A 144,179-nucleotide genomic window follows, 5' to 3' on the forward strand; every position below is an offset into this window, starting at 1 on the left:
TTTCAGCTCATCTTACTTAAATCTTCTTTGGGGGAGGGGACATTTCTGACAGCATCTCAGTTATTGGCCTGGGGTCTCTCCATTTCACTTTAGGTGAAATTCACAGCAATTCAAATTGCAACTAACCCTCATCCTTTTGCAGCAGAGTGAGAAATAAATCTACCTAGATACGTTGTCTTTTGTGCTATAATTTCCCTTCTCTAAAGGACACCACCAGCCTCTCTTCCCTGGTTCCTTCTCAGGCTGGCATTAATCTGTCTCATCCCCACTGTGCAGAAATGACTCATTCCCCTCTGATAGAGGTGCCTCTTGCTGTTCTCTCCAGAGGCACTACTTCTGGAAGTGCAGATTTGACTCAGCAGGATAACATTGGACTGATGGTAGAAATGGGTGGGAGGAAATCGAAGCAATGACTTGTGTCCTTAGCATTACAGCTATGCATATGTACATATAAATTCTCATAAAATTTAGAATAATGTTTGACAGCAGTGCACATGGAAGTTAGACTAAGATGCACTTCTTTTTCTTGAAATCTGCATCTTAAACACGAGTCAATCTTTCTGTACCAGCAACAATTCTCTGTTGTCATCAAGATTATTGCCATGCTGGCCTACCAAGACTGACAGTTGTGGAAAGAAAGGAGTAAAACTACATGTACAATTCCTGCATCTGACATAGTTTAGGTATACAAAACATAGTAATTAATAGGTTAATCATTATTCTAGTTTGAAAATGCTCATGGTAAACTGTTATCCCCAGTAGCATAGTCAATGGTGAGGTGTAATGCGAGATGCAATCCACCAATATCTGGAGGGCTGCAATTTGCCCTTCCCTTGTTTATCAGTTACCATTTACCATAATCTTCCCCACTTGGGAAAACTTCCACCACATATGGTAGTAACAAAAGAAAGGCTGCTGGCTAAATCTCCACACTGATCACACAGATAAGTTGATGTTTCATCATTAGGACTAATAGCTTCCTAATAATCAAGACTCTCACTATTGTGGTTATTGTCTTCTCTTTTGGATAAGGAGATGGGAACAGATGAAGGCTGCCTTACATCAAGCCAGACCATTGGTCCATCTTGTTCAATCAACACTGACTGGCAGTGACTCTCAGAGCTTCAGACTGAAATCTTTTTTCAGATCTACCTGGACATGCTGGTCTGCCACTGAGTTACAGCTATTTCCCATCTTCTGAGCTTGAGAAAGGAGGCCTATTGGTATGGGAGAGGGCCATGGAGGGGACTTTTCTCAAGGACCACCCCCAATCTCCAAATCTTTTCCTGAGTGAAATTGCTCTTGCCAGTTGTGTGCATTCCTGCTATCACTGACTTAAGGGAACAGAGCTTCTTTTCCCAAAGCCACCCGTTTCCCAGCTTTGTAGGAGAGAACGTTCCATCTTTGAAAGGATGCTGATTAGCTACACAAACAAACTTTATCCTTTCCTTTTACAATAGATCTGATTTATGGCTGGACAAATCTTCAGAAGGCCTAATTGCAGCAAAGGAAGCCTACTTGAAGAAGTTACAACAGATGTGCACATTTGGCAGGGAGGGGGGAAGCACACAATATGCCGCACAAAAGCAAGAAAAAGCAACATTAGGGAGCATAAAAGCATTGCAGCATCTGGGCTTGTTATGAATCCACAGCATAGTGATGATAATGTCTGATAACACTTGAGCCTTATATTCCTCTCTGCATGGCTATGCCTAAAAACAAAGATGCTGAGGGGGATTTCTCTCTCTTGATGCAAGAGATGGTTTATTCCACTTCACGGTGATGAAATAGAAATATAAGGAGTTGTGCACTGAATCAGCTCACATCTGGCATAAGGTGTGATGACTTAATTTTTGTCTGGTGGAGACCTACTATTTTTGCCCTGCAATGTCCTATGAAGGTTGCATTGGCCTATAAAAATAGGAAACCCAGGCTCTTAGGAGATGTTTTCATGTTATGCTAATAAATTGTTTGCACACCTATGCAAATGATACTGAATCACAACACGAAAATGCTTTCATCCCAGGCCCTGTGCTTGTGCTTCACTCATGCTGAGTGAATTGGAAAGGAAAATGTTTTTGCTAAGTTCCCCGGTAGATGCAAAGAATTGCTAATGTGAATTAAGCAGCAGCAGGTTAGAACTCCCCTTGATCTGCTTCACAGTGAGCTGGAAAGTCTTCAGTCCCATGAGTCTGGAATACCCTCAGGCTGCCCTTAACTGGGCTGCTTGATCCAGACATGAAGGGTTTCCAAATACTGATTTACCATATTCCTGTGAGAATTAAAAAATAAAATAAAATAAAAGGTCTCAGATGTGTTTGTTCCATGTGCCCCATCACAACAAACCTTACAAGTGATTCCTGGGCACTGCTTATATTTATCCCGCCCGCCTGAGCCCATGGGGCAGCAGATATGGACAAACATCCATGGAAGTAGATTTTTTCCTTGAGTCCCAGTCTGAGCAACCCAATCTAATGCTTCTGAACAGAATCAGAGCAAGCCACCATGATGTTGCAAGAGTGTTGGACTTTGACCTGGGAGAGCAGGGTTTCAATCCCCACTCAGCCATGAAGCTCACTGGATGACCTTGTGCCAGTAACTCCCTCTCAGCCTAACCCATCTCACAAGGTTGTTGTGAGGATTAAATGAGGAGAGGGAGAACCATGTATGTCACCTTGAACTCCCCGGAGAAAAGGTGGGGGTAGAAATTAAATAAATCAATTATATATGGCAGGTGTGCTGCAGCAGGAGAAGTGGCATGGTCAAGGGGCTTTTGGGGTTGGAAATGCTATCCCTGCTGAAGTTTAAGCCTTGGGAGATGCCCCAAAGTGCATCTGATATCAGCATGCAGTCTATTAGTCAATGAAGAGAGCTGGTTCCTTTGTGTCAAATACTTCATGTGTTTTTATCAGTGACTTTTTAACCCTACAGTCCAATCTTTGCTTTTCAATGCTTCTTAGGTTTCTGCATCATAGAGAATATGCATAATTTACTACTAAGTGCAAGACACTTTTTCACACTGTGTTTTGTTTCTTTTACTAGGAAATAATCCCTTCTGTAGGGTAATAACAATTGTGACCACCATGCACTAAAAAAAAGAAAGAAAGTGAAGAAGCTATTTCCAAGGCAAAATTTGTCTTCATTTGTAACACCCTCCCAAAAGCTACCTGGGGCATCCATTTACTGTTTGTAACGAAACCCTTCAGTCACCCCTGGAAACAAGTCAAAAGTTACCCACTAGCCGAGGGTGTGCAAACATTAGTTACAGTGACAGCCTAAATGTAACGTAATTCCTGTAATACACACAGTTAGTTGCAAGTTCAATTTCAAATGTCCTGCCTAGCTGTTGAACAAAACCATGCTGTTATTGTAATGAGCACAAAGGCTCGTGGTTGTTCTGCTTCTTAGTTTTATGTTCAGGATCAATTGGCCAGTTGTGTTAGACTTTATAAAGGAAAATATGCTGAAAGGTTCCACAGAAACTATGACCCAAAGAAGCTTCGGCATCATATGTACCAACTGCCTACAGTGGTGGGAGAGAACTTAAAGTTCTGGAACCTTTTTGTTGGATTTTCCATAGATTTCCACCCTAATTTTAATTATGGTTGCATAGATTTCCATTCTGAATTCTTAACTGGAGACTTCATTTTAGGTTTCATCTCATTTGATTTTTGAGTCTTTAAAGAAACATTTCCCTGTCTGGTGAGCAAGGTAGGAATGGTGTAGAAATGCAACTCTGTTTGCATTTTAATGAGAAACTACTTGTTTTCTCATTATCTCAACATGGGTGCTTTAACTGTGATTCCTGCATTCAGGGAGCTGGACTAGATGACCCCCAGGGTCCCTACCAACTCTACAATTCTATGATTCTACGATTTCAAACTTCTATAAGCAATACATAAACTGAAACAGATTATCATTTGAAATCTGCATTTCTCCAAATTTTCAAAGCGATTCCCTAATCAAATAATGTCAGAAAGTGCATAAAATACTTATATTAAGGAAATAACATCAAAATGCATTATAATAGGGGAAATGTTTGCAAAAAATTCTGTTTTAGTCAAAAATGGAGACAAAATGGGTATATTTGGGGGGGGGGGTCACACAATAGTGCTGAAATGTTTAGAAGTGAATTTAAGTTTGGAAAATGAGATAATCATGTATTTCTCTCACAGAGCTACAATTCTCAAAAAATGGTTTAACGGTCAATCACTCCTCCCAAGGAATTCTGGGAATTGTGTTTTCCTAATATTTCACAGCATCCCTAATAAACTACAGTTCACAGGGTTCCGTGGGGGAAGCCATGACAGTTTAAATGTGATTTACATGTGCAGATGGGTCCTTAGTGTGTCAGGAAAGTGAAACCTTCTATCATTTCCCCTGATGTGCTGAAACATTTGCATATCTGAATTTGTTTGCTTCCCTCTGCCCTCCCCATGATGTTTTAAGCATGATGGTGATGCACAAAGAATATTGGAAGCATTGGAAAATGCTATCCACCCCACACCGCTGAAATAGTTCAGGCCAGGAAAAGTTGTTTTGATAATTTTTTGCAACTCTAATATTGGATGTCATTGTGTGAGGGGTTTATTATTATTATTATTATTATTATTATTATTATTATTATGGTTGGGCAAGTTCCCTTGAACTAATATATCTATGCCCAAATTGTTGCAGAGAGAGATGTCCCTTTGTTCCTGAAAAGAACTGTAATTTACCCACTCATGAATGCTTTCACTGAGGCAGTAATTTATTCTCAGTTCAGAATGCTTTCCTGCTGCTCCACGAGTTCTGGATTCTTTCCCAGTACTGCTGGCAAGGCTTTGGTATGCTGTTGATGGTTAAACAAAAAAAAAAGGGGGGGGTTGTGCCCCTTTAAGTGTTGTAATAATGGGCATGTCAGCAAATTATTGGCAAGGATTCGTTGCATGAATCTGAAAAGACAGCTCAGTGACTGAACTTTTCATTGTTATTGAGATGTTAAATAATATTTATTGCTTAATAACAGCCAGGTTTTATGGCAAAACATCCCACCTGGCTGCTTGTTGATTGTATTGTGGGCTGTAAAGCATCTATAGAGGGAATTCAAGATTTCATTGGAGACAAAGTTCATCAAACAGCTAACTCTGGAACCTCTCCTGATAATCAGGCACCTCCAATGAAATAATCTGAGGAACAACCTGGATGTACATTTCCAAAATATAACAATTACTTTGATAAAATACACATTTTGTTATGTGCAAATGGCTTTAGATAACTATTAGCTCCATAAATTACCATATAGCATATATTCAACACAAAAAAGCAGCGGCAATTTGTTGTTGACAAAGTACAGCTGGACATATAAAGGGCCCCATTACCTTCAGTAGCTGAGGGCCTCATCCAACCTAAATCATGAGTGGAGAAGGAGTCCAGGCCAGGAAACACATGTACTATCAGCTCGCAGTTGGGATGAGAGGACTCTATCAGTCTTCTTTTTATATAATGTATTTGTTTTAGTGATTAAATTGTAAATTGCCTTGGGTGCCATGGCAGAAATTGAGCTCAGTAGCAACATGTGCTAAAAGACCCGAAAAGTTTGGTGACCCCTAATTAGGGGCTCAATTGCCTTTTAAAGAAACAAACTGAATTTACTGTTTTCAATTCCTACCCTGCTTTTTATTTCAGTGATATGAAAACCTCCACTTACTTCAGTGCCATGAAGTAAAAAGAGCATATTTACAGTGCCGAAACAGAGTTTGTTTGCCCCACTGTTTCCAGAGTGGAAAAAGTTTCCAGTATTTATGCCAGTTTCTTTTTCTCCAACTGTAATATTAAGCACCAGCAGAAAGATTTGCAAACAGAAGCCTCACCATCTTAATTGAAAATATGCATCTTCACGTCGTTTGAGAATACTGGCATTTTGCATCCAGACAGGGGGAATCAGACAAATGACTAGATAACTTAAATATTGTTATGGCTGTGGCCAAGCATTCCTTTGTAGGGAGATTGCTGGGTTTGGAGGGGGGGAAAGTGTTTTACTACTGGGGAACAAACAAAAGAGTACCAAAACTAAAATAAATATACAAACAAGTATCAAATTACAACAATGACAATTATATACAAAAATGACTTACCTAATCATTCTGAGAATAATGATATAAAGAAATATATAACTTTTATGAATAGTTTAAGCCTGATGTTGTTGGGCTGCAACTAAGATTAGAGGAGGAATTCAGTTCAGTTCACATTTAAAGCCAAACTTACTTAAAAAAAAAGCTTCCTGAATTAATATGCAAAGTGATCCTTTGACATTGGCTCCTCTCTGAATTTTGTAATGCAGGCGCTCAGCCAAGTAATATGCATTGATGGATTCAAATGTGTATAAAATGTGTATAAAATGTGTATAAAATGCATATATTGGTTAACACATGAGGGTTCAAACTGAGGTGGGCGGGGAGAGTGGGCACATGCATGGCAGCCACACCCCTACAGTATTCTTGCAAACAAGGTGTGCAGCACCTCCACCTTCACCTTCCCATGTTGAGCAGGGAGGTCCAAAGAGTGCTTGTGAGTTCAGGCTTAGCCTTCACATGTTATTCTGAGTGGATTAATAGAATCAGTGCTGTGCAGTGGTTAGAGTTCAAAACACTGAGTGACCTTGGGCCAGGCAGTGTCTTTCCAGCTAGCCTACCTTGCAGAGTTGTTGTGAGGATAAAACGGAGAGAGACAGAGAGAGAATCATGCATATCACTGTCAGCTCCTTGGAGGAAAGGTGGGGTATTAAAAAAGAAAACACAAATAATAACAAATGTACTAGGACTTCCACCTGCTGCCAGTAAGTAGAATGGCAATATATCCAAAATGGAAATGTGTTGCTGCTCCTTATTTAAACTATAGGATGCATATGATGCAATTAAGAAATCTATGTTTATTTCTTAACAGAATAACCAAATTGCAAGATGTGATGACATTGTGTTGGGAGATGCATTGTACTCTGTGTTGGAAGTAGGTAAAATGAATGGGGGGAAAACTATTTAAATGAATTGAAAAAAATATTAAAATGAATTGAAAAAATTATTAAAATTGAAATTGAAATAATTATTTCAAATAAAATAAAAGTTATTATTTGTGATTACTATTAAAGTATTAACATATTGTTTTCTAAAGATATTTGCTTTCTAATTAAGCATAATAGATGTTAAAATACTTAATATGTGTGTATCTGTCTATCTATATATAGTCTTTTTGTATTTTTTCTCATTAAAAATGTCTTGCTATCATCATCATCATCATCATCATCATCATCATCATCATCTTAATGGCTAACCTTTGCTTTTAATAGATTGGTGTAGGGATGTGCTTTGTTAAAAACAACAACCCTGTTTCATTGTGCTTTTACTATTGTTTCATTCAGATTCCCTCTTGAGTATTTCAGTTGGGAAGACAGGAGAGTGGCATAGAAATTGCTATATTCCTAACAGCTACTGTGATTTCCTGTGAGTTGTGAGTACATATGAATGAATTTAAAATATTCTGTAACTTCTGCTTTTCTTATCTCTCCTGATGCTGTCTCTTTAAATGCTTTTATGGGTGTTTACATGTTTAGTGCAACTAAACTATTTAGCTGAATTGCTGGAGTGGGGAATATAATACACACAAGAGAACATCTGAATTAAAAAAAGCACATTCCATCTAACTCTATAGCTAGTGATGGTGCATTTTAAATACTTAACTGCACTGGATGCAGTGGAAAAAAAGTGGGGATGGTGGTGTTTATTTCCCCGCTTAGACCAAACTGTGAATGCAGCATCAGCTTAAAAGCAAGTTACAGGCTGCTTATTTTTCAAAATGAAGCATATTTTCCATTTAATTGCCTGGTGTGGGAGAAGAGGGGAGTATTATTGAATTTTGGTGGGGAGAGAGAGATTAAAGGAACAGTTTTATCAAGAGCAAAGCAGGAGAGACATGACCCTTCTTGCTCTACAAAAACTAATGCAGCCTCCTGAAACAAAAAATAAACTTGGACACAATTCTCACTTGCCAATGTCCAGGACTGTTAAGGCTAGTGCTTGGGACAAAGCCATCAAGGAGAAAGAAAGGGAAAATACGATGCAAAGAGGTTCTACTTGCTCCATGTGCAATGGCAGTAAAACAAGACACACCCCCACTCCTCAAGTCCACAGTTCAGCAATAACATTTGTGGGATGGGGCAGCTATACTAGTCCCAGTGAAGGTACTGCTCAGCGGTGGATTGTGAGCTTTTGTTATGGACTAATGTGCCTACTTCTGCTTTTTATGTTGCGTAAAGAGAATAAAGGTACTCCCATAAGTGTCCCCTACAAATATAGCACAATAATCTAACAATCTGTTTTCTTGGTGGCCAGCCAGATGGCTTTGGGGAAACCTGCAAGCAGGACCCAAGTGTATTAGTATGTCCTCACTTGCGATTTCCAGTAACTGGTATTCAGAGATTTACTGGCTCGGGTGGTGGAGGTAGAACTTAGCTACTGTGGCTAGTAACCATTAATACACTTAACCTCTGTAAGGAAAGTTTTCCTGCTTTTTGCTATGGTAGGAGGATATCTTATTCGGAGGCAGACTCATTGGTTCATCTAGCTCAGTATTGTCTACACACTGGTTGTCAGTGGCTGCCTGGGGTTTTCAAAGTAGGAGTCTCTCCAAGCCCTACCTGGATATGCCAGGAACTGAACCTTCTTCATGCAAAGTGGATTCTATACCACTGAGCTATGGCCCTGTGCTGTGGTAGAATTGTAGCATAGCCAACTCCATGCCGATGGTTCCCTCTTCTTCTGAGGATGAGACTGGATATACTAAAGTTCAATCCATATATATATATATATATATATATATATATATATATATATATATATATATTTTGTGTGTGTGTGTGTGTGTATCAGTTAATATATTAAAATACACCACATGACAATGAGGGTAGCTACCATACTATTAAATAAATTACTAATTTCTATACCCAGCCCCTCTGGGCGGCTTCCAACTGAATATTAAAAACAGTACAGCATCAAACATTTAAAACTTACCTAAACAGGGTTGCCTTCAGTTGTCTTTTAAAAGTAAAATAGTTGCTTATTGCCTTGACATCTGCTGGGAGGGCGTTCCACAGGGCGGGTGGCATTACCGAGAAGGTCCTCTGTCTGGTTCCCTGTAACCTCACTTCTCGCAATGAGGGAACCGCCAGAAGGCCCTCGGTGCTGGATCTCAGTGTCCGGGCTGAATGATGGGGGTGGATACGCTCCTTCAGGTATACAGGAACGAGGCCATTTAGGGGGCCTTAAGATTTCTGTCCTCTTCATAAAATGAGAGCATTGTTAGGAATGACAGGGTTGTAAATACCTTCCTTGGAGAATGAAATTGTTCAGTTGCTGTAAATGAGACTTTCAGCTGGGAGGAGTGCAGAGAGACAAAACACCATGGTGCATCTGCACCAGAACAACCAGAAACCTTTATCTGGCCCAGCTGCAACAAAACATCTCTACCATATCTGTCTCTACAGCCACAGCAGGCACTGTAACCTTACAACAGTTTAAATTCACCCACAAAGGTACACTCCTCCATTGTCTCCCGAGACAGACTGAAGCCAATTATGCCAACAGCCTCCCAATTCCAGCCAAGTTCCAGCCATTGTTTCAATGGGATTTACCTCTACATTATTTACATTTAGGATTTCAGCTTTATGCATCTAATTTGACATTAAACTTCCATTGATTTCAGTGTGGCTTAAACCTTTCACTGGATGGTGCACAGTATCTTATACTCTCAATATTTCATTACACCATTAAAAAAAAAATATTTCATTACACCATTGTGTCATTGATGTCTTAGAGCTCTTGTAGATCAATATGGCTGAAAGGGAACCTAGCATCTTCTGTTGATCTTCTCCTTTTTCATTCCACATCTGAAGAGTCTTGTTATTATTACTATTATTATTGGCGAAGTTTGTTACTATTGGAGGACTAAGTACACTTTGCTCTTCTTGACTAAAAGATTATTGTTCCTTTTACAGTAGTTTCTGTGTGAGACTTCCGATTTCAAATATTTCTTCTTCTTTTGGTGGTGGAATACATTTTTTTTTACTTGGCTCAAATGGAGAGCAAAGTTACTGAGCTCTTGCCACTCATGGAAGCCTCACAGGTAGCACACTGAGATGCATTATTCCATTGATCTGAAAACCCAGAACATAGTCCAAGGTCTAAACTGTGGCACCGATTTCCTCACTGCCAGAAAAAAGAAAGAGAAAAATATCATAGAGGCTACATAGTTCTAAAATGGACAGGATCTATGAAAACGAAACACTTAAAATTAAGGAGGAGGCATGCTAGACCTCAAAGGGCAGGGGGGGGGGAGAGAGAATCTTTATACAGTAAAACGCCTGTCTTTATAAAACTTCTATAGCTGACAGGATGCAAAGAGCAGTGGGAACTGCAGCAGCTATGCTTGGTAGGTAAGTTATAGCTACATTGGCCCCCAGTACATTTCTGAGCACAATTCAAAGTTGGTGCCGACATTTAAAGCCCTAAACGGCCTCGGTCCAGTATACCTGAAGGAGCGTCTCCACCCCCATCATTCTGCCCAGACACTGAGGTCCAGCGCTGAGGGCTTTCTGGCGGTTCCCTCACTGCGAGAAGCAAAGCTACAGAGAACCAGGCAGAGGGCCTTTTCGGTAGTGGCACCCACCCTGTGGAACGCCCTCCCATCAGATGTCAAAGAGATAAACAACTACCTGACATTTAGAAAACATCTGAAGGCAGCCCTGTTTAGGGAAGTTTTTAATGTGTGACATTTAAATGTATTTTAATCTTTGTTGGAAGCCGCCCAGAGTGGCTGGGGAAACCCAGCTGGATGGGCGGGGTACAAATAAATTATTATTATTATTATTATTATTATTATTATTATTATTATTATTATTTATTAAGCTAACTTCCTAATCTATGCACACTAGGGAAATAGCCTTGACAAAACTGCAGCCCAATCCTATGCATGCTTATTTTGAAAGAAAGGGTTCGGTGTGACTGCCTTCTGAGTATCATGGGCATAGGACTGCTGCTTAATTTTTTCCAAAGGTATTTAGATAGATAGATTAGATCCAATATCGTAAATATTAAGAATAGAATGCAGATAGAATGCAGCATTGGGGTTGAACTGCTTCCTGTTTAGGTCATATAGGCTGAGTCTAGGAATGCAGGTGGGAAAGGAGGAGTACAATTCAGTTCATATTTAAAGATGAACCAAATCTGAACTTTCTGAAACAACTATGAACCCAAACACATGCATCTTTCAAAACATGCACTTTCACCAAATTTTGCAATGCAGTTCTTCAGCCAATAAATATCTATAAATATGCATATACAAAAGAAAAGTGTGCATAACAATGGCTTTATTGGTGCAAATCTCATACAGAAATGTAACAGGGGAAATTAATTAGCAAAATGTGTATATTAAGCAAAATTGCAAACAAAAATGTGCATAGTAGGATAAATTCACCCTAAAATGCTGGTGGGTTTTTATGAGAACTTTAAAAAATAATAATCACAAACTGGTTCCATTCTTAAAGTCCACATAACCATTGTGGCCCATTAGCATTATAATTTCAAATTTATATTTTTTTTCAAAGTAATGCTCGCTTGTGAGATAATTTTCAGTTAATAGCAACACAGTGAGTTATTCTTGGATACCACACTACAATCAGCAATTACTTTCATCTTCCCCTTGAGAAATGCTGATTTACATAAAAAAACTATTTTTAAAAAATTTTATTATGCCTTTCAGGAGGCAACGTCATATCACCAAGATTTTGAGCAAGGACAGAAAACAGAGCCCTTCACATGTGTAAAATTCACCAGGGAAAAATCCACACTCACTGCTCTGCCCAATTTTGCCTCTGGGCCCCTGCACAACAGCCTTGAACTGGGGAAAAAAACAAAAACACCCTACTACTGAACTAAAGACAATGGCCCTTTAATTGGCACATTGCGACATTCAGAATGTGGAACTTCAGTGCTGAAATTCCATGTAAGACTACAGAACTCTGACAGTGGCAGCAAATCAGCACTGGAACAAACTGCCCCCTTTTGCAGCGTTGCTGTTTATGGTCCTGAACCTCTTTCTGATGCATTTGAAGTCACTTCAGTATTCATAAAGCTAGTCCATAAAGTTGCTTCTTTTCAAACCTAGAATTAGCAAAGTAATTATGTGATTCTGTGTCTCCCCCCTTAATAAAAAGGGCATTAAAAAACAACAACAACCCTATACCTTAAAACTAAAAATTAAGCTGGGAATCCAGAATACGCTGGAAGGGGTCAGGACTGCAAATGTTTCCATGTATGCTGAGTCAGACTTTTGGCTCTCAGCTTTAGTCCACCTAAGGTCATGCAACAGTTGGACAATAAAAATGGTCTATCTTTTAGGCTTGTTGTGTGGATAATTGATATAAAATATGTGCAGCCCCATATCAGATCTTGTTAATTATGAAATAATTATTTTTATAGCTTTCTGGCTTCTCTTGAAATCAAAGTATTCCAGTTTGCTGGTGCCCCATATGCTTCCTTGGCTTTAAATACACATAATCCTAACTGTATAATAAATATTTCCACTAAGATCGTAAAGTAGCAATCAATAGATTAAGTAGTATAATTTCCATGATATTCCTTGAGGTCAAGCATTTCTCCTTAAGCATCCCACAAGTAATTCAATCTTAACAGTTTAAATGCTTGGTAATGGTCTCGTTTCTAAACAAGAATTCACCAAAGCTCATTTATTTTTAATGAGTGTGTGTCTGTGTGCACGAGCACACATACACACACACACAAACAAACAAACAAACACTGAGACAGACACATTGTGATATAAAGACTAATGACAGGTTTGTGTTCCTTTTGTTTACTTGGGAGAACAGGAGTTTTCCCCTTCCTTGTAAGTGCATCTTTAAGACAGGGTAGGGTTACCCAAATTCCCCATGGAAAGTTAGCTAGCTGATAGCTTTTCATTCCACTATGCTGTAAACGGTCTTTAATGCAGAAATAAATGAAATGGAAGACTTCAGTTTTCATTAATTTAAACATCATGGGTTTTGTGAAGCCGTTATTGTATTAGTGACAGTGGGGGATAAAACATGTTAATTTCAAAAGGTTAGGTACACCCAGTTCTGCATAGTAATGAACAATTCATATATCTTTCTATATACATCAAAATGTAAGGCTGTCATCTGTTGAAGGATTTATAGTGCTGTATCACAGCCCTGGATTTGCACGAAGTTAGGTAAGGAGAGTGGAGTAAAAGAGATGGTAGGTTGTCAAACACCAGTGGCCATGACATGGGAGGACAGTGACTAGGGGAAAGTAGTGGCTTAACAGCAGAAGTTTGAGTACCATGGAACTGAAGGCATCTGAAAGGTAAAATGTGGTTTTAAACAACAACAGAAGATTGAATAAAGCAGGAATGGAAAAACTGAGAGGGGAAAAGTCATGATTTTAAACAACAGGAGAGGTCTGATTAGAGTGAACAAGGGATAACATTGGTGGGAGGAGGTAGCAGTATAAGGCAGTATTTGAATACAGCAAGAAGGGAGTTGGGAAAGGTTCTGCTGGCTTTTTTATTTTAGTTCCTGTGTTATGCCCAACTCTGCAATTTCTCCTTGTTAAACCTAGTTTGTTAAAAGTGATCTGACAATATGATTCCACAGAGAGAAAAGAAAGCTCATTGACAGCAATGGCAATGGTGTTTTTGTTTTTGTTTTTTGCCTGGTTATATGTCTGATCCCCCCCAATCAGATAGCCAATTGCCCTAGGTAGACACTGCTGCTCTATTTTGGTATGATCATGATCCCTTTAAAAAAAGAGGGACCACTTTCATTACTGATGGCTCGTTCTCCCTTATTTCTATATTTCAGTGCCCATCAAATACACAGAGAGGCACCGGTTCCTATTTAGAAAAATGAATGAAGGATTAAAAATAGAATCATAGAGTTGAAAGAGACCACAAGGGCCATCCTGTCCAACCCCCTGCCAAGCAAGAAACACCATCAAAGCATTCTTGACAGATGGCCATCAAGCCTCCGCTTAAAGACCTCCAAAGAAAGAGACTTCACCACACTCCTTGGCAGCAAATTCCACTGCCGAACAGCTCTTACCATCAGGAAGTTCTTCCTAATGTTTAGGTGGAATCTTCTTTCTTGTAGTTTGAATCCATTGTTCTGTGTCCACTTCTCTGGAGCAGCAGAAAACAACCTTTCTCCCTCCTCTATATGACATCCTTTTATATATTTGAACATGGCTATCATATCACCCCTTAACCTTCTCTTCTCCAGGCTAAACATGCCCAGCTCCCTAAGCCGTTCCTCTTAAAACAGCGTTTCCAGGCCTTGTCAGTATCCTTCTTGAACTGTGGTGCCCAGAACTCGTGCCCTGAACTTAGTAAAGGTTATCTGTGACTACTAGTAATGTAATCTATAATCTACCTCCCCTGTCAATGGCAGCATGCTTCTGGGTACCATCTGTTGGAAACCGCAGCAGGGAAGAGTGAAGTTGTGCTCAGGTCCTGCTTACAGGCTTCCCATGGGCATCTGGTTGGTCACTGTGGGAACAGAATACAGTGGTACCTTGGTTTTCGAATGCCTTAATTGACAAACGTTTCGGTTTTCAAACGCCATAAACCCAGAAGTAAATGCTTCAGTTTTTGAACATGCCTCAGAAGTTGAACATGCCACACAGCTTCCACTGAGTCCAAGATCCTGAGGCCTAGCTTTTTGCTACTGAGTTTTCAGTTTTTGAACATTTTGGAACTTGAATGGTCTTCCAGGGCAGATTATGTTCAAGCACCAAGGCACCACTGTACTGAATTAGATAGGCCATTGGCCTGATCCATCAACCTTTTGTTATTTTGTTCTTTTTCTCTTAGAGTCTTTTGACAACTAGTTCTTCCTCTGCTATCTTGTTTTGTCCCTTTTGTTGTGGGTGAAATCTATCATGGCCTGTCCTGTTGGGTTGGTGAAGAAACTGTCTACACAATGGGCAGTGTTTATAAGTCCTGGGACTAGAGTCGTCTCTAGAGTAAACAACATGATAGAAGCAAAAATAGTTTTGATGAAACAAGTGGCATGTCTTGGGTTGAGATGGTGCAATGGACTCAACTCAACAGGAATTTTAAATAGGTGTAGCCTACATCAGTGTTTCTCAACCTTTTTTGGGCCACGGCACACTTGTTCCGTGAAAAAAATCACGAGGCACACCACCATTAAAAAAGTTAAAAAAATTAACTCTGTGCCGCCCTATATTATAATTATGACTGTAAGAAACACTTGCCAAATATTGCTTTCTGGCGGGTCAGCGTTGTACATTGGCGGCCGCCAGGCTCGTTTGCACTGAGCTTTGGGAAAGAGAAGGAGAAATATTGCTTTCCGGCGGGTCAGCGTTGTGTATTGGCGGCCACCAGGCACGTGACAATGCAAATCGGCCTTCTCGTCGCCGCACGTCGCGGCACACCAGCCAGCGTCTCGCGGCACACTAGTGTGCCGCGGAACAGTGGTTGAGAAACGCTGGCCTACATAACCATTGCAAGCTAACCCATCTCTGGGTTATTAAAAGAAACAGACCTCAGCCACTGTTTCAGATTGTCAGAACTTCCCAAACTGACTTTGGATACTAGGAATGTTTATTATGGTTTTTTATGCAGGTAACTATCCTTTGTCCATAGGGTGTAATGTATCCATGAAATAACCTGAGCCCCTCAGATCATCATGTGGAAGTGTTATGAGCAAACCAATATTCCCCTTTTCATCAAGCCCAAGGAAATGATGCTGTAACAGAGCATTTGCCACAGCAACATCTTCATCATAACTAACCCAAGCTAATATTCTGTGTAAAATTACCACCATGAATTAACTTTATGTCACTAGAAAATGGGATTGTGTAATTACTGATTCCCATTCACAATAAACTAAGCAAATTATCTCCCACAACGTAAATGTGCCATATATTTGTTTGGAAGCATAATGAAGAAATAAATTTGTGAAAGAAATATGGACTGAATCTGCCAAATTATTGTAAATGATTGCTTCTTTAAAATGAAGCCATGTAATTGCAATTGGAAAATGTTATCCTCTTAATGGGCGCATTATTATTTCGGGAGACCAATAATCCTCTTTGCTGGTGCTTCATTTCGAGAGTGTTGGCAGATTTTATGCATCTTAATATCAAAATGCCATGCAATCAATACAAAGAATGATTTACCATTGGTAGGATTAGGATCATCATAACAGACATTTGAGTACTGTTTTTAAAAACCTAAAGAGAAAACATTTAATGGGAAGCTTCCATACTAGCTTTGGACAAAGCATTCTTAGCACAAAAAATGCAAATGGGATCCTCCTTTTATATCTACAAAGCTTCAACTTACTGGTGAAGGGCTATGGAAGCCTTAAATGTTCAGAAAGTTCTTCAGCAGTTTGATTCATACTCTCTATATCACTGTTGTATACATTGTGGGTTCAAACAGAGCAGTGATACAGGCTTTAACCTTTCCAACTGAAATTGACAGAATTTTGATGTGCTTATCTTTGTCTAGATTGTTCAGTGTAATATATATTTGGGGTATATTTTGGATATATTGTGGAAAGTGGTTTGTCTTTCTATCTGTTCTCTATTAAGATATTCCTGCCAAATTTGGCATGATTGTTCCAGAGATGGAGCTACTAGTTTTCATCTACATTTGGATGCCAGCTGCCATTTTAAATCAAAATGGAAGACCAAAAGTGATGGTTTCAGAGAGTGAGGAGTGGGCTTCGGCCTATGTTTGGATGATGCAAGATGCTGCTTTGAATTAAGATGCTGGACCAAACAATTTCAAATCCAATTCATCAGGATGGTTCCCAAGGAGTGGGTTTGGGGTTATGTTTGAATGCCATATGATGGCAGCTAGCATGCTCATTCCCATTGCCCCCTCGTGTGTTTATTGTACTCTTAATTCTAATAACAGAATTGGCAAAACAAACCAATAATAAAGTACTCAACAAAAAGCCTTCTTAAGCAAATTCCTGAAAGAATACGTTCATATGCTTTGACAGATCCCAGCTGAGAGAGCATTCCACAAGATTATGGGAAAATATTTATTCCTAGTAACTGCCTGCTGCACCTTATATATCCAAGGGAACTGCAGGAAGATCCCTGACATTTAACAAAATATTTGAGAAGGAAGACATGGAAGAAGGTGACCCTTAGCATACCTGGATCCCACACTGTTTGGGGCTGTACAAATAAAAACCTCACCCTTTCAAACTAATCCATAAAATGGTCCAGATTTCAAGTACAAGGAAAGTAAATGTTGTTTTCTATCTCCTCACTGTTGCATGCTTGGAAAAGGCAATAACTAAGTGGTAGATTTTTTTTCTCTGCATGCAGAAAGTCCCAGGATTGATTTCTGGCACAGCCAAATATGGGTGGAAAAAGCTCCTGCCTCAAACTCTGGGTAGCTGCTGCCTTTCAGAGCAGATACTGGTAGTACTGAGATAAATGGACCAAAGGTCAGACACAGCGTAAAGCAGCTTCCTGCGGTAATCAAATACAGCAAGGAGGAAGAAGAGCGTCAAAGCCCAAAGGTGCCAGTGGTAGACAGTGGTTCTCTTGAAGGGTCAAGTTCCCAATGAATATGAGCCTTGCTTTTAAAAAGGTCCTGCAGAGTTCTAACTCTTGATAGCAAGCTGCATCTACCATTCTTTGTACTTCTTGTTATGGGAGCTACTTTAACAGTTTTCTTTATCAAAAGCTGGGCATGTGCTTTCCACTGAGAAAACAGATTTAGCATATGGCGATGCTAAATTTAATGGTAATAAAAGGAAATTCCCTGGCTAGAGGAGGCATTTTGATTCCAGTGAAACAGTTGTCACCACTGTATGGTGCATGATCAAATACGTGCAATACATGATAATAATAATAAATAGCTTTGTTAAAATCCCAGAACTATTTGTACCACATCTCACTTTTCTGACACCTGTGCAATAGACACATTATGAATCCCTATATATTGTCAAGGCAAGGATTTTGTTTCTTGGGGCCGCAGTGTGGGGCAGAAGGGTTAAGTTCCAATCTGTGTGGGGTATCAATGTGTGTGCGAAGGAAAAAAAAAAGATTTCAGCTCTCACACTAACAATAAGAAAAAATCCATTAACCTAAATTAAAACATAGATAATATAAGCAATCCATATGTCAAAATAGATGCCCAAACCAGTTTGAAGATATACACACACACGCAGAAACAGCAGTGAGAACTTCAGTCCACTGGGTAATAAATGATCGGTGATTATTCTTCCAACCCTGAAGTATAAATCTCCTTGCCAGCAGAAGGGCTCACAGGTTCCACTTTCATTGTCCATCTGTTAGTTCCCACATCAAAGGAATATAATTTAAAAGAGTGTAGACATCCATAGACATAAATCCCCCCCCCAAAAAAAAGAAACAGCAATTTCGACCAAAAAGAAGACCCCCCCAGGACACACACATATACATCATAAAGAGACATTATCAAAATTACATTACCAGCATATATCTAAACTATTAAATTGAAGCCTAAATTGGTGCTTACAAAACATGTAGGTCATGGAGAAATACCTTGATTTGCTGCTGCTGAGAAACTGATGCAGTCTTTTCATGACACTACTTTTCACTGACAATAAGGGACTTCGTCTTAATTAAGCCACAGTGCTCGTGGGCATGGCACTTGGATTTCTTTTCTCTATGATACCAGGTAACTCCCCTGCTGTGGCTCGAACAATAAGACAAATACTCAGAAGTGGCACTAGCTGACTTGATGCTCATGGCAAGATTTCCATAGTTAGGCGTGATACTACGAATCGGGACTAGCAAATTAGTTGCTAATGAGCAAATATCTCTCAATCATCCAGATAATCAAAAGAAAGCTTGTAACTTTGTGGTATGACTCCCTGGGCATTAAATAAAAAATCAAGGTGGGGCAGGGGGGAAAGAAAAGCTAATGGCACTGGAAGATTATATTTCTTACTCTGAAATAATGAATATGAGGGTGCCATGATATTGTTGTCATTTTGTTTTGGATTTTAGCAGGTAAAAGGAAGTTATTCATTGTTCATATTCTGTGATAGCAATCAGTTACTAATAATGATCATCTGTGTTTCTCCTTTGAGGTCAACAGACACTAATTTTATTTTCTCCTGTGTAATATCCAACACAAATTTCTTTGCTTGTTTTATTTAATTTCTATCCCACTTTTCTCCCAGTTTATTAAATTTCTGTCCTTTCCTTCATTCTTTCCCAAAGAGTCCAGGGCAGCAAACAACTTAGTGTTAATACATCAGAATTAAAAATACAATAAGTAAAAAACTTTGAGAACATTAAGTACATCTAAAATATTTCTTTTTAAAAAAACCTCTATAATAATAATAGACTATCTTGAGTCCCAACTATAGGGATCAGGGAGAAATTTAAATAAATTCCCATCTAAAGGTGAACTAACCTAATTCACATTTTCTAAAGCAGTACATGAACCAAAACATTGCAGTCCTTTGAAATTCTTGATTCTCTGAATTTTGCAACACAGTTGTCCAGCTCTCCAGTTAAGTACAGTGGTACGTCGGTTTATGAACTTAATCCATTCCGAAAGTCCGTTCTTAAACTGAACCCATTCTTAAAATGAGGCACACTTTCCCTAATGAGGCCTCCCTCCGCCGGTGCCCTTCCACCATTTGGCTTCTGTTTGTAAACTGAGGTAAAGTTCGCAAACCAGGACACTACTTCCGGTTTTGCGGAGTTCGTAAACAGAATAGTTCATAAACAGGGCTGTTCTTAAACTGAGGTACCACTGTAATGTGCATTATATATGGGGAAAATGCTTTGTGAAAATGTGTATATTTGGCAAAATCACATACAAAACTGTACATTAGGAAATATGCACACTAAAATTATTATTATTATCCCTTTCATATCTATACTGCTTTATTGTGGCGCCCACCCTGTGAAACGCCCTCCCATCAGATGTCAAAGAAATAAACAAGTATCTGACATCTAGAAGACATTTGAAGGCAGCCCTGTTTAGGGAAGTTTTTAATGACTGGTGTTTTAATGTATTTTTAATCTTTTGTTGGAAGCCACCCAGAGTGGCTGGGGTGACCCAGCCAGATGGGCGGGGTAGAAATAATAAATTTGTTGTTGTTGTTGTTGTTGTTGTTGTTGTTGTTGTTGTTGTTGTTGCTATTTCAGCAAAAAAAGCTCAAAGTGGTTTAGAACATATTAATACATCAAATAAAAAAAAAATCCAGAACAAAACGTTACTGAAGAAATTCAAATACGAAGTCAAAGCAGCATCATTGATGGGATCATACCCATCAACAAGAGAATAAAATATTACCATAAGTATTGAACATATCTGCTGCTGTTGCTGCCAATGGTAGTTCATAGCAGGTAGCAGCTGTGGAAGCTCAAGCTCAATGATGTGGGTCTGCACAAAGGAGCAGCCAAGATGGTATCTGGCCTCTTCAGCAGCCTCAGCTTCTGGTAGCTGGAGTCAGTCTGTGCCCTGCCCTCCCAGGCTATGTGGGAAAAGACCTGCAAGGCAATGAGTGGGTCTTCCAGGACTCACAGCCAAGATGCTAAAGAATTATTGTTTTGATTTACCTACTCCCTTTAGCAGAGGGAGTTGTTTTCTCCCCTTTTTAAGTATGTCTTTCTGTCTTCATGGTATCTGGATATTCAATGCCAAGTGAAAAATCAATAGATTATTTTTTAAAAAAATACTTCATCATAAAGTGGAATTACATGGAGGCTCAGCCATTAGGGCAAATGGTGCGCCGGCCCACCAACCTCAGTTTGCCCTTAGACAGCCCTCACCTGTTGTCTGCCTTCTTCCTTACAACCAGTCCAGAGTGTAGGATTACCTACTGACTTCCTCCTCCTCCTTTGTCTCAGAGTTGCCCTGCTAGAACTGAGCAGGGAGGAGGATAGGAACAAAGCAAGAATTATTTGGCTCAGCCAAATATTGGCTTTGGTTCCACCTACAGATGTTTCTTCTGTCCTACCGGGTCCAACGGGAAGCAGCCACCACTGCCGATATAAGAATATGAAATGAGGAGGGGTACATTGTTTGTGTTTGCGGGGAACAAACAAATAATTATCTTTGTTTCTCACAGAACAACAGCTATTCCCTTCAATTTAATCACACAGGTGACTCTAATGTTAAGAGATAAAATATCTGCCAATATACACAAACACACCGCTTTTGCACCTAGTGATTAAAAATAATTAAAAAGCAGGCTTGTGTGATTCAATGAATAACACAAAACTGACATTTCGGCATAATATTGTCGTTACAGAATATAAAACAAATGCAGCTGTGTGACTCCTTGTCCTGTTCACTTTTTGAAAAACAAAGACAGGAGAATGTAATAACTCGGCAGAGACTGACAATTTACAAATGCTTTGCATATCTGTCGGTAATTATGGCATGGCACTCACCAACTAGCCAATAATTATGTTTGAGAAGCCATGGAAAATGGTTCTAGGGCACTGATCTTCAACTGGTGGGTCAGGACACACTAGTGGATTGTGGCCTGACCCAAGGTGGGTGATAACAGGAACACTACCATCATGTAAATATATGATAAAAGGTTAAGAAATGGGTCCGCAATGCATGTTTGGCTTGAAGGTGGAACCTGGGTCTGAAAAGTTTGAAGGTGTTACAAGCAAGAAAATGCTTTTGTTCAGTGTTTCAGCCATTCCGAGCATGTTTGGACCACTTTATTTGAGTAGCACCTTATGTGCAGACGCAAATGCTTCATTCCATGGAACTGGCATTTTCACCTGTTCCACGCTTTCATAAGCCCCATGCAATGAATGTTCCCCACTTCCAAGAAACCAACATTTTAGTGTGACAGATCCTATTCTCTGGAATTCCCTGACTATTGATATTAGGCAAGTCCCTTCATTGTACAGAAGGGTACAGAAATTATAAATATATAAATGTGTTTAGTATCTTCCTTAGTTTCATTCAGCATGTTGCTTGCTTTTCTCTCTCTTTTTGCCACTGTGTTTTAGTATTCAATCAAAGAGAACTATTTATTTAAATGTAGATTATTTCAATGAGTTAAATATGGTAAGCTCTTTAAAATGTTATTATGTGATATAGATTATTCTTGTATAACTGCGTTATACAGTATGAGAAGCATTTTGCATTGTATTTATTTTCTGAATAATAATAATAATAATAATAATAATAATAATAATAATAATATACTGTTGTCAATACATGCTAACAACTTTTTTTGTTTAGCAAGCTTACCAGCCATGTAATTTTAACCTGTTCATTTGCTTTGAAACTTATCAGCCATGGCTCACAGGGATCTCTGAGAATTGTAGCTCTGTGAGATGAATAGGGGGTCTCCTAACAATTCTCACCCCTCTTAACAAACTAGAGTTCCCATGATTTCTAGGGGGGTGAGGGGGGGGGACACATGGCTGTTTGATGTGCTAGAATCCTGCTTTAATATTGCAGATGGAGCCTGTGACACAGGAGTTCCATAGCTGAGAGGGGAATTGAATCCAGCCCAGACCTCCTCACTCCTAGACTAACACCCAGGGTGTTACAGCATTAACACAATATTTAAAACAACGTAAAACAACTTAAAATCATAAAAATAAGGCTGGTTCTAAAAACATACACCTGAAGTGGCAAAAGTCAAGGTAAATCAGCACATCTTCAGCATTCTCTGGAAGCCAGATGCCCCTCTGTGGGGAGGGAGTTTCATAGTTTAGAGACCAGCACAGAAAATGCCCTCTCTCGGGCTGCTACCCCGCAAGCCTCTGAGGGCTAAGAAACTACCAAGACGGCTCCCTCTACTGATCTCAGCACATCTCTGTGCACACACACACACCACACACCTTTGGCTATGATAGAAAACGTATAGCTATGAAGGCTTCTTTTTATAGCTATGAGGGGCCTTGATTTATTTGTAAACATATTATGTGTGTGTTTGGGTGTGTATCCGATTAGCATGAGAAGGGGATATCATCTTCCCTGCTCAGCCAACACACAAAACACTCTAGCTGAAGTTAATCAAAAGGCAACTATTTAACAATGCTACAGTGAGCAATTGATACCCTAGTACATGAAAAGAATGATTACATGTAGACCCCATCAATCACGCAACAGTATAGAAATATAAAGCCTTTGTAATAGAAGGATATAATATTTGATGAATAACTTCCCCTTTGATTCCCCCCACCCAATTCGGAGCTCAGATTTGATACATGGCTGCTTTATACCTTGACATTTTTTAAAAATAGAATCGACCACTGCACTGTAATATTCACAAGAAACAACTCCTAATTACTTGTTCAGGGGAGAAGGAAACAGAACAGGAACACACACACACCCAAAAAAGAGAGAAAAGCCCAGCTTAGGGATAATATAGAATAGATTGACTAAAGTCAGGCCTTCAGTTTAACTCTCCTCTTCCAAATTCTGTGTGTGTTAGTAAGTTGCTTAGTTACAATGAAATACCTAAGGATGGCAGAGATATTAGATTTTGTTCTCATTTTAATGAGATATTATGCAATTCATACTTCTCAAATGAATATGTGAACCAAAATAGAGCTGGCCTCTGAAGTTCACATTTCTTCAAATTTTGTGATGCAGTTTTCCAATCAATATATACAAAAATGCATATAAGCATGGAAAAATGTGCAAACCAAATACTTGCATCGGTGAAAATTACATAATAACGTATCGCATTATGCAAAATTGCTTGCAAAATGCATAACATTGGTCAAAAATCACATACAAAACTGTGTGTATTAGGAGAAATTGTGGATTTTCCTAAGGACTTTAAAAAGAAAAAAAAATCTGAACTGATATGGAAATGTAGAACACTGAAGTTAAGATTGGAAGAATAGGAGAAACTGAAATTGGCAGATTCACCCATCCCATCTGCACCCATTTACCCTCTAATCCATGCAGAGTGTTGAGCTGGGCATGGGGAGAGACATAAACCTGTGTTCCTCTGCATGATTCAAATTGTGTGGGGAAACTGAACACCTGGCTAAGGCATGTGAGAATGACCACATCTGCTACCATGAGAAGGGATGGATTATTCAGTAGGTTTGCATACCATTTTTCAAATGGTATGTGTGGTAGCTGTGCAGCTCAATGGGCCAGAACACAGCTGTGCAAAAGAGGAGGAGAGAGACTACATAAAAAGTGTGATTCGGCATAAAACTTTTATTGGGGAACAGGGGAGCTGATTATATGCCACACATGCAGCGAAGCTCGAACTGATTTATTTGGGTCATGCTAAGTGAAAACCAGTAAAACTGTTGTTGCATGCCATCAGCTTATGAAGTTTTATTGTTACGTGCTTTACAGAGAAAACCTTGAAATAAAATGGCATTCATGTTAAACTTTCATTGCCTTCCCCTGCTGTCCACTTCGCAGCCTATAAAGAGGAACAAGATTGGAAGTGTTGCCTGCGCTTTCCTCAGACAAAAATGATTTATTTATTTGGTGACAGACCCACCATAGCTTTCAGCACCAACGTCTCCCCCACCCGACAAACTACTTCCAAATGAAAATGAAGAAATGAACAGTTTAAATGGTAATGGCGGTGGTGGTGGTGGTGATGATGTTATTCTGAGTAGTTAATCGCTTGTTATCCAAAAGTCTCCAAATGATTTACAACACATATGAAGCATTAACATGGCTACATTATACCATAAAAAACAAGCCTCCTAAAACCACAGAAAACTTGGGCAGCACACTAGTCCAATGCAAATCCTAACTCTCCCATGTTGCCAAGTCAGCAAGTCATTGGAGGCAGGAGGAGGAACAGAGACCACAGGATCAGAAGTTTAAGCAGCAGAGGTTTGGGGGGGGGGTGAGCTTGTTTGCTGTGGCTCCTCTTTTTCTAGCTCCTCTAGTTCTTACTGTCAGTATGGTTTTTTTTCTTCAAACTTTTAGTTGGAATCTCCTGTCTTGTACCTTGAATCCATTGCTTTGGGTCCTACCCTTTAGAGCAGGAGGGGAAAAAAGCTTACTCCCTCTTCCATGTGACAGCCCTTAAGATATTTGAAAGTGTCTATCATATCTCCTCTCAGTCTCCTCTTTTCCAGGCTAAACATACCCAGCTCCTTCAAGCGCCCCTCATAAGGCTTAGTTTCCAGACCTTTGATCATTTTGGTTGCCCTCCTCTGCACACGTCCCAGAATGTCAATATCCTTCTTGAATTGTGGTGCCCAGAACTGGACACAGTATTCCAGGTGTGGTCTGACCAAGGGACAATAAAGTGGTATTATTACTTCCTTTGATCTGGACACTATACTTCTGTTGATGCAGCCTAGAACAGCATTAGCCTTTTTTCTTTTTTCTTTGCTACTGCATCACACTGTTGACTCATGTCAAGCTTGTGGTTCACCAAGACCCCTAGATCCCTTTCACATGTACTGCTAGTAAGCCAGGTGTCCCCCATCCTATATTTGTGCATCTGGTTCTTCCTGCGTAAGTGCAGAAACTTACACCTGTCCTTATTGAAATATATTTAGTTAAGCTTGCACCCAGTTCTCCAATTTTTGCCATTGTGGAGCTCAGCAGTAAGAATGACAAAGATAAAATAAATTGGCTGTGCCTGTCATTGGTTCTCTCTTCATCAACTGTTGGTCTCCCTGACTTCCACCCTACAAGGCCCAATGGGCAACAGTCCCCAGTACCTTGAGGCCAAAGGAGTAAGACTCAGAGAAGTAGAAATATGTGTGGCTGAAGCCTTCAAGGATGTGTAGGATGACAGTTCTTCTGTCCGGGAGAATGAAAGTCTCAGGCAAGGAAAGCATTGCTCTAAGGGGAGGAAGGGATCCATTCCTTGTGGGGAGTAGCAGGTAATCTCTCACACCAAAAACATGCCTCTGGGGGCAAAGGGCTCCTGGTATTTGGCAGTTCAATAATTAGAAACAGAGTTATGGGTTTGTGATGGGCATATAGATCACATACTTAGTGTGAAGGTAGCAGGTATCATACTTCAGCCAGATATACTGGTTGATAGTGCTGTAGAGGAGTCGGCAGTCATTGTGCACTTCAGGATCAGTGATGTGGGGCAATGCAGTCGTGAAGCTCTGGAAGCAAAATATGCATTGCTGGGAAGGAAGCTGAAATTCAGGAAATCAAAGGCAATTGTTTCTTATGAACGGCCCATTGGCATTACTTTCAATAGGTATACTCTGAGGGGTGCTGAAAATGGAGACAATCCAGTGTGCTACTTCACAGAAGCAGCTATGACTACAGACCTTTTACATTTCCTAACTGAAAACAGAATAGATTGGGCACATGGACATGCTAGTCTGGAAGGTGCAGATAAGGTCAGCTTGATTTAGAATTACATACAAAAACTGAAGTCCTTAAACATCCCTAGCACCTGCATACCAAAACTGATGCATTGACTGCAGCAATATGCCCTAGTAACATTTCTAGAATGCAAAGGTGAATTATTTTATCCCTTTCATGTGCATTTTAAAGATGTTCTCCAAACTCCTCTCTGTTGATGTTCATTATCCCTAGAGATACAACTGGAGTTTGTGAGAACTGTTTTGTTAGTAATTGCAGATGAGCTGCACATGATTGCACATAGTTTACACATGATTACAGTTCGATTGCAAAAACAGGCATTCAAACAATGAGCTCAGTTTACCAGATTATGGTTGTAAATAGATTAGGTGCACTTAAAAATCATTTTGTTAAACGTACTCAGTAAATATTTTCTAGTTGTGAGTTCATGCAAGGCAGACTAAGGTTTTTTGTTATTATAGCCAACCTTCACATTTCCCCTCCATTTTAAATGCTATTTGATTCTGCAGTCATAGTTTGTTGTTGAGAATTAACATAAGGACTTTGGTGTCATTCAGATACTTGATCAGTTACAATGGCCCTGCAGGGCTGTTCTTACTATGTATGTATAAATATGTATTCCTATTAAGATGTGTTGTTATTGTTGTTGTTGTTGTTGCTGCTGCTGCTGCTGCCTTTGTTGTAATTAGCTGATGCAACTAGGGCTCTGCACCAGTTTCAGCTGAATCCTGGATCCCAAACAATCCAGCCAATTCAGGTTGGCCTAGCATTTGATCAGAGCAAATTAAGGAGCTCTTGATTGCCCCGGGTCACTTTTAGTTCACCTAGGGTGATCTGGGGCTCTCAGAGAAGAGCTGTCTGGTGACAAGGAGGGAAGGAGAAGATGCACACTGGCAGCCTGTGTGTGTGTCCTTCTCCCACCTTCTGACCACACAAGGTTGCCAATTGCTTTGGGGCCCAGTTCCAGGTTGGGCCATCCCAAATTGGGACCACTTCTGAATACCAGATTGGGCCCCAAATCATTTCATAGGGGACATACATTGACCTTACTGCAACCCCCTGAGCTGAGATACCCTACCCCTACAGTAGATATGTAGAAAACATCCTTAAGCTGCACTTCCAGATCAGTAGACAAAATAAAATACAAAAATCAAGCTAAAACAGCAAATTGCAGCTTGTTGAAATAGAAATGCATTAAAAAGCCTGTTGGGGATAATTTCTTCACATGGTTTTGGAAAGACAACTGGCTCCAAGCAAATGTCTTTGACTAAGCAGTTCCATAAATGTGATGCCACAACTGAGAAGCACCTTTCTCTGCTTGCCATCTACCTTATCCTAGTTGGCAGAGATCCCAAAGATGAGCCAGAGGCTAAACACTGCATGGATGAGAAACCACTTGGGAAGATGCATGCACACTACTTATTTCAATTAGGGGGGGAGGGGGGATGTAAATGTAATAAATAAATACATCCATTCATCCAAAATATAATAAATATGTTCATCCATTAGGGATGACAGGATATCCTCATGGCTTTTATTTCTCACTAGTGGATTTTAGCCCGTTTAAAAACGGGCGCTAGAGGAAGCGGCCTGCCGGGACTGGCTTGGCGGTGGCGGGTCTTCCCGCCACCACCAAGCCAGTTCGCAGCGGGGGCTTTTCGCCGTTTGCCTTCCCCTGGGGGAGGCAAACGGCGAAAAACCTCGCCGCGCCGCAATTCGGCTCCGGGACTGGCTTGGCGGTGGCGGGTCTTCCCGCCACCGCCAAGCCAGTCCGCAGTGGGGGTTTTTCGCCGTTTGCCTTCCCCTGGGGGAGGCAAACGGCGAAAAACCCCGCCGCGCCGCAAATCGGCTCCGGGACTGGCTTGGCGGTGGCGGGTCTTCCCGCCACCGCCAAGCCAGTCCGCAGCGGGGGGTTTTCGCCGTTTGCCTTCCCCTGGGGGAGGCAAACAGCGAAAAACCCCGCCGCGCCGCAATTCGGCTCCGGGACTGGCTTGGCGGTGGCGGGATGTTCCCGCCACCGCCAAGCCAGTCCGCAGCGGGGGCTTTTCGCCGTTTGCCTTCCCCTGGGGGAGGCAAACGGCGAAAAACCCCGCCGCGCCGCAATTCGGCTCCGGGACTGGCTTGGCGGTGGCGGGTCTTCCCGCCACCGCCAAGCCAGTCCGCAGCGGGGGCTTTTCGCCGTTTGCCTTCCCTCGAGGGGGAGGCAAACGGCGAAAAACCCCGCCGCGCCGCAATTCGGCTCCGGGACTGGCTTGGCGGCGGCGGGAAAAAGGGGAGGAATTCCTCCCCTTCTTCCCGCCGCTGCCAAGCCAAAGCGGGCCTCCCTCCGCGCCCGCTGCCGCTTCGGCTTCCTCGGGTTCCCCGAGGAAGCGCCGTCCCATGCCGGAGGTGTGCGGCAAGGCTGCCGGGGGGGGGAGCGCTTCTCTCCCCCGCCGCCTCACCGCGCACCTCCAGCATGAGACTGGGCTTCGGAGCGGCGGTTGGCGGAGCGGCAGTTGGCTGTTCCCTGTGTCCCGAGAGCACGGGTCCAATCCCTGTGTCCCTGGTTGTCCCTCCGTCCAATCCCTGTGTCTCTGGGGGACATGCGCAGTACCCCAGGGACACACGGGACATCTGGACGCAGGGACAACATGGACATTATTATATAGGATTACCAGTTCAAGGAAATATACCACAAGTAGCAGTACCATGCTACAGGTGCACACACCAAGGATCCAGAAGTTTTTAGTGATTTGAGCCATGTCAAAAGCTTGTGGTTGGCACATAAGATTTATGTGGTTAAATCTACTAAATGCTGGATTCAGATTGTTGGGTCCACCATTCACACTTGACACTCAAACTGCATGGTTCAAATCACCATGGTTCAAAGCACCTAAGCCATCTTTCTCCAGCCTGCAGCTTTTTACTGCAACTCCCATCAACCCTGTTCCATCACGGCCAGTGGACAGGGATGGTGGAAGTTGTAGTACATCTGTAGAGCAACATCTGAAGAGCAACACACCAGGAAAGTCTGAGCTAGTTAGCCTAGCAGCCAGAGGGGCTGTGACCTTGCAACCAACACGGGGTCACTTTAACATCAGAGAAGATAAGCCAATGGCACCTAAGGAGATGAGGCAATCAGACTGGTCAACAAGCTGATTGCAAGATTGAAGAGGTCTGATGACATGCTCTGCGTGTCACTTTAGGTAGAGATTACTGACTTGTAATCAGTACTTGTGATCCTGGCAATAAATGATGCATGGAGCATCATTTTGAACTGAGATGCAGCTGTTTGCAGTATCTCCTGGCTCACTGTGCTGTCCTCCAGTACTGTTTACCCCTTTTCCCAAGTCAAGCTTTTTTTTATTTCCTCTGGAAGTGTGATGTACTAATTATGATGAATAAGGTGGGTAGTGGATGCTGAAAACCGCAAGAAAGCACATGCATGTTTAAAAGAAAACTTTCTCCAGCATCGGGAGCACATGTTCAGGAAACAGAGACTGTTGGGCAAACAGGGACAGTTGAAATGTATTTAAACTAAAATACTCCAAGGGGTGTTCCTGAGCTTATTGTTTAGGGTAATCAAAGCTTCCAGAGGCATGGGGAGAGGGGACCAAAAAGGGGGAATAAAAAATAAAAATAAATCAACAGCATCAGGAACAAATATTTTGTTCTGCTTCATCCATATTTGAAATGTCCTTTAAAAAAATGCAAGTCAGATTCAAAACTGTTACAAACAGATGCAACCCTGGATCTCAGTGGAGTTTCAATGAAGAAGATGGTGCTGTGGAACTTAGGGAAAGCATGGGGGGCATGTATTTGACAGCTGCCTTCCAGTCATTTGGGAAGAGCAAAATATCATTATATTATAATTTTCTCTCTATTTTTGAAAAGGAATTATTAATTAGAAAAGTGCTTTGAGAGGTATAAAAGTATTCTTGTTAAAAACAGCTTTGCTATTAATTATGCCCACTGAGACCAACACAGTGATAGAGAGGAGGGAAGGCAGTGAGCAAGTCTCATAATGAGTGGCCCCAAACAATTTGGAAATAGATATCTGCTGAAATTTATGGAATGCAGGCATCTCAAGTCCCCCCCCCCTTTCTTATGAAGAGGTATTACTCAATTTAAACATGGATAGTTCATCAAAATCTAAAGGTAGTCACTATTAACCATAGAAATTCACGGCAAGAAAGACCATAAAATTGAATGTTATAAGTCAGTATATGTAACTTGGTACATTCAGAACATCTTCTACCATGCCTTGAAATCAGCATAGACTCCTATGCAGGATGAAGAACATAGTGTGATGTAGTATTGCTCCTGGTGTGGGCCAGCCCAAGAGGTGAGATTTTTGGAGGCAATCCTCCTTGGGGTCTTGCTTCTGGGTTCTGATCATAGGGTGCTGGATCTTCAGGCATCTTCAATGTTCCAGTTTCCCTGGTTGTTTAAGATGCACCTCATCACTCAGAATTTCGGATCCTTTTGCTATTGTTGTATAGAGATATGGAGGTCCTTTAGACCTGTGATTTACTGAACAGTGTTTGTCTCACTCACATACAATAATAATAATAATAATAATAAATTGTCCAGCAGCACCTTAGAGACCAACTAAGTCTGTTCTGGGTATAAACTTTTGTGTGCATGCACACTTCTTCAGATACAGTTGGTATCTGAAGAAGTGTGCATGCACATGGAAGCTTATACCCAGAACAAACTTAGTTGGTCTCTAAGGTGCTGCTGGACAATTTATTTATTTATTTCAACTGTGTCAGACCAACATAGCTACCTACCTGAATCACATTCACTAAGGTCCTTAATATTAAGGGGAATGTAAATTGAGTGGTTAATGTGCATAATTACCAGCTGTAAGGGTGACTCCCTACAGGGAACCAGCCCCCATCATCCTGACGTCCACCTCGTCAAGTACAGAGAGCACCAGTGGTTCTGAAGCAGCCAGAGGGGGAAGGAGAGACTCGGAGGAGGAGAGAAATCAGAGGGCGGAACAATGGGAAAGCTCGGGGGTGGAGGGCTACAGGCAGATGCTCAGGGATGTTGCAGAGCCAGGGCACCGACTGCTTAGGGAGGAAGCTGAAGGGCATCACTCCTTCCAGCGCAAGAAGTAAGGAGAGCGTCGCAAATGCAGGTCAAGGGGTGGCATTTTGGGGTGCCTAGACTACTTTGCTGGCGTAGGAACAGACGTACACCCATTGCCGGATTCTGATTTGGGATGAGAGGTCATATTTTAAGCTGTCTCTACACTGTAAATAAATAGCACAATAAACATCTTTGAAGACAAAGTGGACTCAGGCGGAGTTACTCTAGAGTAGCCACGATGACCCTCTGACACCAGCCATTGTGCACAATGAGCAAACCTCATGGAGAAAATGCACTTACTTCTAACATAGGGTTGCGCCCAAAGTTAGTCCTTCTCAGAGCAAACCCATTGAAATGATTGAGCCCATATTTTTTGTGACGCATAATTTTTTGTGAGACATAATGCAGGCATGATGTGTGACCATTTAGCACTCTTTCATTTGCCAGTAACTTTCATTAGCATGCTTATTTTATTCCCATTCCTATCTTTTATAGTGGTGCATCCTACATTTTTACTCATTTAGAGAAAGAAGAAAGCGAGCCAAGTGGCAATTCACTTGGCATTACTTAAATTAGCTTTAACTCTCTGGATTAATTATCTGAAAGAGAAATTTTGAAAGAGGGAGGAAGAGATGAGATGCTCACAACTCTCAAATCTTTTCACCTGCTGTGAAAATGACTGATTTGATCAGGCTATGACTTAAGAGGCTTCAACAAAGCATGGCAAGAAAGCCAAAAGATTTCCACACACCCCCCAACTGAAATGAGATAAATTGATTCCAGTGGAACAGACTGAAAATACTAATAAGATAAAGACACATTACTAATAATAAAGGGAAAGATGATAGCTCAGAAGCAGAGTATCTGCTTTGCATGCAGAAGGTTCCAGATTCAATCCCCAATATCTCAGATCCTGGAGAGCTGCTGCCAATCAGTGTAGACCAGGGGTCCTCAAACTTTTTAAACTTTTAAAACAGGGGGCCGGTTCACTGTCCCTCAGACACTGTTGGGGGCCGTACTATAGTTTCGGGGAAAAAATATGAACGAGCATGTCCTCTTGCACTCCAGAGACAGGAGCCATTTTCTCACGAGTAACCCTATTCAAAAGAGAAGGAACAGCTCAAGAGGCTGGGGAATTGTGGATTGCAACTTGGACCTGTTTGTCCTACTGCAGTTACCTAACCAAGGAGCCGCCCTTCATTACTAGGAACCCTCTTTTCAAAAATCCCAATATTGGAGATCTCTTGGGAAACAGGAAAAGGCCTGGGTGATGCCACTGAACTGACTCAACATGGCTCTTTCTGCCTCCCAGGTGGAAATTGAGGAGGAGAGACCAACAAAAAATAAACAAACTACAAAACCCACCTTGGCTGGTCAGTTTCTTGAATGGGGAAATAAACAAAAACATGGGCTTGACTTTTGGCACCCTCGCAGGACCCCTGGAAACTGATACTGATAGAGGCATTTGCCACTGTCTTCAAGTGAGACACATGCGTCGTGTGAAATCCTTGCGCACTGATAGGCAGCAGCTGGAGGGCTGCTCCGGCTCCTTCCCTGCCCCTGCTGAGGCAGCACGTGGCCAGGAAGAGGTGACAAAGGGACGGAGGGGGAGGGACAGAATGAGGGGGTTGGGGAATGAGCTTGAGGCAAAACCTGAGGCTGAAATAAACCCGGTGTGGCGTTTCAGCATTGGACTTGCATCTTTGCAAATAGGTCCACATAAGAAGGCAGATTTGTCTCCTAACACACACAGGGGTAGGTAGGTGGGTAATCTGAAAGATGAAAAATACCACCCTTCAAGATTACAATATGTAGGGGAAATTGTATCTCTCCCCTGAACACAACACATGGGCAATTAACAGCCCATGCAGGGACCCAAGATGCCCCAAATGCTCTTCACAATCTCTTTTTGTTTTAATTACCCTGAGCAATATAGCATCATCAGCAATTTAGCCATCTCACTGCTCACCTCTAGATCATTTATATTATGAACAAGTTTAAAAGCACAGGTCCCAATGCCAATTCTTGGGAGATGCCACTTTCCACATTTTCCATTGGAAAACTGTCCGTCTATTCCTACTCTCTAATTCCTGCTATTTAACCAAATCCTGATGCACAAGAGGACCTTTTGTGTTAAAGCCTAATTACTTTTAAATGGTTGTAGAGTTGGGATTAGAGGGGGAAATTATTTCATATTTTGTAGGCTTATGCTGAATCTTTATATGAGGGAAGTAAAAAGACAAAGCAGCTTGTATCTATCTTTACTTACCGGGGGGAAGTCTGACATCCAATGGTCAAATCAAAGCAATATTTTCATGATAAAAAGGGAAGCTTATGAATTATGTCACAGTCACTTTAGAAGTACAGAATTTCCCTGGAAAATTAAATGATCTTCAACAAGCACAAAATCCAACCCACTGTTTCTTTATACGAGAACAGACTAGAGATCATGGTAATCTGCAGTCTTTCGGAATGTGCCACCTACTTTGAACTTGTCTTTTAGATCTAGTCTTTGGGGTTGGTTCTCATTTTAATGTAAAAGCACCTAATAACACTTTCCAAACGTATGTGCAAACTAAAACACACACACGTCTTTGAATTTTGCACTGCAGTTCTCCATGCAAGACATATGCTTGAAAATATCCATAAAAGGGTGCATACAAATGCATATATTAGTTATAATCAACATATTAATGTATGTATTAGGAGAAATGCACACTGAAGTGCTGATTGATTTTCCTGAAGGTTTTTGAAAATAATATTGCACATGTTGAGGAAATATTATGAACAACACGTAAAACTGGGAAAGAATATAAACCAATAGAAACTGACACATTTGTCCATCCTTAAGGGTGCTAATAGTTTCTTCCTTAGGATGGAGGAGCAGAACTGCATGGTTGATTTGATTATCAGAATTCAATAAATAAATAAATAAATAAATATATGTTCTTAAGAATATTAGAAGAGCGCTGTTGGATCTGACCATCTAGTCTAGCGCCCTACTTCATGACTCTCAGAAGTATAGGATGTGAAGGTAATAACCTTCTTCCATTATTGCAGACAGCAACCGGTATTCAGTAACATCTTGCTTCTGAACTTGGACATTAGATATGAACATCATTAGTACTCATTTGGTAGTCTTTACCTCAATGCTGGTGGCAATCACCACACCTTGTGACAGAGCACTTCATAAGTTAATTATGCATTGTATATGCATATGTGTGGATGATACAAATCTTGAAAGAAGTAGATAACTTTTATTTGCATTTACTGGTGTCAGAATAGTAATGCAATATTACAGGATATTGGGACGCGGGTGGAGCTGTGGGTTAAATCACTGAGCCTAGGGCTTGCCGATCAGAAGGTTGGTGGTTCAAATCCCCGCGACGAGGTGAGCTCCCGTTGCTCGGTCCCAGCTCCTGCCAACTTAGCACTTCGAAAGCACGTCAAAGTGCAAGTAGATAAATAGGTACAGCTACAGGTACCTATTAGGGAAGGTAAACGGTGTTTCCGTGCGCTGCTCTGGTTCACCAGAAGCGGCTTTGTCATGCTGGCCACATGACCTAGAAGCTGTACTCCGGCTCCCTTGGCCAATAATGTGAGATGAGCACCGCAAACCCAGAGTCGGTCACGACTGGACCTAGTGGTCAGGGGTCCCTTTACCTTTATTACAGAATAGGAAAAGGCATATGGAGATGAACATTGTCCCAGAATTTGTTATTCCAATGAACCATAGCCAATGTTTGTTTTTTAGTGAACCACAGTGCTGTTAGATTGGGGCAGCCAACATGATGCCCTCTAGATGCTGCTGGACTCCCAACTGCCTTCAGCCCCAGCTAACATGGCCAATTAACGATGATGGGAGTTGAAGTCCAACAACATCTGAGGACAATATATTGGCTACCATGTCTGAGATAGTAGATTAGCTTTGGCAATTAGCAATTGCCCAGATTTTTTTCAGACAAAATAATAAATCTGACCATGTATTAGAAGGAATAATTTCCCAGTTATATTTCTCTAATAATAACTTTAATTTGAACCTAATTAAATCAGGAATGGGAAACCTACTCCCATCTGCCCCAGTCATCAAGGTCAATGTTCAAGAATGATGGGACTTTGGAGCAACAACATCTGGAAGGCCACAGTTTTCTTATCCCTGTTGTTGATCATACTGAACTGAGACGGATGGACCAGTGGGCTGGACTTAGCAAAAGGCAACTTCCTGTGTTCTATACTTGGTTGAGAGACCCTTTCATATCATGTCTATCTTAAATTGTGAGCCTGCAGACAGGAATTATCTTGCTGTTGTTTTAATCTTTGCAGAGTGCTTAGAAAATGTTAGATGCTTCACACTTATGCATGCACACTTTCAAAAGTCAATGGCAATGCTGATAAGTATGTTTTTTTAATAAATTAAAAAATAAACATTAGTGGTTTCTAGGGCTAGGCAATGGGATGTTTTCTTAGCCCATTTGTGGGGGAAATATTTCCCCACAGCTTTTCTAATTTCTTAACAGACATACTTCACATTTTCTGAACTGTGGGAATGTGAACTGTGACTTCCATGGCCTTTGGATATAGCCCCCATTTACCGCCAATTACATATAGAGAACATTTCAGAATGTTTGAAAGCTTCCAATGAGGCTGAACAAGAATATACAAAGTTGCAATTAACAGTACTTAAAGATTCACTTCACTTAATTTCGAGAAAATAGGCATGGTTTCCTTAAGTGGCTAATTGAACTGACATTTGTAAACCATTACGGACTCTAAATTATTTTATGTGACAATCACCACTTTTCCCATGCACAGCCTTTTAACTGAGCAGAACAACAGGACCAAAAAAAAGGAGAAAAGAGTGCACTTCTTACACTGATAATTAATTCAACTCATGAACTGCAGTTAATATTTTGTTTAAGTCCAACATTGGGACATGCATCTCAAACTCCTGAGCTTTGAATAGAGGAACATATGATTGATCAGGAACAAAGCACATGAGCAGTATCTTCATAGGGTTAACCTTTTGTAGCCTTCAATGAGGAAAATGGAGAAAGTTTAATGCAGGGGTCAGCAAACTTTTTCAGCAGGGGGCCATTCCACTGTTCCTCAGAGCTTGGGTGGGGTGGCCTATATTTTGAAAAATAACATTAAATGAATGAATTCCTATACCCCACAAATAACACAGAGATGCATTTTAAATAAAAGGACACATTCTACTCATGTAAAAACACGCTGATTCCTGCACCGTCCACGGGCCAGATACAGAAGGCGATTGGGCCGGATCCAGCCCCCAGGCCACAGTTTGTCTACCCATGGTTTAATGCTACCACCAAAAAACAAAACAAAGAATATCAATCAGCCCAAAGCCTGGCTGAATTACAAGGTAATGCAGATTCACAACTGCATTTGATGTTTCCCCCTCATTTTTTTTTCTTCCTCTCTCTCCATTTCATCCACTTAGTCTTAGAACATATGAAAAGCACTCTCAATGAAATTCATAGGACTGGGATCCTGAATGTGGCAACTGCGGTGTGGTGAACAATGGATTGTTTGATTTTGTTAGCTCATTTCACAAATTTGTCTGGTTTGGGGCGGGATCCAAGGAGGTAGTGATACTACTTTATTTCAGTTTCGGATTTATTTTTGAGTCATTATCTGTTGATTACAATTTTCAGTTCACTGTAGGATTAAGATATATGTAAAGGTAAAGGTAAAGGGACCCCTGACCATTAGGTCCAGTCATGACCGACTCCGGGGTTGTGGCGCCCATCTCGCATTATTGGTCAAGGGAGCCGGCGTACAGCTTCTAAGTCATGACAAAGCCGCTTCTGCAGAATCAGAGCAGCACATGGAAATGCTGTTTACCTTCCCACTGTAGTGGTACCTATTTATCTACTTGCATTTTGACGTGCTTTCGAACTGTTAGGTTGGCAGGAGCAGGGACCAAGCAACGGGAGCTCACCCCGTTGAGGGGATTCGAATCGCTGACCTTCTGATCGGCAAGCCCTAGGCTCTGTGGTTTAACCCACAGCGCCACCTGCGTCCCATATATGCATATATGTGTGTGTGTACTGTGTGTGTGTGTGCGCGCGCGCACGCACACACACACACACACACACACGTATGTATGTATGTATGTATGTGTATTAGCAGTGGGTATGGGGTTGGGGCGAGACCGTGATGACAGCTTCTCTCAGCGGTATATTGCTGGTGAAACCACCACTGATCTTGAGTCCCTCTGCTTCCAGCACCCAAGGTGCTGAGGAAGAAACAAACTAGCCAGGAGCTGGAGGCAGAGGGCCTCAAGCAGTAGTGGTTTTATGGAGCCCCTGACCCGCCACCAGCTTGCAGAAGCCAGCGGTGGGATGGGGGCTCTGTTAAAGTGGTCATCCTCTCAGAGGCCTGGCCCTGGCCCTGGCCCTACTTCCAGGAGAATAGAAGTGGGATTGGGGCTGCAACCTTGCTTGCTTGGAAAACAGCCAGGCTCTGTGGGGCTCTTTGATGCTGCTGGTAGCTGGTCCAGTGCTTCCAGCAGCCCTGCTCCACAAGGTGCAGATAGGGTGGGTTTGCACTCCGTGCCTTGCGAACTTTGCCCGTGTGGGTGGGCTGCATATTTCCCCTGGGGATGAACAACCCCCCGAGAAAAGAAACAGTGCACCCACACGGGCAATCAAATGGGCTTAGGGCGGCTCACATCAATAAAATTACAATAAAACATAAAAAGCAATTAATTAAAATACAGATTAAAATACAATATTAAAATTTTAAAGTGCAGCCTCAATCTAAGTAGTCCATAAATCCAAGCCATGAGGGAGGAAAACACAGGGGTCAGACTAAGTCCAACCCAAAGGCCAGGCGGAACAGCTCTGTCTTGCAGGCCCTGCGGAAAGATGACAAATCCTGCAGGGCCCTGGTCTCCTGTGAAAGAGCATTCCACCAAGTTGGGGCCAATACTGAAAAGGCCCTGGTCCTAGTAGAGGCCAATCTAGCTACCTTATGGCTTGGGATCGCAAGAGTATTGTTGTTTGTGGACCTTAAGGTCCTCCGCGGGGCATATAAGACTCGGGGCTCACTCAGCTGGAGGCAGGAACCTTTCTGCCCCCCAGCTGAGCAGTGGGCTGGGGCCAGCTGTATTGTCCACAGCCTGCAAGTTGCTGAGGTGAAAGTGACTCAACTCCCATGGTGACAGCTACAGCAGTTTCACCCAGCACCTTGCCGGCTGGGGCCAATGCAGCTTTTTACAACATCATAGTTTATCACCCAACTGCGATGTTTGGTTGGTAATACACTGGGATGTTGAAAACCCAACATCGTCCAGCCCTAATATCTATCTATCTATCTATCTATTGGGAAAATGGCACCAGAATACCAATAATTTATCATAAAGACCCTATAAAAATAAATGCAAATTTAATATATAAAAAATGGGAAACAGAGAGAAAACTGAAATTGATAGATTCACTCATCTGTATTGCTGTTGTCCCATGTTATCCTCAAAATAACCTTATGAGAGGACTAGGTTGATAAAGACTATCATTGCAAGTCAACTTCATCATAGGTGAGAATGCATTTGAAACTCAGCCTCTTCCACCTAAGATTAAATTCTAACCACACAGCACTAGACTCTAGCTCTGCTGCTCTGCAAAGGAAAAGGAAAAAAAGATCTTCCAGTAACAGACCCTTGTATTCTTTGGGGTTCTTTTTCCAGAGGTAATGCATCACAACACTCAAAATATATTAAAAGTGGCTTAGAAAAGTGGCTCTTTCAGTATCTGAGTAAATGTCTATGAATAGAGAGTATTTCTTGAGATGAAAGTGGATGAACAAAATACACTCCAAGGAAGGGGATATATAGAAAAGGGATTAGCAGCAACCTTTCCATTATGAAGCCTCATGTTTCAGGGAAATTGTGTGCAGGAGTGTGTGTGTGTGTGTGTGTGTGTGTGTGTGTGCGCGCGCGCAGGGAAGAGATATTTCTGAGAAGATATGTATAAAAAGATGAAATGGGAGGGAAATGGCATCTATCAAAGGTCAAACTGCAAAGTATCAATGAATGAAAATTAAATAGCCAGAAGTAGAATGCTTCTTACAGCTCCAGATTTCTGAGTGTACGGGATTAAAAATGCTAATAACAACTAGCATTTATGTAACACTTTGAGATATACATACACTCTACTCATCTGTAAGCCCCATTGAAGAGTTCAGTGGGACTTACAACTAGGTAAGTGAACACTGGAATGCAGCTGAACAAAACTAGCCTATTTAAGTCTACTCAAAAGTATGCTCTGCTGAATTGCACAGAATGTGAAGCTTTGAAATGTTTAAAGTGCTTTCAATGGAATGAAATACTTGCAACATCCCTGTAAACATAGTAGGGGTCTCTCTGGCCAATAAGTGGAAGTGGCCATCTGGGTCCCTCTGTCTGGCCCTCGGGACTCCCTGCAGGCCATGCTCCATCCATCAGCTTGTCCCTCCCTGGCCCTCCTTTGCCTTCTTTTTGAGTGTTTTTGCCTGTCTAGAATGGCTGCTTACCCAGTTGAAGAGCAGAATGCTTATTACAGCTGCAGATTTCTGAGTGTGCTGTTGCTGCCCAGCACAGAGAACTCCCACCCCCCAAGGAGCAATGCCTGTGACCAGCAGCCAGCAGATTAGGGAATTCCCAGGCCAGGTGCTAGAGTTTGGTGGGCTTTCCCACCAGCTGCTTGATTTAAATTCCAGCCAATCTGGCTAGGCTGAGTGGGTGGGGTTCGGGTGCCAATAAAGGTCAGTTGTGCCTCACCCCAGGGATAGCAGCCAGCCAAAGAACAACCCTCCCTCCCACCCTAGCTAGTAATATCTTGAGTTTCTTTATGCTAACCTTTCCCTTCCTACGGCACAGCTTTGCTGTGGTTCTTTAATGGTTGTCATATTTGGAAGTGGGAAGGAATGTTCCTGCAAACAGAGTGCCCCTGTTTGCAGGTTTTGCTTCATAGGAATACAATAATGCCTCTTGCTTGTCTGGATGGAAGATGAGATCTGTGAGTGTAAAAACCTTTGACCCTAGCGTGGCAGGAATACATAGGTAAGAGACACATCTGTCAATCTACCTACTTTTGTCTCTGATCCCACCTACTACTGGCATATGACCTCTGGGATGTTGCTCATGAAAGAATGTGGCCTTCACGTACCTGGATCCTGAGTCTGATTCTCTAGACAAACGATCTGATGACAGCTGTATATTTGTACAGGTTTCCATAGGGTGCTTACTAATATATTTTGCCGTTTCAAATACCAGACTGCCCTCCTGCTTTGCAGCTCTGTCATAATGCCCTATCTCAGAGGTCAGCAACCTAAGGCCCAGGGGCTGGTTCTGGCCCATGAGCTTCCTGGATCCGGTCCATGGCTATTCCATGGATCGGCGTGGGGATTCTGTGCTTTTCCCCCCACGCCGGCATTCCCCCCCCCCCGCTGCTGGGACCAACTTCCGGGTTGTAAGAGCACCAGAAATAGTGCGTGTGCATGGGCAATCCTCACCCAGAAATAGATTGAGTGTGGGAGTGCACGCTCCGGCCCACCAAGAGGTCTGACAGGGAGTGGACCGGCCCAGCCTCAAAAAACGTTGCCGACCCCTGCCCTATCTTAAACAGTACCTACCACTCACTATGCAATATGACCCAAGTTCATTATATAAATCCCAATACACATGCAAAATAATCCAGTGATTAGACATTTATCACTATTCTGTGTGTATGCACAGTAACCAGGTCAACACAGGAGATTATTACTTCATAACAATGTGTCTCATTATTAAAGGATTTAAACAGCAGTTGATCTCTCCTTAAGAAATGCCGATGACTAGAAAGTTGCTCATCTTCCACTACATGGTAAACTCATGAAAATGAAAACTTTAAATTATTTTTCCCCAGCACACTTTGGCATGCGTTCAAGATGAAGTACTAGCTAATGTCAATGCTTGCTTCCCATCCATTTGGTAAGAAAATTAAAATATGTCTCCACCTACATGAATATCAGTCAAATGGAAACCCAAAGACATGTCAATCAGCAGAACCGGATTTAGGGGAGCATGACCAATTTGGTTGCACAAGGTGTGGAGCCTTGCGAGCACTACAGGGGATGCCACAACTATTATTTAGAATGGAGCATGAGAGGTGGGGGGGAGTACTAGATTTTAGCATTGCACAGGGGGCCACCTAAATTTGAGACCCCAAGGTCTGTCACTGCAATCAGACATCAATATATTCAAGCAAATAGGGTGCAATGATCAGGACAGGAAGTAAGTGTGCCTTTTTAACAGAACTGCAACTTGCTTTTCATGAATTGCTGGGGAAACAATATTTGCCAAATATGTCAATCTATAGAAGGTAGTGGAAATATGTGAATATACAATTTTATTTTACACTTTCAGATATAAAAAGTAGTACATGCCAACAGGGAAATAGTTGTATTAATAATAACCAAATAATAAAGAATGCAAACCCTCCCGGTTATTTCTCTTTCATTAACTTTGTATTGAATTTTCCAAAGTACAATCATCTTTTGTAATAACAAATGAGAAGGCATTGAATGGACTTTCTTAGCAAGATGCTCAATGTTGATTACAAAAAGATTGGGCCACTATACGGGCACACTGGTCTGGATGGGGTGTCAATACTGAGGATCTGGCAGAAATCTCACATGTTGTAGTACTGCACAGGAAATATATCAGACAATTCATGACATTGTACCAATGCAGAGGTGTCAACTCTTTTGCCCCAGCAAGAGATACAATGTTGAATAACTAATTACAACAACATTTAGTCTTATTTGTTTCACTTAGAATAGAGACAAGTGTTTCCTGTCCTACCACACTTTTCATTTCCTTGAAATACAAATTTTGCTTAAAATACAAAAAAATTGCACTTTTTGTGGGAGGGAGAGCCACAAACTGCTACAGTGTATTGTGTAAGTGCAAAATCTGGATAATTAAGTTACAAACCACACATTAATCTGGAAGTGAAAAACAGGCCATTCACATCAAAATTCACAGAGACTGAATTCCACAAGTGTCCCTAATCTTTGACTCAAATTTTGCTTCATGTGAGATCAATTGACAGTATAGGGGTTAGTGGAATTTACATTTGATTAGGTCTTCACAAAACTCTTTGGATCTTCCTTGAAACTTCTCAAAAGTTAATTAACCAAGGTAAACATCCTAAGTGTGTACTAGTCTGTATTCCTAGTCAATCAACAAGTGTTGATAAGGTGTGTTTGGGGGGGGGGACTTCTTTGGTGGGTGACACCTTGTGGGGATTAACCATTAGTACATTAAAGCGTCAAAAGAACCAATCATTTCAATGTATGGAAGGCTTGGGTTTTAGGAACCAGAAGGAAGAGAGATGCCTTGAACTCTAGTGCTACACTGTTGTGGGAAACAAGCCCTACTAGAGGTGACCATGCTGTAAGATCTAGATGCCCTCCATGCAGTCTGAAGGTATAAATATGTGAATAAATCATATTTCTTAAAGCCATGACAGTTTCCACTGACTCTTCAGTTCTCCAAAGGAGCACAAACCCTGGGTGAGCACCTGGAACCCCCTGGAATCTTGCTACCACTCAGCAGAGAGTGAAGGTTGTGCCCATCTTTCTTGTGCTTGTGTGTGTATGAGAAAAAATCTGATAAATGTCAACTATGAAACTCAATGCCTCTGTCTCATTGGCCTTCCACTTGGGGAGACTATACCCACAAACACATTTATTTCATGGCCTTTCCAAGCTGTTGTGACTCAACGCTCCCCTTGAGTAAGAGGTGTCTCCCCTTGTTTAAGAGATATCTCTGATTTCTGCTGGCATCATCCCCAGCTGCAGCCACACCACCTCATTCCCTGCTGTTCTGAGGAATCCCCCAATCATTGAGTAGGGGGATAGCTTAGTGGGAGATCATCTGTTTTGCATGCAAAAGTTTCCCAGGTTCTATCATAACTATCTCCAGGTAGGACTGCAAAACATTCCCTGTCTGCAGTCATAGCAATCCTCTGCCTGTCTGTGTCGTGCTCTAGATAGTTCAATAGCCTGCCTCAGACAGAACAGCTCCTATGTTTGGGTGAGACATGGAAGTGAGGAACGGTGTGGCACTGCTCACCTGACCTCTGGTCCGTTGCATTGTTACTGCTTACCCAAGAGGTGGAAGTGCCAAGGAGTTTCTGGGGAAAGTGCCACAGTGCAAATGCCCTAGCAACTGAACTGAAATGACTCCACTGGTGTGTTTGCACTGCACCAGCCTCACCACCACCACATCCTACCTCACTTTCTGGGAGCAGTAAACAGCGGTGATGTGATGGACCAGTGAACGGCAGCACTCCACCACACTACTAGTCCAACATAAGGAACCACAAGAGAATGTGGCGGCAAGGAAATGCTATTGATCCTTTTTATTTGCCCCTGGATTTAATTTTTAACTGTCCAATTCTTTTATCCGTTCATCTGTCTGACCATCATCACTTCAGATTAAAGGAATAAAATACAAACATCTTATTGCATTTTATTGTTTACGCTCCATGTGATGGCTGCTCAGGTTAATTTATATTTTTACAGAGGGACATGATTGTAAGTTATGATTATTGTTGCTGAGTGATGGAAGAAGTATTAATATTGATTTATGCAAGATAAATGGAATTGGATTCTGTGAACTTTAGAAGAGTGTGCATCTTTATGAAGCAGATAGGTACAAAGAGTCCCCACAATGGATTAAAAATTATAACATTTTCTTATGTTAAGGTGGGGGGAGGAGTTTTGAATGACACCCACACACAGTCAATAAACAGATTTGGAATAATACTAAGTAGAACAGAGGGGGAAAAAATAAATATATTTTCCATTACATGAATAGGGAAGGCAGTCCTTTCAGATTCTTAATATGGAATTGATTTGAAATGTAACGTAAGTTGAACTTGTGGGATGTGAGATGGATTAATCACACGGATGGACTAATAAGTCAATTTTGTTTTCTTTCCCAATCTCATTTTCCCAATCTTGCATTCAGTTCACATTTCCACAGCAGGTTGTTGTTGTTCTTGTTGTTGTTTATATCATGAAAATTTATTAACTTTTTAGTACAAATTGTCCTTTATATACAACTTTATATGCAATTTTGGATAATACACACATTGATAGAAAGCAATGTTACCTAGAATAATGAATTTTGTATGCTGTTTTCACTAATAAATGCATTTAAATGCATGCTTTACAATTGTATGTGCATTTTGTACACATACTGGAGAACTACACTGCAAAATTTGAAGTGAGGATTTTGAAGGATGGCTGTATTTCTTTTTGCATATTGCTTCAGAAAGCTCATATTAAGGTGCCCCCCCCTTTAAATGCAAACTGAATTTAATTTCTCCCCCTATCTAGCAGAGGCAAGAACTTTTGCCAGATTTTCTTGCCTACCTCCCATACTGAATGTTTATCAGCTTGATGTGTGTGACTTGTGGAATATCTGCCTCATGTGATGTGTGGGATGCGAGATCCTAAGACCACTAATACAAATGTTCTAGGAGTCAGTGTTGCAACAGCCAGACAGGAGAATCAGGATAGTGGAGATTGAGTTACCCTTGTTACAGTGTGTCTTCTTTCTCCTTGCCCATAAAAAGACTTGAAGGAAGTCAATAAATAAAAGACTATTCTCTTCACTTTCAAACTCACACAAATGTGAATACCGCCCACACAGCTGGATCATATTTAACTCAAATTCCAATACTTCTAATGAGAAAAATCACTTTTATGCTGCAAGATATACTTGTATCTCACCCCTCCCCTTTGTAAATCAGATGGTTTTATTTAATTATTTCTTATCATGTAGATATTTTTGTCAGGTGTTTTTTATAACAGATGAAGCAGAATTGTGTAAGTGCTTTTGTTTACAGGATTGCTAACAAAATAACTACTTCAGACAGAGCATAAGCATTGCAATTTTAGTTTTCTTTCTTCTAGCATCCATGACATTTTATGATTAACAAAGAAATCTGAATAGCATTGCTATTGAATTAATAACAACAATAATATTAATAATAATAATAAGGGTTCAGCAAAAAAACTTTCAAGACACAGAAATGTGCTAATTTATTAAAAGCAGATAAGGTTTCTTTTTCTGCACTGAAGAACATTCAAAATGTTGGGAGTACTGTAGCTCTCCTTTGCAGTCAGCTCTCCAAAGATTTTTTAAAGTGGAAATGTTGCACTAGAGTTGCTTCAATCCACTTTAACTGCAGAAACCTAAATTTCCAGCAAGTTTTGAAACAACCATGCAAAATAGTGGCAATCTGGAGACATCCTGGGATTCCTCCCTCTCAAGGGGAATCAAACCTGTGACCTTGGGCATGCAAGGCATGTGTTCTGCACTGCATTACAGCCCTTTTCTCAAGTTTAATCTAGCATTTTCTTTTGGTCGGTCAGGTGCTTTCAAAAAGTTTATAAGTGGGTCATGAAGCTAGTAGTCTTCACCTGCTCTGTTCCAAGCACCTGATATTCCCAGGTCAAGTTCCTTTGCACCAGCAGGTTCCATTAACCCATCACACACAGAATAATATGTTAATAAAAGAATCTGTGGTTCATATGCCTACTATGTGCACCCCATGTTCATCAGGAATCAGAATCTCTTTAAAAAAGAAGTTTCTCCATCTATATCTTGATTGATTTATTCAGCAAAGTATTAAAAGTAACTTTGAAGCAGCAGGTTATATGGAGAGTGACCGGACCAACTTAAATGGAGAACTGCAATCACTTTGATATATTAGGCTTCTACACACTGCACCTTGGGCTACGCCTCACGTAAGGCTGTTACTGCACATTAATTTTGAGTGTTAGGAGCTGCCCACTACTCTACCAGCAGTAAATGCCACAGCAATAAAGAATAATCACTGCACCAGTCACGCTGCACTCGCAATGGTTCTGCCAGAATTTCCATTATCAGGTATAAGTCCCCATCCTGAGGGATTTGGAGTTCTGCGCCATTCATTCTCGATTGGCTGAAGCTTCCTCAGTGCAGCCACTGATTCAGAAAAGGAGGAAAAAATGCAGCTGCTGTTTTGCTTGTTTAATTCCCAGCCCTTCTGCAACCTTAGCATGTCAGCTCACTGACAAGAACACTCAGACATTCTGAAACAAAACAATTCACACCTTAATCCCCTAGGGAGATATGTATGCCTTTTTCTTTGCTTTTTTACTTTTCTATAAAACAGTGTGGAATATTTTTTTTCCAGAAGGTAAAATAAAGGATTTTTTTTAAAAGAAACATAAAATGCAGTGTGCTTAATAACCAACCTCCCTGGCTTTGCATATTTCAATAAAACCCCAGAGGAGCAGATAGCCGATAGGTCACATTTACATAGAATCAAAGAATTAATGAGAGAAGTAGACCCAAAGGGTCATCTAATCAACACCCTCTGCAGGATCAAAACTAAATAATCCCAGACAGATGACCATCCAACCTCTGTTTAAAACCTTCAGTAAAGTAGAGTCTGTCACCATCTAAGGTAGTCACTCCACTGTCAGACAGCTCTCACCACCAGAAGTTCTTCCTAATGCTTAGTTGGAATCTCTTTTATTATCATTTGAATCCATTGGTTTGATTCCTACCCTCTGGAGCAGGAGAAAACAAACCTGCTTTATCTTCCATGTGACAGCCCTTGCCAATCGGAAGGTTGGTGGTTCGAATCCCTGTTGCTCGGTCCCAGCTCCTGCCAACCTAGCAATTCAAAAGCACGTCAAAGTGCAAGTAGATAAATAGGTACCACTCCAAGCGGGAAGGTAAACGACGTTTCCGTGCGCTGCTCTGGTTCGCCAGAAGCGGCTTAGTCATGCTGGCCACATGACTCGGAAAAACATTCTGCGGACAAATGTCAGCTCCCTCGACCAGTAAAGCGAGATGAGCACCACAACCCCAGAGACGTCCACGACTGGACTTAACTGTCAGGGGTCCTTTACCTTTACCCTTTTAACATATCTCTCAGTCGCCTCTTCTCCAGGCTAAACTTACCCAACTCCTTCAACCATTCTATATAAGGCTTGGTTTCCAGGGTTTATCATAATGATTGTCTTTCTATGTGCATGTGCTATCATACATTTAAAGCACATGGATTATCCCAAATAATTTTGGGAACTGTGGTGGTTGTTTTAACAGAAAGATAATTCTATGCAGAGAACAGTTCCCAGAATTCTTTGAGGGAAACAATGTGCTTTAAAGGTATGGTGTGGATGGGACTGAAGTGAGGGTTGCAGTGTAGTGGGAAAATATTTAATGGAAAGAAACACACACACACCATCTTTGGCCAGCTTGAATTAATGAAGTAAAATCAATTGTGAACACTGGAATTCTAAAGAAATGCTATGAAATGCCGTACAAATGAATAAGAAAAAGGAGAGGCCTCTTTCATGGGGAGAGAAAACTTTTCAGAAATTGAAGGAGAGATTTTGGTACAGCACTAGAAAATGCAGCACTTGCCCACCAAAAACTTTAGAGTCTGGGGGCTGAGCAGATATGTGACACTTTCACTTACTTAATTTGATCCAATATAAGACATAATTTTTTCTTGCCTGGTAATAAGCAGAGAGCTTGCAAAGAAAAAGCTCTAGCCTTCGGTAAATGATAGCAGAAATATGCAAAGAGTTACGCCGTGATTGGTTGAACAAGGTACGACTTTCAATGAACAGCTTGTCAGACCCAATATATTCATTTCAGAAGTGATGGAAGGAATCGTGACCCTGAATTTCCACTGCTAAACTAGACTCCTTCTCCCCAAAGGAGCATAATTAATTAATTTGAACTGGAGAAGCTTCTCCCAGTCTGTAATTAATAGCATGTGCCCCTACTACATAACTTCTCTCTTGTGGGGAGGGCCTTGCGAAGTGATTAATGAAGGCAAATGGGAACAGTTTCCCATCCAGCCCTTCCCTTCCCCAAATTATTTTAGCATCTCTTGCAATACATAGATAGATAGTATAGAATTGCATATTTTATAATGCATGGTGTGGAGAAAGTGGTCATAGCACTAGTACTCTTGGACATCCAATGAAGTTGAATGTTGGAACATTCAGGACAAATGAAAGTGCTTATTTACACAGCACACCGTTAAATTATGGAATTCACTCCCACAAGAGGCAGAGATTGCTACCAGGTTGGATGGCTTCAAAAGAGAATTAGATAAAATCATGGAGGGTAGAGATATCCATGGCTACTAGCTGCAACTGCTGTGTTGCACTTCCAGTGTTGGGCGCAGCGTGCCTCTGAATACCAGTTGCCTGGCATCACAAATGGTGAGAAAGGTCTCAGGTCCCGCTTGCAGGCTTTCCATTGGCATCTGGTTGAGCAGTGTGAGAAATGGATGCTAGACTAATGGGCCATTGGCCTGATCCAGTAGGCTGTTACATGCATGCTTTATATATTATTTTTAATTCCTTCTATGAATCACTTCAAAGAAGCATCTCAAAACAAATCAACAATAAACAAGTCTGTAAAACAATTTCATGTATGAAAACCTTTGCAACAACTTCATAAGTAACAACAAATTCAAATCCAATCCCAATACACACTAGGATAGAAAATATCCATTTAAATGCCTTCTTGAAAACGGAAGGTTTTCAATAGTTGACAAAAAGACTGGAGAGACAATATCTGCCTGATAAGTAATGTGAGACTGTTCTCAAGGGCAGGTGCCACCATGTCAAGGGCCCAATTACTACATTGTATGTAACAGACCTCCTGAAGAGCTGGCATCTGCAGCTGCCCTCTCCTGCAGAGCATAGTGATTGGTTGTGTATACAACAGCCTGAGTATATAATGTGATTTTTTAGGTATTTCTTAAAAGGGGACGCTTTCTCCCAGGCAGGCAATCCAATCAATTGCAGGGCAACTAATTCAGAAGGCAAGCATTCAGGCTTCCAGACGCCCAACTTGGGGAACACAGGACATGTGAATCATCTTGAACAGACTGTTCTGGGAATGGTAACAACTGAGTGCTGGTTCCGTCATGTACAAACAGGTCCTATCTGTACTATAAATTTAAAGCAGTATCATACCACTTCAAGCAAGTCATGGCTTCCCCTACAGAATCCTGGGAGCTGTGGTTTCTTAAACACATTGCGAGTTATTAGACCTCTTTTCCCCACACAGAGCTACAATTCTCAGAGCGGTTTAACAATCAATCCCTCTTCCCAGGGAAAATTGTTTGGCAAAATGTATATATCTGGTAAAGAAAGAAAGAAAGAAAGAAAGAAAGAAAGAAAGAAAGAAAGAAAGAAAGAAAGAAAGTCATGTTTGTATATTAAGAGAAATTTGTGCTAAAATAATGAATTTCATGACGACTTATTTTACTGCCTAGTACAGGCATGGGACATGGGTGGCGCTGTGGTCTAAACCACGGAGCCTTGGACTTGCCGATAAAAAGGTCAGAGGTTCGAATCTCCACGAAGAGGTGAGCTCCCGTTGCTTGGTCCCAGCTCCTGCCAACCTAGCAGTTCGAAAGCTTACCCCCAAAAAGTGCAAGTAGATTAATAGGTACCGCTCCAGTTGGAAGGTAAATGGTATCAGGGGTCCCTTTACCCTTTACCTTTTACAGGCATAGGTAAACTTGGCCCGCCAGATGTTTTGGGACTGGAACTCCCATCATCCCTAGCTAACAGCACCAGTGGTCAGGGATGATGGGAATTGTAGTCTCAAAACATCTGGAGGGCCAAGTTTGCCTATGCCTGGCCAAGTCAAATGGAAATGTGAAGAACTGAACTTAATACTGGGGGAAAAGATAGAGAAACGAATAAAAGTGGAATTGAGACATTCACATATAAATAACAGGCATCGCCTGAGGCAAGCGTCCCAGGGGATGGTGCGGCAATGTCACCCCCCCTCAGGGATGACACCCAGGACAGGCCGCACCCACCACACAACCCTTCCTCCGCCAGTGCTTGCACCAATGACATCATTAGCATGTATCATGGAAAACCTGTGGCCCTTGACTTGTTGTTGGACCTAGTATCACTGACCTTTGGGCATGCTGGTCAAGGTTGATGGGAGTTGGAGTCCAACAATCTCTGGAAGACCACAGTTTCCCTTTCCTGGCCTGGAGAGAAAGATGACCCCAAGAAAGTAGGCACAAAAGTCCACCTGGTTCTTTCAAACTCCTGCATAACTGCACTAGTTTTGCTAACTTGTTTTTCAGAGCAGAACCAGTGGCATCTGCCCATCCCTAAAGCATAAAACCCAGGAATACCTGTCCATTAATCCACTGAATGATGTTTTATGTGCTTTGCTGAAGCTTTATGCTTTATTTTTATGATGTTGCTCTGCTCTGTTTGTTTATATGTGATTTTATATTTTATACTAGTGCTTTATTATCCTTATTGCTTTATTCTAATAGTTTTACTGGAAGGTGGTCTCAACATTGTAAATGATGATAGATCCAAGGTTCCAAGGAGGCACCTATATCTGAGTATTCATATATACCAATTTTTCAGTCATCTAAGTTGCTCTGTGCAACCACATAAGCATCTGGAGAGCAGAGTCCATTAATAATAACTGTTATTATTATTAATTATTATTATTATTAAATATAATACACCTCTAGGCAACTTATATAATTACAAAATCTCATAAAGTTTACAGTAAAACAATAAATGTCCTCCTCCCCCTAAAAATTTACTGCTTGAGAGCAGTACATGTGAAAAGGAGTCTTGGTAGACCACAAACTTGACATAAGTCAACAGTGTGATGCAGCAGCTAAAAAAGCCAATGCAATTCTGGGATGTATCAATAGGAGTATAGCATCTAGAGTATAGCATCTAGATCAAGGGAAGTAATAGTACAGTACCACTGTATTCTGCTCTGGTCAGACCTCACCTGGAGTATTGTGTCCAGTTCTGGGCACCACAGTTCAAGAAGGATACTGACAAGCTGGAACGTGTCCAGAGGAGGAAACAATGCCTTAGGGAGCTGGGTATGTTTAGCCTGGAGAAGAGAAGGTTAAGGGGTGATATGATAGCCATGTTCAAATATATAAAAGGATGTCATATAAAGGAGGGAGAAAGGTTGTTTTCTGCTACTCCAGAGATGCGGACACGGAGCAATGGATTCAAACTACAAGAAAGAAGATTCCACCTAAACATCAGGAAGAACTTCCTGACAGTAAGAGCTGTTCGGCAGTGGAATTTGCTACCAAGGAGTGTGGTGGAGTCTCATTGAAAGCCTGAATGAAGAAGTATGTTCAAATCTGGTGCTAGGATACTGTTAATGTCAGCAACAGGCAGGCCTCCCTGGGAAAAGCATTCTATAGACATGGGGTCGCAACTGGAAAGGCTTTCCCCCTTAACCAGATATTAGGTGTCTACAACTTCATCAATTTCAGGTTGGACTCTAAGTGTCCAGGGTCCGTACCAATCTTTAAAATATTTATCCACCTATTCTTGTGTGTGTATGCGTTATGAAGGGTGATGGCTGATAGCAGAGAGGCATCCCAGGGGAGTCCTGTGGTGGGAAGTGAGACTGCTAGGTCCTGGCCCACAACTATGTCATTACTGCATAGCACAACATAGCCCGTGTCTTTGGACTCCCTGGAAATAAATTTCCCCAACACCCTAAAAATCAATACAGGTGCAATGGAGTTATAGCTGAGAGTTTTGTATGAGTGAGCCAAAACTATATCATTTGCGCCTGACCTTTTGGGTCTTAGTCTCTTTGCATCAGAACTAGGTCATGTTTCCGGCTTTATAGAGGACAGTGCTCTTTTTGAAGGACTGTCCAGCCACAATGGATGTCTTATGGAATAGACCAATCAGAAAGAAGAGCAGATCAACCTTGAAGTTGCCTATCAAAAGTGAACACTTGGACAGCACTCTGCATCTTTTCTCTCTCCCACCCCAGCACCACTTTGCTTCAGCCTAGTGAAATTGTAGCTGCCAGGTGACAGTTGATGGAGTGAGGAGCCAACTATCCTGCCAGGCTTGATGAAGTCACTCCACCTTGGGAGGAAGGGTTACCAAACTCTTTGTTTTCTCACTTCCACCATGTGAACCCTACCAGAAAGGAGTTCATCATTGGTATCTATGATGAAGTAGCAAATGCAGGTACAAGAGGCTTCAGTAGTACAGTAGTAGCAGGGAAACAGACACTAGGTAGTGCTCCTGCTTTCAATGTAGCTTATAATATAGCATATCATTCATATATATGAGAATGAGAGTTGACTATTGACCAAGTTCACCAGCTGTGAAAATAAGAGCGGGAGCAGAGAGAAAAAGGGCAGCCTGACTTTCAACCAGCTTCAGAGTTGACTCCCAGACATAGACTTTGGCTCAGAGCTGAGAATATGGAAAGGAGGCAACCTGATGGTGTGGCACATTTGCAAAGTTGTCATGATCCCCCCCCCTGAACTGTATAAAAGCCCAGACTTGGAGAAGACAGATGAGATCTTGGCTTAGACCATTCTGGGAAGGTGCAAGCATATTGTGCCTAACTGGGGAACTGTCTGTTGGTCTGCTGCTAAAGGGATCTCCAGTGGTTGAGGGGACATGTTGATGAGCTTCATTTCCTAACTGTATCTTTTTGCATATCCTTGCTTAATATCTCTGCTTATTTTCTTTATTATTGGCTTTATATGTTGTTAGTTATTACTTTGCAGTGAGTGTGGGATATCAATGCTATTCTACTTTCCTTGTTAAGTAATGTATCAGTTAATAAAGCTTTCTTCTAAAACTTAACAGTCTGTCTGGCCCTCAATTTTATGGAGACCAAAAGAACCTTTTTGCTTGTTTGGTGGTCGCTACTGGCCAGGGACGCAGGTGGTGCTGTGGGTTAAACCACAGAGCCTAGGGCTTGCCGATCAGAAGGTTGGCGGTTCAAATCCCTGCGACGGGGTGAGCTCCTGTTGCTCAGTTCCAGCTCCTGCCAACCTAGCACTTCGAAAGCACATCAAAGTGCAAGTAGATAAATAGGTACCGCTACAGAGGGAAGGTAAACGGTGTTTCCGTGTGCTGCTCTGGTTCGCCAGAAGCGGCTTTGTCATGCTGGCCACATGACCTGGAAGCTGTATGCTGGCTCCCTCGGCCAATAATGCAAGATGAGTGCCACAACCCCAGAGTCGGTCACGAGTGGACCTAATGGTCAGGGGTCCCTTTATCTTTACCTTTCCTGGCCAGGACAATCACTAGTCAGCTATACAGCTTCTCAGTTATGAACCTCAGTGGTTACAGAATTTCAGTAGGAAGTTATGGGACAAGCTCTGAGTGAAAATGGAGCACCGTGCCCACTCTGAAACTTAGAAAGAAGCAAATAGTATTGGAAGTGGGGTCTCATATAACTATCCCAATGCTATCAGGGGCACAAATCATCATAAATGCACAATAAAAATTACTTTAAAATGACAAAACCTATGTACTGCTGAAGACATCATTATTATTTTGCACCTATATATTATTCAAAGAAGAAGAAGGATAGCCCAGAGTAATAATTTGCCAGAGGTTTTGTTTTGTTTTGAAACCCTTTAAATACTGAGTTCCATTAATGGCTCCCTTTTCACCAGGAAGGTGCTTCTTAAGTACAATGAAAATCATTTTAACCCACTCTGCCTTGACAGTGTTCCCATTTAAGCGTTGCTGTTGTTTTTCAGTGCCATATTTATTATATGCATGGATCAACTAAAGCTAAATGCAAGGTATCTGAAATAAGAACAGAATAGAGTTGTTTATTAAGGACTCGAGCTTTGGAAAAGAAGCCCCCTCAAGGCATCCTTTGGAAATTCTGTTTACGTGCTTGGGATGAAAACCTCTTGCTACCTGCCAATATCTATATGCTTGGATGACTGGAGAATCTTTATTCTACTCCAAAAACAAAAACAGGCACAAGAAGAAAACGTATCTGGATGCCTGTAAAATCCCATGACAAATGTTTTTGGAACAAATAGCACACTTATGCCCAACTGGAACAGCTCGCAGAAATGACAGAAGGCCAAAGAGAGACTGCAACTTGGGGGACACCTTAACACAACCAGGTGGTGAGTTTTGTAGTCAGTCTGCTATGAATTGTCTCTGAAAACAGGTTGACTGGGGAGAGTTAATGCAAAATGTACTCTGTGGTCATGGTACTTTCAGCCAAGATTCCATACAGATTATTATTGAATAGTTCTTGGACATGTCCATCTCTGTGCATTCATTGGAAGCCATGGAGTAGAGCATGATGTCATTGAGGCTCATATTATATGATTATATGATATGAAATACAAACCTTAGAGTTTATACCACCTGCTTCACAAATGAAATGAGCATGAATCCTCAGACTGTCATCTTCTCATGGCCAGAGCTCTCAAAGAAGGCTTCAGTGAGAAAGTGGGAAAATGAAGCATCTTCATAGAATCATAGAGTTGGAAGAGACCACAAGGGCCATCCAGTCCAACCCCCTGCCGAGCAGGAAACACCATCAAAGCATTCTTGACATATGTCCGTCAAGTCTTCATGAGTGGGGATAGATAGTTTTGACCCCAAGCAGACTTTCTTGAAGTAAGATTAGCAATCCTTCTTCCAAATTCTACTTTATTATTGTAGCACTAGAGCAGGCAGGTAATGGGCACAATATCTTTGTAGAACTGGTTGATAAAACCTGTGAATAAATTGTCATTAAAACCCACTCAGTACTAATCAGCTAATGCAAATTGAAGAACTGGATTTCCATTATAATTATAATTTTTATGAATCTAATTTTACAAAAGTAATCATCTCATACTTGTGTGAAGGACTTAGCCTTGGCTCTAATGAGTAATCTTTACTCAAGGAACAACAAAAATAGAGCAGATCATGTATTACATTATTTTAAATATTATTTTTCTTATTCTGCTATGCTATTTAATTGATTCCTATTTTAAGTCCATTTTCCTCCCTTTATGGTGAAATAGACACAGTAAGGAACACTGCATTGATGAGCAAGCTTTACTGCCCTGCCTGTTATATTTTGCTTTGACTTTGTGATGGATGCCAGTGATGAATATAAATGTTAACAGTCAACTACTAAAATATCTCTCTCTTTTATGTGAAATAGTTTTCTAGAAGTGCCTTTTTAATGAATTGGCATTGTCTTATTATGATGATGATACGTGGCCAGAATTATATATATTATCAGATTCTTAGAGGGGCAGTTTCATGACAAATTAGTGATTGTTGAATCATCAACCAGACATTAAGATAAATCTTATTATTTGGCATTCAACTAAGTTCTGTGTTTCAGAACTAATTGTTATATATATTCATCGGGCACATTTAGTGAGCGATCATACACACATTTTCCTTTGAACAAGGCCCATTGAACTCAATGGGCCATACTCCTGAGTAGATGTATATAGGATTCCAGTGTTAATTCTTTATATGCTAGGAATAAAAAAGCTGCGCTAAAATTGCTACTTTATGTTCAGATTTGTCATATTGGTACATGCATCCCCATCTGTTGGAGCTACAAGAAGTTCCAGGTATGTGGTGCTTACTCGGGTTTGGTTTCTTTTGGAAGGGGGTAACTGGAGGCTGGGACACAGGTGGCACTGTGGGTTAAACCACAGAGTCTAGGGCTTGCCGATCAGAAGGTCAGTGGTTTGAATCCCTGTGACGGGCTGAGCTCCCATTGCTCGGTCCCAGCTCCTGCCAACCTAGCAGTTCGAAAGCACGTCAAAGTGCAAGTGGATAAATAAGATAAATAGGATAAATACAGCGGGAAGGTTAATGGCATTTCCATGTGCTGTTCTGGTTCGCCAGAAGTGGCTTTGTCATGCTGGCCACATGACCTGGAAGCTATACACCGGCTCCCTCGGCCAATAATGTGAGATGAGCACCGCAACCCCAGAGTCGGTCACGACTGGACCTTAATGGTCAGGGGTCCCTTTACCTTTAACTGGAGGCTAGAGTGGGGATTCAAATCAGTTTGCATCTAAAAGTAAATCTTCCAAATTTATACTTTCCTAAAGAATATGTGAACTAAAACATGGCAATCCTTCTAAATGCATACTTTTTTCGAATTTTGCAATGCAGTTCTCCAGCAAGCTAATATGTACAAAAATGCATATACAGTACTAGGATAATATTTGCATGAAATACAGAACTGGGTGGGATAAAGTTCTCTCTCTCTCTCTCTCTCTCTCTCTCTCTCACACACACACACACACACACACTCCTTAGACGCACAGAACCAGCAAAGGTTCACTTCTTTATTTTTAAAAAAGAAGTTATATTATGCTATTCTTTTGTCTATTCTAGTGAACCTCTCTCTCAGATCCGGCCCAGTCCTTTGCATTTGTTCAGTTCCTAAGTATAACTTTGCCTGACAACCAAGCTGAAGCCATACGTGAAAAAGTTTAAGTTTTCGTAAGAGAGCCTACACTTTAGCTAATTAGAAATAATTGGCAATAATTGCAGCAATAAAATAATGCATAGTTTCTTTCATGTATTCATATAGCCAAACGGAAAAGAAAAGATTGCATTATGACAAATGTTACAATCCTATAAGAAAAGGTGCTTCTGAAAAGCTTTTTTTAAAAAAATGGAAGAATGGAAGAATTATAATTTAAGATTTTTTTGAGTGGTGGACAGGAAGTGTGCTAATGAAGCCATAGGCAGATTTAGGGGAGTGTGACTGATTTGCCCGCACTGGGTGCCAAGTTGAGAGGGTGTGGCAGGGGGCTCTGCAACAATGATGAACAATGGAATGCAAGAGCTGGGGTGGGTGCCAAATTTTTGGTGTTGTACAGGCCACCGCTGAAATTGTAAAACCCAAATCTTGCCACTGATGAAACTGGGACTACTATGGGGGCTATCTTAATGCCTCTGGCAATGTAGCTGCCTTCTGTCCTGTTGTCCTCTATATATATATTTTTTGGGGGGGAGCTGCAGACAAGAAGCCTGGTCCAATGACTTTTATGTCATTTGAAAGATCATGTAAAATATAAAAACAATCCAGTAATGAAATGTTGGGAAGAGAGAATAAAGTGCTGTTTGAATACAGCCATAGTCTAACCTGCATGTAAGCATTGCACATGTTAATCAGGATGACTGCTCAATAAATAGATAATATTGAGGAGCCCTTGGTGCCCATTTCTTGATAGAAGAAAGAAAGCAAATTCAGGTGGTAAACCATGTTTTATCAAACCCATTCTGCAACATTTTGTGCAGAGACTTGGGACTTATATGTGTAAACACACATATGACTGGTTTGCGAGTTTAGCACCATAACTTGCAGCCTGTGACCTTTTTGGCCTTGGCTTCCAAAATAGACAGCATTTTGTGTACTGCTTCTGGGTGTGTTCTGAGAACACATTGATATGGACCAGTGATCGACATCCTGATACCCTCCAGGTGTTTGTGACTGCAGTTCTCATACTTTTTAATTGTTGTTGTTTAGTCGTTTAGTCATGTCTGACTCTTCGTGACCCCATGGACCAGAGCACGCCAGGCACTCCTGTCTTCCACTGCCTCCCACAGCTTGGTCAAACTCATGTTCGTAGCTTTGAGAACACTGTCCAACCATCTTGTCCTCTGCCCCTTCTCCCTTCTGTCCAACCATCTTGCCCCTCCTCTATGTGCCCTCAATCTTTCCCAACACCAGGGTCAATCAATCAATCAATCAAGCTTTATTACGATTGTATACCAGCTATTAAAATAAAAATGCTTTACAGGGCTATGGGGGTTGTCATTCGGGGTGGATATAAGAGTCTATAAGTTTGAAGCGGCTATGTTTCCAGAAGGCGGGTCCAGCTGGCCTTTCTCCTGGTGCTGCTCAAAGTTCTCAGTTTCGTGCCCGAGCGAAGGAACTACTTCCCACAGTCCAATCCCGCGTTTACTATTCCAATGGCTGTCCTGTTCTGGGGGGGAGGGAAGACTGGTCCTGCAGATCTGGGTGCAGAATCTGGCTACCATCCGAGTTAACTTTTGCTCTTTTCCTAATAGTAGGGCCTTTAGTTTGGCCTTATCTGGGAGGTCGGCCAGGCTCTCCAGAATGGGGGCAATGGTATCTCTACGTACCTTATCGAACAGAGGGCATCTAAAAAGAAAGATGTTCAGGGCTGCCTACTTCCCCCAACGGGCAGGAGCAGAGTCTCTGCTCGTATGGGATCTTTCTGAATGAGCCTAGCAGCACTGGCGAGGGCAATGCCGAGCTTCGGGCGAGTGTGAAGGCTCTTCTTGAGTTTCTGGATTCAAGATAAAAGAGATACGCTGCCGGGGCAGCAACGTATTTCTTGTTTTCAACTATTGGCAAAAACTCTACAACCTACTTCCATCATCCACTACACCTGGCCCAAACAAATCTCCCCGGCGAGTCAGCAAAGCAAAAGACAAACAGGGACCTATTATGGTAACCACCCAGTCGGAGAAGGAACCCCCGCCGCAAAGCGCTGAACTCAATATAGCGTCAGAAGTAACAACACCGGGGTCTTTTCCAGGGAGTCTTCTCTTCTCATGAGTTGGCCAAACTATTGGAGCCTCAGCTTCAGGATCTGTCCTTCCAGTGAGCACTCAGGGCTGATTTCTTTCAGAATGGATAGGTTTGATCTTCTTGCAGTCCATGGGACTCTCAAGAGTCTCCACTTTTTGAATATGGAGGGCAAATTTGATGTCCATTTAGGCTGTTTTCTAACTAAACAAGGTGTCTACCCCCACTCATGAAGGTGCTTCCTTTCCTCACTTTCTCATTGGAGCCTTCTTCCTCTTGCCCAGACAAGAGTCCTCTTTAAGAGCCCATGCTGGGTATTAGAGGAATTGTGCTCATCTGTAACACACCCCTACCGCCCACTTCCTCTGGATTCACTTCTGGCAGAGGAGGCACTGTGAAACTCTCCACTGGCATTGGCTTTCCATGGCAAACAACATAAAAGCCTTCCATTTTAATCCATCAAAGGACTCTCTGGCTCACTTGGTAGTATTGCTTGCATGCAGCATATATACAACAATCCTGGAATGAACATTACCAGCAAAGCTACTCGATATTCCCTGCATAATCTTTGTAATATGCAGGCAATCCATTCCAAATGCAGATCAGAACACTAAGAGCTTTATGTGCTGTTCTGGAATCCAAGGAAGCATATAGCCTCAGGGGCTGTTTTAAATGAGTCTTCCAGGATCTTCATGAATGCTAACTCAGACACCATTTATCTAGTGCTGAGAAACCAAGGACTCTCATTCTTTGCCAATATCCTTAATAGACACAAGCCCCTGGTACCATCCACGATACTCTAGATAAGCAGACACTGCTCATCCTATGCAATACTATGCTGTGTTAACATTCAGTACAGAGAGGATATTTATAGTGACGTAAAGGATGAGAAATTGACATGCTGGACCAGCAGAACGGGAAAAGAAAGTCCCTGGGCGAGGGGGGGGGGTGGATAATGGGAGAGGAAAAACTCCTTTGCTCTGATAGGATTCGTAATTCACATGCCATTCCCAATGGCTTGCCAATTCTGCATTTGTTTGATTGATTTCTATTTAAAGTGTGCTTTGCTCAAGATGCTTCCTGGGAAATGAGAAGCTGCAGTGATACAATATTCAGTTGTGTACTGGAGTGAGTCAGTAAAATAAGTTTTGTTTTTGTTTTTGTTTTTAAAAAAAGAAAAAATCCCAGACAGGCAATTGTGTGTCTCCACTGCAACATAAGATGCATACGTTTGTGTTTTGTATGATTCACTTCTTTAAAAAAAGTAACACACACCAAATAGTTAATTTTATCTTCATCACCCAGCACAATTTAAGTGCTGCCTAAGGATTGATTCATGTAGTCATTCTTTTATGTCAAGTGTATCATTATTGCCATCACATGACAATTATCCAGGTATAAAAGTGCTATGTGGTAGAAATTATTTTTCAGCATGAACACTGCTACTTAACCAACCTGTACTTCAGTTAGTTTTAGAGTACTCATACTACAACTACCGTACCACAATCCCTGACCACTGGCCATGCTGACTTATAGTTCATAAGAGTTGTAGCCCAGGAACATATAGAGGGTAACATGTTGACTACTCCTTGCTTAGGTGGTGCCACAGAAAATGCCTTTTGGACAGTTACCCCAGGGGCGGCAGAAATGGCAAGAGGCCCTCTCTGCTGATTCTAACACCCAAGGGATTCTGTACGGGAAGTGGCATTCTTTCAGATATTTGAAGACAAAGTCATTTGGGGCTTCAATCACCAATGTGAGCACTTTAAATTGGAGAGTAATCTGGCCACTGCATTTTGGACCAGTTGACATTTCTGAGTCATCTTCAAGAGAATTCTTTGGGGGAAGCCATGACTGTTTAAAGAGGTATGATACTGCTTCAATGTTTTCAAACTCTGCTCAATTGTTTTCCAAGCCTGGATTGTGAGATTACATATATGTTCATGAGTCACAGAGATGTGTTCCCCAATCCATAATGCATATTTATAGGTGCAAGAGTTGGAAGCCTATGTTAAAATTTATGACCATTTCCTATTTATATAAAGTTCCCTCAACACTGCTTGGATTTATAGATCTGTACAAGCCAATGTGAAATACTGCAGGACTGTTTAATTTTGTGGCCAGATTTGTGAGTACTTTCCAGACAAGCAATTATTTGCCTGATCTAAGGCATCTTCGTCAGACTATTGCAATAAAATTAAAAAAGAGTGAAAATTATAGCTGGCTGTGGTATTGTGTTTATTGCTTTTCCCAGAAGTCTTTATATTTTGTGTGTGTCATGTAAAATATACTTCTCTTTAAACATCAACCATCTTTTTTCACTGAGAAATGTAACATAAATTCTGTGATCTGGGCTAATTCTGTTTGTTGTTGTCATTATTGTTCTTGCTAAAGGGGGGAATCTTAGAAAACAAGTCTTGGGAAACAACGAGATTAATGTAAAAAGAAAAAAAATGAAATTTCAATAAACATTGTTTCCTTATTTTTTTATTTATCTTTACAGGTTTCTTTTCTATCCATTTGCTAATTTGATTTTTGCTTATACTTAAATAAACATGAAATGTGTATGCCTACAGTAAGCTCTCTTGTATTATTCTCTTTGCACTTTACTCCACTACAATCATTCTATTAATTTTTTATATTTTATTTTCCAATACTTTCTTTTGTTAGATGATTCTCTGAAGTTTGCAGTACCAATACTTATTCATTATGGATGCATTGTGTGGAACCTCTGGAATTGTGGGTTTGTTTTGTTTTTTTTTACATTGGGAGACCTTTAAATGAAAGCACTGACATTAAAAAAAGAAAATACAGGGAAATTGTGTATGCAAAAAGAAGAAGTATAAATTATTTTATACAAAAGAACAAGGGGGAAAGAATAAGGAGAAAATACAAAATCTAGAATTCTCTGGGGAAAGGAGAACTGCCTGTAAGAAACATCAATTTTTATACATCTCATCTTGATACTGTGTTTCAGCAATAGAATATCTCTTGCTTAAAGCTAAGCAGCTGGTTGCTGAAGTTAAAGTGAAGCAAAGGGCTTTCTCTCCCCCCCCACACCATTATTTAAAAATGAAGTATGACATCAGGAAAGCTAACATCAACATTAACAGATGTAGAGAGTTGTCTTATATTTGTAACTAGCTGTACCCAGCCACATGTTGCTGTGGCTCAGTCAGGGCCCACGTTTTCCAGGACAGGTGCATAACGTAACGACACCCTCTCTCTGTTGCCCCCGGCACATGACATCATCTTTCCCCCACGTTACACCACCCTCCACCCTGACCCCTCTTTCTCTCCCCCTCGCATACCATATGCACATTTTGGGGAGGGCCTGGACAGTTCCCCCGGTGGATCCCAGTGGGCAAGGGGGCAGGCGATCCAGGTGCAGTCCCTTATCGAAGGAGGACATGCTGAGGGCAGGGGGGAGAGGAGAGGCGGTGGTGGTGAAGGGACAGGATCTGGCTCCCACTCTCCCAGAAGGAGCCGTTGGCCACCTGATCCCAGTACCCTCTGCGCATTCATGCCAGAAGGACGCCACTGCATACCCCAATGCATCCTGGGAGTAAAAAATTTACTATAGCATGTGTTGCTTTGACATCCAATAGATGGCGCTGTTTTTCCAAAAAGCATATTTTTACCTGTCATATGTGTGACATCTATATAATCTAATTATATGCAAACACTCCCGTATTTGATGGGAACGTTGTGTCAAAATTTCAAAGCAATCGGTCAAGAACATTTGTAGATTTTTGATTTTGTACAAACGGACATTTACATTTTTATTTATCTAGACTACAGAAAGTCTGCATGTGTCTGTTTGTCTGTGCTTATTTATTGCTCACACCCTGAAAGAAGACTCATTGGTCATGTGATGGTGAAAAACTAGTTGTAGTTATTAAAAACCCAGTGTTTTTTTTCTGGGGGGACGCAGGGGGACGCATACCCCTAAACATTTTGTGAATCTAAGTTTGGCCTAATTGAGGAGCAGTATTTCAATATGAGTAGGAAAGAGAGCACCCCTAAACATTTTTAAGAAAAAAAAGCACTGTCAAAATCTGCAAGAGAATCTGCAAAGCAACCAATTAAATAGCAAGCCAAACAAAATAGAGTCCCCCAAAACTTCCTATTCAATCCCCAAACAGGTGACTAGCAGTGTCCATACTGAATAGGAAGGAAAGGAGGAAGCTTCAAGCAGAGAAGGAAGCATTTGTGGGAGGACCAAGTTTAAAGGGGCTCGCTTGTTCCCATTCCTGATTGGGCACGCTACCCATGAGGACTAAACCTAGATCCTTCATTGGAAAGAACCATTTCAAGTCTTCTTCCTAGAAGAGCTGGGCTGTGATGAATTTGTCCCCTCTAAACGGAGGGAGTGGTGTGATATCAAATAATTGTACTGCGTTCTAATCTAGAGCATTAATGTACAGTGGTAACTCGATTTGCAACCACAATCCGTTCCGCGGAGGCGGTCGCTCCCCGAGGTGGTCGCTCCCCGAAGGCACGCTTCTGCGCGTGCGCGAAGCATTGATAGAGCGCTTCTGCACACGCGCATGCTGCACAGATCACTTCTGTGCATGTGCGAGCTGCGCAGATTGCATCTGTGCATCCAAAACCGCGGAACCCAGATGTAAACACTTCCGGGTCCGCGGCGGTCACTCGCCGAAGCAGTCGCAAACAGAGGTAGACGTAAACCAAGGTTTGAGTGTACAGGCTTTTTCATGTGGCTTGCTTGTGACTGAGTAATCTGTGCAATCCTGTTACACACACAGGCACCTTGGAGTGAGCCCTACTGAAGAATGTGGGGCTTGCTTTTGAGGTACGGAATCAGTATGGGAAGCTTTTAAAAGAAAAATAGGAAGATTAATTGAGGATAAGGCTATCAGTGGCTACTAGCTACAATATTTATGTTCCTCCTCCACTGAAGTTTTCCTTATAAACTAGCATGTATTATTATGACTATCATTATGACTTGATTCCTGCAGAATGGGTTCAGTACCCTTTCCCCCATCCTTCTTCCCCCCAACTATATTTAACCCTTAACTTCAGAAAGTCAGTGGGGGTGGGAGGGTCTGTGGGAATGAAGTTTTATCTTCCATTGCTACAAAATTTTCATCTTTTGCATGCTTTCTTAATTTCATTCTGCATTTCAAGACCTCCTTGAACATTTTGATGAGGGGGATGATAGCTTGTCGCCAGTACTAAATTACTCTTGGGTCCGGTATCAAAACCCACAATTCAAGTTTAAAAACACAGGTCCAAAAGCCAATACTTGGGAGAAGCTGAGAGAGTCAGAAAGGTTGGTAGATGAGGTGGGTTAGGGTTGTGATAGGTGCGACCTGCTCCCAAGGTATGGCACAAATAAATAAATAAAAACCACCACGCAGACACTTTCCCTAAGAATTCTCAGAGAGCGCTTGTAAATGCCAAGCCAATTCTGTACTGAGATGACAGAAATTTGCCCATTACTAATAAAGAGGAACATTGCAAGCTGCCAAATCAATGCAGTGGTTTCACATTGAGAAATTTGCTTCCGTAACACAGAAGACAACAACCACTTTGGCACAACAGAGTGCACTCAAGAGAGATGTTACCTCCTTGCAACTCTTCAACTTCTGATCAAAAGATAAGAACTTTACATCTTTTTTTAAAAAAAAAAAACACCACACCAAATACTTAGCAGTTAACAGTACTCAAGATCTTTTCACTTCACCTCTTGTGTTTCTTGATTATACTGAGGCGAAGAGAAAAGATCTACATGGATCAAGCATGAAGAAATGCATCATCTTGACAGTTGCAGATAAACTTTGCTGCTTCCATGGGGAAGAATTTACGAGGTGCTGCCTTTTGCTGAAATAACCTGATAATGTACATTAAAGAATGCTAATGCATGGCATGAGAGAACAGCCACTGGGAGCAAAGAAAGTTCTTAACCACCAGTTAGGTAAAGGTAAAGGGACCCCTGACCATTAGGTCCAGTCGTGACCGACTCTGGGGTTGCGTGCTCATCTCACATTATTGGCCGAGGGAGCTGGTGTACAGCTTCCAGGTCATGTGGCCAGCATGACTAAGCCGCTTCTGGCGAACCAGAGCAGCACATGGAAACGCCGTTTACCTTCCCACTGTAGCGGTACCTATTTATCTACTTGCACTTTGACGTGCTTTCGAATTGCTAGGGGATTTAAAATGCCATAAGTAATGTATGGGCAAGTGGTATGCAATGGAAATGTGTTTACACATAATGGCAAATAAAAAAGACAGTACATCTCACGCCAACTAATAATAGCTCATCTACAAAACACATTTAGCCCAAGTCACGAGAAAAAGCACCTACATCATGTCTTATATTTTTAATAAATGCAAAAAATGGGAAGCTGATCCCCATGACATGGCTACGAGATATGGTAGTGGAGTGGAAGAGGTTCTCTCCAGCCTGTACCATGGGTCATGTGTCTATAAATGCAATATGGAATTCATTCATGGTTATATAAGCACCAGACATTCTGTGGCAACCCCTCTTTTGCTTGGGATTTAGTAGCAAAAATTGCTCTCTATATACTTCCCATTTGCTACTTACCTAGCTTTTGACATGCTCAGCCTGTCAACTGCTAAAGAAAATCTGGCTGAAATTATTAGAGTTATGAAACAGAAAGAAACCATCTAGCAAGAAAATGAAGAAAAAGTGGGAGACAGACGATGGGGTGAGTTGAATTGGAGGGGTGGGTGGGTGGAAATATTTGTACCAGGCTCTGCCATTAGACAAAGTGGGGTTAACAGCTCAGATGGCAGCTCTGTGCAACTTTAGCAATGTAGATTTTGTCTAATAAAGCTATCCACTTAATCAAGTTGATTAAGCTCAAGTTTTCCAGTTACCTTTACAATCATAGGGGAGGGCCTTAGCTCAGTCATAGAACATCTACTTTGCATGCAAAATGTCCCATGTTCAACTCCCGAATCCTTAGTTCGGGTTGCAAATGTCCCCTGCTGGAAATCCTGAAAAGCAGCTACCAGTCTTTGTAGACAAAAGCTGAGAGGCAGTGACTGGCTCAAGGTCATACAGTGCTTTTTGTGTCCAAGTGGAGACCAATGGTCAGACTCAGAGAGCTTCCTATGTTCCTATGCATCTGTGTCTTGCCTCTTTCTGTTAGGCATGGGTGCAAGAAGTGGTCATCGGGATTTCAGTAAATCATCCAGTGCTTTACTAGCTGCACTGGCTCCCGATGGAGTACAGGATCAGATTTAAGGTGCTGGTTTTGACCTTTAAAGCCCTATGCGGCTTGGGAACCTCGTACCTATGGGGCTGACTCTCCTGGTATGCCCCGCGGAGGACCTTAAAGTCCACAAATAACAATATTTTGGAGATCCCGAGCCATAAGGTGGCCTCAACTAGGGCCAGGGCCTTTTCAGTATTGGCTCCGACTTGGTGGAACGCTCTCTCACAGGAGACCAGGGCCCTGCGGGATTTGACATCTTTCCGCAGGGCCTGCAAGACGGAGCTGTTCCACCTGGCCTTTGGATTTTGATTTGGGCCATTTTAAAATGAGGTTGCATTTTAAAACAATTTTTAAATCTAAATTGTATTTTAATCTGCATTTTAATAAATTGTTTTCTTTCTTTTATGTTTTATTGTAACTTTATTGATGTCAGCTGCCCTGAGCCCAGCTCTCACTGGGGAGGGCGGGCTATAAATAAAATTTTATTATTATTATTATTTCCTTAACACTAGACACGGCTACCAGAATATTATGACATTCCCAAGAGTAAGGTGGTCTATGAAGTGGATGCTGACCTGGCATCCACAATTCATTCAGCAATACTTGCAAAGATTGAAACATTAAACACAGCATCTCTTGAACAGCACTTTTGTCCTAGTCCCAAATACTATCATGTATTGCATTCCAAACCCATTAGCAGCAATTTGCTACGGTCCAATTTAGGGGTCACTTAAGCATGACAACCATGTACAAGAAAATGGATAATGAAACAATATCAGTAATAGCACATGAACAATATCAGCAACAGCATATTTTTTAAATGTCCCATTAAGTCTGCATTGTTATATTGTAGCTTCTGCTTAATAGCTTCTGATTCCATGTCAAGAATTCCCCCCTCTTCTTTTATGTTAGTAACACTCTTCTCTTGCATGGAAACTGGAAGGATATAAAGACCAAAATGCTGCGCCAGCACAGTCAGTGTCCAGAACTAAATGAAACCTGAATATACTGAACTGATTTTTCATCTGTGTGAGGCTTTATTTAATGTTGGATTCAACTATAGCATGAGTGTGTAGAGAAGCCACAACAGTGGAGATATTTGGAGTAGGTGATCAATTCAGCTTTCATAAAAGCTCCCATTTCTGCTTTTTCTCTTTTTAGGACAAGCAAACCCAGCAAGAGTCCATCTATAACAATGTAGCATAATTCAGTGAAATGCAACAATCAAACCCAACCCACAGTACAGTGGTACCTCTACTTACAAACTTAGTTCATTCCGGAGGTCCGTTCTTAACCTGAAACTGTTCTTAACTAGAGGCGTGCTTTTGCTAATGGAGCCTCTTGCTGCTGCGCCGCTGGCCCACGATTTCCATTCTCACCCTGGGGCAAAGTTCTCACCTCAAGGTAACTCTTCCAGGTTAGCGGAGTTTGTAACCTGAAGCGTTTGAAACCTGAGACGTCTGTAACTCGAGGTACCACTGTACTAGAAAAACAACTGAGCCATTATTAACTTCTGTGGGCCTTGACAGGACTGCTAGCTCAATCGGCGGGGGGTGGGATCCCCCCAATAACCTCAAGAAACCCTCAGGAGGAAGAGTTCTTTCACCCCTGAGAAGATTACAGCTAGCCTTAAAATCCAACCTAAGTAATGAACTGTCCATGACAAAGGAGTCAGACCTGACTCCTCCACCTACAGATCACCATCTTTTATCTAGTAGAGAAGCCTAGATCCAGGGTTAATTGCATCCTCACAGAGCATCCCAGCTCCGTACAAAAATTCAGTGAATTATTACCCATAAAACAAATTCACACCCTTACAAATATATGATGAATGAATATTAAAAAGAATTCTCTCTGGCTCCTTTTTGTTATAAAGGAACATTCATTGTTAACAGCTTCATATCCTAGAGCCCAATCTGTCTCAGCTGCACAGTTCTGAATGGTAGAAAGAGTAGATGGTTTTGCTGTTGCAAATGGGGCAGAAGATTTGCAAAAGAATGGAACCCTTTCCCCTCAAAATGGTGGCTTAACAGAATTTAATAATGGGCAAAGAAATTTAATTATCTCTTTAAATTCCCCATCACCACTTGTCCAAGCAAGAACCTCTGCATTTGATTCATGTCTGACCCCTTTAGGTGAAATTCCATTTAGAAGGGATTCTGGTCTATTTTGGGGGAATCTTGCTACATGTTTAAGTTTTTACTCTGCTAACTACAGTATACATCAGAGTTCTGCTATGGATCAATATTGAGTAGAATTCTATTACACATACACTCAATGGTAGAGCAGGTTCAGTCCCCAGCATTCCAGTTAGGACTGGGAGAGATCACTCTTTGAATCCCTGGAGAGCCACAGTCAGTCTGTATAGAGAATACTGTGACACACTTCCAGCCCAAATTTCACTGTGTGGGTAAGTGTTTTTTCCCCCATCCACCACATCTTTCCCCTTGAGAAATCACAACTTGCAGTTTACAGGATTGGTTTTAAAAAAGAAAAAGAAAAAGGTATTCTGGAGATCTTTAGCCAATGACTGTTATACATAATATTTTAATCCACTGCTAATATTCCTGAATGTAATATCTGTTGTTTTTCCATAGGAGTAATGTAGTCTAGCATGCATAATGATTAAGTATACTAAGGAGGACGTATGATCTATCTGTGGTGACTGGGTTAATTCTAATCATTTTACTTAGAGGTAAGCCCGACTGTGTTCATTTAAGTGGATAGAGAATTCAACCCAGGTCTTTCGAGCGCTAGTCCAACACTCTAACCAGTGTATGCATTCAATTATGGGTGCACATTTATTTTAAAAAAAACAATTAAAAATTACCCATTTGCCCAAATGTGTGTATACCTTTCATTTTACTTTTAACTTGAATAAACCACACTGTGTTTTGTGCACAGGAATGAAGCCTTTGGAAGTGCCTTCAAAATGTGTTTCCAGAAACTCACTCATGGCGTGTGTTCTTTCATAGGGTTGGGGAAACATTACTGAGCAAGTAGGCTTGCTGATCAGAAGGTCAGCTGTTCGAATCCCTGCGATGGGGAGCTCCCGTTGTTCGGTCCCAGCTCCTGCCCACCTAACAGTTCGAAAGCACGTCAAAGTACAAGTAGATAAATAGGTACCGCTCTGGTGGGAGGGTAAACGGCATTTCTGTGTGTTGCTCTGGTTTGCCAGAAGTGGCTGAATCGTGCTGGTCACATGACCCGGAAGCTGTCTGTGGACAAATGCCGGCTCCCTTGGCCCATAGAGCGAGATGAGCGCCGCAACTCCACAGTTGTCCGCAACTGGACCTAACGGTCACGGGTACCTTTACCTTTACAAAGGCATGGATTAGCTGTGTGCACACTCATGAGAACAATTGTAGTACTAAAATTGTGCTAGGTGCTAAGTACTAATAAAATTGAAATTAAAATGTTTAGATGTATACATTATTTTATTTTATTTGCAAAGGAGAGAAAGAACCAGAGAAGTTGAAGGCAACAAAACTTTCCCCCCATCAGAAATGCAAATGTGACAACAGGAACCAAAGTAAGATGTTTGTCTGTTGGATGAGGCTCAATTTATAAATCGGCCAATGCTTACATGCCCACAAAGGAAGATAGAGTGAAAACCAAATTTTGGCCACACACCTCATTACATTGCTGGTCATGCCCTGATGACATGTAGCAGCCTCACAAGGGCTAGTGGGCACCAGCTGCCACTGAGGTGGGAGAAAAGGACCCCTGGTTCAATCTGAGGGAATGATCTTTGTTTAGCCCCTTCTTGCCACAATTCTCCATCTCTTCTGTCCTTCCTGTCAAGTCTCTCACCACCTCTTTCTCATTCTGTTGCCTATTCCACACCCTTCCACCAGTTTCCTTCTATTTTTCCCTATGTTGCAAGACCCATTCTTTGAATTTAGCCTGTGTGAGATTTAATCCATGCTAAACTGGTGACTTTCTCATCCTTCACAGAAGCTGGACTGCAAACGCTCTCTGGACAGCTAAGATAATATACCAGCTCAGCTCATCACCACAAGTACAATGTAATAAAGATGTGTTCCTTTAAGGAAGCCATGCAGTTATACTTCTATTCCACATTTGTGTGATCATACCAGCTGAACACAGAAGTTCATGTTCAGCAGATTTCTTCGATTCCTCTCCATCTCTTCCTGCACCCTGCAGAGTGCTCAAAAGAGGCTGCATGTGGTATTTCTCACACCGCAATTGCAAAACTGCCATTTTCCTGCCCACCTTGGATAATTAACATCAAATGCTTCAAGTCAGTGTGACAACCTTGGCTTAATCAGGTAGTCAGAACAGATTGCTTTTTTTCTCCTCAATAACTTTTATATTCACCTTTAGAATAATTAATGAAAGCCAACTCACTTGCCCTAGCCCTAGGTCATTGTTCATTATCTTTTTTTCTTTCTTTCAGGATGAATAGATTTCATGAACCCATGCAGGAATGTACATACATTAGCCCTAACATTTACAGTTGGTAGGTGAAAGTACATGAGCCTGAAGCCTAAGGCTTTTGTACCATCCCCTACAAACTGAAAGGAAGTGAAAGCATGATATCATTCATGTTATGGATTCAGTCTCTCTGTAGTCTTCCAATATAGCAGATTTCAGGTGGAAAACTGAAAAAGACCCTTGCTTAAGTTGCTAGATCAGGGGTCAGCAAACTTTTCCAGCAGGGGGCCGGTCCACTGTCCCTCAGACCTTGTGGGGGCCGGACTATATTTTGGGAAAAAAAGAAAAAAAGCAAATTCCTTTGCCCCACTAATAACCCAGAGATGCATTTTAAATAAAAGGACACATCCTACTCATGTAAAAACATGCTGATTCCCGGACCATCCGTGGGCCGGATTTAGAAGGCGATTGGGCCGCATCCGGCCCCCGGGCCTTAGTTTGGGACCCTGTGCTAGAGAGAAAGTGCTGGTCTGAGCAGACACTTTAGAACAGAAGTAGCTAATGTGGCACCCTACAGAATAATAATAATAATAATAATAATAATAATAATAATAATTTATTTGTATCCTGCCCTCTCCAGCCGAGGCCGGGCTCTGAGCAGCTAACATTATAAAAACAATCCTGCTTCCATCATCCTTGAGCATTGGTCAGATGAAAGAACAGCGAAAAGAACATACTTCTTCATGGACACTTAAACTGTGGAGCTTGTTCCCACAGTAAGCAGTAATGGCCACCAACCTAGATGGCTTTAGAAGAGGATTAGACAAATTCCTGGAGGAGAATGCTATGAATGGCTACTAGCCATGGTGGGTGTGCTCTCTGTCTCCACCGTTGGAGGCACCAACATTTCTGAACACCAGCTACTGGAAACCACAGGAGGTGGGGAGTGTGTTCTTGTGCTCAAATCCTGCTTGTGGGTTTGCCACAGGCACCTGGTTGGCAACTGTTTCGGGAAGCTTTTAATATTTAATAAATTATTGTATTTTAATACTTCTGTTGGAAGCCGCCCAGAGTGGCTGGGGAAACCCAGCCAGATGGGTGGGGTATAAATAATAAATTATTATTATTATAACTGTGAGAACAGGATGATGGATAGATGAGCCAATGGCCTGATCCACCTAGCTCTTCTCATGTTCTCATGTTGGTCCATGGACACCCATGGAAGCTCCCCTTGAAATGCAGATAGTAGCTTCACATCTTGTTTTGCTCGAATGTGTAAAAGCTGAAGGAGATACTATCTCATTGATCCTTGTTTTGCAACTGGACGAGACACTATAGTACATAAGCTAAACCAGACCACGTAACCTGAGGACCTAGCCAGGGTGTGTGGAGTGTGGCTTATTCTATATAACTGCTGCTCAGGACTTGGTTCTTTGATCTAAGGAACTTGCCCTGAATTGCAATGCAGCCTCTCATCTCACTTGCCTAGTTGGAGCTATGTCTCCTGCCTCTGGCCTTTGGTTCTTGTTTGTTTGGTCAGGAACCTGATCTCCAGCTTGTCTTTGATCACATCACATGGCTCTGGCTCTTTGGAGTTGGTTCAGCTTGTGCAAGGACCAGACCTCCCGCAGCACCTGCCAGTGAGCTGGGCCACATGCTAACAGGCATACACTGATATAGCCAGGGAAGGGCCATAGCTCAGTGGCCAATGTGGTGCAGTGGTTAAGAGTGGTAGACTCGTAATCTGGCGAACCGGGTTCGCGTCTCCGCTCCTCCACATGCAGCTGCAGGGTGACCTTGGGCTAGTCACACTTCTCTGAAGTCTCTCAGCCCCACTCACCTCACAGGGTGTTTGTTGTGGGGGAGGAAGGGAAAGGAGAATGTTAGCCGCTTTGAGACTCCTTAGGGCAGTGATAAAGCAGGATATCAAATCCAAACCCCTCCTCCTCCTCCTCCTCCTCCTCCTCCTCCTCCTCCTCCTCCTACTTCTTCTTCTTCTTCTTCTTCTTCTTCTTCTTCTTCTTCTTCTTCTTCTTCTTCTTCAGAAGTTATCCCCAGTGACTGTGGTGTCCTCACTTCCACTACCACCACCCCTCACTGATTTCCCTGATTTCCTACAATGATGGCCAGCAGTTTCTGCGAGAAAGCAACTATGGTTCCAGCACAATGATTTTTTTTGAAAATAAATGAAACAAATAGGCAGCTTCCTACATCAAATTGTTTGCAGCAAATGTAGCCCCTGGCTTTCTAAGCTATTTTTCCTAACTAACTTTCTTCCCTCTGTGCCCATCCCCCTGGAGCAAAAAAATATATTGGGCAAAGGTGGTGGAAAAGAGATATAATGTGATTTGCCATCTCAGAGGTGCAATGCCTGCTGGGAGGATTCATGCCATTGTGATTTGAACACAACCTGCCTTGCTGTGGGCTGTGCTGGAAGGCACAACCGAGACGTATTGGAATGAACTGCAGGCATTTTCACCTGCTACTTGATACGCAGCATTGACATCCCTTTCATCCTTGATGTAATATTCTCCCCCACCCCACTCTCTAGCCCCCTCCCAATGTCAAACCTGGAGAATATAAAAGCTGCATAATCCAGATGCTGATTTTGTTTCAAATTTGCCTTCATCTTGTCTCTGACATGTGCCTTCAGTTCCCCTCTTAAGATTATCTGGCTAGTACAGCAGTTCTGTTCACCGGGATAAGAAATAGGTAATGTGATCTGATTTTTTTAAAAAACCAGGCTTTAATGGAAACTAATGAAAGGTTTGTCAGGAATTATACTCAGGACCGAAAGCGGGGATTGTTGCTCTTTTGTTACATTTGTCTGCTGCACCTCCAGTGATAATGACAGGTGAACTTTGTGAATTCCTACCGTTAAGCCCTCCTCCAACATGGGAAGATGGCTGGAAAGGCAGTTTCTTTCAGTGCAGAAATGATTTCCTTTAATTAAAAAAAGAAAGAAAGCTCATTTAAAGTGGCAGGCAGATACCTTACTGCAGAGGAAATCTTCCAGGGCTCTCTTTCCAAATTGCCTCCCTTGAGCCCTGTTAATGGCACATGTGACTAGTCCTCTCTGCTTCTCCAGACCATCCCAGGGGAACTTTGTGTAATGGAACATAGTGTAACTTTATGAGACAGGTGCTTTGCAAGAGGCTGGTAACAGGACTGGTGTTGGTGCTGATTGACTGGGTGCAGTTTCTTTCACTTGCCCAGGGGACCATGAGAAACAAAGTCAGACGTTCCAAAGAGGAATCTACTTTGAGACATCTTCAACCATTTCCCCACTCACAGTCCAGGAACGACGAAACAGGGATCTATTCAGTTCTAGGCTAGACCAACAGAAGTATAGGATGCAGATCAAGGAAAGTAATAGTACCATTCTATTTTGTCTTGGTCAAACCACACTTTGTGTCCAGTTCTGGGCACCACAGTTGAAGTTTAAAAAGGATATTGACAAGTGGAATGTGTGCATAAGAGGGTGACCAAGATTATAAAGAGTCTGAAAACTAAGTTTTATGAGGAGTGGTTGTGGGATTTGGGTATGTTTAGCCTAGAGCAGGCACCCCCAAACTGCAGCCCTCCAGATGTTTTGGCCTACAACTCCCATGATCCTTAGCTAACAGGACCAGTGGTCAGGGATGATGGGAACTGTAGTCCAAAATATCTGGAGGGCCAAAGTTTGGGGATGCTTGGCCTAGAGATACACATATCTATCAGTCAGTGTAGACAATACTGAACTAGATGGATGAATGGTCTGACTCATCATATGACATTTTTCTATGTTCTTAGGGACTGAACCTATTTGGAAAGCATACAGCCTACCACAGAGCTGTTGCCACACTCCCATAGTTGATGGGCCACATTCAGCTTGGTGAGTCACTGCTACAAGTTGTGAAAGACCTTCTTTCCTCCTGGAGTTTCAAATTCCAGGCTGACTGAAACACTCTAATAAGATAGTGACTCTGATTGCCTTTCTCTCTTTTTTAATCCACATGAGCAATTCAGAAACATTAAAATGGTTTTATTCAATCCGCCTTCCCCTAGGGTACAAATGGGAATATGATTCTAGCTGTACTTGACAGGGAGATATCATTATGATACTCTTGTCATTCTTTAGATGCTTGATGAGGATTTAGTAGGAGTGAAGTGCACTCTTGAGGAAAGAACATATTTTGTGAGGTTTTTGTTTGTTTTTTTACCTGAGAAGAATTTTATTTGTAAAGCTAACCAGCTGTTGTTACAAAACTCAGCTTCTTCCTGTTATTTATTTATTAAAATAGTAGTGGCATGGAATATTACGGGCCAAGAATATAAAGTAAGTTGCTTGGCTCTGGTAGCTGAACATGTGAAGGAATATAGCAACTGCAACAGATACATTTGCTGTTTGCCAGGGCCGGCTCTAAGACAAGGCTGGGTGGCGCAATGCGCCAGGGCACTGAGCTGCCAGGGGGACGCTGCACTGCTGTGCCCGTGGCAGCCGTGCTGCACCCACCAGACAGCCGCGCTGCGAAACGAGGTGGGGTGGGGCCGCCGGAGGGACCTTTACACCATGGCGCCAGATACACTTAAGACGGCCCTGCTGTTTGCCACAGTGCAGAGGGAATTCAAAGTGATGCTCTCCAAATGTTGGTGGGCTACAACTGCCAACAGCTCCAGGATAGATGGTCAATTGTCTAGGATGATTGGATCTATAGTTTGCCAAAACCTGACAGAGTGCAATATCTGACATTTGCCATGGAGATTATGTTAGGAAAAAGCACAGAGGGAGCTAGCATATGCCTGTGAACAAGATGAGAGGATAGCAACAGCCTAGTTATCAAGGCCCAATTTAAGGTGCTCGCAAGTGTTTAAAACCCTTGATGACTTAAGCCCAAAATATATGAAACACCACCTCCTTCCCTACAGGCCCTTTAACACATTAAGATTGGCAAAAGGGACCTTACTGATAGTTGCACTACCCTCAGAGGTGGTGGCCCAGGAGAAGGAATTTTCTTTGTCAGCCCACCACAAGCAATGCTAGGGTTTGTACATGGACCCTCTGGGAGGCCTGTGTGAATTATAACATATCCCAGACATAATATAGACAGCTCTATCTTTAAATCAAACAGAATGCAGCAGCTGAACTATTTACTGGGACTGAGAAGTTACAGGATTTTAGCAGGAAGATACAGGACATGCTCCATTGAGAAACAAAGCTGAATGTCCACCACACACAAACAAAAGTGAAAATGAGATCATGTATAACTTCTCCAATTATAAGGAATGCAAAATAAAAAGGATGTGTAGCAAGGCCATGTGTTGCCTTTCCTTCGTGCTGCAGTTCCTTACATCTTCCCTCTTGTCATATGTATTAAAGTCTTCCACTCCTATGCCATTTCCCAATTTGCTTGTTTGCCCCATCATGCTGTAGCCTTTCATCAGTATCAAACATACCCCAGCAACTTTTATACCCACTTAATGTTCCAGGGATGCGGGTGGCGCTGTGGGTTAAACCACTGAGCCTAGGGCTTGCGAGTCAGAAGGTCGGCAGTTTGAATCCCCGCGACGGGGTGAGCTCCCGTTGCTTGGTCCCTGCTCCTGCCAACCTAGTAGTTTGAAAGCATGTAAAAGTGCAAGTAGATAAATAGGTACCGCTACAGCAGGAAGGTAATCAGCGTTTCCGTGTGCTGCTCTGGTTCGCCAGAAGCAGCTTTGTCATGCTGGCCACATGACCTGGAAGCTGTACGCCGGCTCCCTCAGCCAATAACGCGAGATGAGCGCCGCAACCCCAGAGTTGGTCACGACTGGACCTAATGGTCAGGGGTCCCTTTACCTAATGTTCCAGGGCTTCACATTTAATTTTTTTCTCCTCTGCAGATGACGGAGAAAGGGCAAGTTCTATCAAACCACCATAGACCATCCTACCCCTGTTCCAATTTTCACTTATACTAAATTGTTTCAAGGGACAATTTCCCCAATAGGGAGCTCAGCCAGACAGCTGTGTAACACCCTGCCTTGTGTTGAAGAGCAAAAGAAAGCAGTCACAAAAGTAGAAATGGGTAACAACTATTGTGATCTTTACAGAATTAAAGGAAAGGTTTGCATTTGAAGCACACATGTTTAGTAAAGTTTATTTCATGCCAAAGGGGGCTACAATTATTAACACTTCCAGATTCACACACACACACACACCAGGTTCCACCAAATGAGCACACAAAACAAACTTTTCAAGGAACCAATGATGTGATCACAAACCCATCTCAACATTGGAAAGGTCACCCATTCAAACAACCTAGGTGGGTGATTTTATAGATCCAAATTGCTCTGAGACACCCACACTGCCTCAAGAATCTGCCAGCAATGCAGATGGTGCTGCTTGGTGAAATATCTGCTGACATTCCCTGTACTTTTACAGCATACATTTTATGGTGAAATAAATGGAAAAGTCACTCTTTTAAAATCCCTCCTATTTTATTGGCTGCAAATGTTAGGTTACGTCCTTTTTAAAAAACCATCTTCCTGGAAGCAAAAGTGTTTAATTAAACTATTTTTATATAATTGCTAGATATTACCTTTTACTGTAGAAATCTGATCGCTGTACTTGCTGTATTGCAAATTGCTATGTTAAAAAAAATACATCAAAGCTGCGCTCAATTAGAAATTCCCTTCAACCTGCTTGGTACTTGCAATGATATTTTAAGTGTTTAAAGGTCAAACGTATCAGGGGAGATTTGGGGTGCCAAAACCTGGCTGGGATACTGACTGGAATTGGATAATGCTTTTAAGGGCTGGCATTATAAGTCAGCACCATTATGCAGCTGCTGAGACACACACACCTGAAGAGTCCTTGGTCTTTATGCCTCTTCACTTGCCTTCTCCAAGCACACAAATGGTGACCATCAATGGAAGATAAGGCTGACCTAGTGTACTGGGTTTGAATTCTGGGCTAATAAATGTGCAATTGTAAAATTAACAAAAACAGCAATAATACTCCTGAAATAGGAGTACTTAACTGTTTGGTTCAATAGGCCAGTCAAAGCCTAATTTACTTCACAGGGCTGTTGTGAGAGTAAAATGGGGAAGGGAAGAAGCTCTTTGGAAGAAAGGTGAGGTGTAAACATACCATTAAATAAGACCAGGCAAAAAGAAGTATTTCACTCTAGTATTGCAGTCCTCCACTGGTCGGCTGTGTTAGGAGCGTCCTACTCTCGTGTAGGACCCTGGCAGAGACACATGCCTGACTGGCATGTTCTCTCCCTCCTGGTCAATCGTTTGGGAGCATCAAAAGCTTTCTCCAACCTGAACATCACAGTGACTGATGCCTTGGAGACATCAGCACACTTAGGGATCCGCAGAGCATTCACACTTTGCGTAACAGAACTCAGTAGCACAGTATTTTGGCTAATCTACTTTATTTACATACACTCAGAGCATTCTGCTTTAGCTCCTTCCTCTTTCTCATCAGACAGCAAAGAGAGAAAGAACAAAGGACAATAGTCCCACTTCACGGAACACAGTAATTCCAAAACATCCTGTCTCCGTCACTTCCCACACTGTGGAATGAAAACATACACCGTCATGTGATAGACAACAATCCCATGCCTGCAGACATGGGAGATGAATCTCCAACAGGCTGTGCAGGCTAAGCACAGAGGGTGAGGGCAGGTGAATGGGCATCTGGAACAGTGGTGAAGGAAAGGGACCCACTGAGGGCTTCTTGCCCAAGCACCCTTCAAGATCTGGAGCTGGCTTGTTGACTCTTCTCTCAACAATCTTTGCGGAGTGTAATCCTGCTCCCTTCCAGCACAGAAAAGTCATAATAATGACTCAACACAATAAATAGATTGAATGGCCACTTTTGGTCCATTCACACGTTACTATACTGAATGCAGGTACACATGGTCTCTCCACATGTACAAGTGTTTGTGAGAAGAACGTGCTCTTGCTCATTTGTACAGTTGAGCTACTATGGACACAGACTTTTGAGCCTAAAAAAATGCAGAAGGCCCAGGAAGCAGTGCCTCCTTTGTCTCTGTCTGAATACCACCCTTGCTCAAATCACCAGCCCAGCAGTGTGAATCAACACCTATCAAAGCCAGGCTAATGCCATAAATCCAAGCTTCATTTTTCCCTCCATTGCTATTTTCCCTTCCAATGACATTCAAGCAAAACTTTTTAGAGTTACATTATAACTTCTTGGTAGATTTTACAATAAAACCAAAGCACTTCAGTTTAGCATCCATATAAATCATCTTGGCTAATGCTAATTTTCCACCAGGAAGGACAAGTGGGTATTTTTCTTTATAAAAAATACTTTGAATTGGAAATTTGTGTTGTAATAAATTCTGAATAATCAGAAGCTAAAAACTATTATTCTGAATGACTCATGCAGTTATCAAGCAAGATACATGGTGTTCTTGCCTTCTTTTCAAACCGAATCCCCAGGGTGGTCCTTTCATCCTATTTCTCTTCTCACCATATTACTGTAGGTAAAAGGACTATCTGTCATTGATGCAAGGCAACAATTTCTTCCTATACCTCTTTCATGCACAGGGATAACTGGTGCAAAAAGCAAAAGATAACTGGTCCAAGGTCCATTCTTCATATCTAGCATACAAGCAACCTACAAGCAACAGTGAAGGTATAGGTAGTATCAAAAAGGCTGCTTACCTGATTCAGGGTGGGCCTGTGCCTTGCAGCAAGTAGCATTGTTTGCCAGTGCCCGGGGCAGGTGCGGGCATGCCAGGCAGGTACAGGGCACAGAGGGTGAAAGAAGCCCGCTACACCAGCCCAGCCCTCATCACTGGAGCAAAGTTGTGCCGCAATACGCTACCTGCCTCCTTCACCCCAGAAGCTGAATATGGATGCACACCCAATGTCAAAGCCTATTTACACCTGTAATAAATAAAGCTGTGGCCAATTTTCAATCCCAGTAAGTAGTTGTGTCAAGTTAGTTGCACCTATCATTGGTTAATGTCTTCACTCATGGGGTGGGGTGCACTCCAAGTGGGTCTGCAAAAGGATCCACAACACCATGCTTTCCTGTTAGAGGTGCAGTATACTCAAGGGAAAATTACACTAGCACCATGCCTGTCTAAATGTGACCAATAATGCATCTATCTCCCAGCATAGACATGGATATTTACAATCAACCCACCCCATTCCTGATTACTGTGGGTTACAAGGTACACCTGGTCCTTTTTGGTGTCTCCCACCTCTTGAGTAGACCTTTCCTCTTACTGGGTGTTTCTTGGGGTGGGGTGGAGTGCCTTTAAAATTGATTTTAAAAAAGAACAAGGAAAAGTCTGACTCTTTTACTTTCTGCCTGAACTGGATGCAATTTACAGGCATTGTAACCAATTTTGAATTGATGAAGTCTCCCATATTCCACATTAATAGATGCAGTACTTGCCCTGAACGGCTAGACTTCACTCTTTGGGGATGGGTACAAAAGGAGCAGGAATAGGAAACAGCGTTTCCATGCGCTGCTCTGGTTTCACCAAACTGTCTGCAGACAAACGTCTGCTCCCTTGGCCAGTAAAGCGAGATGAGTGTCGTAACCCCAGAATCATTCGTGAATGGACTTAACTGTCAGGGGTCCTTCACTTTTACCTTTTACAATAGGAATTATAGGGACTGGAAGTAGGAAAAAAGGGTCATAGATCCACATGGAAGACTGGGTTGGGGAAATTCACCCACACCCACCAATTACCCTGTTACCCGAAGGGTCATTAGTTAGGGGAAAGGGAGTCTTCTGTCTTTCTCCACAGATTTTGGAGAATACAATGACTTGCATAGTAGAATGGGCTATAGAAACTTAATATAAATTTCCAGGGAGGATTGGGATGGGAAAATGTAACCCTCTCGCCAACACCCCAGCAAGAAGCCTATTACTCCAAGGATTGTTGGTGTGTGCATGTTCTTCTGCACAACCAAAAGTCCTGTGTATGCCATAATGATTACATGGCCGCTCAAAGATGCAGTAACATGTCATGTTCTAGTAATGTATTGCCTGAAAAATATTTGAGACAGCAGGGAATTTGGCCATATATACCTCACACACAACCACACTGATTTAAGCTTACCCTGTTAATGGTCTTGCCTCAACGAATGTCTCCTGTAGGCAGGGTTATTGACACACTGGGAAGGGGTTCTGAAATTATAAATATAAGGTATTTTATTTCTTAGATTGGTTTCTTTCAATATTACTAAACTTGCTCTTCTGAAGTTATTTTGTTATATCTTTTTAATCATGCAAATAAAGATTCCATATCAGCTTTAATCACACTACATAAAGCCATTAGAATGCAAAATAATTATTCATTAGCAGTCACTGTTGAAGGAGGTAACATCAAATCAGGCTGCACTTTAGAAAAATCATTGTGGTGTGGGGAGGTTGCTCCAGATATTCCGTTTGCTTTTAGCTCTGAAGGCTGCCAGGCACAAATGTTTAAATGACAACTTTTGAAGAAAATGTGTTAATTTCAAAGTAATTTAATACCTTAAAACCATAGTATTTGGGGATCATGTTTTTTTTAAAGGAGACATACTCCTTTTTAAATATGGTTAAGTCATATGGAGAGGGGGAGAGACATACAAATAACTGGATCTGGAACAAGTTGCTCAGTTCTGATACTGACATTCTAACCAAGCCATTCTTAGCTTGCCATCTGATTTCCAGAACAAGAAGGTGATACTTTCACCCCCCCCCAAAAAAAATGAACTGTAGTGCCCTTTGTAGACCGGTGAAACACAGTCAGCCCTACCATCTGGTGGAGACAGAAAGTAAATAGCGCAGTATCATGAGAGGAGTAATGTGTACAAAACTGCATATTCTAGGGTAAAGTGTGTATAAAAATGCATATATCTGTGAAAATAGCATTCAAAAATGGATTATATTCAGGGAAATTGCTTTGGGAAAAATTGTATGTTAGTCAGAACTGCATATAATGATATGTGCATATTAGGAAAAATACACCTAAAATGCTGACCAATATTTATCAGGACTTTTTATTTATAAAATTGCAGATTGCTGTGGAAATGCAGAGAACTGAATGCAAGATTGGAAAAATGAAAACCCTGGAGAACAAAAATTGCAAATTTGACCATGCCAAGCCATGCTCTTGTTGTGATGTATTGAATCTTTAGTTGAACTATAGTATTCCCCCCTACATTTCCATATATGTATTGCAAATCTTTTGCAGTTTTGTCCTCTTTTCTTTTGGATTTTGGCGATGTATTCCCTGTTTTAACACCATCTGTGTCCTTTAATCCCATCCTCCTTTCCCCTGGATGGAAATAATGATCCATGGGCTAATATAATATGACCTTTAATTTAAACTCAGATTACAGAAAACAACAACACCAGGATACAATACATAGCTGCCAAGTTTTCACTTTTCTCGCGAGGAAGCCTATTCAGCATAAGGGAAAATCCCTTTAAAAAAAGGGATAACTTGGCAGCTATGATACAATAATCAACATTTTTTCAAATAGAGGACCTTTAGGAAAAAGAAACAAATGGATTGCTTCTTCAGTGACTCCCCATCATTCATCAGGGAAAGAACAGTGATTATCTGAGACCTCTGTCTTGTAAGAGGCAATCAAACCAAGAATTCCCAAAGAACCACAAAGAGTTCAAAACCTGAAGAATTGGCAGCACAGAATTTTCAGAGTTCCTCAGAACAGTGGAAGAAGAAAGCAAATAAAGGCACACCAATTCTCACTAGGTATACAAATAGATTACATGCTAGGGCAGGGGTCAGCAAACCTTTTCAGCAGGGGACCAGTCCACTGTCCCTCAGACCCCCCCTCTCCACAGCACTGGACAAGCCCCAGTGGCTGCTTACCTGTGTCTTGTGAGCAGCAGGGGCTGGCGGCGGTGGTGGAGGAACAATAAGCGGCGCACAAAAGGGCTCCGGAGAGGGGCTGCTTAAAATGGCGGCCACTTGAGCGCTGCTGCTGCTGGCACCAACAAAGCCCAGCCCCCTTCCTCCTCTAGGCAGGGTGGGGAGAAGCCAGGAGGAGGGAGGGAGGAGGTGCCATGTGAGGGAGAGGGAAGGAGAGGGAAAGAATGCATGTGCTGGCAATCCACGCAGCGATTCCCGGGCCATCCGTGGGCCGGATCCAGAAGGCAATTGGGCCTGATACAGCCTGCGGGCCTTAGTTTGCCACCCCATGTGTTAGGGTCCTGACGAGGGCAAAGCCCATTGGACATTTCTAAGTGAGAAACTGGAAGGCCTCTCAGACTGATAGCATGACACATGTCCAGCTGCAGTCTTGTAAGGTGTGAGGTTCAATGCACCATGTATGATAAGAAGAACTAACTTGTAGCCCTCCAGATGTTGATGGTCTCCAACACCCATCAGCCCCAGTCAGCATGGCTAATGGTCAGAGAAGATGAGAGTTGAGGGTATCAGGAGACCTTTGTATGAGGCCAGTCATGTGCATGCTGAAGGAGATGGATTGAGTCCTTGGCTTTTTATGGAGCTAACAAAGCATTTGTGCATCTATGCTCATATGTGCAATAAAGTTTTCTTGTTCCATTGCACAGTTTACTCAAAGTAGTTTTGCTGCTGCTAACTTATTACTTGGATTATGCAAACAGTTTAAGAAATAAACCAGGGATTTTGCTTTTTGATCTGCTGAGAAATAATAAAATCAATAAACCCTTTAAAATGCATTACAGGGTGAAGGGGGAAAAATAATTTATATAGCGCTTTCCATGAGTTACATGACAGCTAAACTAATGGTCATTGCTGTAAATGATAGTGGGAGGAAAAATCCATACAAAATTAAATAAAGACTTGCAAAGTATGATTTTGCTGCTGGCAGTCTAAAAAGGATTTTCTTGTTCCTCACCCATGAGAGTTGGGGTTCTATCAAGGAAGCTTTCCTGCATGTCATACATCATTTCAAAGAGACATATATAGCCTAGGAACTGCTCTAAGGCAGCTGCAAGCAAGTGTCACTTTGAGTTAAATGCATTATTAAACTGTTGGGGAATTTCACATCATGGGTCATTTATCTATGCTAAATTGGGTCAAAAGCCTACACACGTGGCCAGACAAATGAGAGAGGAGAACAAAATTCTCCCTTGGGAACTATTTCATTGACAACCTCGCTGAGTTCATGTTATTATTTTTCCTTGGTAAAAAAAGAGAGAGAGATTAGAAGAAGAAGGAAGGAAAGAAGGATATATTGTTTATATTTAAACTGATATTACGATACACACAAATTCTTGTATTCTAATTATGTTTCTGCACAGTGTTTATTCTTCTTCATTTAATAACACTGCTTTGATCATTATGTATCATTACAAACCAATAATACTTATGGTTGCCCGGGCAGGTGCATTTTGTAGCTCATGAATTCAGTGGAAATAAATCAAGCGGACACCAGACTTTATTGACTAAGAGCAAGTGGGTGGGGTTGGCATATATGGGAGCCGCTATATGGGAGCTGTCTAGAATTGAACCCTGGTGTGGTACAAGCGACAACAAACTGCATTCCAGGCAGCAAAGTTTGCTAAAATGATAAGAATGAGGTCACTCCCTATTCCTGGGCATGTTTAGAGGTGATGCCTGTGGCCTCAAAGCAAAGGGTTGGAAGGAATACTTCTTCCTTGAACCTTGCTGCCAAACCTTGACAAATGCAGTGGCCCCACTGGCTCATTGTCCACCTCCAATACATCCCTGGCAGCAGCAAAAAGAAACAATTGCTGTGTAAGAGAGGAGGGAGGGCAGCAGGGCAATAGCAGTGGCTTTGCCTAAGAAGGCAGAATGTATTGTGCCAGAAGCGTGAATGACTATTGACACTGTGGGTGTCTATGTGGATAACAGGTGGACAAATTTTAAAATTGTCTTCGCTATGCTCACAATGGCCATGCAAGATGGACTAGAACAGGCTTCCTCAACCTCGGCCCTCCAGATGTTTTTGGCCTACAACTCCCATGATCCCTAGCTAGCAGAACCAGTGGTCAGGGATGCTGGGAATTGTAGGCCAAAAATATCTGGAGGGCCAAGGTTGAGGAAGCCTGGGCTAGAATTAATGTCCTCATGTTTTAGATGGGAAGCGGGTTTAAGAAAACAAAACCTTGCTGCTAAGACTGAGTCTATGAATCTTTCCTCACAAGGAAGTCATGTGACTGTAAATGAGACTTATTCCTACGTAAGCATCCAGACGACAGCTGCGAGTTCAAGGCTGATATGAGAGTTCACTTTTGACACCTCAGTGCTGCCCCGGAACTTTCTGTTCTTTGTGTCTGCTACACATATGTACCAGCAACTGAAATGGATTTTCTAGAATATGCTGCATATATTAAAAGCTTCCAGTTTAATAAGCTAGATTTGCTTTGTATGTGCAGTAATAACATTATTAAATTATTTTAGCCTTAATGTCTATGTCTTCCTGAATACGAACTAAGAGGAAAGCAGTAATTAGAGTAGGTTAAAATACATCCTCAAAGGATATTAAATATGCAAGAGCTCATCCATGGAAATTAGACTGCAAGAGGTTACACCATGTATTGGCTTATTTTGTAACATATCAAATTAGCTTTCATGAATAAATATATCTAATAATGTTTAGCTCTATAATTTAACAGCACCCTATTAAAAATACTTTCTGAATCAGCCAAGCTGTGTATTTGATCTCTCACAATTATCAGTCTCTGAGTACACAATAATTAAATGTGCAGTTTGTACTGATTTTGGCAAACACCATTCAGGGGACTATGAACTTTAATCCCTGTTAACGGATCCTTTCAAACCGACTAGGAGAAATAGTGCATGGCAGAAGTAAGCTATAAAAATAAATAAATAATCTACCAACCAGTGGTGTCATTTCCTGGAACTTGTCGTACTGGGAGAAACCTTGTAATCTCTTAAGGTTCTGATCATTTCCCAACATAAGGCTTAAACTGCCTTTCAGACTCCCGTGTACTATTTATGTTAGCACTTTGTCAAGAATGGATATTGTAAGGGGGAGGGATTATAGAGAACCCTCCCCCCTCATCAGAAGCAGCCCGTCTCCAAGCAGTCATGAGAGCGAGGGGTCTGAAGGGGTTAGTCAGGAAACGGAGAGGGAGTGCCAGGGCTCTGGAAACATCAAAGAGCCCCTGCTCCATAGGCAAGAAGAGAGGGAGGCGGAAAGAGTGGACAGGAATAGGTCAGACAGAAGACCTGTCCCCCCAATGCCGGAATTGAGAAGGAGGAGGAAAGGGAGGCGCTTCTCAGTTCCGAGGCTTTTATGCTGGTCCCGAACGCGGAAGGGGCTAGTGCAGGAATCGGACTTGAGCGGGTAGGCATGAAATGAGCAATCCGTTACACTGTAAATAATGTGCACCAATAAAAACGTCTGAAAGACAAGCATGTGGATGGTCGTTACTCAAGAGTAGTCACAACAAACCCTGACAGATATGATTCAATTGTCATTATTAATTGTGTTTGTGAACTGGACTTGAACAGATCCTGGATCCTGAATCAATTGGGTCAAACTGAGATTCAGTTGAATTGCGTTGAGGCAGTCTGAGATTGTTGCAGATCAGCTATGGTCCAGAGCTGTCAAATGGTGGCAGCCTGCCACTGATGAGAGCAGGAAAAAAAAGGAGATGGGCTAGCTCACTGTGTGTGTCTCTTTCTTCCACCTCTCCTGACCATGTGTTTAACCAGAGCTTTAACACACCTCCCTCGCCTCTTCAACTTCATGACTATGAAAATCCCCCAAATTGATTCAGGGCCCAGATACAGTTTAGGCTGGCACTAAATCATCCCAAAACAGATTGGGGCCATTCTGAAGCACTGGATTGGACCCCAAATTGGATCAGGGAGAGCTGTGCACTGTTGGTTTAGCTTTTGATCACAGTAAATTATTCCCCCAGGGCACTCCAATTTCAGTGGTTTTTGGGGACGGATGTTTAAGTAAACGTTAAAATCTTTATTTGTCTTTTCACATGCATCTGTGCAGTTCTCCCTCTCATGTAATCATTCCCCAAAACCCATTATATCCCCCACAAATCCATGGTGGGGGGTCTGAAGCCCAGCCCCACCAAGGGTCCTTGCTGGGGATAACATCCCCACTGCAGTGTTTCCTTAGGATCCATGCTCTTATTTTAACCCCAATCCCCTATAGCAACTACTGCACCCATTACATAATGGTAGTCTTCCCTTGCAGAGGTACTGCTGCATTTATTATTCTGAAATTTGGCATACTTTGTCCCCTCTGAAGGGATGAACATGGCTACAAATTGCACCCAATTTCCCAAAAATTAAGGTTCTAGGGATTTTTACAGCCCCATTATAGTGACTGGAGAAAAAAGAAACAGACCTTTGCTTCTAACAAGTTTAATTCAGCCCCAGATAACAAGTCAACCTGGAATAATGCATAGCAACTCTGAGACAGATCTGGCTGATTCGAAAAGATACAGATACAAGTTGAATTCTGTGACCAGTGCACCACCCTAGAATTTTGCATTGATATTTTAGTTTTATTATGGTCCAAACAAATTTATTTGTCCAAACAAATAAAATTTGCTTGCTTACTTGACCAAGATATGGACAAACTCTGTCCATAATAAGCTTTTGAGTTAGCATGTAGTGAGCTTGCATACTATGAAAAAGCCATAAAAATCATGGACAGGTTGCCACACAAGGGTGAAATGGGATAACATTAATCTTGTCTTTAGGTTTATATATATATATAAAGGTCTGTATGAAAGAGGGGGTATATAAGCTGTGCCATTAAAGCTTCATTGCAGTTTGACTTTGCTACCGCTTTCTCCTTTCCACCCCCCCCCCCATCCCTTTGTGGCTTATCAAGTGTCAGGCCCATGAACAGTGACCCTTAACCACCTGCACTTTCAACCCACTAATTGCAATATTGTAATTAACTATGGACTAAGGCAATTGCCTTCATTTATCAATGCCTTGACAGGCAAAGTACAGCCTCCAGCTGTGAAAAGCTTAGTTTTTATGTTGCCCTCTGACACAGATGGAATCATTTTCCTGTTAAAGATGCATCCCCAAGAACAATGCTCAACATGCAAGTCTGGTAGATCTTGATACTGGACATGAGTATCACATTCTCCCATACTCAGATCTTATTTTGGTGGAGGCAGTTCATGATTTTTTCTGGGTTGGGTTGGCCCACCTGTATCTGAAGAAGTGTGCATGCACACGAAAGCTCATACCAATGACAAACTTAGTTGGTCTCTAAGGTGCTACTGGAAGGATTTTTTTTTATTTTGTTTCGACTACGGCAGACCAACACGGCTACCTACCTGAAACTAGGACTTTGCTTTGACTGTGCATACCTGTTCCTAGCAGAGGAACTGACACATGCAAGCAAGATGAGTCATCATTCTGCAGCTATGTGCATTGTACAATGAGTTAAGGCAGCATAACACAGATAGATTCCAAATATAACAGTCTGGTTCCAGGAGCCCAACATGCCCTTTTAATTTATTGTGTTGTTGTTCATTTCATTTCTGTGCCACTTTATATTTTTACGGGAAAAAAATCTCAAAGCAGTTTACAACACATTAAAAACGTCAAATAAAAAAATCCAGAATAAAGCATTACTGAAGTCAAAATTAATACATTCAAAGCAACATTATTAACAGGAAACTACAATATAATCTTAAAGATTTCAAATAAAATGTTTAAAAGATCAACTGCACAATGCACATTAACACAGCAAACTTAAATATTTGAAAAGAAAACATCAAGGGAGTTAAATATAAAATGCATATTTTAAATGACATAATTAACAAGAGAATAATGTATTATCATAAGCATAAAACAAAAAAAGTACATTTCCGAGCACAATTCAAAGTGTTGGTGCTGACCGTTAAAGCCCTAAACGGCCTCGGTCCAGTATACCTGAAGGAGCGTCTCCACCCCCATCGTTCTGCCCGGACACTGAGGTCCAGTGCCGAGGGCCTTCTGGCGGTTCCCTCGCTACGAGAAGCCAAGTTACAGGGAAGCAGCCAGAGGGCCTTCTTGGTAGTGGCACCCACCCTGTGGAATGCCCTCCCACCAGAGGTCAAAGAGAACAACAATTACCAGACCTTTAGAAGGCATCTCAAGGCAGCCCTGATGGATGGATTGATGGATTTCTGTATTTTAATATTTTGTTGGAAGCTGCCCAGAGTGGCTGGGGGAACCCGGCCAGATGGGCGGGGTATAAATAATAAATTATTATTATTATTATTATTATTATTATTATTATTATTATTATGCTGTTGCTGCTGCCTTTCCTGCATGGTGGTTCATGGAGGACAGTGGCAATGAAATCTAGGTCTGCACTAGCAAACAGCCAAGATGTTCTCTCTACAACAAGGCATCTGAGCTGTATTCTGAAAATCTTTTCTGCTACCCTCAAGGGCCTTTCTGTAATATTTAAAAAAACTTTGAAGTGCAGAGGGACTTTTAGACACATCAAAAGGCACTTTCCTTCCTTTCTGTTTCTTTCCCTTTGGTTTCAAGTGTTGCTGCAGTCCTCTTACCCCCTGGAAGCAGAAAAAACAACCCCAGATGCATTTTCTTCCTCTTGAATCAATAATCAAGGCTTGCTCAACAAAGGAGTCTCTCCAGTTTCTTTTAATACTAAAACATTAGAGAGAAGGAAGAGTGTCCTGATATTAAAGAGCTGCACCATTTACTACAGGATGATTTAATGAATGCTGAGTGGATTTATTTAACAGGGGAGATAACAAGGTATTCAATCATATCAAACCATATTTACCTAGGTGATAGCAGTTATGTAGCTGTATATTAGAAGCAGTAATCATTATTGCTTTTCTGTTCATATGTGTTCAGGCCCTTGCTACAATTCATTCCAGTTTGTATTTAGGGAGCTACCAAATTAAGATTTCCCCCCCTAGTTTTGCTGTTTTAACTAACACACACATTTTCTGCAAGGAAATTTCCTGAATATGCTGCATTTTGTATGTTATTTTCACCAATATATGCATTATTATGCAGACTTTATCCTAATATATGCCTTTTGGACCCATTTTCTGCTTGGAAGACATTGGATAAAGTGTAGAAGTGTGGATTTTGAAGGATAGTTGTGTTTTGATTTGTGTATTGGTGAACCTACATGATTTTTCCATTCTGAAACATTACAAAAAGAGAAATAAAGCCACCCTTTGAAATTCACCACTTCTCTGAATTTTGCAGCAGCTAAGTAATCTGTTGTTGTTGTTGTTTAGTCGTTTAGTCGTGTCCGACTCTTCGTGACCCCATGGACCATAGCACGCCAGGCACTCCTGTCTTGCACTGCCTCCCGCAGTTTGGTCAAACTCATGTTCGTAGCCTCGAGAACACTGTCCAACCATCTCGTCCTCTGTCGTCCCCTGTACATAAGAACAAATAATCTGTACATAAGAACAAATAATTGGATAAGATGCACATATGTATGCATATATTGGTGAAAATTCCATAGCGACATGCATTATGTTATGGGAAATGGCTTTGTAAAGGCTTTGTAATGAGCAAAGCTTACCGGGCATGGGCCAGATCACTCCCGTGGAGAGCCTCCATGGGCCGGGCCGGCGCAGCGCGACGCTGGAAATTGCTTCTGCATATGCACAGACGCCAAAAATCACACCTGCGCAGAAGCGATTTCCAGTGTCTGGGCATGCACAGAAGCAATTTTCGGCACCACGGACATGAGCAGACATGATTGTCGGCGTCTGGGCATGTGCAGAAGCAATTTCCGGAGCCACAGAAGAGAGTCCCCACGCCACACTGTGCCGGTTTAGCGCAGCGCGTGGGGACTCGCTGAGCAGCCAGCTCGGTTTGAGGGCAGCTCGTGGGCTGGTTAAGCAACCCTCATGGGCTGCTTCTGACCCATGAGCCTTAGGTTGCCGACCTCTGGTATAATAGGAGAAATTATTATGGGAAATGCTGATGAATTTTAATGTGGACTTTTAAAAAAAATCCCTGCAAGTGGAAGTGTGTAGAGCCGAACTTAAGTTTGGAAAACTGAGGATAAGAGAAACCAAAACTGGCATATTTGAACACCTTTTGTTGAATCTGTTGGATATGCTAGTTCTTTGCAGCAAATGACTGTATCTCTCTCCCCACCCACTCATGTGGCCCAAACGTGACTCGAGAATCCCTGTATATCTGAACATGTGATAATAAGAGTCAGGTCTCGCTCACATTCACTGGTCTGCTGTCACCAGGAAATGAGAGAGGATGCTCCAACAGTCTATGAGATTGGGCCCTATGTTAGTAGGAATAAATTAGCAGGAGAAATGCAATAAGAATCAGGCAGCTCAGTGTGTGGCCATTTTTGAAGCATAATTACAGCCCTGCTGAAGCAAGAATGGATCCTAACATATTTGGAAGTGGTGTAATCAGTGTAATCACTGTGCCATTTCATTTACTTTTGCACATTCTGTTAAGGCATTATAGCCACTGCTGAAGCTGTTGCAATGATACAGTTAATACTGCCCATTTATTCAACTCATGCTGTTCAATTGTATTGTTATTCTGCCATATCCGCAGCACTGTTCTATGCTTTTAAAATAAAGCTTTAGCCAATGGAACACTGTCTCCCCCTTAATAGCAAAATAAGCTGGTGCCCAGCTTGGGGAGACTGGTTAGAAATATTTGGTATTGTTCTGTTTGCATTATTTTATTTTATTTAAAAAAAGCTTTCCTGTTATAACTTATCATGTCACTTCCTAATTGAAAACCTTGAGACTGAGTGACAATCAGGGCCGGCTCTAGGTAGAGTCCCGGTGGCGCGGGGCGGCAGGGCGCGGGACCGGTAGGCAGGGCGCTGCACGGCAAAGCCATGCGGAAGCCATGCTGAGCCCTGCGAGGGCGGGGGCGCCGGAGCGATCCCCGCCCCTCAGTGCCAGGGCAGCTGACCTGCTTGAGACTGTCCTGGTGACAATAGCAACCAGATCCCACCAATAACCAAATGGCCTCCAATATTTGTTCTTTCAGCTCTGTGACAGGAATGGGCATTCAAATGTTTTCCAATTGATTTTTCAACCTTGTTCAAGAGTCCAGCTTTCTGCATACCCCCTTAGAACAGCAGTAAATTTGGATTTAGCTGCTGGAAGATCTCATAAAACAATATCTCTTTGCTAGTCATAGCAAAACTCTTTGGGACTTTTGAAATGCCTAAATTCATGTAGAGTAGTATTCCTATTGCTAATCCTACTCAGGAGCCTAAATTATTTAAGGGCTTTAAGCACTAGCATGAGCACCTTCAGTTGGGCCTGGAAGTGAACTGGCTGCTGGTTAGCTTCTGGGCACAAGTCAAGGTGCTCAAGTTAATGTTTGAAGCCCTGAACAACTCAGGATTTAAAGAGCCAAGAAATGGATTCCTTCCTACCAGACCCTCTGAGATGCTAAGATCAATGGAGAGTGCACTCTTGGTTGTTCTACCACTCTCTGAAGCTCAGGGGTAATGGCCTGGGAGAGAGCACGATCAGATGTACAGAAACCAGCTAAGCCAGGCATCACCGTGTGACCTCCCCCTTGCTTGTTTGATATGGGTGATCCTGATCCTGCCCTGAGCTGGAAAAAAGCACCTGCTTCTACCTGGTTTGTTCAAGCTTTTTGTGTGTGAAGAAGGTCATCCGGATTTTCTCCCACCCTAAGGCTATGATCTAGCCAAGGTTCAAATACCAAGCATTCTGAACATGTATAAATGGCTCAGCTTGCAATATGCTCCTTCCATTGTGAGCAGCCCAGGGGCATAGGAAGATAGGGGCGGTGGGGACAGGGCGCACTGAGCGGCGCGATCCCAGGGGCACCATCGCGGCTGCCCGCCCCACCCCAAAATGCCAGCCCCACCCCAAAATGCACGCCCCCCCAAAAAAACACACACATTCTGCCCCTGCACATGGTACGCCCCACCCCCAGAATGTGCACCACGTCTGTGGGGGCAGCGCGCCTGCTCTCCGCCCCCGGTGGTGGAGCATGAAGCTCCGCCAGCTGGAGCAGCCTGTTTAACTGCTCAGCATTGAACAGAATTAGATGAAAATCTCCCTTAGAAGAGGTGTAGGGTAGGTGGAAAAATTGTTTCCCTTTTACCAAACTAGTTGGAGTGGGGTGGGAATCCCTACTTGGCCTCAAAACAACAGGATACTGCTATACTATAAACATCAGACGTGGGAGGGATGGTGTGAAGATGACTTCAAGATTGCTGGAGGGGCAAAGACTTTTAAACCTTTTTCTGGCCACATCTCCCACAAGCAACATGCTGATGTTCAGTGTGTCTGCACACTCTCCCCCTCTGCCCTGCCTCTTTCATATACTGGATACAACAGTGTCCTGCTACCACTCTGCGGGTGGGGGAAAACAGATTGGAATTTAATGCAGAATTTGTCTGAACCTTATGCTCCATCATGATGTTGTGGAAGGAGAAGGAGATGGGGAGAATGTATTTTGGTTCTCCATTGCTTTGAGCAGTCATGATAGCTTGATAAATGCAACATGGGGTGAATTCTGCATGTGCAGAATGACTTCTGCTTGTGCAATGGAAATTCCCCCCTCTCCTCCTCATTTATTCCACCCCTACCCCAGATCTGCACTGGGGGGTGGGTGGAAAATCTCAGAGCAGATTTGGTGGGGCATGGAGGGAAGGGATGCTCCCTTATGGAGAGGGTGTGCTTGTGCCATGATTTTGTTTGATACAATTCCTGCTTCTGAATACTTGTTTCTGTGGGATATGAGGCACTGGGTTGCCCTCGAGATTGGAGAGGCCTGTCACACATCGTGTGTGCACATCGTCACAGGTTCATCATGCATCATGTGTCACGTGTGTGCGATGGCACTTGCACAATGCAGGAGGCCAAGCGCTTTGGAGGAGCTGGCCATTGGACCTGTAGTGCACAGTGGGTGGTGTACATGTGACATCGCACACACACACACACAACACCTGCAGGGCTGCCTGAATATTGTTGCGGGCTGCCCCTCTTAAAATTGAGTTAGTGCACCTGGACATGAGCAACAGAGTGCTATTGCTCTTGTTTCCTGCCTTTGGTCTTTTCAAAAAGCTTCTGGTTCAGCCACAATCGGAAACACAATGCTTGACTAGTTAGACCTCTGGTCTAATCCAGCAGGGATCTTCTAACTTAAACTTAACTTATTAGATCTGTGTGAATGGAAAGACTGGGATTTTAATTTAAATCCAATTGCTTGACGACGTTCTCTGAATGCTAACTATTATTATATAAGCACACTCAAAAGGCTGTAATCTACACAAAAGTTAAAGTAAAAATGTGCACCCAATCATTATAAGCATCTGGAACAAGTGTGTGTCAAGAGATAATCACATCCATTGTAAATTTACATGCCACACATAGTGTAATAAGTATTTTAAAGGAAATTGTTGCAAGATAACACAGGTGCTGAAATTAATAAACGTTTGAAAAATCAACAAGAGGTTTAACAGCACTAGTTATTGTTTTATGATTAAATAATTAGTTTGAACATTTTTGTACACCTGGTCCCGCATCAAGGGTTTCAATTACCTTGAATGACTTGGTTTGTATTTCATCAGTCAGTACTGAATTAGGCATGTATGGTGGGCAATACAACAGCTATTTGAAGACAGGGATTTTGAGATTTCCCAGAAATTCTGCAGCAAAGTTTGGTAACTATAATTATGAGAGGTTTTTTTGAGCTTCTCCTCTAAAGAAATATTGAAAAGATTCCTTAAAAAATATGTTAGTGCTTGATTCCCCCTGTTTAGCCAGGCATTTGATGGTTGCAACTTCTGTCCCTGGCCCCTCAGAGATCATTAGTTGAATGTTTAAACTGTTTTTAGAATGCTTTGTGTGTGTGTGTGTGTGTTAGTTTATCATAATGTGTCTTCTGTCCAGGACTTATTTGGGAATAAAAGTCAGGTATAAATTAATTGAATTAATTAAATAAAACAATAAATAATCCATTTATAATGTATTATAATACATAATAAATAATATATTTCTGATATAGGACGGGGGTAACCAATGTGGTATCCTACAGATGCTGAGACTGTGAAGCTCAATGCCATGCCCAAGGAATACAGAGAGATAAATCACAAACTAAACAACTCTGAATGTGCACCAGCACAAGTATACACATAGTCATTCTCATGGACTTATTTCAGGGATCTGCTTCAGCTATGATTGGCTTTGACAATCATCCTTATAGTGGGACGTCCTAGGATGAGCATATCTGAAAGTAACTTAACATTTTCTCCAAAAGATAATATGGGTTTTTCAAAGGATAGATGACAGGACTCAAGGATTCTGAAAAACACATTCCTTTTGCTTTGCCACACAGGGCCTGTCAGTGATTATGACGATTATAATGGCTAGTTAAGGCTAAAAGACATTTATCAAACTCCCCTATTAGCTTTAAATTGGTGGGCTGCTTGAAAGTTCCAAGCAGAATCCTAAGGTCATGTTAACGAGGTGGCCTTTAACATCAAAGAGATTTGTAGTGCTAGTCATTCTCAGATACCAACAGATTTAATGAGGTATTTACCATTTGAACTGCTGTTAGAGATGCAAGTGCAAATGCCAATTCTGTTAAGAGTTCTGACCTCTGTCTCTTAAATAAGGTGACAATGGAAAGGCAATGTGTGGCTAACTTGGGAGGAAGAAGCATGGCTAAAGTTAGGAATGATCAAAGTGTTGCTATGATTTATGTAAAAAGGACTGTTACAGTATTTCTGCGTTTGCTTGCACTGTGGTGGCCAGCACTGTAGACAATAGATCCATAATGTCTCCAGCAAATCTTTGAGTAGTTTTTCACAAAACCTGAATCTGATGCTTTTAAAGTGACTCTCACACACTCTGTCTCTTTCCCACAGTGTCCGCTGCTTCCTTTTCAGCTGTGGTCTTCTTTCCCTAGCTTCCTTCTGCTCTTCTCAGTTGTCACATCTAAATTAACACAGCTGCTGTCAGTTGCCTTCTCCTCACCTGACAGCGGGAGAAAATAAAAGCATCTCGGAGATGGTGTATCAGTTTGGTTGCATGCCATAACTGCTGCCACTTGATGGCTATGTGGGATATTTTCAAACATCCTTTGCCCTCCCTTGCTTTTGACCTAGTTCTCTAAGGCCTTACCCAGAGCCTAAATTGTTTCTTGAAAAGCTGCTCTTCTAAGTGCCAAGTGTTCACCTTTGTGAATGTATAAAGCAGAGAAAGAGGTGGGGGGAACCCTCTGCTCCTGTCAAAAGACTACATAGAAACAGTCACTTATCTGACTGAAGAGCTATACAATAGAGCAAGCTGAAAATCACATCTTAGTTGCCCTCTCTTGGTTGCTGCTATCCCTCTTGGGTTGAGATGTTTCCAGAACTGACAGAATTTCTCACATGAAATCTGTTATAAAATGAAATAGGTTGACTCCTGTGAAGCTGACTTCTGCAGAATGGGTAGAAAACAAGAGTATTTGTAAAGCGGGAGTGGATAAAAGATGACGAGAGGGGGGCAAAAATACGAAATTCTAATGTAAGGCCAGTCTTTCCTAAAAGAGACCCGATACTGTTACGTGCTGTTGTGTGCATTTAGGGTAGGAATGGGAATGAAATTTGATTCATGACTTATGTAAAGTGAGCCTACCTAATTTCCACTTTAAGAAATAATACTGGAACACAGCTATCCTTTGAAATCTGCACTAGTCTGCACTCTCCCAGTCCATGTCTGAGCACTTTGTTGTTTGCCCAACCTCTTTCCCCAGGATAACCCGATGTTTACCACAGATTGCCGTTTGCTCTGATTCAGCAATAAAGAACAGTTTTTTTCAGGGAACATACCAGGCCAAAAAGAAAAAGTGCTTGGACCTGGACCTGGAAAACCTGGACTTATGCCTAGATAAGTAAAGTGGGTGAGCCCTGATTCACTTTAAGTTGTCCTGGCAAGAAAAAAAGGGATTAACAAATTCAGGAAATATTAATAATAATAATGTGAAGTGTCCATATGAATGCATATATTGGTGAGAATAATGTTAAAATGCATTTCAGAAAGAATGCTTTGCAAAATGTGTATATTTTCTGATTTTCTAGATTCATTTCAGTCGCGGCTTAGGCCCAGTTTGGGCACAGAAACTGCTTTGTTTGCCCTGCCCGCAGCAGAGAAGCAACACCAGCATTGGCGCTAATTTCCAGCAAGATCGCACAAGATTGCACCATCGTCTTGGTGGCTTCCACTGCCTGAGGTGACTGCTTCACCCCATTTCATAAGCAGGATGGCCCTGCACCCCTGGCTTGGTAACAGATAAAATTTATAGTAGAGTACATGTGGGTTAAAGCTACAGAGCGTGAGCTAGACCCAGGGGTTAGCAGACTCCAGGCATTTTGGATTTACTTTCTTTTACACTTGAATGCCAAGAACTACCAACTAGAGATGTATGTAGCAGACACATAGCTAGAATTACAAAACAAGGCTGCATCTGAGCACATTCTGAACATATGGTTTTCTTTCGGTACCAGAACTAAAGCTGACTTGAGCTCACATGCAGTTCGCATAGATGTCCATCTCTGATTAGGTTTTCTTCATTTCAGTAGCCTAATTTGGGTAGGAAGAGTTTGTTGCTGCTGTTAAACAATTGTGAACAAGATATGTTGGCTGTTCTACTGCACACCAACCAGAGATATACTGGTAGATCTCAATCCGTTTTCTTCTCACCCCTGACAAAAACTATGACATCAGCTGTGAAAGATAAGTTAATGCTGCTAAGGAATGTTCCTTTGTAACCGGTCTTTACATTTATAGTGAGAAATATTTACTAGGCATTCATATTTTAACCATGAATATTCATCCAATGATGATAACTATGGAGGACCAAAAAGCAAAATCCTAATACTGTTTAGAGGCAAGATGAAAAAGGTTTGGACCCATTGTCAGCTTCTGTTTGTAGAATGGATCATTGGAAATTGTAGTTTGTTCAAACCACCACAGCTAAGTTACAAACTAGGATATCAACAGTATGAACAAATCAGAGCTTCTCATATTAAGATCTAATGGAAATGGCAGGTTTTTTCAAACTGCAAATGAAAGTTTTAATTTCTCACCCACTGCATGCAGAAGAGTTTGGGAGGTAAAAGGGGGAAATGCAAGCTCAAAATTCATACTTCCTCAATCTTGTAATGAGAAATTAAGGCTCAGTTACAACCAGGCTTATAGCCATCTACAGGATGGTGAAATGATGAATTATTCTCAAATTTTAAGTGTGTGTTTCTTGGGATTAAAATTCTAATTCCTGAACATATTCTAATTAATTCCTCAAGGTTGTAAGAATGCAACCTGTTTTAGGTGCATGTTCACGAGGATGAGATGGGATAGATAAGGAATCTAAGGAATGTAAACTTAAAATATTGACTTAAAGAAATTTGGGGGAAGGCACATACAACATTTATCTAGGGAAATTATCAGTTTGGCATTTGTTTTCAAAACTTCCATAAACAGAAGGAAGAGAATGATGACAAAAAGCTTACACCCTCACTTTTTCAAAATACATTATACGTCATTTTAAAATCAGCTATTTGCTTTATCTGCAGTTTATATGCCAGAACAAATGTTGCATCTGTATAAACTATGATGATGACCCTGAAGCATAACATAAAATCTCATTGATTTTGTCCCCAAAGACAGGTGTAAAGAATGAATAACCAGGGAAGCAATCAAGCATAGAATATCAGTGCATGCAACATTAGTTGTGCAGTTCTGCTTTTAATCCATTTGTTCACCTTTGACCTGCAGCCTTCATTGCTGTCAGTGCCGAAAAAGCTGATAGATGCTGTTAATAGTGGATCATTGGAAAACTCATTGTTCTCTGTCTGTTGAGAGATCATTTGATAGAGCTGTGCCTGCCACTATTTATTTGGGTGGGGGGGATTCCCCTAAGCTTAAGGTATTGCTCATGTACTGGCATTGGACGGTATAATAGCTGAGAATAGGAACTGGATACTCCTTGGTTCAGATCTTGCCTTAACCAGGGAATAGTGGGTAGCTTTAGTAAGGTCGCCTTCTGATAGGGATGAGGGAGAAATTTCATTCAGTTTGCATTTTAAAGGCAAACCTACCTAATTTGCACTTTTCAAAACAATACATGAACTAAAACAGAGCTTTTGTTCTTCAACCAAGCAATATGCACTAAAAGGATTACTTACTTAGTGCTCTGAACATTATTTGAGCACAAAACATTGTCTAGATATCTTTGTGATGTTCCTGCCTCTTCCTAGCATCACTTTAGCTCTACAAGCTTTTGATATACATTATACTGTTTTGTGAAATCACTTTGAGATGCTTCATAGAAAGTGATTCATAAATGAACTAACTAAAATGAGTGTCATTCAACTACCTTTTACTCAGAGTAAACCCACTAAAGTCAGTGGAACTAACTTCGTCATACCCATTAGTTTTCTTGTGTCTACTGTGAGTAAAAATCACCTTCCAACAGTGCATAGAGTGTTGTACTTAAAACAAAAGAGAATTGGATACAGATTTCCACGTGGCCACAAAGCTCATTGGGAAAAAATATTTAAACCTAACCTACCTTTAAGTGTTGTTGTAAAATAAAATGTGATGTGTGGATGTGTGGGTGTAGAGGAGAGAGAGAGAGGGAGGGAGGGAGGGAGAGAGGGAGGGAGAGAGGGAGGGAGAGAGAGAGAGAGAGAGAGATCCCTATAGCCTGAGCTCAATGGAAAAAGAGCAGGATATAACTAAAGTAAGTTGTGTTAGGTAAAAACAGTGGGAACTATTACTGTAGAGCGCAGTTTGTCTTTCTGCAGAGCTGGAAATTGGCATCTCCTTTGTGGCTAGCTTCTCACTCATTTCACTTGTACCCTACATTATCCTACTCCTATTCTGGCAATGTACAAGAATGAGAGAAACAAATGCTTTCCAACACATGCCCATATTTTGAGTGGGAGATTTGGAATTTTGGAGCCTGTTTAAATCCATTTAAAATTGCCAGTCTCAAGATGCAATTTGTACCTGTGACTCTCTGCTAGAATTTGGCAGGCTGGACCTTGTTCACTGAACGTAACTTTCCATGACTGCTAGAAATAAGCAAAAGTGCCTACCAGAGGTGAATGCAATTTACTTCCCACAAAAAAGATGGAGCCAGTTCAATGTATACAGTACTGTACCTCTGACTTAGGTCACTGTTTGCTCATACTGTGCGGCACATTAGTATTTAAGTTTCTCTCACCAAACAACTGGTGTACAAGCTTATAGTGAGTGAAATAATTATTCTATTTTCCTTTACCACAAAATTATACCATTAGTTTAGACAGGGTAAGCCAATTGTGAGTTATCGCAATTGGAAGACTATAAGGAGAGCACTGCTGGTTCTAGTTCAGCATCTAGTTCAGTATCCTGTTCTCATAGTGGCTTATCAGAGGCCTATGGAAAACTCACAAGCAGGACTGAAACATCACTCTTCCATGTGGGTCCCCCAGCAGCTACTATATGGAGGCATACTCTCTCTCTAACAGTGGAGGAAGAACACAGAATATATAATATATGTGAGTCAGACCATTGGACCATTTTGCTCAGTGTTGTCTACACTGGCTTGTAGACAGTGCCGGATTAAACCCTGTGGAGGCCCCTAAGCACTTGAAATGGGGGGGGGGGCTTTCACAAATTATCCCCTAATATTATTTTGATCCATTGCTATGGGGCCCCTAAAAGGCATGGGGCCCATAGGCTAGTGCCTACTCTACCTGTTTGGTAATCTGGCACTGCTGGTAGAGGCTCTCCAGGATTTTGGACAGGGGTTTCTCTTATATGTCCCTAGGGATGCTGGAAATTGAAGCAGGTATACCTTCTCCATGAAAACAGATGCTCTAGCAACTGGGCTACAGCTCTCCTTCCAAGTGATCCAGATGATTTTGTTTTCCTAAAGTTGTCACATATGTCACCCAAAATAACAATGTTTAAGGAAAACATAGAGCCCAACCATTTCAGGGAATTTTGAGCAAAGGAACTGCTGGGGGTACGGGGAGAGAGAGAGAGGAGAGAAACACAAAGAAGTCACAGAGAGGCAAGGATCAACAAACAACAGGTGCAATAGGAAGGAAACATGTGATACAGAATTGGCACACAGCAAGACAGGGGGCATAAGAGACAGGAGCAGACTACAGTAAGGCAGAGGACTAGGAATGAATGAACCAGCCTATTCCTTGCTGATATCAGTTTTGCATTTTTTTTCATTGACATCAGGGATGGGAAACCTGCACCCCTCCATTTGTTTTTGGACTCCAACTCTCATATCCCTAGACAATGTGCAGGGATGATATGGGGAACCATAGTCCAAGAACAGCCAGGCAGATATATACTGCCTATACCTGATTTAGAAGTCTGTTCTATTCCATGACTACATTAATTTGTAGATTAAAATAGTTTTAGAGAGGAACATAAAATAGAAGAAAAGGTTCTGCTGGGTTGCCAGGTTGCATGGTAAGGCAGAGAGAGATTTGGAATAGGTGGAAATCACTCCTTGCCCTGTGATGTCCCTGGAGTGGCCCTTTTTGGGGATTTACATGTACTGACTTAAATTCTGCTAGCTTCAGTTTCACTGGCAGAGGCCAGCCTGAGCCAGCATAGCCTTGGCTCAGTGAGGTTGAGGGAGTTACGCTGATGCATCCCTGGTTGAGCCAGGATGAGGGAGCTGCACTGACGCAGCCCTGGCCAAGGACAGTCCAAGTTCTGCATGTTCCAAACTTGCTCATCCTGGTAAATATTGGGTTGGGGTTGTGTCATAAATCTAAACTGAAGCAACAGAGGCTAGGAACAATATTTATTTGTACACCTAGAGTTCATTACTCTCATAGAATCATAGAATCGTAGAGTTGGAAGAGACCACAAGGGCCATCCAGTCCAACCCCCTGCCGAGCAGGAAACACCATCAAAGCATTCTTGACATATGCCTGTCAAGCCTCTGCTTAAAGACCTCCAAAGAAGGAGACTCCACCACACTCCTTGGTAGCAAATTCCACTGCCGAACAGCTCTTACTGTCAGGAAGTTCTTCCTAATGTTTAGGTGGAATCTTCTTTCTTGTAGCTTGAATCCATTGCTCCGTGTCCACTTCTCTGGAGCAACAGAAAACAATCTTTCTCCCTCCTCTATATGACATCCTTTTATATATTTGAACATGGCTATCATATCACCCCTTAACCTTCTCTTCTCCAGGCTAAACATACCCAGCTCCCTAAGCCGTTCCTCATAAGGCATCGTTTCCAGGCCTTTGACCATTTTCGTTGCCCTCTTCTGGACATGCTCCAGCTCTCAGCAGTGCCCTGCAGATTTCTATACAAAAGGACCTTCTGGGGTTGGGGAGGCACATTCATTCCATCTGGGTCTTTTGAAATTAAGACATTGGCTCTTTATGAAGAAGTTTCATAAGATGACAAATGTGCATATTATTATTATTATTATTATTCCCTCCAGCATATAAAGCAGCAAACATAGCCACTTCACAGAAAACGGGGGGTGACAGGTACCTCTAATCCCCTGTAAAAATTCTTTATAAATCATCTCTCAGGGAAAAAAGTAATATCCTGCTTTACATAGAACCTGCTATTTAAATCTGATGACTAATCCACTAACATGCATTCTTTTATATTCTCTTTACCTGCAGGATTCCAAGTAGTGCTGTGAGCGATAGCAGCACCGTAAGTATTAGAGAAATAAATGGAAAGGTGAAATTAAACTCAATCTGCATCCCATGCAGATAGCAGTTCTCTTCTGAGAGAGAAATATCTATTTCCCAAAGGCAGCTGCTTGTCTAACTCCTAGAGGAAAGGGAGAGGGGAGGATAAAATGGAGCTAATCCCTCAAGTAACAACTGTCAGCGTGATGTGGTTTTTGTGACCCATATCGTGTCTCTGACAAGAGACAAAAGGCTGCTCCAGCTGGGACCAGAATTATGCTCTTGTTTTCTAAGATTATTCTCCTTGATTTCGCCTGTCTCTCAACTGGAAAATAAGGGATACTTTACCAGAAAGCCTGCAATATTCCTTTCCCCCCTTCTTCTTGCAGTTATTTTTATATAGGACTGCAGAACTATAGAATCACAGAGTTGGCAGGTGCCTTAGAGGTATGTTAGTCCAAGCTTCTGCTCAGTACTGGATGCAGCTTCGGCATACCTGTCCAGAACTCCACTTAAATACTTGCAAGCATGAAGTTTACTGCATGTACCGCCCTGAAAGAGAATGCCTGGAAGATGATGTATAGATGGTATTTAACACCAGCGAAATTAGCTAAAATGTATAGAATGAGTAATAAAATGTGCTGGAAATGTAATGAGAAGGAAGGAGACTTTTATCATATGTGGTGGAAATGCGAAAAAGTTAAAAGATTTTGGGAAATGATATATAATGAACTGAAAAAGATTTTAAAATATACTTTCCCCAAAAAACCAGAGGCATTCTTATTATGAATTATTGGACAAGAGATTGCAAAGGAGGACTATATAATATTTTTGTATGCGACAACTGCGGCTAGGGCTTTGTTAGCCCAAAAATGGAAAACTCAGGATTTACCGACGATTGAAGAGTGGCAGACAAAAATTATAGACTATGTGGAACTAGCGAGACTGACTAGCAGGATCCAGAACCAGGGGGAAACAAGGTTCCAAAAAGACTGGAGTAAATTTGTGGACTATATGGAAAAGAACTGTAGCAGTTTAAAGACACTTGCAGGACTGAAATAAATCCTACGAATTGATTTTAAATGGATGGAATAAAGGAACTGCGAGATAAGAACTGAATAGAAAACCAAATGAGGGGAGGGAGGGAAGTCAAGCTCAGCAGAGCATTGAGAAGAAGAAATTTGGAAATAAATGTTAAAAAGATTGTTGTGTGTGTTGTATTTGTTTTTGAATGTTTGTTTGTTTTGTTTATTGTTTTAAATGTGTTTAATTGGAAAATTCAATAAAATGCTTTATTAAAAAAAAATACTTGCAAGCAATGAGAAGCCATCCATATACTTAGCATCCTATAGAGTTTTGTAAGTAAAATTTGGCATGCCCCTCTTCTCAAAGGCCTTACTACCTAAAATGAGGGGGAAGATGGCAAAGGGTCCCAGTTGTAGATTTACAGTGCTCCAAACTCTGATGGTGGCTGTTTTCATTTTTAATTTAAAACATACCTGTCTTGCTTGAGTTTCATGGAAGTTAAACTGTGATTTCTTTGCATTGGCAAAGATACCAATTGAGACCGATGCTTAATGGCTTCCCTCCTGTCACACTTCATATTGCAGCTATGAATTGAAGCCTATTGTGTACAAAATAGAAATGTGTATTGCATTGACAGAGCAGCCCTCTGCTTTTCATTGAAGAAATCTTAGTGATAGCCAGTAATATTGACCTAGTAGCCTACTAATGCCACACTCCATTGCCCACTTACTTAGTTTGATTATGGGTGTTACCATGTGAAAGAGCTCATTTCACCTCATGCTTGGTTCTAGGACCTGATGATATTACTGTTCCAATGTTGATATAGTTCAGCTTTTGGATGAACGGCAGATTTCAAAGTCCAGTAGCAGCTTGCAGAAGTTTTTAGAACAACATCAGTTCCCATTTAGGGCAAGCTTCCAGAAGAGTGGACTTCAAAAGCAACATTGTGAGGGCAGCAAGAGGGACAAGTTCAGGTTTGGATAATTCAAAGTGTATTTCACAGCGGTTCAAGTTCATACACATGACCTTTCCTGACCCAGTTTTCAAATGCTGGCTAAACTAGTTACAATCTAATGCTGACAGGATCAGATACTACATTGTGCTTTGGTTGCATATATACCCTACTCCAAAAGTGTTGTTTAGGACCTCATAGAAAAGTCTTGCTGTACAATCTGTTTTAATGCATGGATCTCCAATGTAGTGCCACTTGTGCCTTCAAAGGTCTTCCCTGACACTGGCAGGGTCCTATCTTCCACCCCTCCCTCTGCTGAAATGATCCTTGAAAGAGGCCTTCCTTAGCCAACAGGAGGCTTCCCCCCCCAAGTCTACTTGTAGTACAGGGGCCAATTGAAATGCAGAGTTGTGTCTTGGACATGGTGTCCACAATAGTTTCTCTGGTTTGCAAATGTGCTTTTGGACCTAAAAAGGTTGGTGAATGCACAGTGTGATCCTAAGCATGCTTATTCAGCAGTTGATCCTACTGGGTTCAGTGAGATCAATCTGCAGTTCAATTTACTTAGGATTGAAGCCATGATAATTGCTTTTGACCATCTTAAATAATTATTGACAGACTCAAAACTCAAAATTGTCCTCTTTATATTATTTCTGCCCACACCCACTGTCATTTGTTGGAGATGACCATAGACATTTGTGCCTAAGTATGCTTCTTCTGTACTAACAGGATGAAAGACTAATCAAATTAGTGGGAAAATGACCCTTTTCTGTTCTGATGGAACAATTCTTTAAAGAGACCTCTCTTTAAAGTGTGTGTGTGTTGCTTAGGTTACAACCCATTCCTAAGCACTTATTCAACAGTAAAATCATCTGAGTTCACAGACCTCACTGAATTTACTGAATCTTATTCCCTAGATATACATTAAATATATGCTTAGGAAGGCTTACAACCAGAGTGCTGACTTGCTCCCAAGATTGAGGAGACCCTGCACACAGTGTCATTGTGTGATGTCATGTACATGACGCACATCATATGAATATGATGTCATACATGCAACACACACACAACATTGCAATGTCAGGAGGAGGCTGAGCATGGAGCCCAGCATGGTGCACCTTCAATGACCAGTGGCTCCTCCCCCCTCATGGCCAATGAAGCCGTGCCACACTTGGCTCTGCACTTGGCCCCACCCCACCCCCTCAACACTGAGGGTGACCAGCCCACTTCCAACAGCTATTGAGGGCGATTGAAGATACCTTGGCCCCATAGAGTTGACGCACCTGGTTACAACTTAAGCAAGCTGAAAATGCTGGGCCCTAATAAGTAGTTTAAACATTTGTTGTCTCAATTTGTTTTTAGTCCTCTGAATTTACAAGTCTCAATATAGTACATATGAAACTGTCTGGGAGTATCAAATCTAGTTCAAAGCTGTCCGTTTGGACTGGCAGTAGATCTCCAATGGTCTATGTTTGTTAAATGAGTTTTTGTTTTGTTTTTAACTGGAAGTAACAGAGATTGAGGTTAGAATCTTCTACATTCAAAGCAGGCATCCTAACACTGAGCTATGGTGCTTTCAGTTGCATGCAACCAGTTCTGCTTTAGTAAGTTACCAATGTGGCAGGGGAATGCAATAGCTACAATGAAGAAGAGATCAATGGGTTGAACAGCTTCCACAAAAGTACAATATTGTTCACCAGAGAACTGGAACATTTACCAGGACATTGGAAATACCTTAACAAGACCTATTTTTAAACTTAGACTGCTCATAGCATTTTTTTAAAAAAAATGTAATGTTATTAACTAAATTGTTCTTGCTACATTGACTTCATTTTACATCTGAAAAAATGCAGGTATTCATAACTTGGATCCTGACTTTAAAAAAAAAACAACAGGAACAACAACAACAATTTGTGGCTTTGAGGGACACCATCCTTCATTTTCTCTCTTATTTTCATTTTTGGTATTGAAATGTGCTGACCTCTTTTCCACCCAGTCTGTTTAAGAATGCTGAAATTGTAATTCTTAGCTAGTGACAAAGCAATCATTTGGAGCGGAGTGCTGAAATAACTAATACAGAAATGCTCAAGTGAAGGACCAGCTAACAGAGATAATTTCTCTGCTATCAGAGCCTTTTACATTACTTATCACCCTCAGTTAAATCTAGAATTGCTTTTTAAGCTTCTCTCTCTCTCAGCTTGGGGCTTGAGAAAGTGCATCTTAGCATGCTGAATTCATTGCTGCTGCTTCAGAATGTTTGATAGATAAAGGTGCTTCCTAGTATGTCATCCCTCCCACTTCTCCCAGTTTGTTCCAGTCCATTGTAGTAGAGTCCAAAGACAGCAGGGCATCAAATCAACAGTCATAGGGGAATTCATATCAATGAGGAGGTCACTCCAGTGTGATTCAAACAGAGAAAGGCAACTGATAACAATCAAAAGAAGCAAGGGCGTTCAAAAGAAGCAAGGGCGTCAAGCACAAGGTCTTCAGGACCATGGACAGATCATCAGGAGGAAACAGCTTGCTCCAAAAGCGCCCTAGCTCCAGATAATGTCTTATAGACTCCTAGACTACACCATTGATGGTTGAGGAAGCTTCAGTTTGGGGCCAGTAAGTTCCTTTCATTCATTCCTGGTGTGTACTCTGCACTGGTGAGCAGGTATTAGGGAGTGGTTTGGCATGATGGGACTTGATTCCTGCAGAGGGAAGGTCAAAGTCAGAAGAAGCCGTCTCTGGGTATTCTACACTGCCAGTCTCAGGCTCAAGAAGGAAGTGGTTCCTGCTTTTCCACTGGAAATGTGGGCAAGACAGATTTCACCAGATCCTTTCCTTACATATCCAAGTCCTAGCTCCTCCTTCAGCCCTCCTTTCTGTAGGGATCAGCTATACAACTTAGTTTCCCATGAGGAACTTGATTGTGCAGCTGATCCAGCTATGTTGGATCAAAATTCAGTCACATAGCTGATCTAGCTGTGTTTCTTTCTGAAGTCAGGTGTGGGCAAATGGCCATGGTTTGGGGGAAATGGTTTGAGGCTGGAAGTTTCCCACCACTGTATTAAATGAAGTTTGGCCTGATCCAGCAGGGCTTTTCTTATGTTCTTATGTAGATCCTATTTATTTCAGTGGGATAAATTATTTCACAAAGATTTTCAACAGATTGTGCCTCCAAATATCTGAAACGAAACATTTGATTATAGATTATGGTGTACAATTATCCTTACATTTTGGATAAGTGAATTTAAAATTTGGTCATTGTATATAGGGAACATATCCCATGCTTCTATTTTCATTATTTGCCATTTCAGTGTTGGTTTCTAGGGAAAATCATAACAGCTGACCATCTCCAGGTTGTTTAGACTTTAGGATCTGTGCATCATATTACCAAGATGACAAAACAACAAATAATAACCGAAGACTTACACTTTCAGAGGTTTCTTTCTTTCTTTTTCACATCTGTGACAATCTCTAAATGCCAAGGAGGAGAAAGCCTGTGAATCTAATAGTCTGGTGTCTCTATTGAGGTCTCTAGGTGGGATTTGTCCAAATGCCATGAAGAGTTGAGGGCAAATTGAGTCTAATCCACTGCTGATGGCTCTAGTAGCTGATAAAAAAACAAGTTTGCAGACAGAGTAGGCGGCAGAGAGTGAACATCCACTAATTTCAAGTATTAATTATATTTCAGAAGGCAAACAAAGGTGAGGTCATTATCTAGGCATGAATTCAGCTACTGCAACTGAACTAGTTTGAAGAATCTTATAAGCAACCAGTGGCCAGTCCATATATACATATATATATCACTGTCTTTCTCTTCTCTTGAGAAGCAGTGGAATATGTGAAGCAGCAGCCATGAAATGTGTTGTGGCTGAGGAGATAATAAAGTTTAGTGTGTAGTATTGGATCATGTATGCAAGTCACCATCACTTCATTCTGTGGACATCAAGTTCTGGTATGCGTGTTTGAACTAGCTTGCAGAATCTGGAGAATCCATCACAGGATCATCATTATTTTTTGAGACACCCCTCAGTAGTAAATTGAAAAAGTGTATATTTGTGTTTTTGTTCCTTGTTATTTTACTCAGAAAAAATGTTTTGGGTTGTTTTATATGGGGCGAAGGAGCTTGCAGTGGACTGATCACATAATTTTTATGTGAGTCTGCCTTTGAAAATGATCTAGAAACACCAGCTAGTGCAGAATAGGGCTGCAGGATTATTGACAGGCACTGGAATCAGAGGTGTCACCAGGTGGGTGTGGTGCGCCCCGGGTGCCACCTCTGAGGGGGAGGGGTGACAAAATGCTGTGAGGCAGTCAACGGCTGTGAGGGACGCTGTTGCTTTGGCATGCACAGGCTTCCTGCTGCTGAAATGGTCTGCCTGCCGGTTCTCCCTTAGTTGTATGGCGGCCGGCAGGCTCCTTGTTGCAACATGCCTCAACAAAAGCTCAACAACTTTGGCTCTATCCCCCTCCAAAAAAATGTAAATTGTTGCAGGGGGAGGGAATTCAATGGCCGGGAGGTGGGTTGACAAGAAATTTTCCGCACAAGGTACAACCTGACCTTGCTCTGCCACTGACTGGAATGTATCATTGTATTTTCATCATGCTATATTCCTCATGACTTAAAGTTAACAGTTTTAACTGTGGTTTTATTTTGTATTATGTTTATTGTATTATGCCTCCAGTTAGAAGTTTATTACATTGAATAAAATAATATGTACAGTGGTACCTCGGTTTACAAACACAATTGGTTCCGGAAGTCTGTACTTAACCTGAAGCGTACTTAACCTGAAGCAAACTTTCCCATTGAAAGTAATGGAAAGTGGATTAATCTATTCCAGATGGGTCTGCGGAGTACTAAACCTGAAGCATACTTAACCTGAAGTGAACTTTCCCATTGAAAGTAATGGAAAGTGGATTGATCCGTTCCAGACAGGTCCGCAGAGTACTTAAACTGAAAATACTCAAACCGAGGCGTACTTAAACCGAGGTATGACTGTATTGGCTTTCAGCCCATTTCCAGCCCCAGGACAAAGCACTAGTATTATCTTGGGGCTAAGTGCATCTGAATAGTTTAGGGTCCAGACCTCAATATCTGCATTGGAGGCACTTATCCAGATTCATCCACCTAGTGGGTGGCTACTAAGGAAAAGGCCTTCTTGGTGATGGCAACCTAGTTATGGAGCACTCTTCACAGAATGCTCTTCATCTGATGCCTATGTGAATATATTTTCCTTAGAGCATAAGTTCCAGACAGTGTAAGACTCCATGCCCCTCTTCCCCAATGAGGCATGTCCCAATTTATGTGGCGCTTGTTCAGGAGAACATCTGTCCTTGGGGCTTTAATGCTAAACATATTAGTCAGGAAGCTTCCAGTTGATCTCAGTGGGATGTGCTTTCAAGCAAAAATGTTTAGTAGAAAGCTCTAAATGACTTTTTAAAAACTGGTTTTATTCCATACAAACCTTTAATGGCATTCATATAAATAATGATGATGATGATACCCACTGCATTCAATAATTCCATTTCTGACTTACTCACTTTTGCAACCAGTGTGCTGTTCCAAACTTTGTGGAAATCCTAATATTTCAGCTTCTCACGCTGTAATTTTTCTGCCCTTTAGTGCTAAAACAACTTTCTATCTCTGCTGCCTTTTCTTTAACCTCCAAGATATTACAAGTCAGTCTCTAAGTGGCAGTGTCATTTCAGTGTAATCATTGGTATAATCCTTTTAAAACTTCCCCCAATCGGTTCATTTCATAGATGCTGAGCATCCCTTCAAAGGCTTGAGATAGTTTTAAAATCCACTTTCGTTTTCTAATCCAGGGCTGCAGAAAGGATTCACTGTGTTACTGTTAGCTCTGAGACTTTCTACCCAGCTTGGAAAGTTGACAAGAGTTATCTCTGCTTTGCTTTTACCTTTCCAAGCATTTAACTTTCTCTTGAACTTATAACAGTCCCTGCAACTGACACACAGCCCAATGCCCCACATACAGAAGTGGAGGGGGGGACATTGCCCATGAATTGAATGTCCCCAGTGCCATGTTTCAGAAATTATAACACAATGGTTAGGTTGAAACTCCATCTCCAGGGCACGTTTTCACATTTATTGGGCCGAAAACTAATCTCCATATGCTTAAGATGACAATGTGCATCACCCATCCACAGCATACGATGAGGCAACATGTGTAGGCCTCATTTGTAAAATGCTTCCCACCCCACCCCCCCAATACTATACAATTCAAACCTATGCACCTATGAGCCTACACATTGTGCACATTACATTATGTGGACTGCATCCAAATGAGCTCCTCAGACCAGATCCATTGGAATTAATGGATCTAAGTTAGCCATGTTCTTTGCTTTCAATGGGTCCGCTCTGAATAGAATTTAGGTACAACCTTCACCTCTTCCAGGTGTATCTGGAACTGTTGTGAACCATTGAATGGTAGATAGCAGCTTCTAAATGAAGAACTTTATGGCCCTAGACTGACTTTGCCCAATCTGTCTGACATTGGATCATTATGGGCAGAAAGTCTTTCCATTCTGTCTGAGCTCTGCTTCAGCAGGTCTTTCTGATCTCTGGTATGTTCCTGTATTTTTGATTATCAGTGGAGGCTGTTTCATTAAAGCAAACAGGGTACTGACCCACCAGGCTCAGTCAACCGCCAATCGCCTGCCTTCTGATAACCAGTTCAAGGGGTGGCCCTGGGTGTTAGCCTTTGCCTCCTTATTAATCAGTTTTGCTCTTGTGTAATTCAAGAGGGAGTAGGATGGTAACAAACCTAGAATTAGATAACTCAATTATTAGCTGTGGCTCCACCTACTCCTTGCTGGCTTCCCAGTCCTACTGACCCCAATAGACACACTAGTCATTACTGTTGATTATTTCCCAGTCATTCATTTTTCCTTAACCTTGCCTTTTGATTTGTCCCTTAGTCCTAATTTGCAAGTTGGTCTCAACTTCAGGCTTAGTGTATCCTTAGTCCTGACCTGTACTTCAGTCCTTTACACTTCTAGCTTCTGGTTCCTGGCTTGCCTCAGCAGGTTGCTCAAGACCCAGAATAGGCAAGCAAATGCTGAACTGCAAGGAAGGATGAGCAGGTGGCAACCAATCAGGTCACACTTACCAGAATGACACCCCCTTTCACCCATGGGGGCTGAGAAAGGGAGAGCTATCCTGGTTCTGGGCTTCCCAGAGATAGCTGACTGCTATAGGTGGCATAGCTTGGTGGTAGAGCATCTGCTCTGCACGCAGAAGGTCCCCTGGTTCAATTCCCAGTATCTCCAGCTAGGGCTGAAACACTGGAGAGCTGTCACCAATCAGTGTAAACAATACTGAGCTACATGGACCAATGGTCTGGCTCAGAATAAGGCAGCTTCCTATGTTCCTATAGGCCTGATATAGCAAGCTTCTTCTCAGTGTTAATCAATGTCTCTTAATAGAATCTCACACTGTTTACCTTTGCAAAGGGAAATGGGATTCCAAAGGCATCTGCTTAGCCACTGTGAGAAAAGAATGCTGGACTAGATGGGCCTTTGGTCTGATCCAGCAGGGCTTTTATTCTTATGGCTCTACCAATTCATGACAAGGAAATCAACATTTTTTAAAAAAGTTGGAAGAAAAGGGAGAGAAAAGGACTGTATTGCTAACACCTCATGCAGTGCCTCCCAGAAACTGTTTTAATTTAATGATAATGAATGACACAGTCATCTCTGGCATTGCAAATACATTGCTCTGTCAAACTGTGAAGTTAAATGTTTCCATTGTTGAACTAAAGAGGCTTAGCATAAAACTTAGGGAAAAGACATTAATGCTGAGATTTGATGCTGAAATACTTTTTTGAAGTATGTGGAACTACTTTAAACAAATGGGTTTATTGGGGGGGGCAACTTTCATAAGCTTATCATATTCACAGACAGTAGCAGGTCTTTATAAAATAAACAAATAATCAACAATTGCTTTGCTTTCAGGACATGCCTGTTGATGCAATTTAACTTCAAGCACGAGCTGAATCCTCTTCTGAAGATCAGTGGAAAGTTTCTGCATTTCATCAGAATGTACCCTTGCATAATGAAATATTAGACTCACCATGCCCCTGAGCAATTTAGCCATTGATAGATTACTAGGATGGGATACAATTTCAGATAATACCACATGAAAGTATAGTCAAAAGAAGTATTCAGCATATGAATGAACAGGTATGGCCCTGGTTTCATTTTCCCATACTTCCTTGGTTTCATTTTCCCATCTGTAAAATAGGAGCAGTTTATTTATTCTTCATTTAAACAGACAGGAATACAAAACATTATCTTAAATATTTTTTAAAAAAATACAAGGGAAAATCAAATACGTATGAAAATACAATGAATAAAACATCTGCATATAAAATGTAATTAGCAGCCAAACAAAATAATGGAAATAGAAGCTGCGCCCACAAAACCTTCAAAGCATCTCCTACCTTATTTTTCCATAAAAAACCTCAGTCAGCCATTCCCACTAACCATACCTATAACACAGCTAATCCTCAACTAATCATTTCTCACAAAGTGAAGTCTGATCTACAAAAAGTCCCTTGCAACATGAAGCATCATTTACAACCAGTTGATTCAACCATCTCCATCTAGAGCAACACAGCGTCATGTAACCAGTAATACATACACACACACATACAAAAAACGAAACAAAAACACTGCACTTCTTTCAGAGCATATATGTACAATATGTATTCTTTTACGACAACATTGAGAGACAAGTTTGGTTGGGGCCCAGCAAAATAAATGTGACTTCATTCACACAGTTTACAATTGGGGTGGTGGTAGTTGCAGATAGTGGGTCAGGAGGCTGATCCTGGTGGGAGGGAGGGAGGGAGGGGCTAGGGTCAAGTCTTATCACCATACTGAAGTCTCAATCCAGACCAAACACAAAAAGGGTACTGGCTCCCATTTTAACTGTCTGAAATCCTGGAGAGCTGCTGCCAGTCAGTGTACACAATGCACAATTTGCAAACAATTTGTTTCTCCACTAATTGATGGGTGAGGGTAGACAATAACACAAAATGATTTTTTTTTTTAGCACAGGACCAATTGCAATATGAGAAATTCAGTACTCGCATTGTGATTCCTCTGAATAGTGTGGCAGAGCAGCTGGAATTTCACTTATGCTCGGAACAAATTTTAGGGATAGAAGGGGAGTCTGTAATTTATTTACAGGGTAGGCAAGAGAAATATACAACCAAGAAGACGGTGCATTTTCTATCAGTAGTAACTAGTGAGAGGAGAAAAAAAATCTTAGGAGGGAATGCTGTATCTTGCCAAGGAGATTTCAGAATTTGAAGTTTAAGAACTCTTTCATTCATTTATTTGGGTTTTACATAATTTTACACAGATTTGCATATTGTATTCCTTTCCATTTTATTTTTTTAATATTTCTTTTTCATATTTGTAAAACAAAATGTAATATCCCACCCCCTTTTAAAAGCCAAGGGAATTCAGCATCTTTAGTCTGTTTATGTTGTGGTTTATCTGGGTTCGAGTCAACATCTATTGATGTTACCTTGTATTGCTTCATACTGTTAAAGTTTCTTTTGTGAGGGTCTGATGACTGGATACAAATAAACAACCTTATATTTGTTCTGTGGAAAGTTTACCAAGGGAGAACAAAAATATAGCTCCCTTAGCTCACAGATGGCTATTATTTCATTACCTATAACTGTCACCATCTCAGCCTTTACCATCTTAGTCCCCTTTCTGCTACCCCAAAGGATGCTTAAATTGACCAAAGTTGAGATCAGATATAAAGATGCTTGAATCACAAGGTCTCTTGGGCAATCCTCAAGCTATTAAAATGGCACAAATATCGTGATAAGAAAGGCTCAGTGTATTTAACGGTGGCATGGAAGAAATATGGGCCAGACAGGTAGGACCAGAGTGCCTAGCAGATAGCTTTCTGGAGCATTGCAAGGTGTTTGGTGGTATATTACTTAAGAAAGCTCTGTATTTATGAGTGAACATGGCAATAACTTAGTTCTCAGCCTCTTTAGCTTTTTAAGCTCCTTTATCTTTGCAGTCAGAAAACCACTGGAAGATTGCTTTAGGCACAGCAGATTGATAAGAGAATTCTCATTGTATCGAAAACTGCTGGCAGCCAAACACCATCTATGTGTGGGTCAACTGTATTGGTGGTTTGTTACAGAAATGTGTGTTGCTTTTTCTGCGGTCAACTAATACAAAAATGACTTGCCCCAACCACTCGATGCCTAATGCACCCATCCTTAGAATAAAAGAAGACAAGGTGGTTAGGAATTTAGGAAGCCACCTTACACTGAATCAGACCATTGATCCATATAGTTCAGTATTGTCACTGACCAAATAAGTCCATACATTGAGAGAAAATCAAAGCACTCAGCATTGTGGATAGGTGAAGTAGAGTCCCAAGGGCCAACTGCTGGCTTCCCCAATAATTACTATTTAGCTCCCAGTGGATTCCTCCTCCATCCTAAGTCATATCCATTATACTTGGAGGGCTGAATGAGACAGGGGTGAAATATTCAGAAAGGTCTGGGGAAGGGGGAAGACAGTGTTTCAAACATATATTGACCTCCTTTGGGTCCGAGGATCACAGGGATGCTTACAAAAGTACACAACATAGTAACAAACAAAAACAATACCCTACACACACTTTAAAAGGCCGGGTAGAAGAGGAGTGTTTTTGTCTGGTACCTACAGATATGTAACAAAGGCACCAGGTGAGCATTCCACAAGGGGGAGCCATCTCATAAAAGGCCTGCTCTCATTTTGCCACCCTTAGGATTACTTTCAGAGGAGGCACATGACCAAGGGCCTCAGATGATGAGAGCTACAAAATCCGCAAAGGGCACCAAAGTAAACTGCCTGGGTTTACTTTTTGAAATCCCTAAGCCACCACAAATTCTCCCTAAACCAACACAGAAGTAAGCTTATTAAAATCTGTGAGTTTCAACATGATTTAACTCCTTGTTGAATTCTGTCCATTGAGTGCAAGATAAACAATTATATATATATATATATATATATATATATATATATATATATATATATATATATATATATAAAATAGATCACCTGGCCACAAATTTAATCAGGATACCTTAAAGATTCTCAGGTTCTCAGCCATCCTTAGATTTTGTACAGATTTGGCAGTGATTTGTTTTGGAGCATCATCTTTATGTAACAAAAAGAGAGAGAAGAGGTTAAGTTGATAAGGTGCCACCCATTCAATCATTTCCCCCTTGCCAACATTCCTCCTACATGCAGGAATAGCTATTTGTTTGTTTCTACTTTGGCGATCATGCCGAAGTGATTTGTCAAATTCTGTCACATTCGGCAGCTGGGTTGTTGGTTTTTTGTGACTCCATTCATCATCTCTTTTTGTCCCACTGACCTTAGCCCAGTGTGGGGTCAGCCATTTCTAGCTATATAACAGGGAGCTTTGTTTTCATATCCCTGCTCCTTTTTCAAAAGGCAGAAACATTGTGAGGAAAAGGTGGTAAGTGAAAGTGGCGCTCCTGAAAATGTGAACTAAAAAGGGGAAGGAAAGCAACAGGAAGTCTTTCCCAGCTCTTTAGACATAGTATGCAGACACAGAGTGCTGAAACTAATCTGGTCAGGGTCCGGTCAGTGGCTGGAGGGGAAATGAACTCAGAACAACCTTGTGCTTTGATAAAGTAATTCAGTGTATAAATAAATAAGCAGGGGTGCATTTAGATGGGGTGGGATGTGTCATGAGTGGGGAAGAAGAGGATTCAGTGAAATATAAATCAGTCATGAATGACATGAATCACAAATGCAGTACACCACCGCAAGGGTATTGACTGCAAATTTATATCCATTCTACTCCCCTATAACTGCCAACACATTTTACATCTGTAGTGATTCTGCTAACAATTCTTTGTAGGGCAGAATGTAAACTAGCCTCTTTTTTTAAAAAAATCCATATTATTTGTGGTCAGGGAGGCATTTTTTTTCAGCGGGAAGTGAACTTTTCCAACAGATTTTTCTGAGAAAGATGTTATTCTGAGAGATTTGGCTCACTTAACATTGAATGAAATTCAATTGTTCCCCTTGCAGAATGTAGGAAGTCATGGGCTAAGAGAAGAGAGTCAGACTGTGCCAAAGCCATTGGGTCCATCAGCAATATTTAAAAATATTCCTGCATTGCAGGGGTTGGACTAGTTGACTCTTTGGGTACCTTCCAACTCATTCTGTTCAAACTTGCTCCTACCACAACAAAAACCTCACCCTCGCTCACCACTGCTCTGTCTGGGCAGATAACCAGAAATGTTGTGATGGGGAGGTAATGAATAATTGCAGAAAATCTATATCTATGTCAGCAAACTAAGGTCCATGGGCCGGATCAGGCCCAATTGCCTTCAGGATCTGGCCTGTGAACTGTCTGTGGATCGGTATGGGAATTTTTTCCTGCACTGCCATTTCCCCACCTGTGCCATACCCCCCCTCCCTCTCACACAGCGTAACGGCGGCGCCTCCCTCCCTCCCTCCTTCTGGCTTCTCCTTGCCCTGCCTAGAGGAGGAAGGGGGCTGGCCTGAGCTGGCTGAGCAACATTTTTGCAGCCCCTCTCTGAAGCCAGTCCTTTCACACTGCTCATCTTCTCTCCACCGCCCCCCCCCCCGGTGCTCCTGTGGGCAACCCGGAGCTCACTCCGCCGCTGGCACGGCGGCGATCTGGTCTCTGCTGCCGGCAGGAAGGCTCCGGACTGCTGGAAGGCCTCTGGAGACCTTCCCGCAGTCCAGAGCTCGCTCTGCCACTGGCACGGCAGCGATCTGACCTCTGCTGCCATCGGGAGGGCCCCCATCCCATCCCCAGAGCACAGAAGAGGTGCCAGCAGCAGGAGGCCCAGCAGGCCACAACTCAGCATCAAACCCAGGTGAGGACCCCCCTCCTCCATCCAAACAATGACTATCATCAGTGCAGGTAAGAAATAATTTTTATTTTTATCATCTACAATACTGTCTGGCCTGCCTGGTGCTCTTGCATGGAATGTGTCCTTTTGAAATGCATCTGTGGGTTATTTGTGGGGCCTATCTGGTGTGCATAGGAATTCATTCAATTTCCCCCCCAAAATATAGTGCCCCCCCCAAGGTCTGTGGATCGGCCTACTGCTGAAAAAGTTTGCCGACCCCTGATCTATGTAGCCTAAGAGGGCTAAAATTATTTACTTGCAATGAAGATAAATAAAATAAGTGGGGCCTGAAAGAAAATGTTTTAGTGCTCCAGGGCCGGCCCAATACATTTTGGCACCTGAAGCAAAGCATAAAATGATATCCTCCCTTCCCAGCCAGCAAGGACCTGCAACAAGACCTACAACAGGAACAAGGGGGAAAAGAGTAGGAGGATACCAACAGTGACTCCTATCTACCAAGAGGCTGCTGGAGAGGTGGCATAGGGGACTGCAGAGGAGGCAGCAAATCCAACATCCAATCAGAGCGCCACAGCTGTTGCTGTGCCAGCAGGCAATGGATTCCTTGAAGGCTAGATCTGCTGTCTCTGTGGATCCTGCCACCTGAGGTAGTCACCTCACCTTGTCTCATGGGTGGGCTATTGAAGGTCCTTATCTAGTATACTCCCTCCTCAATAGTTCTTTGATTCTTTTCTGCCTCACTCCTCCCCAAACAGAATATAGTAGTACCTCTGGTTGCGAACGGGATCCGTTCCAAAGGCCCGTTCGCAACATGAAAAGGCCGCATCCATCCTGAAGTGCTGCATCTGCGCACGCGTGACGGAATTCGGTGCTTCTGCGCATGCACAAAGCACAATTTAGCACTTCTGCACATGTGTGCGTGCTGAACCCAGAAGTAACCCATTCTGGGACTTCCGGGTTTGGCGCGTCCGTATCCTGAAAAGACGCAACCCGCAGTGGACGTAACATGAGGTATGACTGTATCAACAGTTCTTATTTAGCTGTTTCTGGGGCTCCTCCCTCCTCTTACGTTTCTTCACGCTTCTGCAAATATTGGGGTTCCCCTCCCTCCTCCAAGCTTGTTGCCAAGTGTGCTCACTATTATCATATAGGAGGATAAAATGCAAGAGTAGCTTCTTCTTCTTCTTCTTTTAGTTGTATAATGTTGTGTGTTATCCCAGTGACTTTGCGCTTATTGGTCTGATCAGTGAAAGATGGGATCAACTTTACTTCTTGGCAAACAATTGGGTAGAACATTAGTTGTGTAGTTTTCCTCACCCCTCGCTTTTTAAAAAAGAATGAAAGATGAAAATCCAGGGTTGGCTGTAGCCATCAAAGACAATTGTTATGCAAGCTGCCACATACACATATTCTGCCTCCACTGCATGCCTATGTATACCTATTGCTGGGAATCACAAGTGGGGAGAGGGCTCTTGCACTCAGGTCCTGCTTGTGGGTTTTTCATAAGCATGTGGTTGACTAATGTGATAACAGGATGCTGGGCTAGATAGGACCTTTCTTTCTTATACAAGACTGGGGGGAATAATAATTAAAAATGACAGATTCATCCAACCCTATTTAGAGGATCCTAAGTAGGGCTGCATGAATCTATCATGTTTTATTTCTCCCGGTTTCTCGTTTGTCCAGCCTTATGTTCAGTTCTCCATGGTTCTGAATCCATTTGATTATTTTTTTAATGTTTATTATTTTAGTTCTTGTGGGAATTCATTAGCATTTCATTGTGCATTTCTCCCAACTTTTGCAAGATGCTTCCTCTAATATAACACTTTTCCTTTTCCATATATTATAGTCACTGGTATATTCCTTTCTAGTAATGCTTTCCCCTAATATATGCATATTTGTGAACAGATTTTCATTAGAAAACTGCATCATAAAATTCAGAGAAGTATGAATTCTTCCAACTCTACAGTGCTATGATTTCATGATGGATAATTCTTTCACAGTTTTAGAAAGTGCAAATTCAGTATGTTCACAACAAAACATAAACAGAATCAATTTTCTCTTCAATCCTTACCCCTAAGTAATGGTGCTGAAATCAGCAGTGGTGTGTGAGTGTGTGGGTGTGTATGTGTTTTTGATTAATAACAATCACCTAGATTATAAATTTCCCTGGTGCTAATCTCAAGACTCTATAGCCTTTGTCCAATGTAATAAAGTATAACATTCAAGATTCTTTATTTTAAAATGGAAGAAAGGTGATGCAAGGCTAGAGATTGTTGTCTCTTTCAATTTACAACCACCTCTGAGTCACTCATTGAACCAGTAAAACCAAAGATTGAAATTAAGCCAGGGGCTATTATATCAGGATAAAGAATAGTATAAACAGACTGGAGGCAGGGAAATCACAAACAGCTAGTTTCAATATAGTTGTACAGTATAGGCTGGTGTGGGCAGGTAATATTCTATGCAATTTTACCTCCACCCCCCCAGTTAAATTTCAATTTATCTGGGAGTATGTCAAGATGACAGAATCTCATTTAAAAGGTGCAAAGACAGCTGACAAAAAGTGCATTAAAAATTAGATTTTGAATTCAAAGAATGAAAGCTTTAAATCACTACAGGCATGTCTGCAGGACAAGATTGATACCAGATGCTATTTAGTACATGTTATTAACAAACCATTCAAGCCTTGAAGGGACCTTGTCACTACATAACTTCTGTCTATGTAAATAAGATTGGAGCAAGGATTTATATTGCCAGCAATATCAAGCACCCAGTACATCAAAGATACAGGACAGAAAGTGGTGCTCACGGTAAGAAAGTAATAGTGAGAAGAAAGAATCTGTGACTTTCCCCTGACTTTGCCGATGTACATAAATCAGACAATAACAGCACAGGGAGGGGAGGAAATCCTGCAAAAATATTCACATCAGAACAAACATCTACCAATGTTTGTTTGCCAAAGACACAGGAAACAAGACTCTATCAGTGAGCGCTGGATTATTACAAAATTTAAATGTATGAAAGGAAGAAGAAAAAACTAAGTGGTTAACTGAAAATATTCATCTATCAAATCCCTCCAGACATCTTATTCCTTTTGTAATCTTCTCTCTGGCCTGTGTTAATACCTCACTGGCAAAACAACAGTGTTTAAGAATTCATGCTCTGATTGAGCTCTAAGATTTTATCGCAAATTCCTATCCAGCCTCATTGCTCCCAACCTCCACCCACGGCCAGGCATCCTTTCTATTCTGCAGCCATGATAATACTTTATGTGCTCATGATGATATCAGGGTGATTATATGTGATTCTTATTTCAATATGCCCTGCCCTGCAAAAGTTTTGAGGTGAAAATAATGCTTCACTGCTTTGTTTCCAGTCAGTGTGTGTCCCATAACTTCCTGCTGAATGCATAGACAACCTTAACCTGAAACCACTTGTTCATTTCTTTTTGGAAGTAATAGACCAGATAAATCTAGAAGTGTGAGAAAGAGATAAAGTAGGGTCAAGCCTTAGGGTGGTGGCACTTCCTAATGGAGGACAGAACCATTTCCCAGTCTTCCCAGTAATCAATCAAGTCTTTAAAGTCTTCTGAGTCTTCATAGCAATGAATTTGCAGGTGTTATATGCCCTTTATTTCAGTGATTAGGGCAAATGAAAAGCTCCATTTATATTGGACCACAGCTTTTCTCCATAGATCAGTGGCATGCTTGAAAGCTCTCTCTCTCTCTCTCTCTCTCTCTCTCTCTCTCTCTCTCTCTCTGTGTGTGTGTGTGTGTAGCATTTTCACACTTGAAGAAATTGGCTTTCCCTCACTTTCTACTTGCCCCTTGTCTCTTATGACTCTAGTTAGGGCATCCTTGACTGCACAATTACTAAATGCAAGTATAATGTATTTGCTGACGAGTATTGTCCTTAGGTTAGGGGGCCAAGCTTCTATAGGCCCATTCTATATATGGCCTAGAAATTTCCACATCACAGTCTAGTTCCTTCCACCATGAAATCAAATATTCACTTAAGATCAGATTGATGTCTTGCTCAGTCAATATACAGACACAGAATTGAGCATAAACATGAGCACCGCATTAAAATGCATGCTGGAACCAGAAAGTCATTGCCATGCACCTGACGTTTAGCAAGGAGGAATGCCTGTCTATACTCAGGCAGGAGGGAATGTGATAGGCTTGGGCCCATGAAACTGAAAGCATGGCTCCTCGTCATTATGAACTGTGTATCTAAGCCAACAGAAACTGCTCTGAGTAACTGGGAGGGGATATTAGCGATCAGGTGGTCCTTAAGAAATCCTGGACCCAAGTTGTTAAGAACCTTGTACTTTAATACTTCCTCTATGTTCAAGCAAACACACAGCAGCTGCAATGCTCTGAGCCAACCCTTCCACCCCTTTGACACCTGCTGCCAAGCTTTAACGCCAGTGCTGTGGTCTAAGAGCATACCCCTAGATTAGTCATTGTTGTGACATTCCCCTTCTGGACCTCACAATTCCTGTATACAAGCCATCAACAGGGAGGCACAGTAGCTAGATGCTACCACCGGCTTTGCCCTCAACTTCTTCCTCACATGATCTTTATTGGTATCCTCATTTTCTAAATTGTACTGGCTTAGTTTTTAATAAGAATGTCACTGAAAATTGTATTTCCTGGCTCAGAAATATGAACCTTGAGGGCTAGTAATACACCAATAGAAAGCAAATATGTGATGTGTCAAATACAAGACACACTTTATTACTCGATTCTTATTTTCCACCTAGGTGTTGGCAAGTGAAAACAAAGAGGGAAAAGAGGGAGATCCATAGCTGCCAAGTTATCCCTTTTTTAAAGGGATTTTCACTTATGCTGAATAGGCTTCCTCGCGAGAAAAGGGAAAACTTGGCAGCTATGGGGAGATCTCTCCCCATTTTGGTATTTAGCAGGCTTATATTTACCAGGTCTACTTGCACATCAGGGTGTTGGGCACTGGAAGGGGAAGTCTTTCATTACCACAATTGCCATCTACAAAGCCAGCAGAGATGTTAGTGAGTAAGATCACGGGGTTGTGGGAGGAAAGACTCTGACAAGGAGGGGAGGGAGTTGGGGACTCATGTTTTGAGGGGCGAGGAAGGGAATGGCCCTGCCACTTCCCTAACTGAGTATACTATAGAACCGAATTGGATCAGATTAAGCTATTTACCAATCTTGGTTCTATCATATCTCTAGCTGGGGCAATTTAGGGCTGAATAATCTCAGATTAAGCTATTTCTCATTGTTGGGAGCCAATATGTTTTACCCCTTGGGATAGTGGCAGACCTCAAAATTCAGTGCTAACCTGTTCAAGGGCAAAATTTGCCTTCCTGCTGCTCAAACAACACTGTTCCAAAACTGAAGGAGTTCTTTTGACAAATTCAGCTCCAATATTTTTATTTCTACCTCAGGTGAGAGCCTGTCAACAGTCTCCGTTTGCTGGGATTCTTTAATGCTCTTTTCTAGATAATGCTTTATACATAGCTGTCAATTGGGAATTACAATGTTACTGGATTTCCACATATTACTAAAGTACTAGAGACTTATGAGGTGCTTTGTTACAAAAAGTGTCTTGACACCTTTTCCTGTGTAGTCTGACACATATCTACAAAGCACCTTAGCTGTTCGCCTGTTGATATTAAGCATGTTCACTTTATAAGACTAGTTAATGCAAAAGCTCTCTGTTAATATGGACTATTGTAGTCTAGCTACCAGATTGACGCAAGCACCTGTCACTTTTAAGAAACTCCAGCAGTCTTAAATTACACTACATTATTCACTCAAGGTTTTCTTTGTTGTCGTACTCAGAATTCTTGAGTGGTAGAGAGAGGTTTTTTTCATGATGTTGATGTTGCGGAAACCACATTGAGGGTTTCCTTCCCCGTATGTGTCCCCCCCCCTAATTTCACACTTCAGATGATTTATTTAAACTGTCCTTTAACCAAGAGTCCCTGGGTGGTGTACAACTAACAGGGCGTTCAAATACCCCATCTCTCTCCAAATGCTGGATGGAACAGCTATGTCTTCAGCTGAACCATTGCTGGGCATCACAAGATGCTGTTGCACTCAGGTCCTGTTTGTGGGTTCCCCATATGCTTCCAGAATGCTATTGTGAAAATGGGATGCTGCACTAGATGTGCTTCTAGCTGGATCAATTAGGGATCTTCTTATTAATTAAAAAGACAGCAAAAAGTGAGGGGATTGATCATACCTGCAATGGAATGGAGTTCCACAACTGGGGAGCCATAAAATATGGCTCTGCACTATGAAAACATTGAGGGCCATGGAATCAAGACAGGACCTCCCATCAAAGCACAGTCTAGCACAGGCATAGGCAAACTCGGCCCTCCAGATGTTTTGAAACTACAGTTCCCATCATCCCTGACCACTGGTCCTGTTATCTAGGGCTGATGGGAGTTGTAGTCCCAAAATATCTGGAGGGCTGAGTTTGCCTATGCCTGGGCTAGCAGATAATAAGAGAAGCACAACTTAAAATACCTGGGTCCCAAGTGGTGGAGGACTTTATTCACCAGATTCAAAAACCTGAACAGCGTCCAGCATCAAACAGCCAGTCAGTTCTTTTAGGAGCCACCCAGTAGCCTGGTGACTTTATTCTGCACTAGCTGCAGCTTCTGCAGAATCAGCACTGGCAGTTCCACACAGAGTACATTGCAATTGTATAATGGGAGGTTGACTAGATGTGACTATTCAAGTCTTAGAAGAACTGTAGATGGCAAATGAACTTTAGGTGGAAAAAGGCATTCCTCATTACCTAGCCACGTGGATCTCAAATGGCAGGATCACTCCCAGACTACTAGCCTTTTCCTTCAGTGGCCACACATCTCTTTCCAGAACAATCTGCCTACCCTACTCCCAGAAATTTCCCACCATCAGTGCCTCCAACTTGTTGGAATGAAGTCTCAGTTTTCCCTTCTTCATCTCTAGCCCAGTACTTCATCTTGGCATTCTTCTTGCAACTGAACAGCCTCTCTTGATTAAGAAGGAATGAAGGGAGAGTGTTGAGTGCCACCTGCATATTGATGCCATTGTACTCCAAGTTTTGCCAACTTGATCCGATGAAAACATAGATTTTTGCTCATCAGCGTACTGCTGAATTAATTAGATATGGAGATGGGGATGCTATTTTTGGTAGCACCCACATGGTGGGCAGAATAAGTAGCCTGACAAGCTGGCAAAGCTCTCACGGATGTTAATGGAGCCTGGCTACTAGTCATGATGCCTGTGGACATGCCTCCCATATCAGAGGCAGTGTGCTTCTGAATAAACAGTTGATGGGAGACAACAGTAGAAGAGAGCTGTTGCCCTCATGTGCTGATTGCAGGTGCCTCATATGTGTCCAGATGGTGTTAGCAAAATCACATAAGCAAAGCAGATGGAGTCCGGAGAGAAAAATTCTGATAACACTTTACGGAGAAAACTGAAGAAAAACATTTGGGGGGTAGTATTTTGAGGAGAGGTTCTTTGTCTTTTCTTTGTTCAAGTCTTGTACAGAGCAAAGTTAGGTATACAACAACACATGCACGGGGGGGGGGACTCCCTCATAACTACACAGCCAATCAGAGCACATGCTGCCTCACTAGAGACAATGCCACTTTGCCTGGTTGCTAAGCAACATACCACCCAGAGCCATGCAGAGCTTGTCTGAGACCTGGAGTAGGAGTCTTCCTCTTGGCATGACAGTGTAAGTCAGGCATCCCCAAACTGCGGCCCTCCAGATGTTTTGGCCTACAACTCCCATGATCCCTAGCTAACAGGACCAGAGGTCAGGGATGATGGGAATTGTAGTCCAAAACATCTGGAGGGCTGAAGTTTGGGGATGTCTGGTGTAAGTCCAGCAGGTCCCTGGCGGAGCCCACCAGCCAGCTTAGTCCTCCAAGTCCTGGGACAAGGGTACCCAGCTGCCCACACTTACACATGGGCCTGCCTCTACCACTTTAACCCCTCTTGGTTAGCTGATAATAGAATTAGCCCTTAAGCTACAAACTGAATGATCTCTGCTATTGCATTTCCAACAATGGCTATGATCGGAAGCAGGATTCTGGTTGAGGCAGGTTTGGTCTCATCCAGCAGAGCTCTTCTTATGTTCTTATGATCTCATGATAAAAAAGTAACTTTTTTCTCCCTTGAGGCATATTTTAGATGAGGTCATAATGACCTGTCCATTAGAATTGCTCCTGCCGGCATGAAATTTAGAGCATGAGTTTAAGTCCTGTGAGCTACAGCTTTTACTTAGCCATGATTCATGCAAAAAGGAGAAAGCAGTGCAATAGAAATATATAAACCAAAGCTTCCTCCATTCAGTAACTGTTATTAAACTGAGATTTACAACCAAACCCCTGTCATGTTGAGGCTGGCTGTGCTTTCCAGCTAACAAACACTGCAACCATTAAGTGATATATTTTACCACATATTGAATCATTGCTCTTCCATGCTGGTAGCGTATATTCAAACAAGCAAAAGATAAATTCACATCAGACAGGGGGAACAAGCCAATTCCAACCCTGTGAAATGCATGCTTGATCTTTAAATACAATGGCAACTGTATTTACTGTTGTACTGGAGGGGGGGGTAGAATGACATTTTATGGTTAATTTCCCTGTTGACGCAGATAGGAAGGAATAGCTTGTTCAAATGTTACAATGCAGCCTGGAAAAGACAGTACTCTTATCTGGATCTATTCATGTGTGATGGGCATGACACCGTGCCTTCTTTCGCTTTCTATCTGCCATGCCAGTTCTACCATCTACAGTTGGGCTTGTTGTTGGTCATTATCATTTATTATTTTACATCCATTAGCCAAGTGGTCTTTCAGAGCAGCTTAAAAAATAAACTGTAGGACAGGTTCACAGTCTAAAAAAGAAATGGCACATGAGGAAAAAAGAACAGGGGGAGGGAGGGAAAAGAAAGCACAGTAACAAGTTCTTAGAATCACAGTTCTTAAACTTACAGTGGGTGCCAGTGGAGGTTCCAGCAGTCTTCCCCCTGATAAGTAGAAGTCTCTTCCCTGAAACGCTCAGATCCAGGAGTAGAGCTGGTAACAAAACCCATTCCAAGAGGACAGGGCAACTCCTGCCACACATCTCTTCCTTCAGGCAAGTTGCCTTAGTGTCAGTTAAAGGCATCCACATATTATGAGCTGAAATTGGGAACTGGACCATAGACCTGGGTCTACCCATATTGGGTGCCTGTAAATAGAACCAGGCCTAAGTCCACTTTCGCTTAATAATCACTTGGCTGCCACGAACACTTTTCTTCCACTCAACAATGTGTGAAAAGTTATTGCCATTCATAATTTATACAGCCAGCCAACATATAAACACCAACTCACCACTTTATTGACCAATGCAAAAATTAACCATCCATTAGAGATAGCTCCTCTAATTGACACATTTTCTAAATATTTCCTGGGGATAAGTACAGTTTTCTGCTTATGTGCTGCCCAGGCAAACCTCCAAGACCCTCTCTCATTAAAGGTTGATCTTTTGCTTACCCATAGGCATGTGCAGAGGGTGTGTCCAGGCCCCCCCTGATATTTCAAAAAGGTGGGGATCGAGGGAAGCAGAGAGAGAGAAAGATACAGGCAGAAGAAAAAGGCTGGAATGGAACTACAGCTCTTCCCTATGTCTGCATCTGGAAGTAGTAGTGTGATTATTGGTTTCAGTGGTGGTAAGAAAGGGAGGAAGAGGGGCTTTTCCAGAGGCAGAAACTGCAGATTCATTTCAGCCCTTTTCTTGGCCTTAATCTGTCTCTGCCTCATGGCTCCGCCTCTGTCCAAGCTCTGCTAGACACCTATTATAGAGAGAGAGAACTGTGGGGGCGAAGGACTGCTTTTGTGGTGTGCGAAAAAGAAGGAGACACCCCATCTTTGGCCCTCCAGATCTGTCCTCTTGTCAGCTTGCCATGGGTCTTTTTCTTTGATATATATATATATATATATATATATATATATATATATATATATATATATATCCACCCCCTGTTTTGGCTACACGACCACACTTATTGTGGTTGTTTTAGCTTTTTGCCTCTTTACTGATTTCTTTATCATGCCACTTCCCCCCTTCTTCATTTGTTGAAATAGATGCATACATAATCCCTGGGCGCACACCCTAATGAAATGCACTGCATATGCCTATGCTTGGATTTCATCTTTAAAATAAATAGTTTGGAATGGGGTTTCTGTCTTTGCCTTCATTGGCTAGAGGAAACCTCTGCTGTTCTCCTATGAAGTGGGTCCTGTCCTGAAGGCATACCACTTTTCTTCTTCTTCTTCTTTTGGTCTGTGATTTCTCAAACATCTTTAAAATACTGTCTAATGAGGCTTAGACAGTGATGACTGTTGCCCACTGGGACTCCTAAGGTGGTAGGCAAGGAGTCTGGAAAGTAGGTTGTGTCAGAGCCAATGGCAGGGGGGAACTAATTCTAGTTTCATCCACATCCTTTTCCTTCTGAGTTCACAAGGGGCAACACTGAGACTAAGGAAGAGGAGGAAGCTGACAGGCAGTACCATCCTGTGGACTGGCTGTAACTTAGAAGGCAGGCAGGCAGAGAGCACATAGGGAGCTGCCCCATATGCCTTAATTGATGAATTTCCAATGGACATAGATAAACACATGAGGAGGGGAGAGTATTCACAAGCACTCTAACACCACATCCTCCTCAATGTGCTTGCTCTTGACCAAACATTGGGTCATAGATCTGGGTATGTGTATCAGACCTAGCACAAAAATTGAATTCATTGAAAATCTAAAAGCTGGCATATAGCCTTTGCTATGATGCAGCACAATTAAGTCAGAGATAATGGGAGGGAATAGACTTAACTGCACAAAAAATCACTAGAGAAATTACTGAAGAAATGTAGCATACCCAAACAGGTGAGAATGAGCAAATAAATATTATAACTTCAATTAAAAATACAGCCTTTAATGAACTGGAAAGGGATATGGGAATTACTTAGCCTCATGGATTTCATATCGCTCACATTAGTTCTGTAATATCCATCTGCACTGTTATGTTCAAGCTTTCTTTTACTGGAAACCATTTTCATGGAGGAGGGGGGCAAATCCCCACTATCTCCAAATATTTCAGCAAAGGTTAGTATGATCATTTCACTTGGGTCAAGGGAAGCAAAAAATGTTTTGAAAAGACCACTTGAATTACTTCAGGAGTTCTTTGCATTCCTATATTGTCACCAGGTGTTGTCTAAAGTAATATTCAAAAAGTCAATTTGTAGCTTCTTCAAGTAAGCCATAAGAGTTTTTGGAACACTTAGTGACATTTCATAGGAGGGTTTTGTAACATCCCCAATCAGCAATATTTTGACCCTGACCCTTGGCTAAGATGAAAGCTATTTACTTACACAACACGGTCCACTTTAATCATGTTCTTCTGAAGAGCTGCCTTTGCTAAATAATGGCATTAACCGAAGATGTCTCTTACATACATATGGAAAGGAAGAAGGGGATCAAGGAGAGGTGAATGAAATCATTCCCTGGAGCTGCTATTTGGTAGAGATGCTTCAGGAATTCAATCTTTTTGATCTGTACAAATTGACCTGATTTTGCCTCCTAGACTAGAGTGTGGCTCAAAAGTGACAATAGACTGAAAATAGAGTGGTCTGCCCATTTCTACTATTGGCATCAGTGGGGCTAAAAATCAGCTTCTTTTTCTGGTTGGGGAAATAATTACACCCCCTTCCCATGCTAATTCAAATCATCGTAAGAAAACAACTTAGACATTTTTATCTAACTTTACTTCCATGCAGTTCCAAGTGGCTTTTTTAGTCTCACAGCAACCCTGTTAGGTAGGGCTTGATAGATGGTAAGAAGCCCAAGGTCCGCTTTGTGGCTGAGTAAGGATCTGAAGATGGGCACTAATCAGAGTCGCTGCCAGTCATTGTTGACAGTACTGAACTAGATGAACCAGCTAACTCTAAGGTAGCTTCCAGTGTTGTATGTTCCAATACTTTCGCCCAAGGAAACTTTTTAAACCCGAGGGGTGCATTTTCTTATGAGAAACCATTTAGGAGCCATGTGCCAGTGCGGGGTGTGGCCATGCGCAAAAATGGAAAAGATGTGGCTCTCACCTTTGTGCATCAGGCTACAGCCAGCTATGCAGAAATCAAAAGTTCCAACTTGCAACTCTCCACCTTCCATCCCGGCATTGACTGCACTCACATAGCACTTTATTCCATGTCCTTCCCCCCCCCCATTATATTTGAGCTTCCACATGATGTAAAAGCTATTTTGGAACCATTGTGAAATATAGTGCTAGTTAAGTGCTCTTGCATGTACTGTTTGCTTCCAGGAAAAAAAAATCCATTTGCATATACTGTGGATATGAGTGCTAAAGACCACAGGGCAATTTACAATATAAAAACACAAAAATGCATAACATAGTAACAAACAAAAACAATAACCCCCCATTCAAAAGCCTGTACAGTCATACCTCGGTTTAAGTACGCTTCGGTTTGAGTACTCCGCGGACCATCTGGAACGGATTAATCCACTTTCCATTACTTTCAATAGGAAAGTTCGCTTCAGGTTAAGTACGCTTCAGGTTAAGTACAGACTTCCGGAACCAATTGTGTACTTAAACCAAGCTACCACTGTAGATTGTTTAATTAGCCAAAGACCTGGGAGAAGAGAAATATTTTTGCCTGTTGCCTAAAGGTACGTAACGAAGGCACCTGGTAAGCCTCCCAGGAGAGAGCATTCCACAAGTGGGGAGCCACTACAGAAAAGTCCTGTTCTTGTGTTGCTGCTCTTCTGACCTCTCATGGAGGAAGCACACAAAGAAGGGCCTCAGATGATGATCATAGGACCCATGTTGCTTTATATGGGGAGAGGCAGTCCTCGAGGTATTGTGTTCCCAAACCATTTCTGGCTTTATAGCTCAACACCCCCCAACCTTTCTGCATGTAATAAAGGAGCTTTATAAAAGTAATGTTATTGAAATAACCTAGAAGAGAGAAAGCTTAGTGCAGGCATCCCCAAACTGCGGCTCTCCAGATGTTTTGGCCTACAACTCCCATGATCCCTAGATAACAGTGGTCAGGGATGATGGGAATTGTAGTCCAAAACATCTGGAGGGCTGAAGTTTGGGGTGCCTGGCTTAGTGTCTCATTCTGTGTGGCATCCCAAGGTGATTTACAATACAATAGTATTGTACAACTGTATATGTATAGTTAAATACATAAAAAGTTTAAACAATTGCAAGTATAAAAACAAACAAATAAAATAATAATAATAATAATAATAATAAAATAGTTTAGAGCAACAGCAGCAGCACATATTACATGTTTGCAATTTTGCCTAAAAATTGCATTTTTTCAAGCAATTTTTTTCACTAACATAAGCATTTTTATGCACACTTTCCCCAATACCATTCTGAATATAAACTGCCCTGTATGTAGGTTGCACCCCTAAAATGAGATCTCTTTGAAAGGAGAAAAAAATACTGTTACCTCTGAACTTGTCATGCAATGAATAACTTACCTGTGTGGGACTAACTTTTAGTTGCTCAAATAATCAATTCTAGTCCAGGAGACTCGGCTGCAGAATGGCATTTGTTAGAATGTCAGAGAATTGGGGGGGGGGGCTTAAATATACCTTTGCCATGCTGTGGTGACCATTGTATCATTGTCTATTTAATTTAATTTAAATAATTTAAAATATATCATTAAGTTGCCTTGAGAACTTTGGATTTATTTACTCGTAAGTAAGTAAGTAAGTAAGTAAGTAAGTAAGTAAGTAAGTAAGTAAATAAAGCACTCTGAGTATTGTTCTCAGTGCAGAACTGGCACAGGATACAACCTTATTCCTAGCCCCAATGAATTAAATAGGTCAGGGGTGGGTAATCTGATTGTTGTTGTTGTTTAGTCGTTTAGTCGTGTCCGACTCTCCGTGACCCCATGGACCATAGCACGCCAGGCACTCCTGTCTTCCACTGCCTCCCGCAGTTTGGTCAAACTCATGTTCGTAACTTCGAGAACACTGTACAACCATCTCGTCCTCTGTCGTCCCCTTCTCCTAGTGCCCTCCATCTTTCCCAACATCAGGGTCTTTTCCAAGGCTTCTTCTCTTCTCTTGAGGTGGCCAAAGTATTGGAGCCTCAGCTTCAGGATCTGTCCTTCCAGTGAATACTCAGGGCTGATTTCCTTCAGAATGGATAGGTTTGATCTTCTTGCAGTCAATGGGACTCTCAAGAGTCTCCTCCAGCACCATAATTCAAAAGCATCAATTCTTCGGCGATCAGCCTTCTTTATGGTCCAGCTCTCACTTCCATACATCACTACTGGGAAAACCATAGCTTTAACTATACGGACCTTTGTCGGCAAGGTGATGTCTCTGCTTTTTAAGATGCTGTCTAGGTTTGTCATTGCTTTTCTCCCAAGAAGCAGGCGTCTTTTAATTTCGTGACTGCTGTCACCATCTGCAGTGATCAAGGAGCCCAAGAAAGTAAAATCTCTCACTGCCTCCATTTCTTCCCCTTCTATTTGCCAGGAGGTGATGGGACCAGTGGCCATGATCTTGGTTTTTTTGATGTTGAGCTTCAGACCATATTTTGCGCTCTCCTCTTTCACCCTCATTGAAAGGTTCTTTAATTCCTCCTCACTTTCTGCTATCAAGGTTGTGTCATCTGCATATCTGAGGTTGTTGATATTTCTTCCGGCAATCTTAATTCCGGTTTGGGATTCATCTAGTCCAGCCTTTAGCATGATGAATTCTGCATATAAGTTAAATAAGCAGGGAGACAATATACAACCTTGTCGTACTCCTTTCCCAATTTTGAACCAATCAGTTGTTCCATATCCAGTTCTAACTGTAGCTTCTTGTCCCACATAGAGATTTCTCAGGAGACAGATGAGGTGATCAGGCACTCCCATTTCTTTAAGAACTTGCCATAGTTTGCTGTGGTCAACACAGTCAAAGGCTTTTGCATAGTCAATGAAGCAGAAGTAGACGTTTTTCTGGAACTCTCTAGCTTTCTCCATAATCCAGCACATGTTTGCTATTTGGTGTCTGGTTCCTCTGCCCCTTCGAAATCCAGCTTGCACTTCTGGGAGTTCTCGGTCCACATACTGCCTAAGCCTGCCTTGTAGAATTTTAAGCATAACCTTGCTAGCGTGTGAAATGAGCGCAATTGTGCGGTAGTTGGAGCATTCCTTGGCACTGCCCTTCTTTGGAATTGGGATGTAGACTGATCTTCTCCAGTCCTCTGGCCACTGCTGAGTTTTCCAAACTTGCTGGCATATTGGGTGTAGCACCTTAACAGCATCATCTTTTAAAATTTTAAATAGTTCAGCTGGAATATCATCACTTCCACTGGCCTTGTTATTAGCAATGCTTTCTAAGGCCCATTTGACTTCACTCTCCAAGATGTCTGGCTCAAGGTCAGCAACCACACTACCTGGGGTGTACGAGACCTCCATATCTTTCTGGTATAATTCCTGTGTATTCTTGCCACCTCTTCTTGATGTCTTCTGTTTCTGTTAGGTCCTTACCACTTTTGTCCTTTATTATGGTAATCTTTGTATGAAATGTTCCTTTCATATCTCCAATTTTCTTGAACAGATCTCTGGTTTTCCCCATTCTATTGTTTTCCTCTATTTCTTTGCATTGCTCATTTAAGAAGACCCTCTTGTCTCTCCTTGCTGTTTTTTGGAAATCTGCATTCAGTTTCCTGTATCTTTCCCTATCTCCCTTGCATTTTGCTTGCCTCCTCTCCTCCGCTATTTGTAAGGCCTCTTTGGACAGCCATTTTGCTTTCTTGCATTTCCTTTTCCTTGGGATGGTTTTCGTTGCTGCCTCCTGTATAATGTTACAAGCCTCCCTTCATGGATCATGGAAGGGGCTTGAATAACTCAGAGAAGCTATGAGCTATGCCATGCAGGGCCACCCAAGATGGACAGGTCATAGTGGAGAGTTTTGACTAAACATGATCCACCAGGAGAAGGAACTGGCAAGCCACTCCAGTATCCCTGCCAAGAAAACTCCATGGACAAAGACAACAGGGTAATCTGATGGTCAGGGGTTAAATGTGCCCCTTCTTTTTTCTCTGTCTAGCCCTTGGGACTCTTGCCAGATTACACACCCTCCCCATTGTACACCCCACTGTCCTTGTTTTATGTGCTCCCCAAGTGTTTTTGCATAGCTGAATTGTCTCCTTGAACTCTGATAATGATTCGCTTTATGGAGGACGTGTGTGTGTGTGTGTGTGTGTGTGTGTGTGTGTGTGTATATATATATATATATATATATATATATATATATATATATATATATAACATACATGTCACTCTGTTCACTTTTTACTCTGAGCCCATTGCCCACTATACTATACTATACTATACTATACTATACTATACTATACTATACTATACTATACTATACTATACTATACTATACTATACTATACTATACTATACTATACTCAGGCTGGACAAAGTTTCCCTACCCTTGGAAAAGGACTTATTTCTAAGTAGACACAGTTAGGATTTTGCCATTAGGCACTATGAATAAAACATACAGAAAAGAGTGGGTAAATAGAGTGAAACAGGCAAACTTCACAGTTCATTTATGAGTAAACCGCCTCTAAGAAGTCAGGAGCAACAATAGGAATTTCACTCACACAATCTTGAGCATCCCACCCAACCCTTTGGCCTAAAGTACCACCACTTCACACGGGTTATTTAATCCTGATTAATGTAACACCTCCCAACAGAAAAGTCCAAAGCAGGGCTTTTGTCTCCGCCAAGTTGTTGTCCATCACGAGAAAGAATCTATTTAATTCCTCCTCTTTTCTTTTAACAAGGACAGATAGGCTCATGAGTGACAGCTAAATTTGTTGAAGGTATTAAATTGCCAGTGCTAATGCATTCGGAAATCTTCTGAACTGATTTGCTATATTAGGCTGCCATTCAATGTCTTAATGAACAATTCCACGCTCTTAGCTTAAAAATCATTCTGTCAGACGGGGAAGCTTTTGGCAATTGGCTCAAACTGCTAATGTGGTAATAGCTTACAAACAAATGATCCCCCCTGCCCTCTCCCTGCCTTAGCCCCCCACCCTGGGTCATGGCACATGTCATTGATGTGACATTAATGGGCAATGTTTTGCCATAACGCATCTGCTCTGATGCCACACTTCTCTTGCGTTGTAGCTAAAAACATTTCTGGCCAAGATTTGACTTCCTTGCCTGCCTCCCTTACCCCACCCCATCCTGCCCGCCTGTAATAAACTCTCCCCTTTGATCCCAAACACTGGCAATTAATTACAGTGCAGTTTAATATGCTCCTTAAAATACATTCTCATTATCTGTACTCCTCCTCAATCCCTTTCCTCCGTGGGATTCCACCTGTCTGTAAGAGACCTATTGAATGCGCTGCTACTTTAGAAGCTTGATGATCCGCAGATGTTCTAAACTATCATACTCATTAGGGCTAATACGAAACAACAGGAAGCCATACAAATTAAATATGTTGTTCATTTGGTTTTGAACATGTAGCAAGATAGAACAATTTCACAAAAAGTAAAACAAAGCCGACCCCCTTCCCCATCTTTTTGTCCCATGGTTTAATTTTGAATAAAACAGCATTAACCTATTGCCTGAAGCAATATGCAACAGGAGTCCCTTGCTATTTCCTTTAGTCAGTGCTTTGAGGCAGGTCTGTAGTTCAGTGGTAGAGCTTATGTTTTACATGCATAAGGTCTGGGTTCATCCCTGGTGTTTCCAGGTATGTGTCTGGGAAAGAACATAAAGAGCTGCTGCCAGTCAGTGCAGACGATTCTGAGCTAGGTGGTAGATCTATCATAAGGTAGCAATCCATTTGTGGAATACTTTCCTCAAGTAGGCTGTCTTGTGCCTTCATTATACACCTTTAGGTGCCAGGCTCTTTTAAATGTGTTGTGGAATCCACATTATTACAGCTTCTCAGTGAAGAACCTTTCAAACTAGTCATTGACTTATCCTGGGCAGAAATTAGTATAGCAGACCTTCATATCTCAGTGTTTCTTTCTTTAAGCAACAAAGCCTACCAGATCTCAGACATGTTTTTCTATTTAGTTCTAATGCCTGGTTTGCTTTGTAGTTGTACCTCCTAGTTTAACCTTGAGCGCTCTTTGGACCTGATTCCGCGCTCACTCCAGACTTTTGCCCACAGTCCTGCCCTACCACGTCCCTTGGGATGGTATCACATGTTCAATACACTTATCCACATGAGCAAATATGCAAAGTTACTTATTGATTGATAGAAATGCATCCTGTTTTTGAATTGAATCAAATGTTAATTCTACCCTGAGTAGACCTATTGAAATTAATGAGCACTACTAGCTTAGATTATTTTATTTCAGTGGGTCTACTCTGCATGGAACCTCTCTGGACCCAATGCTTTCTGTCTTTAAAAAGTGACTATTTTTTAATAATGCATTGTTGTGCATATCAAATGATATTGTCAGCTTAATTTCCGTCACCCCCACAATGTTGCCCATTCAGCATAGACATCACTGTAGGTAGTATATTCTGAATCCTACAGGTCTTATAGTGACATATAGTAACAAGAGTGTGACCGTCCAGAATGGGCCAACTTCAAGTGCCAAGAGGGCCTTACCCCACTGTCAGTGGGCCCTGGTAGGCTGATCTAGAGGGGGTGCAAATCAGCAGTGGACTGGGTGGCTGGGATTACCCACCCATTTCACTTTCCCACAACAACTCAAAACAACATTGCATCAGTGACATTCTGAGAAATTTAAATGCAGCTGCTCAGAGAAATGGATCAGAATATTTTTGAAGAGGAAGGCTAGGGCAGCTGGTAGCAGTGACCCTCACAGCTGCCTGAGGGTGTTGGGTGCTGATGCTGCCCTTGCTGATTTTACTATGAATCCATCAATAATCTGTTCAGAACCACTGCCAGTTTGAGACATTTATATATATATGCACCCACCCACACATATACACTCCCCATTGGCAGCAGAAAACCAGAGATATTTGGAGGATTCCATAACTCTTTGCAATGCTTTATCTGGATTGAAATGATAAAGTGGAGCACTTACAGTCACACATGTACAGCATCTGCAGTTAAGTGGAAGGAAAAAGTGGATGGTTGTGAAACAGATGAAATGCTCTATTGGCACAATTGCTATGGTTTTTGCCCGTATGTTTAAAATAACACACACACAGGGGACGGGTTCCTGATGCTGACCAGGGCTCAGTCAAATGCAGAACCTGACCTATTTGCCAACCTGACCTATTTCCAGGCCAAAAAGTGAATCAAGAGCCAGTCCTAATGTTTAATCCAGGTTTTAAACCCTAACTAAGAGAAGATACAGCAAGCTATGAGCAGCATCCCTCCATGCCTGAGGAGGAAAATGTAAGGGGTGGTGGCCCTTGCTGGTCAGGAGAGTAAGAATTTTTTAGTTGGTTGGCAGCCCTCTCTTTCAACGCCTCTTTCCCATCCCCGCCCCACTTTCACTCTCTCCATTGTATGACTAGGCTGCCTTCCCACATCCCCATCTCACACCAGGAGCCAGAGACACAGAGGATGTTCTGAAGTGAGTGGCAGTGGGGGCTGAGTGGACTGGGAGTTGCAGGCATGAGATGTTGGCGCTGATGAGCCACAGGATAAGCCAACATATTGTCTCTCTTCCTCAATGGTGAAAGCATATCTGTCCTGAGGAGAATCTGTCACCCCAGGGGACTACACGGTGGTGGCCCAGGCAATTTGCAATGTCTCCTCCTTCCCATTGCAACCCAACAACACCCCCCCCCCCGCCCTTTGACAGACCTGGAATGCTTCAGATGGGCCCATCCTGAGCCTGGGCAATCCATGGCTGAGTCATGTACTTAACATACTCTAGTCAAAGCTTTGTTGTTGTTGTTGTTTAGTTGTGTCCGACTCTTTGTGACCCCATGGACCAGAGCACACCAGGCACTCCTGTCTTGCACTGCCTCCCGCAGTTTGAGTCAAAGCTTGGTTCAGGCCAAATGGTTCATTGACAAGACATTGGCCAGACTGGTTGCACAGCCCTAATACACACAGAGAAAGCGAGAGCACCTGATTATTAAATTTTAGCTGATCCCACCAGATACTCAAGTCAACAACAGTTTTAAGCTGTTACACAAACTTTATTGCCTGGCCCACTTGAATGTGTCTGAGGAGGAGCCTTGCAAACAAAGTAGCGCCACTCAGAATGCCCTTTCCTGACCCCCTACCCACTTGGACTGATTGCAACAAACTTCTAGTGAAATATATGTTTGGTATAATTGTAGCAAATATATGTTTGGTATAATTGCTTCTTCATACCCCATTAAAAGCTGAAACAGAGCCAAAATTATTTTAAAGGTACCAGTGAGGAAGCCCACCCACCTCCTTTCCTTTAACCTTATTGACTTCTGCCCATAAGAGCTGCAGTGATGGAACAGAGGCAAACGCCACATAAAGTAATGAGAAATCGGCTTGTACTAATTTTTATTTCCCAGAAAGTTCTCCAGGAGATAATGTAGTATTTGAATACAATCCACTGGGATGTTTACATATAATGATAGGGGGGAGATGTCTTTTGATGTAAATTTTAACATGAGTCTGCCTAATTTGCATTTCCCAAAACTGTTCACAAACCAAAACACAGCTATCCTTCCAAACTCTGTGATGCAGTTCTTCAGCCAAAAAAAAAAAAGCACAGATAGCAGGGGGAAGTGTGCATAAAAGTGCATATGCTTGCAAAAATGTGTAAATTATAAGAAATACATATGAAAACAATGACACACTGATACAGAAACATGGCAAACTGAAATCAACTGAAACCAATAATGGCAAAATGTGAAACTGGAGAACTTCCCAGTTGGATTGTGCCCTTTGCTTTACTATGGAACACATACATAATATTTCTCAGTCGGTCATGCCAAGTTGGAGTTGTCACATCTCGTTGTGTCAGTCACATCACTTTGTATTACATCTCCAAATAAATCAAAGCATGACAGATTCTACTAGACAATGAATTTTTACTGAAATGTCAGGATTAGATGTTGAATGGTCCTTAAAAAAAAAGGTGAGGAGTGAGGTTGGAATTATTATTTATTACATTTCTATACCGGTTTACAATTCTGTTACTCCTAGTGTTTCTCAAGTAAAACAGATTCATTAAAGGTTACATGTTCAATTTATTCAAGCTGCATTTCAAACCTTGATAGTTGACTCTGTCTGTCTGTCTGTCTGTCTGTCTGTCTGTCTGTCTGTCTGTCTGTCTGTCTGTCTGTCTCCTCTTTACTAAAAAGAAATGGAAGGCCCTTTGAACTGATCCACTTGGGTTCTTCATATCACTTTAATTATCTTATGTTTTTATCTAAATCATGTACAGTGGCAGTTCCTTAAGTGTTACAACATTCTCCCTTAATTAATTATTTTAGCAGTTTCAACAATAATAGAACCATAGAATTGTAGAACTGCAAGGGATCCCAAGGGTCTTCTAGTCCAACCCCCTGCAATGCAGGAATCTCAACTAAAGCATCAATGACAGATGGCTATCCATCCTCTGCTTAAAAACTTCTAAGGAAAGTGAGTCCACAATCTCCTGAGAAAGACCATTCCACTAACAAACAGCTCTTACTGTCAGAAAGTTCTTCCTGATGTTTAGTCGGAATCTCCTTTCTTATAACTTAAAGCCATTGGTTCCTACCCTCCAGAGAAGGAGAAAACAACTTTCTCCACCTTCCATGTGACAGCCCATGAGATATTTGAAGATGGCTATCATATTGCCTATCAGTCTCCTCTTTTCCAGGCTAAGCATACCCAGCTCCTTCATGAGGCTTGGTTTCCAGACCCTTGATCATCTTGCTTGCCCTCCTTTGCACACATTCTGGCATGTCACTAATTGTGGTTCCCAGAACTGGACACAACACTCCAAGTGGGGTCTGACCAAGGCAGAATAGAGTGACACTGTTGCTTGGGACTCCTGGTAAGCTTGTGGTCTGCTAAGACTCCTGGATCCTTTTCACATGTACTACTGGCAAGCCAGATGTCTCACATCTTATATTTGTGCAGCTGGTTCTTCCTGCTTAAGTCCAGAACCTTCCATTTGTCCCTATTGAAATTCATTTTGTTAGTTTGGGCCCCATCTGTTATGGTCATATTGAATTCTGATTTTGTCTTCTGTGGCATTAGCTTCCCCTTCCAATTTGGTGCCATCTACAAGTTTGATGGGCAACCCCTCAATAGCTTCATCCAAGTCATTTATAAAGATGTTCAAGAACAATGAGCCCAGGCCAGAACTCTGCATGACACATTTTTCGAGGATAACAAGAAACCATTAGTGAGCACTCTTAAGGGTTTGGTCAGTCAACTAGCTACAAATCCACCTAACACAGGGGTCAGCAAACTTTTTCAGCAGGGGGCCGGTCCACTGTGCCTCAGACCTTGTGGGGGGCCGAACTATATTTTGAAGGAAAAAATGAATGAATTCCTATGCCCCACAAATAACCCAGAGATGCATTTTAAATAAAAGGACACATTCTACTCATGTAAAAACACCAGGCAGGCCCCACAAATAACCCAGAGATGCATTTTAAATAAAAGGACACATTCTATTCATGTAAAAACATGCTGATTCCTGGATCGTCTGTGGGCCGGATTTAGAAGGCAATGGGGCCGCATCCGGCCCCCGGGCCTTAGTTTGGTGACCCTGATAACAGTTACATCATCCAGCTTCTCCAGAATAATTTTATAGGGGACTTTGTCAAAATCCTTACTGAATCAAGATATACTATGCCCACAGAATCACTCTGATTCACCAAGCTTGCAACTCTATCAACAAAAAGAAAGAAAGAAAGAAAGAAAAGAAATGAGATTCGTCTGACATGACTTGTTTTTGAGACATTCATGCTGGATCTTAGTAATGACAGCATCCTTTTCTAATTGTTCACAGGCCAACCAGTTAATTATCTCCTTCTAATTTAACGATTCTATGATAATACTTCTTGCTTGCCTGGATGGAGTGTAGAGAGGAGTGTGTGAGTAAATTGGCATTTGCTTCTGGCCCTGCCCACTACTTAGAAGGAAACATGGCCCTTCAGATTAAAAGGACTTCCTTGTTCCTTTGGTGTCTGCAGAGAATAAAATAACCCGAAAGAATGTTGTTATATATGTCCTTTGTCAGGGCCTATAAAAGCCTCCATAGATCATTACATCACCTCCCAGGGACACCATTTTGCAGCTATACACCATTTATAGAGCATACCATGGAAGTCCCATAATGAGTATATAATTGGGCCCTAGTGTACAGTTTACTACATTTGTTTTCATTACAGTGTTTACTATCTATATTTTGGATGTGTCATTTTTGCTTTGCTATACGATGTAAAAACTGCAACCCCACAGCAATATTTTAGATGCATTTTCTATTTAAAAATACCATTCTTTTGCTGTTCCTATTTCCCAGGTGTGTGTAAATTTGTAAAGAATTCTCAGACTTGGTGAAAGTCATATCAACTCAGCAGTTTTTTAAATAGCACTCTAAAAACATTGTACTTGTGAGATATGAGAGGTGGGGAAAAGAAATCACTAGTTTGAGTGCTTCTTGCTTTCTTTTGCACACATGGAGAGGTAAAGCTTTGCTACAAAAACGCAAGTATCTCTTTAAGTAACTTCACACTAGGAAATATTTAAACATGAGAACTGTAGAAAGATAGGAGAGGAGAAAAGGTTTGGTACAGCAGTAAAGGCTTTGTGTTTTATTGCTTTTTTCAAAATGCTGACACACATCTGGGCATATGATAAAAAAAATAGAGGTAATGTATGAAACACAGAAAGAATTTCACTAGAAATTACATTTGCTTGCTCTTATGCAATAGATTGCTGCAAAAAAAAAATCCATGATACATCATTTGCTGCTTCAAAATTTATTAGTTTGATAGGTATGTAGCTGATGTCTGATAGGGCTGTGCATTGCATTTGACCAAAGCTCGAACCAAATCTGGGCTTCAGCCAAGTCAGGTTGAGACAGACCTAAATCACCCTGTGATCCACAGGGAACATGCTTAGAAAGCAGAGCCGAACAGGAATGACTCCTGGTTGGTGAATTGAGGGTTCCATTTGGTAGGCTGAAGGCTTCATATTTCAACAATCTCTAAGTGGTGTCAAAAATATCGAAGCAGTGTTGAAACAATTTAATATATAGAAGCAGTTGGTAATGTTTGGGATAAATATATCCACTTATTTAAAATATCCTTGTTGAAAAAGGAAGGTCTTAATTAGACTCAGAAAAGACAGTTGAGGTGGTGCACACCTGATACGTAACAAGAGGCAGTTCCAAAGGGTGAGGGGGGCACCACACTAAAGGTCCAATTTCTACATTGCACAGAATAGTACCTGAAGAGATGGTATTAGCAGGAGATCCTGTTCTATGGATTGCATTGATTAGTTGAGTACATAAGGGATAACAGTCTTTTTTTAGATAGTCAGAAGGTGGGTGACAGGTATGTACATGGTTTCAGAGGTGCATGCTGTTTGTTATTTTTCTTTTAAAATGTATTTTGTTCTACAACAGCAGGCTTTCTCAAGATGTTTTTGGCCTACAACTCCCATGATCACTAGCTAGCAGGACCAGTGGTCAGGGATGATGGGAATTGTAGTCTCGAAACATCTGGAGGGCCGAGTTTGAGGAAGCCTGTACAACAGGAATGAGTTTAGCAGGGTGAGAGAAGGAAAATCCATTTCCTACCAGGCCAAGTTGTTACTGTTACTATTACAATGTAAAGCCCTTAACAGCTTGAGACCAGTTTACTTGCAGGATAACCATACCCCTTACAGGTCTTTGTTAAGCTAGTTTATACACACATTTATTTATTTTTTTAAAAAGCTACTGTTAATTCTAATCAGCTTTCGAATAGTTTTAGACAACTATTTTAACTGTTTGTTTAACCAATAATTCAAACTTTTATATTTTTGTAAACTGCTTAGAGTGGTATATCAAGAGCAATATAAATTAAATAAATAAATGAAAATAAATAATTATTCCTGTAGTCCTGATGGTGCTATTATTCCAGTGAGTTTAAAATGTGAAATTGCACATACTCAGCTCAGAGTATTTCTTTTATCGGACTTGTCAAACTGTTTTGATTTTATTGTTGTCTGCTCTAACATATCAGCATTGTAGAAGCAGTTGTAAAGCATGGAGTGATTGAAGAGAAATGTTAGTTGTGTGTTTTACAACTGAAGTAATACATTTGGCCACCTAAAGTCAGCTCCCTCCCCAAGTCCATTAGGTCCAGGGTCTAAAACTGGGGGCAAGCAAGTATGTAACTCCAGTGATCAAAAGCTTGTACTGACTGCCCATACACTACAAGCCCAGGTTCAAGGTTATTGTATTAATTTAGAAGGCTCTTGATAATGGATCCAGGACATTGCAAGGACCTCTTGATCCCTCCACGATCAAGGTTCTGTGTGGGAGTCACTATTCCAAAATTGCAACTAAATTCTGATTTAATAGTTTTAAGATGATTATAATTAAGCAATATATGAATTATTGAAATAAAATAAAGAAATAAAAATTATTCCATCTGCCACTGTGGTTATAGGAGACAAGCTCCAAATGATCCTAACTTCACAAAATTGAAGAAAAAAAATGTCTGCAACAGGATGAACTCATTCCTTTTCTTTAATTTGGCAGGGTAAGAGAATTTGTACGCCATGTGGAAATGTGTGTGTGTGAGAGAGATGCAGATATATAAATTGCCCTTGATAAATAGAAAGAATTAAAAAGCAACACTTTCACCCAAGACACCTGACATTCAGTGTACAATTTTTGAAAATGACAAAATCATAATTGTAAAAAGAGAGAGAGAGAGAGAGAGAGAGCCGCAGGATTGCCAATCAGATCCTCACTCCTTTGCTGCACCCTGGCACATATATCTTACTGTTCCCCGGCAGAAGAAAGAATGAACGTAAAGAATAGAGCAATTTCCTCACCGTAAATTGGAAAGCCTGCCAACCTACTAAGTGATCTCCCATCCATCAGTGTTAAATTCTCCTTAGCTGCAGAAAATTCAGGGGCTAACTATTACTGAGAGATTTCACAGAGTGACTAATGGTATATGACAAACACATTTGGAATCTGCATAGGCTAGCACCAGTTCCAAGTATCAAATGAATAATAATGATAGTAAAATCTCCAGAAAAAGGAGGAAGAGGAGGAGGAGGAGAATCCTGGTGTGCAAAGTAAGATACAATCATCTTAGACACATTTTGCACACAAAATATTTATAATTATAGAAACACATCCCATATTAGTATTAAAAAAACCTGACATGCTTGGTATAATCGTCTTGCTGTAGCATCTTTCAAAAGAGATGTGTATGAATGAATGAGGGCACATTCACAACTGATATTAAGGATGCTTTATTGTACATATGGCTAATGCAGCATGTAATGTGGGAAAGTGGCATATTTATTTTTTATGATGGTCCCTGGAAATGCAGCTATTGAAATTAAATGATCTGGTGTGCACACATTTTAAGAAAGGGTCACGGACAAAAGTTAAGCTAAAATTGTCTACACACTTAAGGTGAAATCCTAAAGTTTTTTGGGGGGGAGTGGAATCCAAAGGCAGTCCATCTGTCCCACCAATGTTACACTGGGCTCACACTGATAGTGTCCCATCTAACTGTACAGTTCAATGATTCTACCCTATCTTCCAGAATTAGGTCTCAAGTTCATCCAGGTTATGGTTTCCCTCCTCAGCAACTTTGCATAAAATTTGCAGGCACATAATTATGACAATAATAAAAAATACATGTAGAATTAAAATATATACTGTCAAAGAGAGCAAGAGTATGACCAACTGATCTTGATATACTTACTGTTGATGGGCAACTTTCAGGCGCATGCCCACTTCTTATGGGTAGCCCTTCAAACAGATGACTGCTTCAAATAAAACACTGTCCTCCGACAGCCCTTGAAGCAGAGCAAGGGTGCACAACATGGTGGCCTCCACATATTTTTGGACGTCAACCCACATTAGCCGCAGGCAGAGTAGTCATTCCTCAGGGATGATGGGTGCTATAGTTCACCAACATCTGGACAGCAACACAGAGGCAACCCCAGAAACACAGGACAATCCTCTGTTATTCTACACCTGCCACAACACTACTAATCAGTCACCTAAGAGACTGCAGGGGGAAACACATGGAAC

Source organism: Zootoca vivipara, chromosome 6 (assembly GCF_965207765.1).
Source record: "Zootoca vivipara chromosome 6, rZooViv2.hap1.1, whole genome shotgun sequence".
Lineage (NCBI taxonomy): Eukaryota > Metazoa > Chordata > Lepidosauria > Squamata > Lacertidae > Zootoca > Zootoca vivipara.